The sequence below is a fragment of the Anarhichas minor genome, unplaced genomic scaffold (genome assembly GCF_050575085.1).
Source record: "Anarhichas minor isolate MPS153535 unplaced genomic scaffold, ASM5057508v1 ptg000003l, whole genome shotgun sequence".
NCBI lineage: Eukaryota > Metazoa > Chordata > Actinopteri > Perciformes > Anarhichadidae > Anarhichas > Anarhichas minor.
Window position 1 is genome coordinate 15,352,972 of NW_027466449.1, and position 143,285 is coordinate 15,496,256.

The 143,285-nt window shown below is 42.0% G+C and overlaps 7 protein-coding genes and 1 non-coding gene across 13 annotated transcripts; 5 read left to right on the top strand and 3 right to left on the bottom strand.

The window, feature by feature from the left end:
* Window positions 1–3,157: 3,157 nt before the first annotated feature.
* On the bottom strand, window positions 3,158–12,038 carry LOC142958307 (translocating chain-associated membrane protein 1-like 1). Its single transcript, XM_076099786.1, has 11 exons — window positions 11,692–12,038; window positions 11,060–11,120; window positions 10,804–10,922; window positions 9,587–9,703; window positions 9,447–9,505; window positions 8,906–8,990; window positions 8,320–8,390; window positions 7,511–7,615; window positions 6,828–6,971; window positions 6,499–6,659; window positions 3,158–6,347 (listed from the first exon to the last, which is right to left on the bottom strand). The coding sequence occupies exons 1-11, from the start codon at window positions 11,809–11,811 to the stop codon at window positions 6,274–6,276; spliced, it is 1,116 nt and encodes a 371-aa protein (XP_075955901.1). The 5' UTR covers window positions 11,812–12,038; the 3' UTR covers window positions 3,158–6,273.
* A 1,889-nt stretch (window positions 12,039–13,927) lies between these two features.
* Window positions 13,928–14,000, top strand: trnak-cuu (transfer RNA lysine (anticodon CUU)). The gene has a single exon. It is a non-coding gene; the product is annotated as a tRNA-Lys (tRNA).
* A 918-nt stretch (window positions 14,001–14,918) lies between these two features.
* Window positions 14,919–33,272, top strand: LOC142958241 (MYND-type zinc finger-containing chromatin reader ZMYND8-like). Of its 6 annotated transcripts, none has more exons than XM_076099780.1 (21): window positions 14,919–15,080; window positions 15,203–15,411; window positions 20,475–20,545; window positions 20,967–21,130; window positions 22,828–23,049; window positions 24,298–24,411; window positions 24,655–24,747; window positions 25,185–25,272; window positions 25,331–25,404; window positions 25,498–25,575; window positions 25,673–25,788; window positions 25,918–26,393; window positions 26,802–26,930; window positions 27,049–27,207; window positions 27,592–28,104; window positions 29,093–29,560; window positions 29,654–29,790; window positions 29,911–29,991; window positions 30,078–30,156; window positions 30,246–30,485; window positions 32,045–33,272. In XM_076099780.1, the coding sequence occupies exons 2-21, from the start codon at window positions 15,398–15,400 to the stop codon at window positions 32,221–32,223; spliced, it is 3,495 nt and encodes a 1,164-aa protein (XP_075955895.1). In that variant the 5' UTR covers window positions 14,919–15,080; window positions 15,203–15,397; the 3' UTR covers window positions 32,224–33,272. The 6 variants fall into 6 exon arrangements, with proteins under 6 accessions (XP_075955895.1, XP_075955897.1, XP_075955896.1 ...); XM_076099782.1 differs by having other exon boundaries at window positions 25,349–25,404; XM_076099781.1 differs by having other exon boundaries at window positions 15,235–15,411.
* A 109-nt stretch (window positions 33,273–33,381) lies between these two features.
* LOC142948319 (uncharacterized) lies at window positions 33,382–60,924 on the top strand. The gene is made up of 17 exons (XM_076090281.1): window positions 33,382–33,503; window positions 34,623–34,685; window positions 34,790–35,972; window positions 36,086–36,338; window positions 36,798–37,100; window positions 37,270–37,444; window positions 53,168–53,681; window positions 54,166–54,325; window positions 54,472–54,588; window positions 54,708–54,809; window positions 54,970–55,138; window positions 55,248–55,869; window positions 55,983–56,136; window positions 56,230–56,319; window positions 56,409–56,604; window positions 57,403–60,567; window positions 60,839–60,924. The coding sequence occupies exons 2-17, from the start codon at window positions 34,646–34,648 to the stop codon at window positions 60,922–60,924; spliced, it is 7,329 nt and encodes a 2,442-aa protein (XP_075946396.1). The 5' UTR covers window positions 33,382–33,503; window positions 34,623–34,645.
* A 7,539-nt stretch (window positions 60,925–68,463) lies between these two features.
* On the top strand, window positions 68,464–73,445 carry LOC142958356 (uncharacterized). Its single transcript, XM_076099789.1, has 6 exons — window positions 68,464–69,038; window positions 69,140–69,278; window positions 69,377–69,521; window positions 69,619–69,796; window positions 71,403–71,544; window positions 71,868–73,445. The coding sequence occupies exons 1-6, from the start codon at window positions 68,470–68,472 to the stop codon at window positions 71,985–71,987; spliced, it is 1,293 nt and encodes a 430-aa protein (XP_075955904.1). The 5' UTR covers window positions 68,464–68,469; the 3' UTR covers window positions 71,988–73,445.
* col9a3 (collagen, type IX, alpha 3) lies at window positions 72,500–90,597 on the bottom strand. Its single transcript, XM_076099788.1, has 32 exons — window positions 88,550–90,597; window positions 87,596–87,664; window positions 86,239–86,274; window positions 85,384–85,455; window positions 85,203–85,256; window positions 82,344–82,379; window positions 81,885–81,908; window positions 81,654–81,707; window positions 80,456–80,509; window positions 80,278–80,319; window positions 80,129–80,185; window positions 79,945–79,998; window positions 79,778–79,831; window positions 79,634–79,687; window positions 79,462–79,515; window positions 79,275–79,328; window positions 79,138–79,191; window positions 78,999–79,052; window positions 78,836–78,889; window positions 78,663–78,707; window positions 78,518–78,571; window positions 78,343–78,396; window positions 77,639–77,692; window positions 77,480–77,551; window positions 76,720–76,755; window positions 76,482–76,526; window positions 76,034–76,066; window positions 75,200–75,346; window positions 75,018–75,072; window positions 74,746–74,928; window positions 73,951–74,028; window positions 72,500–73,720 (listed from the first exon to the last, which is right to left on the bottom strand). The coding sequence occupies exons 1-32, from the start codon at window positions 88,613–88,615 to the stop codon at window positions 73,536–73,538; spliced, it is 2,037 nt and encodes a 678-aa protein (XP_075955903.1). The 5' UTR covers window positions 88,616–90,597; the 3' UTR covers window positions 72,500–73,535.
* A 1,188-nt stretch (window positions 90,598–91,785) lies between these two features.
* ogfr (opioid growth factor receptor) lies at window positions 91,786–96,243 on the bottom strand. The gene is made up of 7 exons (XM_076099787.1): window positions 95,910–96,243; window positions 95,279–95,344; window positions 95,112–95,193; window positions 94,950–95,028; window positions 93,825–93,891; window positions 93,186–93,334; window positions 91,786–93,090 (listed from the first exon to the last, which is right to left on the bottom strand). The coding sequence occupies exons 1-7, from the start codon at window positions 96,036–96,038 to the stop codon at window positions 92,007–92,009; spliced, it is 1,656 nt and encodes a 551-aa protein (XP_075955902.1). The 5' UTR covers window positions 96,039–96,243; the 3' UTR covers window positions 91,786–92,006.
* Window positions 96,244–102,388: 6,145 nt separating this feature from the next.
* On the top strand, window positions 102,389–103,913 carry kcnk15 (potassium channel, subfamily K, member 15). The gene is made up of 2 exons (XM_076092137.1): window positions 102,389–102,674; window positions 102,907–103,913. The coding sequence occupies exons 1-2, from the start codon at window positions 102,392–102,394 to the stop codon at window positions 103,911–103,913; spliced, it is 1,290 nt and encodes a 429-aa protein (XP_075948252.1). The 5' UTR covers window positions 102,389–102,391.
* The last annotated feature ends 39,372 nt before the right edge of the window (window positions 103,914–143,285 follow it).

Consider the following 143,285-nt stretch of genomic DNA (forward strand, 5'->3'; position numbering starts at 1 on the left):
GGTGCAATACACGCGATTCAGAGCATATGCAGCAAGCAACTATTTGCTATGTAGAGATATAATGTCTACCTGAGCACAGAACAAAGTCGCTCTCCCTTCGTGTGTTGTAATCCGAGCTTCTCCTTGGTTTGTTGATTTAGGGCATGCTGGTGCATGTTAGTGCACGTGAGCATCCCCCACTGGTTAGCCCACAGCCGCAGCTCTACTCTCATACACAGTAACAGCTGATGACGCCGTCCCAACCAGAGGTCATCATGGAAGCATAGCGCCCGCTCTCCGGTTCCCCCACAGGTGAACGCTGTTAGCTCTGTCAGCCCTTCTGCCGTACTTTGCACTGTTAGAACTGTTAGCACTGTTAGCTGCGAGCCGCGGGCTCAGCCGTAAACCCGTTGAGAGCCGACGCCATGTTGAGAGCCGTAGAGAGGCAATAGAAATGCTCCGTATACTGTGACTGTCCATATGTAGATCAGGTTATTAAATGCAAAGCTACTGAGTGAGCACCAAAGCAAATTCAAGCTGTAATCAATCCAGGTTTGAGAGCACACAGGGACAGACTTGGAAACGTCAGCCAAGTCTTAAGAAGCTTCAACACCCTGATTTTCAACATGTGCTCTCATAATTTTCTCCGGCAGTTTTGGCAGAGCCTAAGATTTTATTTTTTAAATGGTGGTGTAATGGTCTAATGATTGGATTTGACTTTGCTCTGTTTGAGATGGCTTGCAAAGGATGCCAACTTCCAAAACTGAAAGTGTGCAACAGGATACCGAGCAAACGAAGCCCTGCCTCTTTAATTCTTGCCACATTTCTCTTGCAGACAACACTGAATTATGTCCCTGCTTATTCTCAGAACTTGCTCTGTGCTTATAAAGCTGGCGCTGTGCTCACTCAAATCTTGACTTGAAGACTGATTTCCATTTAAATTTGTTTCATGCCCTTTCAATTGTTTTGCCATTAATGAACTTCCACATACAAGCATTAATGTTTAGTCTCATTTGATTGTTTTTTTCCCCCTCCTCCTATTGTTTGGCTCTTTTCGCCTCGACCTCAATTTTGCATCAAGAAGTATTTTTGCTTTTTGCCAAGCTATTACTAAATAAGAATTTATTCTAAGCTGCCTTGCCTGATTAAAACACATAAACATACACACGATAAATGATAGAAAGCTGGATATCTAATACGGTAGGGGGAAGCCATTTAATGAGGGGTGATGCTGGATGAAAATATACCCTCTAACATCTCCTTTTTCTGCCTTTTCCTATTTTTCTTCTTCCTCCCACCCAGTCATTTAGTCTCTCATTTATCTCACTGTTGTCTATAGCCTCTTTCACCTATCCCCTCTCATTTAAACGATTGCTCTAATTTGCATTTGCTGGCTCTGATGGACACTGATCGGGCGCTGCTCTCCTTTTCACAACACGCGCACACTCTTCCCTCCATTATTCGGCTTCGCTCTACTGTAAATCACAGCCCTCTGCTCGACATGGCTCTCCGTCCGTCTGTCTGTCTCTCTTCCTCTCACTTTAACCATTTTGCTTTCACTCCCTCCTTCTGCTTCTCATTCCTCCGATCCCTCCAGATGTCCCCCCACCCCTGCTGCACTCTGTCCTTCATTGGTCTACACCTGCTCCGCTTGCTCACCTCGCACACTCCCCTATCGTCTGCTCGCTCACAAATAGCCGCGAGGTCACGAGCGTCTTAGATCTCCATCCAGCTTCATGAGTCACTGCGAGTAAACCTGGCTGGGAGAGCAGCTGCTGCCCAATTTGCTCATTTGAGACAATCAATGGAAATAAAACGGAGAGACGGCAATACATCCAAGAGATTACACCGACACACGCATTTACACACACACACACACACACACACACACACACACACACACACACCTGCTAATTGTTAGCTATTAGTCTGCAAGTCTGGGATTGCATGTCTTATTAAATACAGAATTTCAAATGAGCTTCGTTAAATAAGAAAGTACTCCCCTTTTAATGAAGCTAATTTATATGGAAATTACACATAATACTGGCGATTCAGCGAGAGATTTATCCTCGTTGGATGAAGGGGAGGAATTAAAGAAAAAAAGAGTGGGATAGTGATTGATTTTTTTTCTTCCTCCTCCTCCTCCTCCTCCTCCTCCTCCTCCTCCTCCTCCTCCTCCTCCTCCTCCTCCTCCTCCGGTCACTGCTGTTGGACTCTTTCTGCAAGTTTGCTTTTAAAGCACACCCTCAGTGGGTTCAGGTCATGTATGTTCGGGTTGGGGATACAGCCATCTAGTGTGGGTGTGTGTGTGTGTGCGTGATGGAGAGTGTGTGTGTGAACTCCTGTCCTTGTGCTGACCCTGCAGCACTCCAGCCCTCCTCTCTGGTTCCCACTGATCCATCATGCTGTCTGATTGCCCAGAGAAAACCCATTACTCTGAAACAACACAACACATTAGCAGTGAGCTGCAGGTGTCTCTCCTCTGTGTTGAGCTCATACCTCACCTTCCATGGATGCAGATGTCATGTTTACGGCTACCGGTCAAATTGCACAACAGTGGAGTCGAGCCTGAGGTCTGAAAAACACTCCCATATTTGAATAAACACAGTGCAACCGGTCAGTTGCTTCATTGACTTCATGCTAAAGTCTGTTAAAGAGTGTTGGGCTGCATACTGTGTGATAAGACAATGCTTCTGTCTTTCTCACTCTGACTAGTGATTTATTAATGCAGGTCTGCATGCAGCTATGCCCCTGCAGACTGCTTCTGTCCCTCAGGCAAAAAGCTCAGCGTTGCCCCCTGGTGGTAATTAGCCAAGAAGTAAGATTTGGACAATATTTGCTCATGTCCCCTGACACCAGCCCCAATAGATAGAATAAATGAAAAATGTTTAAAATCTAGCAGGTCTCTCTATCTTTAAGTGAAAAATGTGGAAAGGTGTAATGAGCCTCAAAAAACAAGAACTGGTGCGCATCCCCTGCTCCGTCAATGACATTTTAACGGCTGGTTCACTTCAGGAGTCGATCATTATCTACAGCTCTCACAATTTACTGTGCACTTTGACTCTGCAATGTTTTCACATTCATTTGTTTTTACATGGAGTTTCCATGGAGACAGTTCTTAACCTGTGGGCAGTATGTTTCAAAAGACAACACACACACACACACACACACGTTCAAGTTTGTGTACTGAATAAAAGCTTTATTCCAACATGAAGTTAAAAAAAAATAGTGACGAAGAAAAATGATCAGAACCCACGAGAATTTGCATAAATATATACCATCAGAGCAGTTTAGAGACAACATATTTAAAAAGGAAATATATCGCAACATCTATAAACAAGCAGCAAAATAAAAGCAAATCAAGGACGCTGCAGAGTGAAGACAATAGTCTTTGTGGTTCTTTCTCTTTAAAGTGATCTCATGGTCAAAAGCATTACAGATTGTTGCCACCTAGAGGTTGCTCATACAGTTCAATCATTGCAGTCTTTTTTTTTTTTAGTTTTCAACAATTACAAAATGCACACATTTATCCAGCAACTCTTAATTTGTGATTCATTGAGAATCAACGCAGAAACAGCCCAAGTGAGCAGTGTTATGGTGCTCTGACATAATGCATATTATGCAACAAATAAAAGTGCATTCCTGTGGGATTATACAGGCTATTGTGTCTCGAAGCGAGGGCGCCGTGAACTGCAGGGCGGCTCACGTTTCAGAGCCTAAAAACGTCCGCTGGCTATTGTAGTGTGACATCTGACGAGCGAGAAAAAGACGTTTCGTTCTATATCCACAAAATCACCTGCAGGACTGGAACAAATAAATAAACACTTTACTGACCATTTGCTCCTCCGATTATATATTCAAACGGATGCGTGGATGACTGGCGTCGGTGGGACGGAGAACCTCACGATCAGAAAACAGGTAGCTGTGAACGCTGCAGAGTACACCTGCAGCTTAGTGCTGCACAGTTGAGTTGACTTTGCTCCAATAAGGCCATGAAGTTAAATAAACCATTAGGTTTAAGAAATGTTTACACTCATAACGACAATGTATATCCACGCTAACGGTTCAGCAAGCGTCATTGTTACATAAAAAAAACACATATCAATATGGATGCAAAACAAATATTCACACGTGTGTACTGAACAACAGGTTCCGCTCTATAAAAATAGCTTAAAAATCTGACATATTTTAGTACAGTGTAGGGTTGAATCAGTTTTCTTTCTTCTTACTCTTTTACATCGGAGACAGTTTAATAACAGGCTGGTACATACGTCCTCTGCTCCTCCTTCCCTCCTATGACACTGCCATACACAGACAGTCGGGCTTTAACGACCACCAAAGTCCCAAGAAGGAGCGCTAAAGGGAGCAAAAGAAATGAATGGCACCTTCGTCTCATCCCTGCTCTGGACTGAGACCCCAGCTGTCTGCAGACAGGTAGTCTTTTCTGCACAGAGCTTCACGTGCACAGTGGATTAGTAGTGGAGCAGGTCTCCAGGTCCAGGAGAGGCAAGAGCGTGGCCAACAGTACGACACGTGTGCTCCAGATAGCAATGTCAGGATCATTGAAAAGGTGAAGCAGGAAGGACAGAACAGAGAATCACAGAATCTCTCTCACACGGGAGGGGGCAGAGACACTGAACACATCAGCATTTAGTAACCGATAACCTGCAACACATACACCAATCCACCACCCGAGTGTATCGCACACAGAAGCGTGTCGAAGTGAACTAAAAGGACGCGATTGTGAAATACAACAAACAGGGCAGGAGTCAGTGAACAGATTGTAACATTTCATGTTCTGCACACAGGCGATAATTATTTTACGAGACAAGCAATAAACATCGTTGTCATCACCATCATCATCATCATTCACGCCCAGTTAAGTCACATACACAGTAGGCAGACAACACTGCACACACACACACACACGCAAGAGTAAGTGCACAGGCATACAAACACATCCCTCACACACCTCCCATTGCACCATGGGATGTAACTTATAGTTTAAGTGGTGGATAGCTTGTCCCCTGATACCCGAGAGTAAAAAAATAAAAAAGCGAACAGAGAAGGCGAACAGAACGCAACACAAGCAGAACGAGTGACACACGGACACTATAAGGACACTTGAAGAAAGATTGTATTGTTTGGATTAACTAAACGCAGTTGCTATGTACCGTTGTGTTTGCTGGTTATAGCTCGTCAAAGCATAGAAAATAATAACTTTCTGTCGTATATATGGCAAAAATAAATAACTCAAACCGCTGGCCGCAGTTGTAAAAAGGCCACTGAATGCGTGTGTGTGTGTGTGTGTGTGTTTGTGTGTGTGAGAGAGATGCAGACTCAACAGCACAGCTAGCCATAAAGTCTTTCACCTTGACCCATCATGCATTTACGTTACCATATAAAAGACTGAAACACAGCCTCAAACACAGTTTCTTGCTCATGTTTCCAATCATGCCATTAGAAGGATTTCCCTGTATGCATACATACATACATACATACAGTACAGCATCACAGGTTACAGTGCAGCTTCCTCCTGGTGAGTCCAGCTCCTGTTCACAGGGTGAGTTCTAAACTACCAGGCTTGTGATAAAAGCAAACATAAAATAATTAAAAAGCGCCTCAATCCAGTAACGTGTTGGATTTCAAAGGCAGACCATGTAGGAGTGGAGTACATGCTGCAGTTCTCTGGCTGCAGCTACGCCAAATACCTAAACAGCAGAGCTGTTCCTCGAGAGCAGTTCATTTAGGATCTTTTCCTGACAACAGCAGAACGGCGAAGTGCTGTCTTGCAGAGCAAAAAAGGCTTTATATTTTGGGACTTGAGCCAGCGGCCTTGAGTTTTACTGACTAAGGCCCAAACTTAACATGACACCCTGTACAGTTAATCTGTACAGTGACACTTTATATTACATCGCCCCTGAAGTCAAAATTCGCTTTGCAAGTTACGGTGACGTTAACTGATTCAATGTCAAATTAGTGAAGTTTAAAAGTACCCGGCGAGTGATCGTAGTTTTACACGAAAGGACACTTTGAAAGTCTCTCTTGTTAAAGCATCAAACCCAGCACTGTCCCGCCAACGTCCCATCTACAAAGAACCCCAACGAGTAATAAACACTTCCAGCAGACAAAAAGGAGCTTCAACCTCAAAAAGGGACAGTTGTAAGGTTTCTTAGTGCGCTTAAACATTTGTTTTGGAGAGCAAGTAGACAACATTTGAAGTTGTGTAAAGACATAATTGTCAGAACTCCCTCACTCAGTTTTCTCTTCCCCCCCCCCTCAACTCTCCCGTCTCTATGAAGCTTTGGCTTTTCTTGCCCGTGGTGATGTTTTATCCTCGGACTTCACAACCCCGTTGGCAGCACCTCCTGACAACACAAGCGATTAGAAACATTCCAGATGAGAGCAATTTCAGATGCAAATGTTCAACAATGAGAAAAAATGATTTTTAGAAAGAAAAAAAGAACTGAAACACAGGATCACATTCTGTCTATTTGATTGAGGTTCTTGAACACTCACCCCTTGTAGGCTCCCTTTTGTGGGGCTTGCTCTTTGGGCTGACCGCCTTCTTCTTCGAGGCCTGGTTCTGGCTGTGCTCCCTCCACTTTTTCAACTGGAAGTTAATGAATTTCCACATCATCCAAGCCTGTGTCAGGCAGATAGCAGCCAGACAAGTCATCCTGAGGGGGGGGGGGGGGGGGGAAGACACACTTTAAGAACCGCAAAAGTTAAAGCACAGGAAAACAAAACTTTGTCCACTTGGCTGTTTTTAAGTTAAATGTTTGCTGTAAATCAGCGAGGTACGAGACTTTAAGGGCTCTTCCTGTTCATTGGACATCTGGACTTGCCTTATGGTGAGCACATTGAAGTTGCCTTCAGCGAGGGAAAAGCCCTGGTTTTCTGTACGGGGCAGCCCGAAGCCAAACGTCAGAACGGAGAGGGTGAGGGTGAGGAGGCGGGCGATGACAAAAAGGAGCGCCCACAGAGTAAAACTGTAAGGAAGAGAAAAAACAAAGGGTTGAACTCGAATAGTCGAGTATTCGATCTAAGGAGCCAGATTCAACTGCAAGTCTCACAGTGGAAAGTACGGATCATTCCACACACACACACACACACACACACACACACACACACACACACACACACACACACACACACACACACACACACACACACACACACACACACACACACACACACACACACACACACACACACACACACACACACACACACACTGTCCACTATTCTGAAACAACAGCTAAGCGATAGTAATAATGCAAATAGTAATGTTTTTTCTATAGATGCATAAAGCTTAAACAGAGGTGGATCAATGTGCAAGAAACAAAAGCCATGATTCTACGATCAGTCGACTACAGGGCAAGACTTGTCCAATCAGATTCAACTGTGTAAATTCTTGGTCGGGGACAGGTGGTCAGGTTGTTCAGATCAGGAATGGACAAAATACTAAACGCTAACTGGAAGAAAACACAAAAGGACAACTTGTTTGTTAGAGGACTGTAAGCAGTACCCTTTCTGCTTGTTCTCATCACTGAAGTAGAAGAGGCGTGAAGCGTGGAACAGGAGCTCCACCAGGTAGTGAGGGACCAGCAACACCAGGCCCAGTCGGTGGAGGCTGAGCAGAGAGACAGACAGAGAGAGAGAGACAGAGAGAGAGAGAGACAGAGAGAGAGAGAGACAAACAGCCAGAGGGAGAGAGAGAGAGAGAGAGAGACAGAGGACAACTGTGAACATGAGGACCGAGAGGAGACAACACTAAACTCTATCGGCTGCTCTTCTTATAGAACATAGGATGAAACACTTTCATATCAGCTCCCCGCATTACATTTATTTCAGATCAATAGTCTTAAAAGGAAAGGAGATCAGCAAAAGGAAGAGACTCCATTTCAGATGAGAGAAGTTCAATGTTAAAATAAAAACACTGGTCTGGCTCACAGGTCAGAATACAGTACGACACTTAACGGTTCTTTAATTCTCCAAGGAGAGGAAAAGTCCGCTGGCCTGGCTTTGAGTTTTAAGAAGATCTTCGTGAGGTTGAGTGAGGACAATGAAGGAAAGTCAAATACTGAGCAACTACTCCATCACGAAGAAAAATCACCCCGTAAACGTATCGATACTGTGTCGTATCAGGTACGACGTCTGAGTTATTAAATCACATAATGATGGACTACTTTTCTTTACACACCAACACTGCTTCACCCATTTCATCTGGCGCTTGGTTGTAAACATTCTCCGGATAAATTAGATGTTTACGAGAGATTCACCCAGAATATGCGTCTTTATTTCATCCCCGGAGAAAAATGAATGATATTCACTTACTTTAAGACGTAGGCGCAAGTGATGTGGACAACGTAAAGGCAAATGTAATAGAGCTGACGGGGGATGTCCTCCTGTGGAAATGAAACAAAGGAAGAGAGTCTGTGTTAGCAACAGCGGCAGCATCAGGAACTACTAACAGTAGTTTGCTGTAAAAAATATCTGGATGAGAAATGATTTCTTAATGTCGTCTCTTGTGTCCTGTACATTTTATTTACTGTGTAGTGAAACAATGACTTTCTTTAAAGCATGTAACCCTTAAAACACAGCCATGATACATTTTCTATGCAAATTAAGCCTTGGAACTAAATATATATAAATACACACATATCAATACATTTCAACAAAACACATCCATTATCCAACAAACCTCAAATCAAAGTGCTTTTTCGTGTCTCTCTTGCTTGTGTGTAAGCACTGCAACAGAGGCGTGATTGTTTTAAGGCAGCGTCTCACAAACTTTTTGTCTGAGGAGCCACTTTTTATAAAGTGACAAACCATCACGACTCAATTTCACAAAAACACAAAGTCATCTATAAAATGGGGGAGAAGAGCACATTTTACATTTTGCATCTTACGTGACCCTTACCTTCCGTACTTTTTGAAAGTACAGCTCAGGAAGTGCATGGAGCCAATAGGCAATTTGGCAAACGTAGAAGAACTTGACCTGAAAACTAGACAGAGGACAGATTGTGCAGCGGTGAACGAGAGAGAGAGAGAGAGAGAGAGAGCCTGGCTGTTATTTCGGCTTGTACAGAAGTTCCATCATATTAATACACAATAGATAATGTTGTGCTACCTCTATTTAAAATACAGCGACGTGCGCAACAAGTCAAAAGCAGTAAGAAACCAGCGCAGGAGGCTGCGGTCCATCAGGACCAAGACCTCACGCCGCGAATACAGTTTGACTCAGACACTTAAAGCTCAGGACAATTTCTTACTGTGATGCACCCTTGCACATCTTTTCTCTATTAATATACACTTGACACTTTAATAATAAACTTGTTTTAACGTGAAAACAAGTGGAAAAAATAGTGCTTTATATATTTTAAAAGGGCTGAAACTGTTAAAGCTCAACATACTTTAAAATTGGAATGATGTGTTTAAGATGTGCAGGAGTCTCTACTTACACCATGTGAGTGTGTGGGTAACCCTCCCATAGGAAAGTAGGATTTGTTGCAAAGTCCTCCTGTCAGAGAAAAAGAGACATTAGACGGAGCCTAATGCAATGCTGGGACAGTGTGTCTCCGTGACCCCCGACCCCTCGTACCGCCGTTAGGATGCTGCAGCCCCAGATGAAGGAGAACAGGTAGAACGCCGCCAGCTGTCCGGACTCGTTGAACTTGCTGTGTTTGGTTTTGGACAGGTGCAACCTTCTGTTCATTTTCTGAAATCAGAGGGGACATTAAGTTCTTTCTTACATTTTGAAAAGTATGAGTCACTTTATCTTTGTTACTCATATCTCCTTTTTTATTATTAGCACATGGATTTACTCGATTTGTGGAGAAAAGCAGGTGAAGCATAAAACACTGCCCGTTACCGAGTTATATCTGTCACAAATCTAAAAAAAAATATTTTGTGCCCCGTCTCTTGAACCGTAAGCAGATTTAGGAACAGATCTCTTAAAGGACCAGTACGTAGGATTTAGAAGCAAAGAGCATTGAGGTTACAGATGGAAACCAACTTAACGACCCCTCCTCTCATCCCTCCCTTTACAAGTGTGACGGAGAACTACGGTGGCCCTCAGGGAGCGTAAAAACACAAAAGGCCCTCGCTCTTGGCTTGTTCCTAAACATGGTGGTGTCCGTGAAGAGGACCCGCTCAATATGTAGACGAAAACACAATGAGAATATACACTAATGAAAACAAACTAAAGTGGCCTGTATAAATCCCCCTAAATCACACACACTGGTCCTTTAATTGACAGTAGAAACCGGAGGAATATTACTGCAAGTAAAGCCTGTTTCAATGCTCACGCTATTGTTTTGTATCCTTGTATCCTTTAAAAGAAATAAATCTTTAAAAAAATATCCTTGTTGAATTTGGTCCATAAAGGTTTTTTTTATTTTTGGAATAAAAATATATAAAAATACTTCTCCTCTATTAATAATATTCCACCGAGAGCTGACATCAAACACAAAAGATGTCAGAAGAAACATGAACATCTTCTTCAGTTATGATTTAGTGCCCATGCAGTAGGTTGAACCTGATTATCTACAAACAGATATCAAAAAACACAGCGAAGGACCAGAACATAGAAAAGGCATCAGGTGGTATTTGATGCTTTTTAAATGAAATACTAGACGGACACATCTGACAGTGTGCAAGCTGAGAAGATGGAGGCGGAGAGAGTCTTCAACACAGTTCCTGTTTCCCTCACGTCGTGTTTAAACACAACACTAAAAGAAGATCGAAACGACATGCCGCTGTGTGCAAACAGCAAACCGTGTGAGCCGATATGAGGAGTTTGGATGCCGATGCACTCACGTCGAGAATATATTCTTGTATCAAAGCGTGAAGGATGACCGCGATAAGAAGGTAGAAAAACACAGTGGCCACATCTTTGGGACCATACTGGTAAAGGTTCACCGGATCACTTTTCTCCCCTGCAACAAAAAGAGAAACAACAAAGTCAAGTGCCGAGCATTTCTTTGGAAAACCAGACGCAGGGGAAGAAATGCAGTTAAGTTGAGTCATCTTAAGAAATCTGATATTATAATTGAACCCATAAACCTCCACTCACCGAGAACTTGTGTCACGTTGTACTGGACTGTGATGAACATGATGGCAAACTTGGCTGTGACCTGGAACACAGAGAAAGACACAGGATCAATGGGCTGATTCTAGATGCATTTTGTAATAAAGCACTGTAATAAAGCACTGTAATAAACGTGTATAATCCTCTTGGATTTGTCCCATGATAGGGAGACCTACTCTCAGGTCCTTTTTTGACATACTCATCATTTCATGCACACACTGTATGTAATAAGTAAAGGCTGCTTGCTGGTTATTTTGGGTGGGGACAGGTCGGTATATTGTTTCATTCAAAGTCAGCTGATCTGTGCAGCCAAAGGGCTGCTGGTCAAATGTGTAGCATCACTAAAGGCCACATGCATGTATTGATCTCCTAAGGAGGCAATGCATTAGCCGACTGGTAAAAAGGACCTGTTCGCTGTGCCAGTGGGGGGCCTCCTCGCCATCTTCTTTGGCGATCAGTGAGACACATGAGATGGGAGAGAGACACGCTCGCGCCCTGCCCCTGGAGTGCTGGCTGTCATGTCAGCTAACGATAGGTAGCAGCAGCTAACATCACTCGAGCTAAACAACAAGCCCCCCCCCCCCCCCCCCCACCCCAAAAAAACAATCCCACAGTACCTCGAACATCAGTCCGAGGAGGATAATCATGGCCAAACACGACACCATGTCGGCGTGGTTCTGGATCACAAACTCGTGGCTGAGCACCGGAGGGCTCTTGTTCTTCTTGCGGAACCCCATGGCTCACACCGACGCGGCTCTCGCCTTCTCTGGTTCCGGGGCTGCCCTCCCCACCACCCCCGTCACTGAGTCTTGGAGCTAGCTAGCTAGCTGCACGAGCCTGCACGTCTCAACGGTTGGCTGTTCGCCAGATGACAGTGACCCAGTTTGCTCGTGTGTTTCAAACGCGATCATGAAGATGCGTCGCATCAGAACCAAACACTTACAGCACAACACCCACTTTTCTGTTCTCCCCCCGCCCCCCCACTGCCTGGTAAAGTCAGATGACAGGCCCCTCCCACTTCAAAAACTCCAGTCATGAACCGCCCAGTGACGTAGAAGGAGAGCCCGGGCTCGTGGTGCATTCAGTGACTCCACGTAAGCGTCCGCGTTTCCTAAATTAATAACAAAAGAGTTAGATGTAGATATAACAGTTTTAGTGATGCATACAACACGATATCATCTGAAATTATAGGTCTGTTTGGAAATCGTATTATATGTCAATACTACAATTATTCTGTCTGTATAGATAATATTTTAGTTATTGTGGATTTTTTACTGTTTTACTTATTTAATATTCTTGACTGTTTTATTACTTATTTACTTATTTATAATACTTGTTTTTTTTACTATATCTCTTGTTACACTATCCACTTTGCTGCTGTAATCCTGTACATTTCCCCGCTGCAGGACTAATAAAGGATTATCTTATCTTATCTTATTGTACATCAGATTCTACATGTGTGTCATAATGTGATTATTTGAAAATGTATTTGAGAATTCCCGCCATTAAAGTGGATGAAACAATACCTCAAAAAAGGTTCACCTCTTATGCATTTTTTGTGTGTGTATGTGTTCCAATGATTTTCTCAATTACATTTAATGCAAACTGCTTGCAAAATACAAAAGCCCTGCAATTAATATAGCTGTTGTGACTCTGAAGACTATCACAAAACTGTGTCCTGTGCAGTATCCTTGGTAAATTTTGATGCCAGTCTTTGTGGTGGTATTTGTATAGTGTTGTCTTTTAAATGGTATTGTATACAATATCTACTACTACTGAGCTGTAATTATAGATTCAATTATGTTTAGCTGGTGTATTACCATTTTTTGCTACTTTACACTCCACTATATTGTTATTTTGACTCCACTACATTTATCTGACATATACCTTACAAGTTACTTTTTAAATAAAATAAATATAATCAACATTATTGATTGCTGTATAATGAACTACCCAAAGGTATACAAATTTATTCCACCTGTAGCTGCCACAAAACTGCTACTGCTAACACATTAATAGGATTAACAATCCAATAATATAACGTATTATAAGAATGAAAGGGTTCAATGTGCATAATAAGTAATTTTACTTTGATACATTAAACAAACTGCTGATAATAATTTTGCACTTGGGTAAGATTTTGTGTGCAGCACAGGAGGAGCTGGGGATCGAACCACCAACTCATATTTAGGCTAAAGGTCCGACTTCCACTGCTCGTGGGGTATTTTGGGTAATATTTTTTCACCTGCATGTCACTTAACCTTTTAGTAAAAAAGAAAGAAAAGGATGACCAGAAGCTACGATGTTGTGTCGTCGACAGTGCGCCCGTTTAAAAGGAAAACCAAGCCAAATACCAGGTAATAAATAAGATGGTTGCAGCTTTAACACGTCTCCTCTAACTTGACAGTGATTTACGGACAATTTACGGAGAAAGGTCAGGTAATAATAACATGGCGTTCAAGCTACACGACCCCATCATTGTTGTGAGGCTGAAGGGCTCACCTAGCTGGGGGGATTAATTAACCGTTAATTTAAATTGTCTTTGAAGTTGTAGGAGTTTAACATGAGTGTTTAACCGATGTTGTAGCTAACGTTGTATTAGTTGACGTTCCTCGATAATTCGCAGCCTAGTTTTTAGGGCGACACACATTCGCTTGACACCTGTTTAATAAAACACTTCCTGTTGTTTGCCGCTAGAGGTCAGTATGAGACAGAATCGGGATAGCAAGACCTAACCCTCCTTCTTTCACACCACTACAACGTGACGCAACTTTTCATAAAATGCTGCAGTAGTAATGTAACATTATATAATTTTTATGATTAAATATGATGACGATGTCGAGTGTTAGCATCGCCCGGCTAGCTCAGTCGGTAGAGCATGAGACTCTTAATCTCAGGGTCGTGGGTTCGAGCCCCACGTTGGGCGGATAGCTTTTTCCCTCTGCTCACTCTATAACGTTATCGCGACGAGATTGGATTGCTGATTCTTGTGACCATATTTTCAGTTTTATTTGAATCCATTATATTGAAGGGGGTTTCCATTATCTTGAAACTTCGTTTTAAATCTTTGGAGGAGTGGAAAAGTGGAAACTCCTGTCAGTCTTTCAGCTAGTGAACACAAAAGACTGCATGCAAAGTTGAATATAATCTAACACTGCAATTGTTAGTAAAGTGTTATAATGTCTACTAACCACATCTACATTTATAGAAGAGTACACACCTTCCATCAGTATCAATTACAGCCATACAAATTACCAAAGAGTAGAGTCAACAACTAATTTAGTCAAAATAAGAGCATTATAAGAAAAACATCAAATATTGTAATAATGGCTGGGTTATTATACAGGATTTTGATACATTGTGTTTTTCTGTTATTCGGATCACTGTGTATTTCTCTGCTACTGAATGTCAAAAGGACAACCAAACCTGGTACTCTATCCAGTTGTGTTTAATTATTTACGATCACTGCTGCAGCACAGACGTTGAAGAGGAAACCCCCTAATCAAGTTCTATACAAAGCTCCTCCAGTGTTCAAATGTAAGTATTCCTTCTCAAGGAGGAGGAGGAGATGAATAGATACATATTCATTCTAATTGTTTTTATTGTATTCACTACATTTAGCTTAACATGGGCTTGATTTATTTGTGTGTACGGTTCACTGGTCCATTATATATTAAGGTTGTGAACAACAGTAATGTGTGACATAAAAAGGCAGAGCTTTCTTAAAACTCAAGGTTCTTTTTCTCTTTTTTTTTCTGCAAACCGAACTGCCAAAATAGGTGAGGAGCTACAGCCTCTTCTTTCTCTGGAAACAGCCAAGCGGGAGGGAGGAGTTTAAACAAAGGCCCTCTCCACAGAAAAAAAAAATGGAGGCTTGTGCAGAGAAGCCATGGTGTCCTGCTCCTCACAGTCTACATGCTGCCATTTCTACTTCTAAAGCCTTCAAATGAGACAACTACGGCCAGGTTCTACACGTGGAAGCTTCAAACACTGTCACACTGGGTTGGTATGTCAAAAATAATCTTATTAATCATGTTGTTTTGTGGTTTTAGGCCTAGCTCTCTGCTTATTTTTTTCTTTCCCTGTCTCTGACACTCACCGTGCTGCCCCTGCCTGCACTGAACAAAGATAATTACTCAGGAAACATTTCGGCCAATCAGACGCGGCCTTGTATCCTGCCTGTGAGGAGAGCGACCAGTCAGGATCCGGCTAACATCACTGGGGCCTGATCGCCTTGCCTGAAGAGCGGAGCCTTCCCCGGCTGAGGGCTGAGAGTGTCCTCCATGTTTTATAAGTGTTGACATAACAGTGTGTCAGGCAGCCATGCATCCACAGAGGTAAGCTCTGTCTTTTTTGTTTTTGTTATCTCAACTCTCTGATAACAACATGGCTTCCTTCTTGTCGTTGTGGTGACTGTTGCTTTCTCACGATGAATGTGCACACCTTAAAAAATCTGTTTAGTGTGCAGCAGCAGCAGCAGGAGGAGGAGGAGGAGCTGGGGTGGATTGGAGGCCTCGCCAGGCCTCACCGCTCCACAGTGCTGAGGAGGAGGGTGGGGGGTTGGGTAACGACTCTCACCCTTGCTCTCGCTCTGTGTCTCAGGGTCACATGGGTGCCCCAGACAACCAGGCTACCATACAGGAGGCAGAGTGGACCATGGCAAATCCTTTTCCTTTTTATTTTGATAATGCAAAGGAGAGTTAGATTTAAAAATGGCACCCACACCTCCTTTCTGTTGTGTGGCAGTCCTGTGTTGTAGCCTGGCAGAGAAAGAATGGGGGGATGGGCAACGTAGGAGGAGGAGGGCGGGTATTATGTACCCTTTAGTACGTGGATTGGCTCTGTGCTGTTTTCTTGTGTGTCATGCCAGGCCGGGGAATAGACGTGGGGGGCAGCAGGCGGTTGTGTGCGAGTGCAGGGCATAACTGAATACTGGCTTTGCAGTCCGAATGTTTGCACGTAAAATAAATTGTTTACAAAACTGTGCGCCTTTTGAACACATTAAAGAAAAGCGTACTGGAGGACGGACGGAGTTTCTCCGCTCCACATTGAGGAGAGGAAGAGCAAACATGAAACAACCCTTTTTGTCGAAGGGCGAGTTGAGTGTTTAGAAATAAGACCTTGGGACCTTACTTCTATTTACAGCCGTAGGCCTTGAGTTTTGCAGCCCCGGGGCTTTGCCCTTCTCTACAGACCTATTGTGAAACTGCTTCCTCCACACTCCAGTCGTCAGACAGACAGTGGCCATTTTGTGTTTAGAGAGCTCTTCTTACAGATCAGACTGCAGGGACAGAGGAACAGCATGAGACAGGTTTTTACATGACGTGTGTGTGTTTGTACGTGTTGTTTGCAGATATTGCAATATTTTCTCTTATGGTGCTGCGGGCTTTTGAGTTTTATGCACATAACAGACATTATTATGTAAAATACAGATACAAAAAAAAGCAGTTCTTTCATGATATTTTATAAGAGATCTACACAAAGACGAGGTGTATAAGGGGACTCTCTACTGTGTGTTGCCTTTTATAGATATATATTTTTAGAGCACTTACTGTACATTGTGTTACATAATGTCTCACCGTTTTAGCAGTCTCAACTGCGTGGGCAAAACAAAGAGTGCTTTCTTTCTCTTGTGGCCTGACACAAGGCGTGTTTCATCTGCACGACAGAAAATAGCAACGTTACAATCAGTGTTTGTTGGACTAATTCCCTCACAACCAGAGGTTAACTTTTACTGCGATGAGCTGACTCCACAGTGCTGGATTGAGCCAGTAATATAATTGCCACACTGATAGTAAGAAATGTCAGCGATGTGTAATGTCGTTGGGGACAAATAGTGCAGCGTAGGTTGAATAGCAGAGCCACTGAGTTATGCATCACACCCACAAATATAATCTCCCAAAGGGCCTTTTTTTTTTTTTTTTTTTTTTTCAAATCCCCTCTGGTTTCGACTGTCGTAATGAAGAAGGGCAAGCAAAAGTAAAGGAATATGAAAGCGTCTAATGCAGGGGGAAATCTCTGCATTGCAGCAAAAATGCTTTTTAAGAGGAAGAGGGGAGCCTGCACACTGTGATCCGTGTAGCATAGCACAGCTGACCAATAATGTTCCACCCTGTTGGCCCTGCAGCCAATTGCAGCTGCAGTTGAGGTTAAAGATTGACAATCAGAGGCAGAGCAGCAGGGAGAGCAAGGGCCTTCTGGAAAATTCCACAGCCATCTTTGATTCGCCCTTTACAGCCTGATGTAAAAAATCCAGGTCAAATCTTTCTTTCATACAGCATATTCTGTGCATACTTGTAGTATAGTTTAATGTGGATCCATTGTTTAAAACTTGTAAAGGAGTCGTGCTAAAACAGGCATCTTTAACTAGTTAAAATGTAAACTAGGATCTTCTGCTTTTAATTGTGTTTTTGTTGAAGTCGATGGTATCCATTTCTTCATTTGTCTGCATGCGATCGTCGGTCTTGTTAAAGCTGAATGTCTTTTGTTATTTTATAGAACCTAATAATCTCTCTGGGGTTTTGTGCAGCACAGTGAGTAGGATGTTTTGTAGTCGATGCTATTAATTCCAAGAGTTTCCAGTGGCAGTTCCAGAGCAGAGACTACGATAATGATGTTTGCGTTGAATGGCTTTCCTCGACTGCCACATAGAGAGGCCATTCGTCTGTTTGATGTGAATGAACTGCACATTCTTTAAAGAGCAGAGAATAGCTTTGCCAGGATCTCAGTGTGGCTTCACATTGATGCTCTCTCTTTCTTCAAAATGAAATCTAATTATTCTATGACAGCAGTATTCAGGGAAGGAGGCAAGCCAAGACCGAAGACATTAAAAAAAAAGAAAGAAAGAGAGATGACTGCTTCTCATTTTGCTGGATTTTCTCGTGTCTCCGTCACTTGTGTTCCTCCTCTATCTCTGTGAAGGTTTGTCTTAACATAGCCGGGGTTTTTTGTTGTGTGTTAAATGTTGGACTGTAATCTCCACACATCTCTCTCTGGTCCTCCTGCATGGATGTGCCAGTGCTTGAGTCTGAGCCTCGGAGTGGGGGATGGGGGAGAGGGGGGAGGGGAGCAAGCTGTGGCCTCCATTTTCTGTGACGAGAGAACCCTGCTCGTCTCTCACTGGAGTGGAATCTAAAGGCATTGAGTCAGTGTTTCCTTTTTGTCCATCAGGTACTACTTGCAGAGGGGAATACTGTCAGTGTTTTCTTGATCCCGCGTCTCTCTGGAATACATCCCAGAATCTGCTGAGGATTTATCTGCCTAACTCTCCTTGTGTGATGGATCATAGCTCCTGATATGAGAATGTCCTCTGGATCAGCAGACTTTTTCACTATTGGTCATCATGCTGGTAGTTGCAGCAATGTCTTGCCATTTAAGAGTGTGTGTGTGTGTGTGTGTGTGTGTGCATTATTTAGGGTTGTGGCACGTTGTTCAGGAGCTCTGCCTGGTGACGGTGAATGTTCTCTCTTTTCAGGGCTGTGGTACACGTAGCAGAGCGGCTTGGCTATCGTAGTCTTATTTTCATGTGGGCCTCGTTTGTTCACTCAGTCCGGAACAGGAAGGCCCCGGGAGGGGTTGGTGTGTGTGTGTGTGGGTGTGTGTGTGTGTGTGTGTGTGGGTGGGACTGTTGGCAGCCTGAAACATGATACCCATGTGCCATGTTCTTAAAGAAACTCTGCGGCCATGTTTGCCATTTTTTCAGAAAATACAGGTTATGATGCATTTGTTCTTTTAAGTTTCGGTTTGATTTCCAGTCCGAGAGAACAAGGCATGTATTTGGAATAGCCCTGAAGTGTTGGCTTGGTCACAGTATCTGGTATTTTGTCTGGTAGAAAGAATCTAATCGTTGTTAAACCAGAATTGTGTAGCAAAACATGAGGTTGACTTGTTATTTAAATGAGTATAGGTTTAACAGCTGATGTGATCACATCTAATCTCTTTGAGTTAGGGTTCGTCAGAGCTGACTCATTAATCCCTATTTTAACCTCTATTCTCTATCAGAGAACTGACATTTGATCAACTTTGTGTGGAATGTCTCTTTAAGGGTGGAGGAGGGGACGTGAGGAGCATTCCTTTACTTTCAGAAGAGAGAGAGAGAAAAAAAAAGAAGCTTATCCCACAACTGTGGTTGACCTTTGAGTGGTAGCCTGTAAAGCCATCGTCCTAGCTGGAAACCAGAGCTATGAACTGGTCAAGTGTGTGACCTGTCAGGGGTCCTTGGGAGGGTTTTCTACCCGGGGCTCGTGAATAAAGGCTACATCCTTGGAACAAGGCCCTCAGTTGATCTGACAAAGAAGGAGCCAAATACTCAAAGACTTTCATTTATCGCCAGACTCCCTTTATTCTCATCCTTTAAAAAAAAAAAAAAGAAATCTTTTTCTCAGAGGAGATGAGATGAGAGCAGGACGGGTGACCTGGGGAATCACTTCTTGCCTTGCTAGATGTGCACGTTGGAGATTCAGTGTTAATCGCTTTAGGATCGGTTCATTATTTATGGATTTGTTTTTCTATGATATTAATTTTGTTTACGTCAGCTTCGTAGACGCAGCAGTCGAAAATGGCTGATTTAGAAAAAAAAAAAACACAGCATTCTTATGTAACTCCACCATTATGTATGTGGACATTTCCTAAATAGTAAACATGTGGTGCCAAATAAACAGAATTGCTGATAGTGATATAAACATGACATGGCCAGGAAAGCTTTGAATATACATGCAGTGAAGATACGGGACAGAATCATTTACATAGACCTGCTTTTAAGCTTGTGGGATGGATCTCTTGCTATTGGTCTCTATGGATGGCGTCCAACTCCTCCGTGTCACTGTGTTGCTACTGAAGGGGCTGGAGAGGGAGAGCAGAAACACACACGAGACGATATATATGTATATGTAGTGTAGACCAGCCCCTCATGACCCCCCCCCCCCCCCCCCCCCCCCTCCTCACTACAGGTCTATGCACTATCTATTACAAACAAAGATCAGGACCTCATCACACGACAATCTATAGCTTCAATTCCTCCCGAAGCGCGGAGTTGCAGGGTAATAAAACGGCCCTGCGTGTTGTTGTGAATATCAACTTGTGCTTAGCGGAGAGCAGCGTTGCCATGGCGATAGTTGCCATTCTCCCTCTCGGAACATAAAGAACATATTCGGACTCATTTGTCACTGATAACATGGAGAGGGTTTCTGAACTTGGTGTCAGGGATGTGCCGAAATCAAATGAAAACAATAGCAATGGAAAGCCTGCAGAGTCCCTATTGACAGATCCTCTGGGACCCGGGTGCCTTAGGTGGTGTTCCACTTGTTTACTGTTATGCTGATGTGGTTTCAGAGCACCCTTTCTGATTCTGTGTGTTTTTGCCTCTCTTCTTTCTGGGTGGCTCTCGTTCGGCGCTCTGCAGTCTGGCTGAGGAGGAGATAAAGACAGAGTCTGATGTGGTAGAGGGGATGGATGCGTCCGTACGATCCAAAGGTAAGTCTCTGAGGCTGCCTGCCTGTTTAGAATTTGTGTCAAGTATCAAACTAACAGTCTTGTTAGTTCAGAGGGAGCCCTCCACCTATTTGTTACTATAAAGCTAATATGTAGAAGTGGCATCTTCAATAATTGCTTTAAAATCAGTGTGATTGCTGTCAGTACTTGATGAGCTGAGCACTGCATCCGACTATCGAATTTCTCAGCTGGAACTGACTTGAATTTGCACTTCCTTGGTTTCTCTAAGACGTGTTAGGGTTTATGTTTGTTTCCTTCCCCTTGATATATTCTCAAAATAGCTAAATTGCTGCCATGGCACCTGTGTTTTAATCCTCTTAAGCGTGTGCGACGTGTTGCGTGCAGTAAACAATGCAAGCCTGTCTCCCATCGTGTGATGACCTTATTGTCTTTCTGCCTGCAGTCCCTGATCCACCGGGGTCAGCGGAACGAACCGTGGCCCCGCAGAAGAGAAAGGTGTCCAGTCCCACCCATTCCTCCAATGGGCACTCTCCCTCGGACACCTCCCCCAGCCCTCTGAAGAGAAAGAAGAAGCCCGGGGCCATCAACTGCCACAGCAAAGACCAGGTAAGTGCTCCAGTATACCCTCTTCAAGATCTGGCGTGCTCTCAAAGGCTGTGGTGTACGGTCTGTCCTTTCACACCAGGAAGTGGATTTAGCCAAAGAGATGGAACCAAGAATAATCCTAAACGAAGAGAACTTGAGCTGGCAATAAGCGCAATTACCATTACATTAAATCGGCCGTTTCAGTCTTAGGCTAAAACTACTTGGACTGCTAATCTTAGACTAAGATTTCTTTCGTTGATTACAAATTTTTATATTCTTTTCTCATGCTGAATGACTTTTTTTCCAAGATACTTATAAGCACATTTAAGCACATACAATCTGTAATTCTTTGTGGAGAAACTCAGTTTTACAGATCTGTCGATTTAATTCAACTCATCGATTAGTCTACAAAATTGTACGAGTGTTAGTCGACTAAGAATTGATTTGGTCCAGGGCAGCTTTAGGCCAGGTTATGCTCAACAAGAAGAAGTTTGTACGACTCGTTGTCCGCCCTCGTGGGGAATCGAATGTGTTTACAGCCGGTCTGAACGGCCGTACTCGACAAAAGGCAGACTGAAAAGCCTGCTGTCATAGTGAGGAGGAAGACGTATACGGGAAGAACCGTTCATTCTCAGACGGTCGCTCCTGGAAGTCATTCATATTGTTTTTACACACGAGGAGTGCCACAAAATAAGTTGTGTAAAGAATGAGAAAGCAGCGCTCGAAAGAGGACCTCAAACCATGGCTCCTTTCTCTTCTCCACATAACTGGCCGATCAGGGCCTGACGTGTGAATGTCACATTCAGAAAGTTACAGGAATTGTTGAAATGCGGGACTTATTTCCTTGTCAGAAACTCACCACATTGCCTGCGAGAGCACACCGATTTCGATTTTGAGTGACGTATACTGTCTGCTTAAAGATGGACAAACGTGTATGGATGTTACCTGCTGTGACGGTGGAGATGTATGGGACTGGTTGGTGTGTTGAGCAGTGCATTCTCAGCTCACACTGACTTTATTATTCTTGTCATTTATGTCCTGTTGTATGGTAAAATATAAGTCTTCTGCACATTGATGGTATATGACTCTACTACAAATGTGTTCAGTGTTTGCTTGCCAAATGAACGTGTTCCTGAGTGATTCCTTTTTACCCGTTAGTCATCTGTTGAACTTGCATGATTCTACCTTTTTGTTGTGTAATATTTTGACCGGTGTTGTAGATGCTTTGATTGGCAAATAAGCTGCAATTGAATTTTTACCACTACTCGTATTGACTTAATACCTAACACTAATTTGGTGTAAGCTTTACGACTCAAGCTTAAGATATGTTGGACTGTGAAGCATCCTCTTGAGCTGTGAAAGCAGATGCATCAGCTTCTATTCATCCCGTGTATCATCAGCAGAGTACCAGCTGGGCTCTGAACAGAGAACCATATCATGCATTGTGTTCACTCTCAGTTGAAATGTGAGCTTTCGATCCTCAAGCTTACGCTCTAAAACCTGTTATGTTATGTTACTCTTGTTTGACTCACAGTGGAAACAGTCACATGACCAGATTGCTGTAAAACATGTTCGGTTTATTACCATCACTTCCCTCTATGCTGCTTACCCTGCTTACCCCACCGTATTGCTGTCTTGTTTCTGTTGCACTGCACCTTTTTTGTGTTCCTGCGTGTTTTTTGAAACCTGCCCCCTTGTTTTTCTTGCCTGCATTTCAGTCAGAGCTAAGACATGGCCCCTTTTACTATATGAAGCAGCCAGCCCTCACCACAGACCCTGTTGATGTTGTACCGCAGGACGGCAGGAATGACTTCTACTGCTGGCTGTGCCACCGCGAGGGCCAGGTGCTCTGCTGTGAGCTCTGCCCCAGGGTGTACCACGCCAAGTGCCTCAAACTACCAGCCGAGCCCGAGGGCGACTGGTTCTGTCCAGAGTGTGAGGTATCTCGCAGAAGACGTGTATGTGTGTGTGGCTAATACGCAAATGATTGTGGCAAGGCACAATCTTGCTTGCTCGGTTGACAAATGGGGTGCCAGACTATGTGTCGTGTGCAGCTTCAGCCAGAGAGAAGGAGCTAGTCGGTGAAATCTCCTGCTTTTTCTTCTGTGGTTGATCCAAAAACCTGCAGACCTCTGGGCCTTTCCATGACACATGGTGTGACACCCCAGCAAGCTAACTGCTCACACTGCAAGTTTGAGAGATGTTTAGAGAATTTACTCTGCACTTCTATTCATTGGCAGAATTTTAAATATATGTATTAGCTAAATCCAAAGAAAGCAGGTAATATAAACTGAACAAAAGTTAAGATGTATGTTCATATTAGTTTCAATGGGCCTCATTCACCAATACGTTTATTTTTCTTTAATTTGTTCTTGAGAAACGTTTATGGCAGATTCAGGACATGCTCTTAAACCACAGAATTGTTCGTACCTGTTTCCTTATAATGAGGAATCCATTGTCCTATTGAATTCAAGGTGTGTGCCTGTTGATCCTAATCAGCAAAGGTAAACGCCTGCTAATCTGCATAAAGGGTCACGAGAATGAAGCGCCTTTTGAAACGCCCAAACAAAAGTCTAAACAGGGTGGAGCGCAAGACTTCAAACGTTAAAAAAACCTTCTGCAGGAAGTGAATACCAAACAAGTTTAAACAATATACAATATTTAGAAGTGGATCATAAGTACATGATTTAAAAAAAAAAAAATTCTTTATTTCTCTTGCAGATTATCACCTAATTGATATTTGTATATTTATTATATGAATATAAAGTAATGAAACAGACAGCTTTGCTATTTACTGAATTTCATTGACGGTTTCAAACGCTTTTCAAATGACTGTATACTGTACTGTGTATATTATAATACAGTACTGTATAGACTACTGTAGTTCACATTATAATTAGGCTGTAGACTAACACAGCATTGTGCTGTTTATATACAGCAACATCAGTGCTACTCCATATGTAGTCATGTATAATAGAAGCTAAAATGATCACTGTTAGAGGACTACTTGATTACTGTGAGCAAATTAAATATTAATCTTCATTAAAACTACGTAAGTGGGTTTTAAGAAGACATTGCTCGTCAAGAGCAGTTGGTGAATGAGGTCCAATGTCCTTTTGATGTATGTTAACTTCACTATGGGTTAATTAATGTAATTCATTATTAAACGTTTTTTATTATTGTTGCAGAAAATAACAGTTGCTGAATGCATCGAAACCCAGAGCAAGGCAATGACAATGCTGACAATAGACCAACTCTCCTACTTGCTCAAATTTGCACTTCAAAAGATTAAACAGCCTGGGGTGAGTCTTTAAAGATCCGTTGAATGCTGGTTTTAAAAGTGCCTTATTCTCTATGTCTAAGAAAGTGTTTTATATAAAGCCCCTCTAAGCAGATGTGTGATATTGAGCTATATAAATAAGATTGATGTGACTTTACTTTGGTATGCAAACACAAAAGTCCAGGAAATATATCCAGGACATGAGACTTGTTTGGCTAAAGTATTTACTTGTTTTTTCTTTTCCACATTTGTCTAAACCGAGCAGACTGAGCCTTTTCAGAAACCCGTGTCTCTGGAACAGCACCCGGATTATGCAGAGTACATTTTCCACGTGATGGACCTGTCGACTTTAGAAAAGGTAATGTTGTTTATTTTTCTTTGATTTGAACGTAAAAATGGTAAAAGAAATATACTAAAAATGTCTTTAAAAATGTAGAGAAAAAGTGTTGATCGAGCAGGAAGGGACAGCAAACGTGTGTGAAGCCTTATTGGGAATGTGTGTGTGTGTGTATGTTTATGTGTGTGTATATACTGTATGTGGACTTGATTGTCCACCAGATTCCAACATTTTCTTTGGCTCACCAAAACGAAAAAGCAGCACGAGAACATTTAACATATTAAACATGTAACAGAACAAAGTCCCAAGATGCCGAGTCCAGTTCACAAGAAAAAGTACAGATACTACAATACATAAAGCAAACTTTGGATCAATATTTGTGGCCCAGCATTTACAATATTTGAATATTTTCAGTGAAGTACCTTGTCTTTGATTTTATTTTTTTCACTTTTTAATAGAATATCAAAAAGAAAATGTATGGCTGCACTGAAGCCTTTCTTGCTGACATGAAATGGATCTTACACAACTGCATCATCTACAATGGAGGTAAGCCAGTTTGACCTATATCAGCAATCCCTCTACTCTGCTAATTAAAAATATTAAGATTGTGACTTTATTCCAGGTAATCACAAATTAACAGCAACTGCAAAAGTCATCGTCAAGATTTGTGAACATGAGGTAAAGAAGCTTCACCTAATAATACCAACTATTCTGTAGATGAGTGTGATTTAAAGATGAATTGCATCTTTGTCATGTATTATATATTTCTAGATGAATGAGATTGAGGTGTGTCCAGAGTGCTACCTGTCTTCATGCCAAAAAAGGGACAACTGGTTTTGTGAGCCATGTGTAGGTCCTTACGCGATCTTAAATACTGTATTCAAACATTTCAGTTTTGATTGCAGATCTGTGAGGAGTTTGATTATTTGTGCTTCGTCCCTTATAGAGTCCACCCCACCCTCTGGTCTGGGCTAAACTAAAGGGCTTTCCCTTCTGGCCAGCAAAAGCACTTCGGGAAAAGGACGGGCAGGTAGACGCACGCTTCTTTGGGCAACATGACAGGTGAGAGAAGCTTTTGAGCATTGTAGAGGATCTATAGCTCTGTGTTTAGCTTGTTGGACCAGAACTAAGTCATAAGTAATTCTCCTGGTCATTGTAACTTGATGAATGTTTTGTTGTGCTTATATGTAGGGCCTGGGTCCCCATCAACAACTGCTACCTCATGTCCAAAGAGATTCCTTTCTCTGTGAAGAAGACAAAGAGCATTTTCAACAGTGCCATGCAAGAGATGGAGGTCTATGTGGAAAATATTCGCAAGAAATTTGGGGTATTCAACTATGCACCCTTCCGCACTCCCTTCACACCAAACAACCAGCTACAGATGCTACTGGACCCCTCCAACCCCAGTGCTGGGACCGTGAAAACAGAGAAACCGGATAAACTACGCTTCAACTTCGATATAACCGCGTCTCCTAAGATGGTCCTCGGCAAGAGTTCCACGCCCAGTGGCATGGGTCGGATGGTCTCAATGACGGACATGCCTCGGTCTCCCATGAGCACTAACTCCTCGGTTCACACTGGGTCCGATGGGGAGCAGGACATGGAAAAGCCCGGCAGGAATCCCGCCTTCCACTACAGCACTGGAGAGGAATCAATGGACTGTACTGGTAAATAAACATCGATATTTTTACAGTCGCAATTTATGAAATGATGACGTGAAAGGGGTTGCTGGTAGAGTTGAACCTACAGAGAATTTATGGAGGCTTTCTAGAGCTTTATAGCAAGTTTCAGCTCTTTGTTTAGCTGTCCGGCGTGGTTGAGACAAAACCAGAGCTAAAAGTAAAGTGAATGTTGGACTTACATTCATGAATTATATTGTTGCTTCATAACTGCTGCATGTGTAAAGACTTTGCTAACAAGTTCCACATATTAACTGATATCAACTTAAAAGGGGATGATGTGTCAGTGTTCACAACTTGTTTGTCCTGCCCTAAAATGGCCACTCAAAGGGTTTAAATTAGCCATGAGAGGAGTGATGCCCTTTATTAAAAACTATTTTACATTTGTAATTACAGCATCTCCAGTCTCGGGGAAGATGGGTCCTGCAGGCAACGCGGCAGGCAGCCCGAAGCCCTTTAACCCTGGACTGGTCCCCAAGCAGGAGAGGACCGCAGGCACAGGCGGCATCCTCAATCTCAACCTGGGTCAGTTCCAACAGCACAAATATGCTGTAATGATGATGTTAGATGTTAACAATCATCATTGCCATGTTAGCTTATACTTAGTTTGTACTGATATCGAACATTTACCTGTTCCTCTCAGATCGGGTGAAGGCTGAGATGGATCTGAAGGAGCTGAGTGAGACCGTGCAACAACAACAACAGCAGCAGCAACAACAAGGAGCGTCCGCTTCCCTTCCCACCCCAAAGAGACTCATCAGGAGCCTGGACAAGACCATTGAGAGCTGCAAGGCACAGCTCGGTACATATCCAATCACCTTTGTGCTATTTTCTCATAAAAGAATAATATTCCAGTAATTTTAAGAATATTTCAGGGATTTTTTGGTGTTTTTTTTTGTAGTGCATTTACAGGGAAAATATTTGTTTTCAATTTGATACAGTAAATCATGAGTGACTAATTTTTACATGTTTAATGTTGTGATAAATTAGGAAGAATTTACCCAAAAAGCTGACACGTGTAATATCAGACAAAGCGTGGCTGCTACTGACTCAGGGTTGGTGTTTGGAAACAGTCAGGCTATTAGCAAAGGCAAATATTTTTTTATTCTTTATTCCAGTCTGTCTGACAGAAGGTGTTTTAACTCTTTCAAAACTTGTAATCAATAATGTGTGTTTCTCCATTCAGGGATAGACGAGATCTCTGAAGATGTGTACAAAGGTGTGGATCACAGCGACTCTGACGACTCTGAGAAATCTGACTCGAGTGACAGCGAGTATCTCAGCGACGAGGAACACAAGCCAAAGAACTCCGTCCAGGACGACCATGACAAAGCAGAGAGAAAAAGGCCCAAAGCAAACACAGATGGAGAGATTAAGGAGGGGGTCACAGGGAAAGTGGATAAAGCCACCCCTGAACTTCTGCATAAAGACAAACACGGTGCCAATGGCCCTGATAGGGGCCTCCAGGACAAGCCCAGGATGCCCCAGTCGCAGCCCCTCGCTGACAAACCCAAAGCCCAAGAGGAGGGCAGAGCAGCTGCTGCCACATCATCGGCTGAGCAAGACTCCGATTCTGAAAGAGAGCTGGTGATCGACCTGGGAGACGAACATGGAGGCCGTGACTCAAAGAGGGCGAGAAGAGAGCCGGGAGCTTCTGCGGCTAAAACTCTCAAAGAGCCTAATGTTGCCAAGCTGGAAGGTGAGGCCTTTGACATACTGTATCCATTTCCTCCCGTCGTTCTCATTCGGACTTGTGTCTCAGTTAGAAGGACGACTGGGAGGAAATAATCCCCTTGAAATGTTGGAACACAAAATAGTGACATGCAGGCCAGTTTGAGCTACAATGCAAGTAGTTTCACCCTTTCCTTAAGAAAATACCATCACTCTTTGTGGATACAAAAAATATTAATAGAAATATCAATTGCCATAAAACTTACAAAAAGGAACATTACAACTATCTTTTGAGAATCGATCACATACCAGTTTTCATCTTAACCATCAAAAACTCCTACAATTCTGTAGTCTTTCAACCAAATTGTTTAAAACAAACCTTAAGACACACCTACCTTCTGTCTCTAAAAATGTATGGATAACCATTTCAATGTCTGCAGTTGACCATAACGCATTCCTCCATTTAACAGAGTACTCCACAGATGTAGCATTGCTCTCCTAGAATTGTTGGAAACACAATGGACAGTTCAAAATGGATGCAGCAGAACCATAGATATAGTTATTTTAAATTCCACATTTTCTTCTTCCTTGTCAAAATGTACGTTACCCACAATGCAATTCAAGCAGCAACAGTTTGGTGAGAGATTCAGGTGTGTTATGCTAGAAGTGGCTAATGTTTCCTCAAGCCACTACTCTTAAACAAATATGAGTGTCATCACTTAAGACAGTTCATCAGATTTTGTGAAGCTTCTTTTGGTGCCACAAAAGGCTTTATCCAATCTTTTTTTTACATATGCAGCTTTACCTTCCAATACCTGTTGAGGGAAATTGAATGAAAGGGGAACTCCTCCAGTTTTACACATCACTCGTTCTCAAAAACAAATGTCCTCCAGTAGACTCTACAAAAATGTCTTCACGTTAACTTCCAGATTTAACCCTCTTGGGCTTAAAGTGCCCAGTTTAGAAATCCAGAAAGCCCGACACTTATGGAGAAATATTATTATTTTTCTGTTCAGGTAAACTGGCTTCATCTGCTGCAGCAGCTGCTCCGTCACGGGAATCCGCCCCTAACCTGAAGGACACTTTGCAACCCGCCATCACAGCAGCCCTCAACCTTGTTTCCACCAACCTTGTGCCCAGTGCCACCACAGCTACCAGCGTATCCCCCGGTGCACCCTCTCCTGCCTCCACCTCGGCCTCCACAACATCCCCCGTACCTGCAGCTTCAAAGAAACAGCGCCCTCTACTGCCCAAAGAGGCGGCTCAGGCTGTGCAGCGAGCAGTGGTTTGGAATCCAACCAAATTCCAGACGTCCTCTCAGAAGTGGCACATGCAGAAGGTGCAGAGGCAGCAGCAGCATGGAGAGCAGTCACCAGTGCAGACGCCGGCCCAGAGTCCGGGGCAGGCAAGCAGCCCACAGCAGGTTCAGTCCCAACAGCAGAACTCCTCAAGTACCCGCTATCAGACCAGACAAGCTGCCAAGGGTATATGCACCAGCATAATCAATCACCTTAACATTGAACTTAAAATAAAAAGATAAAATGTGTATTTAAAAAATCCTCCTTCATCCCCTGCAGTGCAAAAAGACGTGCCTCAGAGTACTTCCTCATCAACAGCTGCCCAGGTCACATCTGGTAGCTCCTCGTCAGGAGACGTGCAGATCCCCACAGGCTCAGCAGAGGTGGCTGCGGATATAACCAAGTACACAAACAAAGTAATTTGGCTAATTTTACCTCCTATAAATTGAATAACTGCTCTCTTCACTTCATTTTTCAGGATTAAAAGTGGTTAAAACTGTCGGCTAATATCACATGTTTTTGCTAAAAATCTGCAGATTATGGACACAATAAAAGGGACAATGACTGAAATCTACAATGATCTCTCCAAAAGCACTTCAGGAAACACAATTGCAGAGGTAAATTCTGGCTTATAGACTGATGCTTATTTAACATGTCATAAAAATACGAGGCAAGTTTTAATCTCTGGGCAATTTTGCCACAGATTCGCCGACTAAGGATAGAGATTGAGAAGCTCCAGTGGCTGCATCAACAAGAGTTGTCAGAGATGAAGCACAATCTTGGTAAGTTGACGTTCTACTGAACCGGTAGTAATATGGCTACACATGGCAGGAGTTTCAAGTTGTTTTCATTTTGTCTCACTTAAATGCAGAACTGACGATGGCAGAGATGAGGCAGAGCCTGGAGCAGGAAAGGGAGCGCTTGGTGGCTGAGGTGAAAAAGCAGACGGAGGTGGAAAAGCAGCAGGCAGTGGACGAGACCAAAAAGAAACAGTGGTGCGCTAACTGCAGGAAGGAGGCCATCTTCTATTGCTGCTGGAATACCAGTTACTGTGATTACCCCTGTCAGCAAGCCCACTGGCCTGAACACATGAAGTCCTGCACACAGTCAGGTAATATAACCACACTCACAAAACACTAGTGTGTTCAATATATAAATGTGGACAAAATCTGTTGTTGATTTATGTTGAGTGCTGTGATGCACAGAGTTGTCACACAATGGTTATTAAAGATAATTGGCAAATACAAATACCAAAAGTCATTGTTTTATTACATGAAATTAACATCATTTAAAAATCTAATAAAACAGTCTGCCAAAGATACTCATAAAACAAAAATATATACTCAAGTATTGTATTATTTATTATTTAGAGCTGATTGATGTGAACGCTTCCCCAGTTAATCGTTTCCTGTTGCAGATGAAGCAACCAGTATTTGTTCCTCAAGTACTGTGATCTGAATTGAAATGTTATTTGACATGAAAGACGCATGGCAATAAAGTGTGCAATAAATACTGTGTACTGTATTGCACTGTAGAGGAATATACAGCATGTTTTCTCTGCCATCAGGATGACTAATTCTCCTGATGTTAACCAGATTTATGTCAAAAATTAAAACGTTTTTGTACTTTAATGCCTGGCTTTTTCTTGTGTATTAAAAAAATAATAATAATTCTAATTTCCTTGTTACTTTTGTGAAATAGTAGATTAAAGCTGTCTTTGGGAACTTGTATAGGAATAAACTTTTATGAAACTGATGACTGATGTCACTATATCCTGACAGAAGTACATGAGACAGATAAGCTGTGAAAAAGTCAGGTTCCTCTGCTTCTTTTTGGTGCATTTGCAAGATTCCGCCGCACCTGAAGGAAAAACAACGCAGCTGTCAATCACTACTCGTAAAGCTAGTGAATTCCGGTCAAACTGTCAGCCTGCAGCGCTGATCAAATATGAATCAAGATTCTGTTACTGTATTGCCCATATATCTGCTCAAATGCTTTCAGAAACATATATTTATTGAACTGTTTAGCTGTAAAATGAGTTTGCTCTGGTCGGTGGGCGGTGCTTGGTTTTGGCTCGACTGTTTTCAAAATGGCGGCAGGATCACAAACTTTCATGTACACATAGTGACAGTTTAAGAAAATATGCTAAAACTTTAGTTTTTTGTTATTACTAACTGCATCTACTTTCTCTTGAGTCTGATGTGAAACTAATTTTATTCAGATGAGTTATCTTTCGTTGTTGTTTTTTGTTATTGTTTTGAAACCGACACTGAACTGCATTTCATTTTTTTAATATGGGAAATGGAAATTCCAAGGCAGCTCCTTCTCCATGCTTTCTATATTTACACTGCAGCATCTTGCAATAAATGTCAAATGTATAATGGACATGACACCATCCGAGACACACATTCCTCCTATAAACTCAACCCCACTGTCACCTAGCCCCCGGCTCCTCTCAACCTAAGCACGCATTACTTCAAAAGCTCATATAATGTATCTAACCAACTGAAAAAAGGTGTAACTTTTCAATAATACATACAGATAGCTTACCTCATCATTGTTTTATAGACAGAGCCTTGCCTCTCTCTCTACCTGCAGGGGGGTAAGAGGCAAATTCTGCGGATACACAGTGTCGATGTTCTCAGTTTATATTTTTGTTTTCCCTTCCAGCCACAGCTCCACAGCAGGACCCAGAGGCAGAGTCCAACTCGGACCCTTCAGTGAAATCATCAAGCCACTCTCCTCCCAAGCAGACCCTGCCCTCTGGAGCAGGACCCTTATCAGACAAAAGCAACTCTCCCACATTCGTTGACAAGAGCAAGGACAGCGCTGGCGTTACTGTGACCTAACTGCTACACTACAGATACTCTCATTTTGCCAGGCCGCTGTGGGGCTTGTCGCGTCAAGACATACGGTGTCAAACTTGGTGCTTGAAGGCCTGCAGCGCTATGACAAATCACTTTGATTTTTTTTTTTTTCATTCCCATGTGTACATCTGCTTGGTGGACTTTTTTGTTGTTGCTGTTGTCATCTCTCATTCGCAGTTTCCACAAGTCTGTGTTCAGGTGGATTCACAATGTGAAAGTAGTCTGTCTTGAGAAATAAAATGTGAGGTTGTATGTTTTCATATTGTAGTTTTGTTATAGCTCTGTTACCACTTTGTTTCAAGTTTGAACAAGATTGTATCAACTCACAGAATATTTACACTTTTCAATGCTGCTCTTAAGTACTTAATTGCTGTATCATTTAGTGGATTTATCTCAATATTATGAGACAAAAACAGCCACCAACAGTTGATATTCATTCATCATGGTGCCATCAGAGGTATGTTGAGTTATGCAAGTTTAATCTTTGTTTTAAACCATGTTCACTTCATGTCAACTGGGATATTTTGAGTAATGCAAGTTTAAACTTAATGTTTTCAACTATGTCAGCGGGGGCATTTTTGGCTCATACCAACTTTGTATTGTAGTTAAACATTGTATAGACATACATAAAAAAATATCTGTGATTTATTTTAAAAAAAGAACATTCAAACTGTACAAAGTTTTTGTAAGAAAATACCTGAACAATATTTATAGTGTTATATGTTTTTATAGTATGTTTAATGAAATCACATTTCTATGTGTCTAAAAAAAAAAAAAAGTTATTTGAAAATAAATTACTTAATATGAATGTCAGCTCTAAGCGAAGCCTCTGTTTAACTTGTTATCCAAAGCTGGTGTAAATCCTGATCAGACTGTCTGTAAGAGTTGGGTAGGAATAAATAGAAACTGCATTTTGGCTGGACATTATTTCCTGTGCGCATGTCTGTTTTGAGCTTGTGTTCGTGTTTACATATTGTACATACAATAAATGGACTCGTGAAGAAAAAATAAAAATGCTCTGATCAACCTAACGCAGTGCACCCTTGATTCATTTTTAGAGTCCCTCGTTCCCTGCAAATGAGCACACAGCAATCGACCGCTCGCTGAACCGGAAACCACAGGGCTTTCCGCCTGTGACTAGGAAATCTCGCGAGATTACGAAAACGGCAAAGCAATGCAGAGAAAATGGAAGGCTGTGCTAGCTTACTAGCTGGCTAGCTGAGCGAATCCATTATATAACTGGAAACTAATTAAGATTCAAGGTATGATTCCAGTGTTTCTTACAGTGTTGTCGTACAAGCCTGCAACATGCACTTATTGTTTCGGAACAATTAGCTTCGCAGTACGTATCATTTATTAGCAGCTAGTTTAGCAGCTAGTGGCTAACGTTAGCTTAAATTAGGTGCAGAGAGCAGCGTTGGTCGTCGCCAGAAAAGATACTCCTCTATTCTCTTTACGGAATAACTCGGGTGTTTGCGGCTTTGCAGGACAAGGAAGTTTCGTTTCCGCTCTTTCACAGTCGACTGAGATCTGGTAGTGACATAAGTAAGGGCTGTTAATGTCTGATTTGGAAACAAGGTCAATTACATTTAAAGTACATATATTGCCCACATAGTCGTCACGCCTGTGGATAAATACACCATCTGCACCAGGCTGAGTCTGCACCTAGACATAAAGATGGGTCAGGTCTTCAGCCCCACAACAGCAAACCAACGTTAGATAATGTAAACACTGGGTATATTTAGTAAATAACGCATTTGGAAACAAGCGAAAAATATGAAATTAGACAATTTTGGATTGAAGTAAACGTTAATTAGACACAACGCTGGAAACAGTATATTGTGTTCCTTCGTTAAGTGTTGTTAAAATGCACTCATTTGCAGAGCAACGTGTTCAACCCAGTTAGATTCACCCATGTAAACATGTGGATAGCCAGCCTTACAGTCCTTTATTCTATATTTAAGTTATTAAACATAGAATGCAATATTAAGGAAGTGGAACTTTAATATTCCATGTTTTTGCATGTCAAATGTGTTAGGCCCAGTGTCTTTATTACCTTGATCTAATCGCTTTTCTCGTCTTCATTGGTAGAATGGGGGGAACTAAAGCTCCAGCCTTCTCACAAAACAACTGATATCCTTAATCATGTTACTGTTATGGTTTGTGCGTGGGGCTTATTTTTGCCTCCTAATTTAGCCATCTACAAGGAGAGACAAGTGGAATGACTCTTTGCACATCCTGAAATTTAGGCCTTTGCAGCCATCTGCAAATTTTTTTCCAGAGGTACCTTTTTTCTTCATTTAGTCCTCATCCAACTTGCTCAATAGTTAAAATTCCTTAGAACTTGTGTACTAACAAATTATGTCTTTGTGTGTTGACAGCGGCGTTACCTGTGGGTGCCGAAATGGACCCAACGGAGAATGACACCGATGGTTATAATGCAGGTAAACCAGATTCTTTGGTCTATGAGTTTCTGTGATGCACAACCTGTCGCCATAGATGAAAGAGATTTATTTTGGTTGATTTTATTATGTTTTTCTTTCTATAGAGGAACAGCAGAGCCAGTCAGAAGAGGCAGAGTCGAGTGTTAGGCCGACCATGTCTCAGGTTAAGAAGTCCTGGGGCTTCAGGAGGACAACCATCGCTAAAAGGGAGTTTATTGATGAAGTCGGAGAGCTAACCCACAGTCCTCCAATTGTACGCAGAGGCCGAAGTCGTCGAACCAACCAGACGCCCCCGCCCACTCCAGAAACCTGCACCACCCAGAGAGCTAATAGTGCAACTAAGAGTGTTCTCGATGAGCTCGAGTGGTCTGCCCCGTCATCACCGGTATCGGAGGAGAGCAAACCGGCCTCCGAAGCTTCTGCAGGAGGGAGCCTTGACCCCAGCTTATGGCAAGATTTTGGCTCTGCCTTCCACACTGCCTTCTCACTGCTCGGCGGGAACGAGGGCTTGTCAATGGAAATGTCAGATGCACTGGCAGTTCCTGACCTTTTGGAAGCTACTGATGCCACCGAGGCCCCTCGTCCAGAGGATATAGAAGACACAGAGGTGCCTGATCATATTGAATCGTCTGATGACATGGAGATCTCGCAGCCTGTTACTCCTGACAATGTGGCGGGAGGGGACATCCACGATGTGGTGTTGATTTCTAGTCAAGAAGAGGACAGTGATGAAATGACTCTGATGCAGATTAAAGAGCAACTGGCATCGAAAGCTAGGCAGGGTGACACGAGAGCTAGAGGGGGGAGAGGTGGAAGAGGAAAGGCCAGAGGAAGGGGGAGAGGCAGAGGAAGAGGAAAGGGCAGAGGTAGAGGAAGGGGCAGAGGGAGGGGCAGGGCGGCTGCGCTTCAATCAAGCGTTGTCGATGATGATGAGGTGGTGCTTGTTCATCCAGCTGAACAACAGCAGCTGCAGCAGGAGGTAAAAGAAAATGATCCACATGGCTCTGCTGAAATAGAGATATCATCTACTAACTCTGACATTACTCTAAGTCCCACTCAGCAATCAAGCTCAGACTACATAGTCATAGACACTGATTTAGACCAGATTACTGATGTGACTCCTGGCCAGTATGATGACGCAGAGGAGGAGGAGGAGGAGGAGGAGGAGGTGGTGGAGCAGGAGGAGGAGAAGAAGAAATATGCTAAGAAATGTTCAGGCATATCTGATGCAGAGGGCTCTGACTCCAATGCTCTGTACTGCATCTGTCGACAAAAACAAGATAACGGGTATATGCTCATTTCTGGTAACAAGATCTCTTGGGCTTCGGAGGTTTGCATACCTCAACCGTCTGCCCGTTTCACTTCCTGATCGCTACTGTTTTTTTCTTTACCGCTTACAGGTTCATGATCTGCTGTGACGGATGCCAGGAGTGGTTCCACGGCAACTGTGTTGGTATCACTGCGGCACAGGGCCGTAAGATGGAGAGGAAAGGGGAAGAGTACATCTGCCCTCCTTGTACCACAAAGAAGCAAATCCAACTACAACCGGAGCTTCACATTCAACCGGAGCCTGAGCTGAGCTACCCCGAATGCTTGACACTGAGTCCTCCTGGTGGACAACAGGAGGGGCACGAGGAGCAGCAAGACCTCAAGGTTAGAATTCCATTTTGGTTGCCAGTGATCTCCAGATAGCTTAATATGTGGGCGACTGTGGCTAAGTGGATAGCAGGGCCGTCTTTCAATCAGAGGATCGGCGGTTCAATCCCCGGCTCCGGCTCTGCTAGTCGCATGTCGATGTGTCCTTGAGCAAGACACTTAACCCCAAAATTGCTCCCGTAGTTCTACGGTGTAGAAATGTGATAGAATCTGAATTGTAAGTCGCTTTGGATAAAAGCGTCTGCTAAATGACTGTAATGTAATGTAATATAGTTACTACAATACAAAATGATATAGCTGTTCAACTTGTTGAGGTAGTTATTAGGTTGAATATTTCTCTAATTCCTGTGTGACAGCAAGTATGAGATCACAGTATTATATTTGTATTATTACTCCTCAGTTGATGTTCACTACAGAAGTTTGCCGTTGTGTTCTAAGATGAGACTCTGGTTTCAGGAGACTGTGTTGGTGTTTGAGGAGGAGGAGGCTCCTGTGACGAGGCCTGAGCCTATTCCTGAGCCTAAGCTTGAGCCTAAGCTTGAGCCTGAGACTGAAGTTGAGATGGAGACAGACAGCTCGCTTCCTCTGTGCATTGGACCCAGGTGCTCCAGACAAGCCCTACAGGACTCTGTTTACTGTGGCACTGACTGCATCCTGCAGCACGCTGCCGTCACTATGAAGACCCTCTCTGGTCCAAAGGTGCCCAAGCCCAGAGGACGGCCACCGAAAAAGGCTGTCGCTGCCAGACCCACCGCTAAGGTAAGCAATTGAGGGCGACATTTAAAGTGTATAGGCAATATACCGTATTTTCCTGCTGAGTCTTTTCTACATTTTGTTTGTGATGTTAATCGGAAACCAAAGTGTGAAAATCTGTTCTATACTATGAAGTGAAGTTGGTTTTTGACCCGTTTAAATATTTTCATCACAGGGTCAGAGGTCGGGTAGGATGTCTAAGAGATTAGCAGAAAAGGCTGAGGAGGAAGGTGAAGAGGAGGTGAAGGAAGATGATGGGCACGAGGAGGCTGCATCTCCCTTAGCCTGCGACCCCAGTCTCTCAGAAGTTCAGGCCACTTCCATACCATCATCTAAGTTAAACACAGCGTGTATGTACCATTCGCTACTCATACACATTCAGATCACACAGCAGTTCACACACACCATACACAAAGTGCCTCTTTGGGCATTACAGATTTTCCTTCCTCTATGAACTGTGGCACTACGTAACACAATCACACCCAAGCACACACGCACACTTGGACACCTACTCTCTCTGGGATGACTGATAAGTAGCAGGGGTCAGCAGTGGGTAAGTATTTCACTTTTATAGTTCCTTTGTTTATTCGAAATGCCCAAAATGTACCAAAACAGTCTTGACTAGTCGGGATTTAAAGCATTCAACAAAACACAAACTCATTGGAACCAGTCTCATAAGTGGTTTAACTGGAAAATGCAAAACAGAGCCACTGTGTGTTGGGTAGTGCCGGGTGCTTTACGGCGTCTTCGGTACCAGTGTACTGAAACACTGCTCCGATGGTACTTTTGTCTGACTTTGCAAACTCAAAAGGTTTTCACTGAAGAAAATGACACAATCACTGAATGAGTTGCAAGAATCTCAGTTCCTTAGAAAGGAAGGCTTGACATGTCAACACTTAAGTTATTCTAGAAACATGCCTCGTACGGAGAACAAAGCTGCTGGCCTTCGACCGTATGAAGAATGCTTTACAGTCCAGGTTTAGCGTCTGTTTCTCACCATAACCTCCAGTGCACATAAAGCATACAGTATGTTTTCACATGTTCAGCATTGGCCAACTGTCACACTACACGACTTACAAATTCATCAGATAGCTGTGCAGTCACTCTACTCAACTTGCAGTCTTATAATCTGGAGTCTTGAAGTCGTCGTGGTTTTCACACTACATGACCGACCGGCGACATATGGAGTCAAACACTACAAGACCTTTCACCGGGAGAAAGTGAGGAATCTCTGACTCCGTTTGGTCTCCAAACTGCTACTGGTCACGAAAACGCGTGCGAGAAGTCACTCGGTAATTTGCGTAATACCAAACCCGTAGTAGTGCTTGTTGATGTGGTTTTTGGCTCACATATCACAAGCTAGCCTGTTTCTACACATCTTTATTATATATCAATGTTCCTCTAGGTGCAACAACAAACCTACACACACAGTTCCAGGCAACCCCTCAACCCTTGTCTTCACTTGTTAGCTGTAGCTAGATATCTGGGATGCGTCTGCTGTGAGCCTCTTGGTTTGCATCTTTGAACAGTTCTCACACACCTCAAGTGTGGATCAACGAGCCAATGACAATCGGGCTCTGATCTGGGAGCTCGTCAGTGGAAAAACAGGGCTAAAGTTAAGATGTTCACATAAAGTTAAGGAAGATGTTCACATATAGACAACATTGCTCATCATTTTGAAATATTGAACCACATCTTGCACATTTTATTTGCTATGTCTTTAAATATCGTAACAACTTTTTAAAATCAGATACTCAAAAGTTTGACATCCCTAACTCTCATCACGGATATGTGGATCTCTGAAGTGATAAGTGGCCTTGTGATACCTTTTTTCAACTGCTGATTGAATACTTAAAAACAAACTTTAGATTATTATTTTGTTTATAGATTAGTGGAAGTGTCCACTGCGCAAGGGGCTTTGCCAAGTTCTGGCAAGATGGCCAGACATAGAAAAACTCACCACCTCTTCATGCCTTGTGCTTTTCTGAAAGTCATTTGTCTTTTTGTAGAAAGACCCCGTTCATGCACCAGCGGTTTGTTCGCACAGACAGAACATTTATTAGTGATCAGGCAACATCTCATTCTCTTTTTTTCTTTTCCTTTCTTTGCAGTTGCATAAAAGAAAAATGAAGTAATAGCTGCAGTTAATCCATGAAATGCACCTCATAACACACAACATAACATTTTATAACTTTTCCTTCTCCCTCTGTCACGCTGTATCAGGGAAAACTTTGACATCATGCTGCAACTTACAGTGCCTTATCCATCAACACAGACACACGCATTCCCAGAGCAGTATTATCTTGGATAGCATTCTGAACGCATAGGGACGGTAAAGCTGGTGTGGAGGAGGAGTTGACTTCCTGCTGCTGCAGAGGGGAGTGGAGGATTCATCAGTGCAGAGCTAGAATGAGGTTCCACCCGGAGTTCACCCAACAGTAAATGAGAGGTTGGTTGTCACATTTCCATGGGTCAGCTGGTCACTTTCTGAAAAATGCTGCATTCCTCCGAGCGTCTGGGAAAAGACTTCAGCCTCCTGCAAACCAAGAAAGCGTACAGTTCACCACACATGCATACAAACTCTAGAGATGAAGGATAGACATCTCTGTAGAGTTTTAGAGGTATGGTGGTAAAAGAAGCCTACACGGGTAATCAGTCACATTTAGTTCTGTTAATAGGTGGAAAATAACAAATGCAACCGTGCTCTGATTCTGAACCTCTTACCCCTTAGTTTCTGCGTACACCTCCACATATGTATCCTTATTTCTCTATATATTCATACAAAGAGCAGCAAACAGCATCTCGGTTTTCTAAAACTAATTTCCTTTTGAGTACCCTTGGCCAGCTTCTTCGCCCATTCCCCCCCCCCCCCCCCCCCCCCCCCACACACACCTTTTCACAAGTACACTTTACAAACAAAAGTATACAATATTAAGGTACATACAGCAGGCAGTATCTCTACTGTTTGTGTTCAAATCAGCTTTATTGGCCAAGTATTTGTACACAAACATGGAATTTGACTCAAGTTTTAATTTACTCTCAATGTGCTCACACACATGGTTCCAAAATCAGTTTACAGGAAAATAAAATATTAATTTAACTGTTATTACAGCTAGTACATACAAGGAGGTGGAAATATATACAAATATACTGTAGTTTGTCAATTATCAGCAGAAATAGATGGCAGAATGTAATGGGATAATACTACCGAACCAAAATCGTCAGCAAGATACACCACACAGATTTCTGCATTCCTAATAAGTTAATGTTACTTCAAGGAACTTTCAGTTTGTGTTGATTTTGGCGGTCCCTGTGGATGACCGTGGCAGTGTTTCTGAGCACCAGAGTCCCTTTAGAAAGCCTCTAATTTTACTGCAGCAGGGGTCCGACAGTCTGCTCCAGTCAGTCCTGGTTCTGGTTCGTGCCTCCCTTCCCATCAGCAGGCCCAGCAATACGGCCTGGGTCTCCAGCAGCGCGGTGTCGATACTGGCTCTCAGCAGGTAGACGCGGAGCAGCGAGGTGAAGCTTTGCTCCGGGCTTTGGACTGCAGGCTGCAGCGAAGCTGGATCTGAGTCTGTCCACGGCAGGCTGGTCGCTGCTGGAGGCCGAGCTGAAGGACTTTTCTGGTGAACCTGCATGACTTCATCTGGTTTTGTGCAGAATCCAACCCGGTGGCACTGATGTCAAGCATTAAGAATAACTTTATAGAAGTAGACAATCTTCTCGCTGATGATCTCATTTACTTGTTGGTGCTATAGAGGCGTTATTATTTAATTTAGACTGTTTCCTCACAGTAACTTTAAGGTTTAGAGCAGTGGTCCCCAAACTAAGGCCCGCGGGCCGGATACGGCCCGCCTCCACATTTGGCCCGGCCCCCTGAACAATACCAGAGACGCATTAGGATTTTTTTTCAGTCTGGCCACGCAAATCCTAGACTAGCCCCTGTCAAATAGAACGGAATAATGGCGAAAAGGTTAGGTAAGAGAAAAATTGATTTAATTAAAAAGTGGACTGTTAGCTCAGCAGAATACATTTGTACGCCAAGCTCAGCTGAACTTTTTTCTGTGAAGATCCCGGAAAGGGTTATTAATATTTGGTTATGTGTGGCTTTCTGGAAAACAATAAATGTTTACATTTAGGCACCCCTGCGATCGTCACACTTTTTCTGTTACAAACTGACCCCGGCCCCCATCAGAGAAGGGAAAAGTTATGTGGCCCTCACAGGAAAAAGTTTGGGGACCCCTGGTTTAGAGGCTTAAACAGCAGGAGTCACATGTCTTAATCTCGCATTTTAGTCTGGAAGTTTTAAAACTGAAAATATACACATCTGCCATGTATACAAACCCTGTTGCAAATATTGTGAAAGGCTGTTAAAAGTAGTACAAATTAAGCTTTAGTGTTGGATCAATTATAAATCTGCCCCCATCAACCAGAAAGAATAAAAAGCTAACAAAGTTGACCGTTGTTACCTTTTTGTTACCCGTGTCCCTTAAAAATAAATTCCCCTTTAAAAAATATAAAAATCAAAGAATGACAGACGGGTCACATTGATCAATACTATTCAATTATTAATTATTAATTCTGTTTCTCAAACATCAGTGAAAAAGCTTGCAGGGCCAATCTCTTTGCTGCGACACTAATGCACTACGCCGCTGTAAATTGTTTGCTTTGGAACTTCATTCTAACGAGAAAGTAGTTCCAATGAAATCTCAATTCTGAAGTAAATCACTTTCATATCGAGGTAGTGGCAGAAGATAATCACATGTAGGGCTAGACATTAGACAAAGTAAGAAAATATTAAATAGTTTTATGTAATTTGGGTAAACACCATTTAAACATACATACTTCTTGAACCTCATCTCTTTGATCTATACTAATGGCAAAAATATATCGCAAAACACTACCGTAAAATAAATAACACAATAACAGGAAAACATTTTCCTTAAACGACAAATCCATTTGCAATAGTTGTCCAGCGGTCCATCTTGCTGATCACCTGTTGCATCCACCTCATCCTGACGCCTCATGGAGCCAATGAGCCTCTGAATGTGCGGCTGTGGGGGGTGCTGCCACATGTCTGGAGACGGTCCTGAACCAGCTGCTCGCCCTTTGCAGGCAGAGGTTAAGTCTCCAGCTGTTATGTTGCAGGGCGTCTCACGGGGTCACAGTGGGGTTGAGGTCAGGAGATGGAGGCCCAGACAGAGCCTGGTGAAGAGAGGCGCTGCCCTGATGAACGGTGGTCTCGCCATCATGGATCTCGGGAAAGTGTGGCCTTTTTGTCGGAGTGACACAAACTTTAAAACTTTTGAAGATGACAGCAGAGGATATTGCTCCTGCTGGACCTCAAAGTGATCCTCGGTGTGAAAGGGAGCGTGTCATGAAAAACTCTTTCAGTGCTCGTGCACCTACATTTGGGTTTCTGGAGTGCCTACCAACCAACACACTGAAATAAGACAACCCAGTCCTTTTATTGTGGACTCGCGTGATGTGATGCTCCTCCTCCTATGTCACTTGCAGGCACATTAGAATATAGCGTCCCCCGCCCCCCCATCTGAGTATCTCCACCCACAGCTTGAGAACTACCATTGCGCCCTATTTTTCTCCCAAGCCAATCTAAGCAGACTGGGCTTCTTTGGGACGGGGTTTAAAGAGACAGGCTCTAAACTGGAGCGGTTCAGCGTGAATACAGGTTTATTCAGTCGGGACATTATGAGAAAAATCATGTGTATTCTGACCATTAAAGCATGTAAACATGTTCTAGTAGAAACCCCAAACACAAGTATGAACCTGAAAACTAGCTTATGTCCCCTTTAAGTCAAATTGTTTTGTTTTCCATCAGTATACACAGAATTCAACTTTTTTTTTTTTTTTTTTTTTGCATCGCCACCAACAACAAATATCCTTAAGTTCTGTTTGATTTTTAAAGAGACATCCAACAAAAGAATGCAAAGTGTTGCCGTTCGGTTAAAGAAGATGACGATGGGTTTTCATTTTTAATTCACGAGCAGATAGTTTCAATGTTTGCTCAACACTCATGGACCAGCAAGCAAAGCGTTTGCTTGCTAACACCCACAGTCTGTGGGGAAGGAGCTGCCTTCACTGATGACCAGGTCTCAGTTTCCCCACCTGTGTTTCTTTTTTTTTTTTGAGTTTCACTATTAGTGGGAGACGTGCATAACTAACTACAGATCAGATCCAAGTGCAACTTCACAGTGCACTACGGTCAAGGTGTTAAATTGGTTTTCATTTAGTGTTTCAGCAGGTTTGGGAGGATGTTGTGGGATAGAACTTGTTTAGTTAATCAGTCACATTGAGTGGATTGATGGATTACAAAACAGCCAGATGTGTTTTATCAAAAGAGCAGCATGCCTAATTTGTTCCTTCATGTAAAGTAAAGTATCAAGAAAACAACTTGTTTGAGGGAATTGTCATAGTACCGTTTAATGTTAAATCACATACTTCAGTGCTTTGTCTAAAATGATAGGAACATCTAGCTTAAGGGAAGTTACAAACTCTGCATAACGACACTTGTTTCTAAAAATATATTTGGAAAAGTAAAATATGAAAACTAACAGAATTATCCAGACACGAAACAGAAGATCCTGTGACACAACATGCTGTGTTATTGCTGAGCATCTTCTCCTTCTTGTATTCGTATTGGGGTATTTTTTGTGCCTTTTTTTTTTAATAGATGGAAAGATTCATCAAAGGTCCTCATCCGGGACCTGAACCGTCATGTTCAGCACCTTAACTTCTAACACAAAGTAGCTTATCCTTTGTGGTCAAGTACATAACAAACGGGAGATGTTGACTGGGGGGGGGGGGGGGACTACAGTACATTTTTCCACTGAGGCTCCAGCGAAGAAAATCTTTTCTTCAACACTTCATTGCCATTTATTTTGCTCCATGTTCATTGCTCAACAGGGAGAGAGGCAACACAAAATATTTTACATTCATAATTACTGCTTCAGAAATACTTTGGTAGTTTGATGTATTCCTCTAAATGTGTTGTACATTAGTTTTAAAAAGATTTGAACAGATGGTTAAGACAAATCAATAGGTAAACTGACAGTCAACTCATTTTTTGAAGTTTGCACCATAATCACCAATTTATCAGTTTAAACTTGAGCAAACTCGTGACGTCTCTCTCTTCTGCTCTAAACTGTCGGTGCGAGTTGCTGTTGCAAAGAGCCACATTGTTCTTCTTCATTGTCTTCACCCTCTGCCGTAAGCTGAAATCTCATTGGTTGTCGGCAGAAAACTGTCGTTCAAGAAAAAAACAAAATTAATGTTTGAAGTCACTTGAAGAGACAAAGTCTTCAGTCTTCCCATCGTGGGATGATTTAAACCAACCCACAGGTAACAGCTGAGACTTTTACACGAGTATGACGGTATGGTTGTATCAGACAAAACCATTAGACACGGTCAGAGAAGAGACCTCACTGAGGCCTATTTATTTATTTATTTAGTTGAACCTTTTCAAACTAATCGATCATATGACGCTTCAATGGTTTGGTGTGAAGTCCACCGGGAGAACATCTGCTCACACATTAAAGGGGGTATCGGTATTACTAAACCCTTGAATATGACACTTTTAGTTTGGCTTGGCAGGGACACAAATCATTTCCTTCTGTATGTTGCGTTCCCTCAAAGAGCGCTCAGTTTAGACTCAGTCGGGTTCAGCTTGAGGGTTACAGCAGTCACAAGTCACTCTGGAACACTAACATGTTTATTTCACTGTGGGCCGGTGCACACATACTAGTATGTGTAATGTTTGGTGTTGAGAAAGGAGCGGAGTTCAAATCCGAAGCTTCTCTACGAGAGATGCAGCCAATAAATGTCAGATTTTAGCCAAAATGTATTTTAATTTTCTCTCTTGTAGCTTTTTGTTTCCTCTTTTAAACCCCTTTACTGCTGTTCCTCCATCACACGCCCTCACAGCTTTCATGTCCTCTGCATATTTACCACGGTCTAATCATTTCAATACCTCAACGTTTAATTGTGAAACACGAGCACCCTCTACTGGCCAAACGAGAGAGAATATGCCTTCGCTGTATTTATAAATGATTGTTCCTTGTCCAACTTAATAACAGGGATGTAGAATAGTACAGATGATGTAACCTCAAATATTCAAGTTTTCTCCAGCATTCTCATTCCAAAGTATAGTGTTGTTGTATAACTGTGTTGTATTTAACACAGATATATGATTAAATAGCCACAATCTCTGGTGGCATTTCTGGAGTTACGTGTGCTAGAGTAGAAAAAACCCACTCAACATATCACCTTCCAGTCATACACATGGCTTGAATACACACAGTACATATTCTCCCTCAAAACCTCACATGACTCAAAGCACCAATCAAGTACCAACCTCTCAGCCTGACAGAGTACACTGAGTGACATCTTAGTGCAGCAGCTTGACATGTACACAAACTCTCCATCTCCCCACAACAGTGAGACCCGACATCTTGTTTCTTATTCATCCTGACAGTCGATTGTCCCTGAGGTGAATGATGTCATGAAAGGACTAATCATAGCTTCCCCTTTAAGACCCCGTTGTCCTTCAGTGAGCCCTCCAGTGATGAACTGTCACATGTTAACTCGCATGTAAACGGGAAGAAAGATGGAGGAATCGACACAAATCAAAACAAAAGAAGCTGTGTTTTTTTTTTTTTAAAGAGGGGGATTCCCACATTTTTGTCTCCAGACACATTATGAAGTACTTTACAGTGAGATTTAGTCTCATGTGAAACACTAGTGTAGACTGTAATGTAAAACAAAAGTTGGTAAAGGAAAGGTTAAACACTAACCTTCCTCGTGGGAGTTTGATGAGAAGGTTGATGCTGCTCTCCAGTGTCTGTTAAACACAAAGCCTAAAGAGTGCTGCAGGAATGAGTCCTAAAACCCGGTCACGAGTTGGCATTTTTGCACTTCGGTTCCATCGTCTTGAAGTCATTTGATTTTTTTTTAATGTTTTGTTTTTGCCTGAAATATGGTCTGTGGTTAACACACGTTTAAAGAGATTTTCACGTTTTGTTCCACAATATAAAATAGTAAATATCCCACTCATGGGTGTCTTAAAAAAGGCGGTGGCTAACAAGTAGCTGCTCTACTTTTATCTTGGGGGGTGGTGACGTGAAGTCATGTGACTGTGGTGTAGTTAAACTTAGTATGGCGCAAGTATTAACGCTTCACAAATCATAAAAGTGGTGTTCATTTACGAACAAACTGCAAAAATCCAGTAGAAAATGTCGAGGGAACCAGTGTGACGCTAACTTCTGGAGACATTGCATTTGAAGACAGACGTCAAACAACAGAACACACAAAACAAGAACAAACAAACATATCTGACATTCCACAGACACCCGTCGCCACCGTGAAGCGCTGGACTATTGGTCTGTTGGAGCTTCGGCATTTCATAAATAGTGAACTATCTAACATCTGTGTAGGGCTTCATTTTAGGCCGTGCTGTTGGAGCGACTCTATGGATGGCAACTCGATCACTCCACCACTTTGTTCCTGACTGAAATATATTTAACAACTAGTGGATGGATTACCATGACATTGACATTTGACACACACAATCATGATCCTCTCAGGGTGCATTGTATTAACGTTTGATTCCTTAACTTTTCATCGAGAGCAGTGGCCTTCTTTTGGTCCTCTATATACCTTCTGTTGAATCAACTGTCCTCGCATTCGCACCTAACAAATCTCTTGGTATATGAAGTGTAAAATAACATCACACCTGAGATTTCGGTTATGTAATTAGAGCAGTTATACTCTAACTAAACTAATCTATTCTTTCCACATTTGCAAATGTTGTTACAACCAAAGGCAGATGTTAAATATTAATAATATCACACACAATAGTGCATAATACCATTTGTAAATAGTTTCGTATGTTTTTGAAATGAGAAATTCAGTCGGTGTCTTAATTATTTAAGGACAGCATACTTGTCTAATGTGCTGTGTCAGCTGCCTCAATACATCACATACGACTGCTCTTATTGTCTTTCCAGCTGTTTTCATCACTGCAGCATATCACGAGCACTGAGCCATGAAACATGAGGCTTAACGGTGCACTGTGTAAGATGTAGCTACATGCTCCAAACTAATAGGGAAACGCATTTCCCCTCCTCAGTCTGTCTGCTACTGCGTCCATTGAATCTAAATTTACAGTCATCAGTTATTAAAAAATATTCTGAGAGACGGTCAAAATAACAATCTTCCTGCTCAGCTTTAGCCATAAATCAACCCCATTTGGAATGTTTTTCGGTACAGTTTTTGTTGTCGTTGGTTGCTCTAAAGATTTGCTTCGCTAACGTTAGACGTTACCTAACAGTCTAAAATAAGGGGCTAGCTGGTTAGCATGCTCTTTTCAGTCGATATCTTTGCAGCACAACACAGATGTCTGTGACATGACGTCAATTATGTAAACTCTTCACATTCAGATGACAATATTACATTTTTTTTTTATGTTTTACACAAATATTCTGTCCAGATTGCACCTTTTTAGATGAGCTGTGAAAAAATGAATTTAAATTCTTATAGGTCCAATCAGTTTGCCTGACAACCTAGTTTATGACAGCACTGGTCCTTGTGTACTGACGGTTCATTCAGAAATGATGAAGTGTGTACATCCGGTATGTTGGGAGGTAGAGACCCATGACAGCAACCACTCGCCAGTTCGAGTCGGTCAAATGAAATAAGCTGAAGTGTAAAGTGTGACTTTGTGCAAAGGGAGGCTCGTTAAAGTCGATATTACAGATCAGTCTTTTGATTTGTTGTTAGTATCTATTGACAAGCACACTGATTTGCCATTTAGTTTGCTGAACAAATCTGAGATGTGAGCAGTGATTCAGAGGTCTGAAACCAGGAGAAGTGCCTACAGCCATCACAAGGAACTTCCTATTTTAAATGTCAAGACAACAGATGTTATTACATCTTCATCACGAGCATCAGAGAAAACGTCCACAAGCCCGTAATCTCAAAGCTTCAGAGTCATAGTGGTGACGACATGAGAGTTATGTTTGTGAGTCTCCTTCTAAAAATATATTCCAGGAAAGTAGAAACATCTTGCACCTTCAAATTGCTTCTAACGTGAACAGTTGTTCAGAGAGATGAGGGCTTTTATGGAGCTGATTCAATTGAAGTGGCGACAGGGGAGATGTTTCATGGAAAAGAGAACAGCACCACTATAAACACGAGATGGTCTGGGGATGTTTTTAGTTGATCGTGATCTCATTACGGATACAACACTAACTAGTTTAACGCTACTATTTACTCAACTCCAGTTTTTAGGCCATAATGTGATTCAATGGATGTTTACATCTGGCAACACAAGAAAACAGCAGTAAAATGTGAACGTTTAATAGGGAGGAGTCAGTTGGAAGTGTATAACAGTATTTATTGAGGGTAGTAACAGAGGGGTTTTTCATTAATCATGAAGTTATATGAAGATACGAGATAGGACCGGATCCCCCGGAGTCAGGACGCTGCTGGTGGTGGAGTAAAGCCAGCAGGTGGTTGATGGAAACTGTCAGGTGAATCTCCTGGAGGTAATGGTGGTGGTGGGGAGATGCTGCGCTGCACAGTGGCAGGTCTGATAGAACGACAGAATACACTTGATATTTAAAGGACCGATTGGCTCCAAGGGAGATGGTTGGCTGGACATGTTGTGAATGAAGTGACTGAGACGATTAGAATTAAAGGAAACAGCAGAAAGTCACTCACAGAGGAATAAAGGCAAAATGGGAAAGAAAATATATTCTTTTAACTTTCAATGAAGCTTCATTAAGAATACCCGGAATAAAGAATTCCATGAATATAAATGATTTAGTTTGAATTGTTGGGTTGATCTAAATGTTAATTAAGAAGGGATTTACCTGATTATGCGCCGTAGTTTCATAGGTTGTGTATTCTAAAAGATTTAAAGATTTGTGCATCATACCTAGAAACCAGACATGCTCACTGAGACAAATGCTCTTGTTGCTTCCTCTCACACACACACACACACACACACACACACACACACACACACACACACACACACACACACACACACACACACACACACAATAGCTTAATAGTAAATAGCAAATAAAGATTCTTCATTCTTTCTTTTCCTCATAGATACAGAAAGTGACTGACTTGAATATTTGTCGCTTCCTTCTTTCATCGGTTCATTTATATCAGTTTTCCATTCATTCATAGTTCGTCTACCTGTCTGTCGGTGTCTAAAGGCAGCAAGTGTCTACAGATGATCCTCTAAACCAGGATCATTCACTTCCTGTTTTCAAATCTTGTAAAAGGATGTGTCCTTGTTTCTCTTCTGCACAATGCATTTTTTTTTTTTTTACATTTTGCAATGGCACTGCTTCAGCGTGTTAGTCTGTTCGGTGCGCTATGATGTGCTAAGAAGGCAGATCTGCACATATTCCTTCTGTGATAGTCATCTGAGCACCACATTAACAGAAGGTTTGGAGTGGGAACTGCACACCACAGATGTGACTGACCCACTGCATCTCCATGAGGCTCAACCTCACACCTCTACGCTCATGTTCTCCCTGTGTTGTGTGGGCTTTTCGAGGGCACTCTGATTTTTAGGAACACTACTCCACATTATCTCACTCTCCAGGTGTGACTGTTCACTGCTCCTAAACAGTTCTGATGGATCGGATACAGAGGATGAATTTAAAAGGATAAATAAAGTGTCACTTTGCCTAATGCCTAATCTTAGCTCAGGATATCTCACCCTGCAGTGTTCATCTTCTCCATGCTGGCTTTTTTTCTCCTGACCTTAAATCCTCAAACACTTGATCATGTAATGGATGACGCTAATAATCCATTACACACAACTTCTGCAGCGCTCACTGTGGTTGCACAGCTGCAATGCTTGAGGTCAGCTTGAATTTCAGTGTATCTAAGCTCCTCACTTACTTATTGTGCGGTCTAATGCCGTCCAGTAAAACCAGATCTAATTCTGTGTGGGACTTTGTTCACTCACACTAGAAACCAGACATTAAAGATTTAGAAACCTTAAATATATCAAAATACATATTAGTGTCTTCATGGTTAAATAGGGTGGTATTCCCTTTTTAATTTGACGTGTTGATTGGTCAAGGAGAACTTGAAACACAGTTATATAATATGGAAATATTGCATTATGAACAGATTTGTACATGGGGGGGGTTTTACATCGTCTTTGTTTCTATCTTTAGTGGTAATTCTGGGTCAGACAACCAATATTATATTATATTTACATTCATAGATATGTAGAGGAGAACATTTGTGTCAAACTTCTCATCACCGCTTTCCTCTCCTTGTATTTTAAAATACCCTAAACGGAGTTAGGAAAATGCATTTCTCAGGTCTGGGTTGACAAACAGCAAAAAACAAATTGTTCTCGTCAAAGTTACTACAAGGAATTTTCTTTTTCCTGTCATTCTTGGCGGTCCCTGTGGACGAAAGCGGTAGTGTTTCTGAGCACCAGATTCCATTCAGACAACCTCTTATTTTACTGCAGCAGGGGTCTGACGGTCCTGGTTCTGGTTCTCCCGTGCCTCTCTTTCCCTCCAGCGGGCCCAGCAATACGTCCCGGGTCTCCAGCAGCGTGGTGTCTCTGGTGTTAGCTCCCAGTGGGGACTGGCAGAGCAGCGAAGCTCAGCTCCTGGCCGGAGGAGGAGGAGACACTGCTGCCGGGCATGAAGCTCTCCTCCCCCTGCCGGAGCTTACGAGCGCAAGTCGAAGGCTGCAGCGAAGCCCGATCTAGGTCTGTCCTTGGTGGGCTGGTCCCCGCTGAAGGGCCCCAATGGAGTCTGAGCTGAAGGAGTTCCTGGTGAAGCTGCATGACCACAGAATCCGACCAGGTGGCACCGATGACAAGCATTAGGAACAACTATATAGAAACAGACAATATTCTCGCTGGTCTCGTTTACTTATGAAGGTCATATAGAGGAATCAGTATTAAATTCACAGTAACTTTTAGATGGATGGCACTAGAAATAACAGGATTGTCTCTGTTTCTCTGCTATTTACATGTGGATTTCTTAAGATGTTAGGAGAAGACTTAGTGTCCGTTTGTTGTCCATATTTGCAATTTCAAGTCAAGGCATCTTCTTGGCTCTGATTTGTTGACTCGCACCTGTTTTATCTTCTGCTTACAAATACAAAAGACAACTACTGCCATATTAATCAAAAGTTTGAAAGCATCATATACTATTTTCCTGTGTGGATACAATTCAAATATGTAGTCGGCGTGAAGTGCATTCACAGGTCCTAAACTATCATTACGTAACATACTGGTTCTGCCTCAGTAATCACATATTTAATGCTCATTATTCATATCCTCCAAAATGTAACTAAAAAAATGTCACATACGGCCAACAATGTTTAGAGAGACATTACAGAGCTGGTGAATGTTGTCACATCCTGCCAGAGAACTGTGCATCACTGGAGGAGACCAGGAATAACTCCAAACCAAATGTTTGTGCCTTCACGACAGACGTGTTGCTCTCTGAGATTGTTCCATGTGGGATGATGATTTTAAATGCTCGCCCTGGAACTCTTCTCTGAGTCTGTCAACTGTCTCCTGGAGCTTTCTTATGAAAACGTCTGGGGACTTTGAAGCATTTTAGCCATGTAAGGTTCCCTTCCATGACCAAACAAGTTGCAGTCACAAAAACGTGAATGAATATCCAGGAATCCATGTAATAACAAACACAAAGCGGAACTCAAAAACCTCTTGATCAGCATCTCAAATAGCAAGTATGCATGAAAGGGTTTAGTGAGCAGGAAGCTATGCTTAACTGTGTCTTGACTTGTTTTTTCCAAATAAAGAAACATAACTGCACAAAAATGAATTTGATAAATTATGACGTGAAGCAGTTTAATAGTTTTAAAAGATTTATCTTGTGTAAATCCAGTGTGTTGAATCTTCAATGCATTAAATCTAAACATTCATTCAGTGCAACAAATAACGAAGACGTGTCAAGAATGTGGTTCATTTGTGTTACTGTAAAAACAAAATATAAGTATGTGTCATAGTATTCATAAAGTTGACACAATATAATTATAAATGGAAATTCTGTAATTATCTTTAATGTGTTAAAGGCCAGAGAAGTAGTATTTTAATTATTCGGTAAAGAACAGGAAGGCACACCAGTATTAATATTCATGTTAAAAGGTTATGTTGACTTGTAAAAGTGAAGTACATTATAAACCGAGTATCAATGTGTACTTAATGACAGTTTTTCAGTTTTTAACACCAGAAAATAATATTTAACTTGACGAGAAAAAGGACAGCTGCGTTTCCTTTGGTCATCGCGGTGGAATAGTGTTATGATACAATAAATTAATAGGCATTCGTTCATTCATCCGTGATTTATGTAAACTGTATATGTTTGCAGATGGAAAATCAGCATTTTGTGTACATCTCTGCTGATCATAATTCCAAATACAGGGTCTGTTTACACAACATTTCTGATACAGACAAACATGTCAATTCGAGATTCAATTTAAAAAAAAACTCTTTTCAATTACATCCCTCTGTCATATTATGCAAAACAATTCATTAAGATTCGCTTTCTTCGTATTTTTATATTGATTCTGATCATCTTTTCTAACTGTAAATCATATGTGTGCTTACATAAGGTAGTATTGACCAATTTCAACCAATAATATCATGATATCCATCTGCAACTATTAATGACAAGGGAGGTTTGTGTGCAGCGCTACAGTCTAAGCCCGCCCACTTTTCAGCCGTAAATACAAAGGATTAGATTCAACTCCCTGTTGTAACTGTACACCGCTCATAAATTCAGTTTCACTGGGGAATAGGTCACAGCACAAAAGATAAAGACGTTCTAACTTCGGTTTCACTCAGAATGTAACTAATACTTACTCATGTTGTGTTATGTGTGAGTCCTGCACAGGGAAAATGGATAGCCGATTTGATTAATACGTGTTTTAACTTTCAACTGATTTGCATATGTTGTGACGTGTTGCTTTATGTCAGTTAGTAGATTCATATTAACAAAATGCCCTGCTGTTTTTTTTTCTTTTTCTGACAGCTATAAAGGACAGTAAACAGGAAGAGGCTGGCAGTGATGCTGCTACTCCATCGAAACAACCTCCAGAGGACACCTCAATAGATGCAGCTCCCTCCGCCCAGCCTGCATCTGAGCCAGCCCCACCACCGAGCCACTCTCAAGGAAAAGAGCCAATCAACCATGGTGTGCCTGAGCAGCAATCAGATCCCTCTATACCACCGAAAGCAGCAAAATCTAGTCCGTCTCCAGCTACTCCATCCACCTCAGCTCCCAGACATCATGAAACAGGTGCTCTTATGGTCACTAAGACCACATACGTCATACCGAAGAAGCAGCCTGCACCGCAGCCTTCGTCCAGCCACGTGTCATCCTCAGCATCAGGCCAGAAGCCTTCGTCAGCCCCCACGCTGCTGAACGAAACCAGAAATCTGCTGGTGCCACCTGCACCAAGTGCTCCCTCCTCCAGGCCCTCTCAGCCCAATAACCAGATCAGACAGAGCATCCAGCGCTCCCTCTCCAGCATCCTGTCTAAAAGGTGAGAGCTGTCTTTTTATTTACACATAATACACTCTCTTGATGGATCTGATTTGTAAACTGAAAATGAGCACTATGAATAGTTAATGAAAAGTAATGATGGCAGGAGCCAAAATAGTGAATTCTAATTCTAATTCTAATAGTTTTAATGAGTAACTGCACACTTAAACTTGTTTTTTAAGCGATAAGCTAAAAGATATGATCCTGCTGTGATGAAACATATAAAAAAACAATGCATGTCATGGTTGAAAATGGCCAAAATCAAATTCAGTGCCCCATGCCTTATTTCTATTTTCGAAGCTGCTGTAGCTGTCATATTTGTTGACGTTGCTTCATATGGAAGTGGGTGTGGTTATCTGACATGACATGATAGACTCCAGGAATAACTTCTTTTGCAACAATTAAACTGTAAAGATTGCATCTTGATTTGTTAGAGCAGTGATGCACAACAAATTCATCGACTAACTGCCTTTTTGTTTGTCAAGGTTGTCTGATTGTGACGATTTGGAGATGTCTGAGAGTGAAATCGCAAAGCTTGTCGCGGGCATTGAGATGGAGATGTTCGACATATTTCGCAACACAGACAGCAAATACATGAACAAGTACAGAACTATAATGTTCAACCTGAAAGACCCAAGAAACAAGGTTTGTTTGAAGTTGTCCTGCGGCCTTCCTTACTTTACATTTAAATACTACTCGCAACAATGCAGAAATTGTACAAGTTATTTAACTAATCTCATAGTTAATTGTGTTTTAAGCAAACTGACAGTCCAGCTATGGGTTCTCTCTAGGGTTTGTTGTGTCGGGTTGTACGTGGAGAGATCAGTCCCTTCAGACTGGCTAGGATGAGCCAGAAGGATATGCAGGCTACCAAAGCATCAGAGCCAAGTGCAAAAGAAGCAACAGAGGTAAAGTGTAATAGATGTAAAATACAACTACCAACACAAAATCAGATATTATGCTTGAACTTGAAGGTTGAAGCAGTGTTTGTTCTAGAGGTGATTATCTTTTTCCATGGTGTATCTAGGTTAAGGATGCTGCTGCTAAATCGACAAGTTTGCTGCAGAAGCCTGAAGCAGTGAAGGTTGATTTGCCCAGTTTGAATCCTGCTAGACCCAATAGAAGCACGGTGGGTACTTGTTTCATTTGCATTCAATTGGTGTAATATAACAATTTTGTATGATCATTATTTTCTCTCTCCTGCTTCACATAAAGATTTCCCATGAAAGGCCATGGATGTTATGATACCATTGTGGGTTAATTCTGTGTGTGTGTTTGTGTCTGTATAGGTTTCTTTCCAGGAACAAAAGAAATCTCTTCCTGCTCCTGCGCTCAAGACCAGAACAAGCCAGCCAAGCCAGGGAAGTGCTATACCAGATATTCTCACCTGTATGCTGAAGGACACAACGTCGGAGCACAAAGCTCACCTCTTTGACCTGAAATGCAAGATATGCACAGGTGATTTGAAAAATATGTTTTAAAATAGCTGTGCAATAGACATTAGTATCCAGTTGCCAACTATTGTTACCCCTAGTTTTTTTTAATAGATTCTTATTTCTTCCCAAAGGCCAAATGCTAGTTGGGGAGGAAGAGGAACCCACAAAGAAAAAACCTAAGCTTTCTGAAACAAGAAATAAATACGAACCCCTTTGGAGAAAGACTGCAGGAGATGACTCCCCTCTGCGGGCGCCACCTGACTCACCTGACATGGATTCGCCAACATCGTCCCTAATTGACCCTTCATCCCGCCTTATCATTGACGCTCCACCATTAACTATTGTAGAATCCCCTGCTTCCCCAATAATGGACTCTCCAGCCTCCCCTACTTTAGACTCCCCTGCTTCCCCTGTCATGGAGTCCCCCGCATCACCAACTCCAGACACTCCTAAAACTACTATACGAAAGAGAGCATACACACCCGTTGTGATCCCTGCTGTCTCCACAGTAACTATCACAAGGCGTGACCCCCGCACTGCAGCAAGCAGGTTCTCTGCTTTGTCTAGTGGCACTTCTGGTCCCAGTAACACAACCCGTCACCAATCAGTCCCTTATGCCCCTCTTAAAGAGACTATCTCTGCATCTCCCTCAGCACCAGCCCCCTCTCCGCGACCCATGAGACCATTACCTAAATCTATCTTAATGAAGCCATCTTCCTCTGTGGATCCCAGAGTCTATGGCACATCTTCAAGGTATATGAAGAACTGTAGAATAGAATAACAATGTTATTCTGTTTTAAGTGGTATACATTTGTGCATAATGTGTGGATATGATTGTCATTGTGCTGTTGTGTTTTGTGTCTCAGGACCGTGATCTCTGAATCCCCAGCTGAGGGTGAGACTTCTCAGTTCTTGGCCAAGCAAGACATCGTGTGGAAAGGCTTCCTAAACATGCTCTCTGTGGCCAAGTTTGTCACCAAGGGATATCTGATTTCAGGACCTGCTGAAAACCTCAAAATGGTATAGTACCGCACAATAATAACTTTTATTGTATCAAAAAGATCTGTCATTGAATTGACTAAGATATGAAAATGTTCTTTCTTTTGTGTGTAGGATCTACCTGATACCATACAAATTGGAGGACGAATCCTGCCTCAAACAGTGTGGGACTATGTTGCAAAACTAAAAAGCTCTCTTACAAAGGCAAGCAGTAGATTTAGTATTTCTTTATGTGTCTTGTACAATAATATCGGACATCTAATCAATATTTTACATTGTTTTTTGCTTATTAGGAGCTATGTGTGATCCGTTTTCACCCTGCAACAGAGGAGGAAGAGGTGGCCTATGTCTCCCTGTTTTCCTATTTCAGCAGCAGAGGACGTTATGGTGTGGTTGCCAATGGCAGCCGTTCCATCAAGGATGTATACCTTGTCCCACTCAGTGCAAAGGAATCAATCCCATCCATGCTACAACCTTTTGACGGACCAGGTGTGCTAATGATTTGACTACCGCTTACCGTCTTTTATGATAGATTTATGCATTATTGGGCCTGGGCGAGTATCTATGTCAACACCTCCAAGGCCCAAGAATAACCACTGCAAATTCTCACCAAATTATTTTATCCCGTTTTATTAATTTGGATTGGTTTAAGGGGTCAGAGTGAGGGAGGAAGACGGGGGAATTGTTTCATCTACTGGAATAAAATAGACAAATGTTATCCCAGTCGTGAGCCACATAGGTTTAAGCACATTTGTCTGAGCCACCATAAGTTCTTGAGAACTTAGAGTTTTAATAAAAAATGTACACCCTCTTTTGGTCTAAATAAGGGGCTATCTTGCAGGATGGGCACAAGTCGTTTTATCTCTAAGAAAAGATATATAATGAAAACCATAATATTTTTTATCAACAACCCGTAGCATATGAGCATATTGCCAGAATGCATCCAGTTTTTACTCTAGCAAACAGCTGACAGTACAGACACCAGCTAGTAGAGGTGTTTACCAAGAAACAGTTTTATTTTATAAATTTGTCAATTATGAGTTTATGGTTCGTTTTGGTGTCAGCTGAGCATGTTGACGGTTTGTCATCTTAATTATTATTGGTTCTGAGTTTCTGTAATTATTGATAAATCAATTAGTGGTCCCAAACCATATATTTTGTGTATCTAAATAATTATCTAACCTTTCTGACAATACTTGCCAGTCAAGCATTTAGACAAAAGCGAATTATCATTGTTTAATTTAGACTTGTTCTAATTATTTATTTATTTATTTATTTATTTCACAGGGCTTGAAAAAAACAGGCCCAATCTTCTCCTGGGTCTGGCAGTCATCCAGAAGTCGAAACGTCCTGGAAGCTTGCCTCAGGAAATTGAAGAGAAGAGACCAAAAGTTCATATGTCCAAAGACCCTATGTGGATTCCAAAACCCCCAGTCCTCTATGGTTCTGACAAATTGGAAATATTCCAACCATACGATCCAGAGACTCCTGCTAGCACCACACCTCCTGGCACACCACCTTGCCCTGGGTCACCATCGGACTCTTCCTCTTCTGGCTCAGTGACCATGCCACCTTGTTTGACTTCCATTAGAGCACACCCTCCTGTTTCTACCTCAGCTGCTGTTGCTGCCACTCAGTCCACCATCTCTGACAAGAATCCCTCAACAACATCCAGTAATAAGACACCGTTGCAGACTATCTTAAAGAGTTTGTTTGGCAATAATGACTCCGTGGTCTCTTCTGACAGAAGTTCTACAACAACAAAAACAGTTACTGTTAAGAAGGTCCCATTGTTTTCTCAGGTGTCTGGATCAATGGTGGATCCAATTGTCCAACAGTATGGACAGAAATCCAAAGTAAAAAAACTGGAAGAAGAAGAACAAAATGAATTTGACCGACCATATGACCCAGAAGAGGAGTATGATCCAGCAATGGGATATGGACAGGTTGCCCCTAAGAGCATAGAAACAATTACGGCAGATGGCCCTGCAATATCAGGCTTTGTAGATGATGGTGTGGCCTATGATCCAGAGGACGAGACCATCTTTGCAGATATTCAAAGTGATGTTGTAACAAAGCCACCTGTTCCAACTCAAACGTCAGATTCTCCATCATGCCCAACCACAATTTCTACCCAGATTGTAACGCCAACTCCAGCACAAACCTCCACCGCAGTTGAAGTAATTCAGAACATTCCTACAGGCACTGTGGTTGTCTCAGCTGCAACACTAACTGAACAACAGAGGATGCTCGAGGAGCTGAATAAGCAGATTGAAGAGCAAAAACGCCAGTTGAAGGAGCAGGAAGAAGCACTACGTCAACAGAGAGAGGCTGTGGGTCTGTTCATGGCTCACTTTTCTGTTTCTGATTCCCTGATGTCTCCCCCACAAAAATCTTTGCCTCTCAGTCAACTGTCAGGATCAACAGACAAGACCAGCAACCTTACAGAGACTGTGGACAGTTCAAATGTGGATTCACAAACAGTCAAGCTAGAAGACTCAACTGCCATCCCTAATTTAGAAAATGATACAGATACTGTTGCAGAGCAAGATGAAACACAGGACAATGTTAAGGAAAATGACAATTATTCCTCTGCTGGAGAGATTGAAGATTCCGATGTAGCTTATGATCCTGAGGATGAAACACTTTTTAATGAAATGCAAGATGATGTATTTCAAGGAGGCAGTTCAAAGACTTGTGATTCATCTTTGTCTAGATCAGGACATAGTTCCGGCCGCAAGGGCACTCCCAATTCATACCACAGCAGAAAGCGAAGGCTATCACCAAAGAAGCGAAGTCATCGTGAAAGAGACAGCCATAGAAGTCCTTCATCAAGATCACAGCAGCGTTCTCCTTCACATTCCCGGAGACGTAGGGAAAGGGATAGACACAGAAGAACTGAAAGGGAAAGGTCAAGGCATAGAGCTAGAGAGCAGTCTGAAAGCCAGGGTCGGCACCGTAAAGAGCATACTACACGCCGACATTCTCATGGCCATAGAAGATCCCCATCATCTCCTAGAAAAAAAGATTCAGGGTCCCTTTCACCAAGGCAGAGCAGAGGACCTTCCCCACAAGTCCTTGAGAAATCAACTGCGTTAAATGTTCTATGTAATGCTCCAGACTCTTCAGACTCTGTTGTTGGACAACTTGCAGAGAGTAACAAATCATCATTTACCTCGGTTACTATTAAAAATGACCCTGATGGACATAAAAGTAATCTTGTCGAGAGCACTGTTAAAGGCTTTTCTCCCTGTTCAAATGAACTTCGTCACAATGTGAAGCTTGAAACTTCAGAACCACCACAATCCCAGGAGCCTCAAAAAACTTCAGTCAGTGGCCATGATGACACAGGTAGTGGTTCTTCTACACACGTCGATAAACCCTCTCAACAGGAGACTCTGTTTATGAACAAAATCGACAGTACAGTCCCTTTAAGAGAAATTGATCCACCCATTCGAGATTCTCCTCATAGCCCTGATCCAGAGCCCCAATTTGTGAAACCTAGCATCATAGAAAATAGTAACTCTGTAAAAATTGAGGAAATCAGAGATCCTTTGATGAATATCAGCATCTCAACGCAACATGTTAAAGTTGAAAATAAGTATCTGCCTGATGGAGGTCAAACAACAATGTCCAATATGCTGTGGCCTTCTGTTGGAGGTCCAATATCAAATGTTAGAGATATTGTTTTGAGAGCCCTAAATCTGAAGGGCCCAGGTGTCAGAGAAAAGGATATGATAGAGGCAGACAAACAGATAGAAGGGGAAATTCCAAGTTTAAAGCATCAAGATGTTCTGCGTCAAGGGGGAGGACTTTCAAATCAAGCTACAGGCACAGATGTTCAGGGCTCAGGAACTGAAATAGACCCCATACGAAAGCATCCAGGACCTGGTAAGAGTGGTCCAGGTATCAGGAATGCAGGATTAGATGTGAAAGAACTTGGACATAGGACTCCACAGATGGATTGTAGAGAAACAGGAATTGGATTCCCAGGACCTGATATGAGACATCCAGGCATGCAAGGAATAAGTCCCAACATTTGGGGACCTGGATCACATACACGAGACCTATATAGTATGCAAGGTGTGAACCCAGAAGTAAAAGGCCCAGGCCCTGATATGAGACCCAGCGATACAGAAATGAGAGGACAAATTCTTTTAACAGCTGTCACACAGGCTCCAGATATTATAGGAAGAGGTGATGGCCAAAAAGATCGGGGTGAAAGTCCACATACTGGAGGTATGAGATCTGCTGTGAGGGCTGGTGGTGTAAGAGATCCAAGTCCAGATACAAGGAGACCAGGTCCATCATTTAGGGGTTCAGGAAGAGTTCAGAGGCAATCGAGGCATGATGGCAGTCCAGTTTTAGAGGAAAGGAGCCCTTCGAAAAGGTATTTTCAGGCTCATGGAAGAGAGAGGAGTTTAGATTCAAATGCAACTACAGGCTCAGAGGGTAGAGTTCTAAGAGCAATGACAGATGAAAGGTGGGCCCTACAAAGAGGGCAAGATGTACCCATGAGAGAACCAGGGCCAAACATAAAAAATGAAAGTGGTGGACAAGACAATAGCGGACCTAGAGAACAATTCAAGGAGCCACGGCCTGATATTAGGGCTGAAAGGAGTGTGCATGGCACTGACCGGAAAGAATCAGAAACTATGCATGAATTAAGAAGGCCAGAAAGCAGTTATATGCCGCCTGGTCAAGATATGGGTGGTGTGGGTAGCTCAGAAACAAGGGGTGGTGGCTTTCCAAACATTGCAAATCCAGATTGGAGAGGTCCAGTACCCGGTGTTGTTGGTCCTGATATGAGGGGCCAGAGGAGTCAAAATATAGGCCTGGGTCCACATATGAGGGGTCCAGATTGGAGTGGCCCAGGATCAGACACAAGAGATGATTGGAGGGGGCCAGATAGGAGAGGATCAGGTCCAGTCAAAGGGGAGCCATTTGAAGATGAACTGAAAATCCATCAGCCTGATAGAAGAGATGCTAAAGACCTAGCCTTTAGAGAACCAGGGTCTGAAATGAGTGGTCCAAACATGGAGGACCTCAGGCATGACAGGAGGAGAGTAAGAAGTGCGGATTTCATGGGACAAGAGCCTGAAAGGAGAGGTCCAACTAGGGGTAATTTAGGACCTGGTATGCAAGGACCAGGGGGTCCAGACTTTTTGGGACCAGGACTTGAAAGGAGAGGGCTAGCTATGGAGGGTCCAGGGCCTAACAATAGAGGACATGGGGGTCCACATTTCAGAGGACCAGGACCTGAGAGAAAAGGTCCAGCTATGGAGGGTCAAGGACCTGACATGAGAGTACTGGCAGGTCCAGATTTCAATGGATCATGGCCTGAAAAGAGAGGACCTGATATTGTTGGTCCAGGGCCTGAAAGGAGAGGTCCAGCTTTGGAGGGTCCTGGGCCTGGTCCAGATTTCAGTGAAGCGGGACCTGAAACAGGATGTTTATCTATGGAGGGTCCTGGTCCTTACAGGAGAGCACCTGGAGTTCCAGATTTCAGGGGACTGGGCCCTGAAAGGAGAGGTAATGCTATGGAGGGTATTGGGCCTGACAGGAGAGGACCTGGAGGTCCAGATTTCAGGGGACCAGGGCCTGAAAGCAGAGGCGTCTCCATGGAGGGTCCTAGGCATGACAGGAAAGTACCTGAAAGTCCAGATTTCAGAGGACATGGGGCTGAAAGTGGAGGCTTTTCTATGGAGGGTCCTAGGCCTGAGAGGAGAGGACCTGGAGGTCCAGATTTCAGGGGTCCAGGGCCTGAAAGCAGAGGCATATATATTGAGGGTCCTGGGCCTGACAGGAGACGACCTGGAGGTCCAGATTTCAGAGGACCAGGACCTGAAAGAAGAAGTCCAGCTATGGAGGGTCCAGGGCCTGTCAGAAGACGACCTGGGGGTCAAGATGTAAGGGGACCAGGGCCTGAGAGGAGAGGTAAGGCTATGGAGGGTCCAGGGCCTGAAAGGAGAGGACCTGGAGTTCCAGATTTCAGGGGACCAGGGCCTGAGAGGAGAGGTCCAGCTATGGAGGGTCCTGGGCCTGAAAGGAGAGGACCTGGAGTTCCAGATTTCAGGGGACCAGAGCCTGAGAGGAGAGGTCCAGCTATGGAGGGTCCAGGGCCTGAAAGGAGAGGTCCTGGAGGTCCAGATTTCAGGGAACCAGGGCCTGAGAGGAGAGGTCCAGCTATGGAGGCTCCAGGACCTAACAGGAGAGGACCTATAGGTCCAGATTTCAGAGGATCACGGCCCGAGAGGAGAAGTTTATCTATGGAGCGTACTGGGCCTGATGATAGAGAATCTGGGTGTCCAGATTTCAGAGGACCAGGACTTGAAAGTAGAGGTCCAGCTATGGAGGCCCCAGGACCTAACAGATCCACAGGTTCAAATTTCAGTGGACCAGGACCTGATAGAGAACATCCTGCTATGGGTGGTTTCTGGCCTACCAGGGGAGAATCAGAAGTTCCAGATTTTAGTGGGCCAGGACATGAAAGGAGGGGTCCCACTATGGACAGTCAAGAACCAGACAGGAGAGGACCAGGAGGTCCTGGTTTCCAGGGACCAGGGCCTGACAGAAGAGATCTAGCTATGGATGGAATAGGGCCTGACAGAAGAGGACCAGGAGGTCCAGAATTTAGAGGTCCCTCTATGAAGGGTCAGGGACCTGACAGGAGAGGTCTCGGAGATCAAAACACTGATATACATGGTGCTGACAGGAGGGGACCATATGTAAGAGGTCCAGGGACTGAGTTTACTGGTATGGGGCCTGAAAGAACTGGTCCAGGCATAGAAGATCCAGGGCCTGATGGGAGAGGACAGAGAGGACCACACATCAGGGGTCTAGGGCCAGAAAGTGGACAACAAAATATTCAGGGCCCAGGGCCTGACAGGAGTGGTCCAGTTATCAGGGGACCAAGGCCGGAAGGACCTGGTTCCAGTATGGAGGGTCCAGGGCCCAACAGGAGAGTGCCAGGAGGTCCAGACATGAGGAGACCAGGGCTTCAGTATTCAGATACAAACAGAGAAAGCCCAGGAGCTGACAGGAGAGGTGCAGAAGGCCCACATTTTAGAGGGCCTGAGCCAGGAAGAAGACCTCCAAATGTGGAGGGCCCAGAGTCTGATTGGCGAGGTCCACACATCAGGGGCGTGAGGCCTGAAAGAACTGTTATGGATGGTCCAGGGCCTGCTGGGAAACATCCAAGAGGTCCAGATTTTAGAGGACTAGGTTGTGAAAGTAGATGTCCAGACATTGAGGGCCCTGGGCCTGGCAGACAAGAACCTGTAGGCTCAGGCTTCAGGAAGCCTGAACCTGAAAGAAGAGGTCCGGATATGGAGGGCCTAGGACCAGAATGCAGAAGATCTGGTGGTCCAGAATTTAGAGGCCCAGGTATCAGACAAAAAGGTCCAAATTCAGAAGGTCTAAGGCAAAGACGAGATGACTGGGGAGGGCCTGACTTTAGTGGGTCAGAACCTATCCAAGAGAGCCAAGATATTGCTGGCCAAGGAGCTGATAGAAGAGGACGACACTTGAGGGGTTCAAGGCCTATAAGGAGAGGCATTAGACGACCACGGCCAGATATAAGCAGTCTAAATCGGGGAGACCGATGGAAAGGGCCAGACTTTCGGGACTCTGCACTTGATAGGAGAGGCATAGACACAGAGGAACAATGGTCCGATGGAAGAGGGCCCAATATGGAGTCTGTAGGAAATGAAAGAGAATGCTCAGGAGATGATTGGAAAAGACATGGCAACAGAGGTCCAGGCCCCATACAGGAAGGTCCTGGTGAGCAGGTTCAAGAACATAGTAGGCAAAGTCCTTGTGGGGAATGGAGAGGCCCTGAAAGTAGAGGGCCAAGGTCCATACAGGAAAGACCAAATATGCCATTTCCAGGGCCTTTGAGAGTTCCAGGAGATGATTGGAGTGCTCCTGTTTGCAGGGGCCCAGGGCCTGTCCAGGGTGACCAAGAAATAGTTTGCCCAGGGCCTGGTAGGGGAGGACCTGGAAATGGATGGAGAGAGACAGAAAGAGGGGGTACTGGACCAAATAGAAGGGGGCGTGGACCATTTTTCAGTGGGGAAAGAGTTCCAGACAATCGAGGTCAAGGCTGTGATAGTAGAGGTCCAAATATGGGAGAACCAGGATCAGATATGAGAGGAGGGCATATTGAGAATGACTGGATGCAGCCAAATTTCAGGGGTAATATGAGAAGGCCAGACATGGAAGGACGTGGGGCTCCACACTTGATGAATTCATGCCCAAACAGGAGAGATTTTGAAATGGAAGGTCTTGATAGAAGAGGCCCCAGAGGTCCAGATTCAAGACGTGCAGGGCCTGAAAACAGAATTTCAAACATTGACGGTCCTGGGACTGATGAAAGGTTTTCAGATTGTGGGGGATTAGGATCTGAAATGCAAGGTGTAGACGTGGAAATCCAAGGTAGACAAGGATTTGAGCATGATTTTAGGAGGGGAAAAAGACGTCCAGATATGAGAAGGTTAGGGCCTGGTAAAACAGATAGTAGGGGAGCACCTTTAAGTTCAGATACAAGACATGGGCTTGGGAGGTGGGATACAAACACTGAGGGTCCTGGGTCTGATAGAAGATTTCCAGATATAGGCCCAGGGTTAGAATTTGAGCCAGCCATGAAGGATGACATGCAAGGGTCAAATATAAGGGGCCCAGGATGTGATAGCAGAGGGCCAGACATGACAGCATCACCTCAGTTCAATAGTCCTCATCTAGTTGACAGATCCCAAGGCCCTAGGGATCCACATTCTGCAACATACAATGGACCCCTAGGTCCAACTCAGCATGCAGTAAAGCCCCAGAGACACAGAGCTGCCTTGCTTCCCACTCCAACTGAAGGTATCATACGCTATCCGAATCATATGATCAACAATCCTGATGTCCTTAGCCCGAAACGGAAAAAAATATGTCACCCAGCAGACAGGACGTGGAGTAAAGGTAGACCAGTGAGTCGAGAGCGAGAGTTGATCAAAGGACAAAGACAGGAGCAAAGTCCTGCTGGTAAAATAAGCACAGCTGAAGATGAAAACAAAGGGGATGGAGAACAAAAAAAGGAAGTGGGCAATGAAACTGGTAAACAAGATACATGTGTAGAAATTAAAACCAATGAGAGTGTGGACAGTGATGGAAATAAAAGCAATGTCCAGTCAAGTTAGACACAGGCTAAAATCATAACGCATGGACCCCTCAGGACAGTAAGGCTGTCGAAACTAGACCTGCAAAAAGTGTCTTAGTGTCATCACATTGAATAGAGATACTACAGCATAACACACACGGAATGTAATTTTTCTTAAGGAAAGCGTTTGTCCATATTTCAAATTTCAAAAAGACCTACAGGCAAAGCCATGCGGAAAATCAGACATTGTAGCTTGATATGAAAATGCTCTGAGGTATTTGAGTTTATGTTTTAGTTTGTCTAGTATTCAAAGGAGATGCATTTGTTTTTTTTGTTTTTTGTTTTTATTGGATTATGACTAAATGCTAAACTAAAATCAATCGATGTGCATTTCTAATTGGAAATGTTTTGTACAGAGAATGTACAGTTTGTTTTGTTTCTTTGATATTTAACATAGCCATAGTGTCAGTACAGTAGCCTTGATCTGGCTTTTATGTTATTCTGCTGATAATAAATGGCTTGTTTCATTGTTATTTTAGAATGTAAGAGGTCAATAAATTGATATACCTTTTTTAAAATTTGTATTAAGTCTGATTTTGTTTGTTTGGAATTGATCGATTGCTTCACAATAGTGCCTAAAGCGAAAAAACAAGTCCCCTATTAATGTTCAAGCACCTTTTTGTTTGTGGTAATAAATCAAACTGTGGTTTATATTTTTTAGAGGTACAATCAAAAGTCTCCTTTACTGCTCACAAGGTCTGTGCATTATCCTGAGATAGCAGGTCATGATTTCTGGAAAGATACATTGCTGTTGAGTTTTTCAAATGTATTTTTTGGGGGCTTTGAGGCACTGCAAGCCATATACTCCCAATATATGCGAGAAAAGGCAGACATCTCTATGGGCCATACTTTCAAAACCAAACAACCCATACCTAAACAATCTAGACTGATTAATAGCACTACAGGTTAGGAACACTGTATTTTTGATTTGGGGTGAACTGTTCCTTCAGGTAAAGTAAACATGCAGAAAAAATGTCCATGTCAGTGTTATTATTGAGTTTTAACACATGCATGTGTGCGTATATTTTATTTATTTAAACTATTTAGCTACTATATTTGGTAGGTTATTTATATCCCAATGCAAAATACTTTATCAGATAATCATAAAATCAACTTTTATTTCAGACTCATGAGTCCATATAGTATCAAAAAAAACAAATACAACAACAATATTTGTATCATATTTGCCTGGAATGTAGTGAGTTAGAAATACAAAGTAGCATGAAATATGTATACTCTAGTACAAGTACAGTAATTTAGTAAACATTCTACCATTGAATATAGAGATTTGAATGGTCAGTATTGTAAGACACAAAAACAAGCACATTTACTGTTATAGGAGAGACTCCGGTCTCTCTCGCCTTATAGCATGATCCCCTTGTGCTTTGGAAAGAGTCATGGTGTTTTCACAATAACATGGGGATGACCTAGTTAACACAAACACTACCTTGTAATTTGTTGGCAGGTTTCTTAAGGGCTCATGATGAGACAAGCAGGGGGAGATAGACAATAGGTTGGCAAAAGAGAGAGAAGGGAGAAGAGAAAGTAAAAACAAAATCATGCTCATAGAGGACTGAATCTGCCTGAGGCAGTATTGTGTCTTATCCTCCACAGCCACCTGCAAAGCTCATGTTTGACCAGAAGAGGGCGACAGCATTCTTCAGTCCGTCATCGGGCATCACAGCATCCACCAAGGAGTTGATGTTGATTTAAGTAAACATTTGAGGTATTTTATTATTTTATCTTAGCCTACTTTGAACTCTAACCTTGTACACAATTAATGATAATTTCCAGTTTCCTATATATGCATACTGCCTGATTCAACACATGTTATTGGTTAATTTTGTCTCTTTGTGCTATTTGTCTCTTTTATTGTCATGACAATTACATGGTGTCCTGAGTGGGATCAAGTGTAGACCACAAAGTATTTTGTAGAAGAGCACTTTTGGCAGATTATTTTTGCTCCTGTAAAATGACAAAATCACCCTTTAATAGTAGTTTTCTAGTCCAGTAGACCTACTATTAGATAAGATACAATAAGATAATCCTTTATTAATCCCGCAGTGGGGACATTTACAGGATTACAGCAGCATAGTATATAGTGCAAAGAAGAGACATAGTAAAAAAAACAAGATCAAAACAAGTATTATAAATAAGTAATACAACAGTAAAGAATATTAGATTAATAAAAAAGTAAAAAATCCACAATAACTAAAAAGTTATATATACAGGCAGAATAATTGTTATAATTGTTGTGTTGCAATATTATACACAGTGTGTTATATTTATTATGTATTTGTATTATTACAATTTAGAAGCTTCTGACAGTTGTTGGGGTATTTGCAAAGATAGTTTGATAGTAATACAATTTTTTACAGTACTGGAACTAAGTATTATACTTAATTATACTTTAGGAAAGGTTATTATTACTAATGTATTCATGCGTACGCAGCATGTTATAGATAGGGGGAAAACTACTTTATGGATCGTTTGATTCAAAACGCTGCATATTATTTTGTAAGGATTAAAACAACGCTATTTTACTTTGAAATGTAGTAGAGTGGAGATATTAGCATATGATGGAACTGGAAATAGTAAAACTTGTTAACCTACTAAATTGACAGTGACTCAGTGTAACGACGTCCGGTGGTTGGACGTCAGTTATCTTCTTCTATGGTTATCACCGGCGGCAATCAAAGTAAGTTTAAGTACCAAAAGAATAAGGCCCATAAAGAAAGATTAATAATAGCTGCATCTTATTTAGAGTCCAACTAGTATATATTGAACATACTTATTAATTGAAAATGTTTACTATTTACTATTTAACGTTAGCGTATATTACGTCAACGTCTTTTCAAATTTACGAACGTTAGCTTAAAGTCACGAGCTAACGTTAGCTTTGGTAATTAGCTACGGGCTAACTGACATTTTGGAGTTGGGGATGACGTAAGTTGTTTCGGCTAATTTGAACAACAATTTTGTCCATTTTTAATAATGTTAATAATATAATGTTTTCTAGTTGATTAACATGGACTGAAGCTACATAGCTTGTTCTGGTGTCAGTGTACGAAGAGTAATATATACATATATATATATATATGTTTATATACATGTTGTTTTCCTTGATCTCCAGCCCGTCTCTAGAGTGAAGGATGTCATCATTTCCCTCAGCGTGTACAACCTTCCATGTATCCCCTTCATCCAGAGAACACACCTGTGACCTCGGCGGGGTGATTTTGAACCACGGCGGATGTGTGACGATTGATCACGGGCAGATGCTGGGACCTGAGCTCGGTCTGGTGGAGATGTCCGAGGTTGAATACACACACCTCCAGCACCTCATCCAGGCACAAATGGAGGTACACGTTGCCCCTCCAGAGTTACCCGCTGCCAGATCTCACCCAGCTACGGTGATGGTTAAAGACGCCACAGTGACTTCCCCCATCGTGACCACTCAAGCTATCGACCTGTCCACTTCAATGGATGAACACCATCAGGTGATGCCAGGAGAAAAGACACCGGCTTCTCACGGAGAGGTCCCGGGTTTCGTGCTGGCCAGAGTCCGAGGTGAAGACAGCCCGACTGAACTACGTGCCAACAGCAGCACGTACTCGCAGACGCGATCCAGATCGGCTGCCAGGGTTTGCTTGGAGAAAAGGTTTAACGCCCTGTCTGCTAACACCACAAAACAGCAAGATATTCAGTCTGCAGTTCTCAGCAAGTAGGCGTCACTCACATAGTCTACTGCTATTTGTTAGTAAATATAGCCCCATAACGCTCATTTTTATGGAATGTGCAAAAATCTCTGTTGTTGTGTTTCAGTTTCTTGACAATGCTTCAGCAGTCTGCAGAGGCTCAAGAGGCGGTCATACACATGACCACTGACAGAGCCAATCCTTTTGAGGTTTCCAGCCCATATGCAGGGGGTGTATTTAACCCAGTCACCAACATGTGTGAACAAGTATGATGACAAACTAAATATGCACCGTCGTACAGCTTGTATAGGAAGAACAGGTAGAATTCATTGTTCAATCCTCTATTTTCCTGTTTCAACCTCAGGTGATTGGCCATAATCCTCATATGGTTGAACCTAACAATCATCAGGGTTTAGTCATCCCCAAGTTCTCATTTAACTTCCGCCCGGAAAGGGTTGTTACGAAAGCTCACTATACAATAGAGGAGCAGCAGTTGGTGAACACAGGAAGTAATGATCAGTACTCTAAACCCACTCTTTCTTTCATACGTTTTTTTGTGGTTGCTTTGTGTCTTAATTTAGTCTTCTACACTCGTGTTTTTCAAAGATGATGTGGCGACACCGGCTGCCTTCAGGAAGCACGGTGGCACCCGCACCTCCCGACCCAGCAAGGCTGCCCCGGACTCAGCCGGAGAATCAGGGAGCAGCACCTCGAAAAGGACCCGATCTCATCTGTCACTGATCCAGCGCAGGGAGGTACACAACAGTAAAGAGAGGAAACGCAGGTGAGTCCCAGTCTGTTACATGGTCTTATGAAATAATAATCCATAAATATGAATGTACTTTTTAATCAGAATTTGATGTTTTCTCTCTGGGTCATAGTCACAGTCATGTATATTCTCTTGGGGTGTGAAATAATGTCAGTATAACAAGTGTGTCTTGCTTAGCTGTCACTTCAGATTGAATTACTCCCTCGTTCACTCACTGTACGCTATTCCCTAATAAACACACAAGCAAGGCTTTTCTTGGTGTGATATGTTTACAATATTTGTGTATATGTACATGTTTAAGTCAAATACAAGGACCGAACATTCCCGAGCTTTGGCTTCTCAGTTGCGTGGGTTTGCTGTATTGCTTTGTCTTGAGTGATAGTAATTCAATAATGTAAGGATTGGTCGAGTGGTGGAGGGATTATATACACAGAAGAAACTAAAATAAACTTTCAAAAGACCATAAGGAAATCCATCAGTCAACAAAGAAAAGTTGGCAATTGGTCTGAACCAACTTCAACTCCTCCTGCACACGAACCAAAGTTAGTGAATAACGAATTAAGACAATAGAATAATAGTTCTATGCAAAACAACAAACTACTTTTCTAATTGTCATAACATAGAAATATTGACAATATATATGAGCCCCCCCTACTATAAAGGCTATTGGATGCATTCACTTCCTGTTTGTCAGTTTGGACTCTTGACTCTCTCAATAAAAAGTCATAATATGGTAAGTCATTAAAAAATCTTAGTACATGTCATAAAATGTCAAACATTGTTAAAACAGTCAGTGTAGTATGTCATAAATAAGTCATAGTATAGTCTATGTTAGGATCAATAATGGGCGGCCCCAGACACAGACTGGAGTGTGCAAGAATGAAGGATTTATTGTAGAGTGATGAGGACGGTGAGAAGCTGAGCTCTGCTGAGCTGATGAGAGAGAGCTGCTACGATAGCTCGAGGTCACGGTAATGAGCTGGTGAGTCGGAGGATAATGATTCTGGAGACACGAGGAAACGGGTCAAGTTCAAGTAAATCAAACCGCACAAAGAAATAACTCATACGCATAAAACAGAGCGGCCAAGAGCGACGAACAACCAGTGTGGATATGGAGAAGAGTTATGAGTAATGTCATAAAAAGTAATAGCATAGTATGTCATAAATACTCATCATATATGCCATGTAAAAGTCATAGTATATTATGCCTTAACATGTTTTACAATTTAGTATTTCATGAACATGTCATAGTACAGTAGGCCATGAAAAAGAGCACTATAGTACGTCTCACAATATAGTGTTCCATTAGAATAAGTCATAAAAAGTCATAGTATCGTATCTCATTAAAATGTAATTTAAAAGTCAGAGTCCAGTATGTCATAAAGCGGCATTGAAATATAATATATATATATATATATAATATGAAGCCGGGGACCTTTGTTGCATGTCGTACCCTCCTCTCTCCCGATGTCTCCTGTCTCTCTGCTCTCTGTACTGTCTCAGGCTGCTATTCAGTCAAACTGTCCCCACTGCGACTCGAGACTTTAGCATCTAAGGACCGTGTCAGTAAAGTTTGAGAGACACTGGTAATAACATACGTAACGTCTTTGCTTGTGCACAGGAAGATGATTCGTTTGTACTGTGATGAGCTGAACATGCTGGCGCCGTTTTGTGAGTCGGATACAGACAAAGTGACCACCCTGCAGTGGACCACCGCCTTCCTCAGATACATCAAGAAAACATACGGAGACACCTTCAAAGAAGTGAGCTTGTGTTCAGTTTGGCTTCATCCTCCTGCAACGGAATCATTTGAGACTTGAAACCCGGGGCTGCTCTTGCTGCTTGAGTCATAAGTAATGCAGATAAACTTTATTATTTGACTGTGATGGCTCATCTAGCGTTGCAGTCTGTGGTTTTACATGCTAAAAATCTTGGCAGCAAAGTGAAACAATCCACCACATTATGCTGACTGTGTGCAACAACACCACCACCACCTGGAATAAAGGAGGGGGAGTCTAGATAGACAGACTTAAAATAATAAGGCATCGCTACTATCTGTCATTAGCCACAATCATTTGCTTTACAGGAGTTCCAGAAGACATTCGCTGATGGGAAAGGACGCTTTCTTAAATCCAGCCCTTCTTCAGACCCAATCCACCGGGAGGAGGACGACACACTGAGCATCCCTCTGGCGGTAGAGCAATGACCCTCTCACTACTTTATCCAACATATCAGCCAGATATCTGAGTACATTTGAACTTAACATGGAAGCCTGTGTTGTCCCAATGAGGCCTGGCTATGGGTGAGGCCAATGTGTTGTCACATTTTAACTGACAAAAAGCATCCTTTTCAGAGGAGCTCTGCGTCTGACTACATAACAGATATTTAGAAGTCTCAGACCACGGGATGCTCAAACATGGCTGGTGTTCTCCAGCTGCATCTCTAAACCACACTGCATCAGGCTGGTGTTTGAAGTGCCATGCCATTTCTTCTTCTGCTGATATATTACCCCCCCACACACACACACGTTTTAAAATAAGGTTTTCCTCGAGCTGTACACAGGTGGCACTGTTTCCCTTTGAGAACAGCTGAGCTAGTGCTCTAATGATTTGATTCCATCTCTTCAGCTATCATACATTTTTTATTATAAATACACCTTTTATATGCTTGATTCAAATTTTGTTATTTAATGTTTGCAAATGCACTGCCATGCTTAAGTGTTGCTACTTTATGAATGAATGGGATACTTGATTTTCATGCGTTAGCGTATTACTCTGACATACAGACTGTTCATTGATATGTTGTGTAGAGAAGAGTAATGTTTTACTGAAAAGTGGCTTTATTTGTTCTTTCTTACAACATGTCGCTGTAGCATCTTACTGTACATACAACAGTCACCCACAAATAATAAATAGTATTTAAGGTCATGTATATTTAATAGTTACAGCACCGGTAGTACATCGTGGATGTGATCAATGTAGTTTTAAAAAAGAAAAAAAAAGAAAATATACTCTGCTCGTAAGATTATTACATTTATTTTACAATGTCTGATTTACGCATCCACAAGTTTTATTTTGTTTTTGATTCTCAAACCTAGAGAATCGTCTTCACATGTAATAGAAAAAACAAAGAAGCTGTAAAAAAAAAAAAAAAAAGACTATAAAAGGTTTTTTGCATTAATCTACACAATTTCTGGGCACCTTGGTATTTGTTTTTTTATTACTTTTACAATACATACACAGCTCCTCGACGGAGGCTTTTTGCCTCTGTCGTCTATTTCCATATCTTACACTGTAAGCTCGTATGTTGAGGTAACACCTGTGATTTATGCACATTCACCTCAGAGACAGTCACCGTTGTTTTTAGGATGTTAACCAAGGTCAGCGGGGCATGGAAACAACATGTACAAAGTTTTTATACACCAAAGGACTCGTTAATTTTCCAGTTTGTAGGTCAAGTCTTGTTATGTGACACTGTAGTATATGGCGCAATGCAGTTGATCTCTTGGACTCTTCTGTCTGTTCATTTCTGGATGTCTTCTTCATGCGTTTGTCTCTCAGTTGCTCTGGTTTTCATGTCACTCCTGGGATGTTCCTCTCAAAATATCACCTGTTTGATGTTACTCTTCCCATCTTGTGATACATGTATTTAAATAAAGAGGACATTTTTGGGACCACTCTTCTTTCCTTCCTTCCCTCACTTATCACCCTCCCTCCTTTGGGGGTGGATGGCATCAGGTTGCAGGAAGTCACGTTTAATGGTTTTTGGGGTTGGAGGATTTCACAGCGACCGATGCTCCCTGGCAGGCTGTTGTGTCACAGATTCCAGGAGGTCCCTGGTGCCCCGTCCTACCCACCCTGCCTGACTCTCCAGGCTCACCTGGGTCTCCTGGAGATCCGTCACGCCCATCTTTGACAATTCCACGTACTCCTGGTAGACCTGTGGACAGCGTGCAGGGAAGGAGCAGAAGGCAGAGCGCCACGGTTATTTCAACAGGTTTGTAACAGATTCATAATTGAACAGGAGAAAAATATTAGTCTTATTGGATAGGTTTGACAAGTCAAAATGTCTGCCATGAGTATGGTGAATATGTAGAGTATAGTAACTTTAAATCTGCTAGTGTCCAACGTTCAAGCTCTAATCCGAGTGAACTCCTTAAGGCCACATACCTTGGTATCCTTGGTCTCCAGTGGGCCCATCAACAGCTTTGCCAATGGATCCCGTATCACCGTGCTCACCAACATTACCTGTTGTGAAGATGGACATTTTTCATGAGTGGTGGAAAGTAACTTGTTGCATTTGTTACTAAAGCACTGTACTTTACCTTTACTTGACTACTTCCATGTTATGCTACTTTATGCCTTTACTCTGCTACATTTCAGAAGAAAATATTTAATTCTTTATTAGAATAAACATGATAAACTTTCAGAATACTGTGCACTGTTTTAGGGTTAAACCAGTGGTTCACAAAAGGTTCCACCAAAGGGTGAGTCACTCTCTAAACGTTTTCCTTAAAATAAATGTTCAAGGCCCAAAGAGATGGAATCATCCAAACAATGAGAGAAAAAATAATACAAATTTATATAATACAACTTTTCTTTTCCTACCCCAGTGATCATCTCACAACCCCTCAGATTAATCTTGAGCTCGGCCCCTAGGTGGACTAAACTACCTCGCTGTATGTAAAACATACACTGATGTGTCGGTATTAATCTAATAATGCCATGTTAGATCTGTCACACGGAACAGAGTTCTTTTATTTATTTATAACACCGCTAAACTTTTGAGTAGTTATTTTAAATACACAGCTTTTACTTGCAGGAGAGTACATTTACTTGAGATGAGGATCTTCTTCCTCCATTGATTTTTATAATTACATCACATCATGGTACAACTGATGAACAAGTTATTTTTTTGCTCCTTTCAACAGATCTAAAGTCAGTACTGATTCCACTTGTCAGTACCTCTGGGACCTGGGCCTCCGAGTTCTCCTGGCAGGCCTCTGTACCCTGGTGGTCCACGTTGACCTGGATGCCCATAGGAGCCAGCGACTCCCGTCTTTCCTGGAGTCCCTGCAGGGCCGGGGCGGCCCACCATTCCAGGGGCCAGGGGTCTCCGAAGGTTAGCCGCCAGCTGTGCAATCTGGTCTGCGTGGTAGAAAAACACCAGAAGGTCAATTATCCAGCTCACCTTTTACTCGACACTGCAGAAAAAAAGATTGATGAAGACGTCTCACCATCGATCATCGAGCCACACAGCTCTCTGATGTGCTGCTCACTTGTCAGTTCACCCTGAAACACAAGTGAATAAGACACATTCAAAGCGTAGGCTCATTCAGGCAGTTCATTAGAAAACAGGAATATGTGTCAATCAATCACAAGCTTTTTACAGATTAGAATAAATATAAAAAACACTCACAGGTACACCCGTCTTTCCTGCAATTCCAGGCATGCCCTGCTCCCCTTGGAAGCCCATTATTCCTGTTTTTCCTGGAAGCCCTCTCGCCCCAAGCTCTCCTTGTGGACCCGTCACGCCCTTAGGTCCAAGTTCACCTCGCTTTCCTGCCTGTAATCAACAAGAACTATCTGTTAAATAACTCATTACAATTTTTTTTGCAAAAATTATTAAGAAATTCATTTTCTTCCAAAAGTGGAGCTAAAAACCTCCGTAAGCCTCGTGATTTGATCGTTTAGTAAACACCAGCCAAGGAGCAGACTGGGTCTGTTGAGACGATGCGGGGGCGGCTTCATATGGCGTCGTGATGCTTGGCGATTACTCCAACGAGCAAACATTAAATGAGACTGTGAGTGTGAGGCTCATGAGTGCGGAGTCTCTAATTACTTAAATTGTGCTGCAGCTTAATGTGACTCGTCTCTCCCTCGTGGCGGCGGCGGTGAACAGGCCAATAAAGCCAGAGCAGCAATACCTAACTCTAATTAATCCTATTAAACCTGGAATGTGAAGCACAATCATGTGCAGTGACTCTGACAAGTGGGCGGCAGCGTGGAGCGGGGCTCCATTTTTAAAGTTAAGTGAGGGAGTTGACACACAGGGAGTTTGGAACAAACTTGTGCTGCTAATTAAACCCACTCACAACATCCCATCTAACTCTGTTCTGTGTTAATGGAAGAACATCTACGGTGTCTACAGAACTGATTCAAAGGGAGCTGATCTATTCAGAGTACCAAACACTGCAGAAGTGTCAGAGGACACACGTAACAAAACGTAAATGAAAACATTGATGTGACTCACCGCTCCTTTTTGTCCAACTGGGCCGAAAGGACCCTGTAAAATACAGACGTGTTTAGTTTAACAGTTTCACAGCTTCAACTGTATTCGTATAGCAGCTTTCCTACAGGTTACTGCAATCCAAAGAGTCGACGAGGCAATACAAGTGAACATAAATGAATTTAGAAAATGTAAATAATGGCCATAAACACAGTTTATTCAAAAGACAGACCAAACTAGATTGTACTCTTTACAATCCAAACACGTACAAGTATTTTCTATCTGAAAACTGACAGGAGACCAGCGTAAAGAAGTGTAATGTGTTCTCTCCTCCTGGTTCTACTCAGCAGTCGAGCAGCAGAGTTCTGACTCAATTATAAAACTAATTGCTGCTGACAAAGTAATGAGTCCCCGGGTCACTAGTACTGCGTGTTTGGACTCTGATTAATGTGAAATTCAAGACGATACTTACAGGTTCTCCGTTCTCTCCTGGTAGGCCATCACTTCCTGCCACACCCTAAAGAGACAACAGATGATCTGAATTATTTGATTCAATCTCACAACTTCTTTGTTTGAACAATTTCTAAGAAACGTCTATAATCTCTTGAGCTGATAAAAGACTTTCAGCATCGTGACAAAAAGCTGGATGAGAGCATTCAGTGGAGATCACACTGTAGTTAAACTTGACCAGCGTGAACTTCAATATTTACCATGTCTCCTTTAGCTCCATAAGCTCCAACGGGACCCTAAAGGGTTGAAAAAGGAGAGAGAGAGAGGGAGAATAAATGAGATCCATGTAGAGGTATTTGTGGAAGGCCGTCTGTGAATGAAGGGGGATGAAGGGAAGTGAGGTGGGCTGGTTAGAGGGGAACCAGCAGCGCTATAAAGACCGGCTTTGTTCTGGCCCCAGATTGTGAACAGGAGGCCTGTTTGTGTTTGAGCTCTCCGCTGCCTGCAGTTTGACTTCATACCACCAAGACTGAGGTGGGACGACCCGCGTATTGACACACGGTACTGGATAGTTGTCTCTGTGTGAAGACGTGTGTCAAAGTTTCATGTTTGCATTTGAAGCAGTGGCACTTAATGACGATTTGTATTTTAGCTTTTACCTGATTTTGTTGTCGTTCATCTGTACATACTGTATTAAAGCTGGAACCATTAGTCAATTAATATATTCATCAATTATACAGATTCGTTTTGAGTCATTTTTTATGGAAACATTCTCTTGTTCCATCTTCTCAAATCTGAATATTTGTCTTGAGTTCTTAGTCTTACTCTAGATTAAAGGCTTTGCTACTTGCTAACATAAAATGACATGACTAATGGATTCATTGAGAAAATAACTAGCAGTAATAATAACCAAGAGAATATATTAATCATCATAAGAAACCCTTATACAGTATCATGGATCATGTTGGATGACGTTCAGCCCGGGGACACGTTTCATATTGTCACCTACGTCAGACTCACCCTTTCGCCAAACTCTCCACGGATACCTGTTGGACCCGGAAGACCTGGATCTCCCAAGGCTCCGTTTACCCCCTGCAGTACACGACACACACACAGCCAGTGAGTAAACTGAAAAGTGAAGAGAAAACTGATAGTGGTTGGTGATGTCATGCAACTGACCTGGAAGCCTTTGACTCCCTGAGGTCCAACGATGCCCGTCGGCCCGATGTCTCCCTGTAGAGAACAGACATTGTCATGTAACCCTACTAGGAAGAGCTGACCGTAGTGAAAACAAACTGGAAAGTAGCGGCAGGTCAGAGATGCAGAACTCAAAGAAAGCGGGCGTGATGGTTTGTGTAAAGCATGAGTCGTTATGCAGTGTGGTGTGTGAGAGAAGTCTGTTCATTTATATGCTGTTTTATCTGTTTTCCTTCCCCTCGCCGCAGGGTCGTATGTGAAAAACAAAGAGCTCTCTGTTTATGAATTCCTCCTTTATTAATACCTGCTCTCATCACTGGCCCTTCGTTGCGACCTCCACCGTAGCAAGCCACTGAATCAGACGCAGTAGCATATCATTAACTTTGAGGGGCAGTACCTTATTATTCAGCTATTCTAGTTTCATCTCATGCCGTGTGCTGCTGTGTTTGTGCTTTACACTTCAGTCTTGATGCATTCAAATACCCACACCGGTAAAGTGTTGGAAACTGAGTCTATAAGTGGTTGAATTTAACAGACCACCCGTGCAGAGGAAAGTCTAATAATTTGGCTTCTAAATGTGTCGGAGATTATTTTTAAATGCCCTGTGATAGATGCTTTTGAAGCTACATAAGCACTGCAGCAACAGATACACGTTGCCTTAGATTACAGTGGAAGCATTAACTTACAGCCACTCCTCTGGGTCCGGCTATACCCCTCTCTCCTGGGACGCCGATATCACCCTGAGGGAGGAGACGAAAGACGGCAAGTCAGGAAAGTTCAGAGTCCAGACTCGACATTAAGTGACACGACAGAGAGGCTGTGACCCCCCCCCCCCCCAAAAAAAGCCCATCAGATACATACAGGAATACCTGGCTCTCCATAGGGTCCTGTCTCCCCATCCTTCCCTGGATCACCCTGATTTAAAAGAGAGGAGAAGATGAAAGTTCTCCTCCGTGGTCCTAAGATCATCTTTACGGTTAAACTTGTATTTTGTTGTAATACTCACAACTTGTCCTTTATGCCCCTTCGTACCAGCCTTTCCTTGTAGACCCTGGAATAGAAAATATAAAGAGTGTTACAATCAAACTGCCACTTAGATTGCAGAATCAAGGGACCGGAGGATTTAAATAACATCCTTTGTTATCAATTAGACACCCAAGTCTATTTCAAAGCACTCACAGGAAGTCCGTTTGGTCCTTTCTCTCCAACTACCCCATGGCGTCCAGCATCACCCTATCAACACAGACAACACTGTCACCTCGACATCAGCTCTCCTCACACAATCACATGACGGGCACTCAACACGTTAAAGCCCAAAGCATGCAGAAAGGAAAGACCTTACCTTCTCCCCATCTAACCCTGGTGTACCGTCTTTGCCATCTCTGCCAGGGATACCCTGTAGAAGACGTTACACATGAGCTGATGTATATTAAAAACATGTTGCATTCATGTAAATAATTTATAATCAGATATGTACTTACAGGCTCCCCTTTGGGTCCAGCTCCTCCGGGACCTCCTTTGGGGCCAAATTTACCCTGTTGAAAGACACATCAGGATGTCATTTATACATCTTATACAGACTTGTGAAACTAATAACAAACTAAAGTATTTTACTCACAATTCCTCCTTTGGGTCCTCTGAATCCCTGCGGCCCTTTTTCTCCCACGTCACCCTGGAGACATCAGATGAAACACACACAGCTATTCATTGATGGGACCAGCCGTCTATTCAGGATGTAAACGACTACCAGACACTGTTTTATTTGTTTTTTATTTCAAGTGCGTTACAAAAAAGGAGAGACTCACTGTCTTTCCAATGATGCCAGTAATGCCAGGTTTGCCTCTGTAACCAGGCAGGCCCTACGGACAAAGGAAGGTGAAAGGAAACCGACAGTAAGTGCACAGATTCAAACGTCTGCACTGTGAGGGATAAAGAGCTGAACGAGGAGGGAGTGGTCACGGTCTGAACGTTGCTTACTCTGTCTCCTACAGATCCCATTGTGCCTTGTAAACCTCTGAGACCACGTGGGCCCTGAAACACAGCATCAGAGCATCATGAAGGCACTTCAAAGCATTTTTAACAGGTGAAAAGTAACAAGTTGTGAGTCATTGTGTAGCTCACCTGCAGACCCACAGTCCCGGGAAAACCTGGTGGGCCGGATGGACCAGAGTCACCCTAGAGACGGAACAGCACACCAATTTACAGAAAGTAATAAAACCAATATTTTGCACAAACTAGCTTTATTCTATTCTTTTAAACAAAGATCAATGTCACATCAAAAAACTCACCTTCTCTCCATTTTTTCCAAGCTCTCCCTTGTCTCCTTTATGTCCCGTGTGACCCTACATGAGCAGAGATACAGACACGAGGAGTGTGCATGAGGACATGTGTTGTGGGTGACATCAGCTCTGCACATTCCCAGAAGCATATCATTCAAAATCAAACAAGGACCACGACGGACGCTACATTTACCTTGAATCCCGGCATCCCGGAAGGACCAGAGGGACCAGGGGGGCAGATAGCAGGACACTGCAGAGGACAGAGACAACACACTGAGGACTCTACTATCGATGTATTGAAGGGGACGCATCTTCAGTTTACTGTCATTACGCTGCACTTACCAGAAGGTCCCCGCTAAGATCCTGAAGAGTACCAGGAAGACCCTGACGGAGGAGGAAATGACAACACGCTGTGAATCCACAGACATTCAACAAGAGATCCACTGGGTGGCGGTGGGAAAATACAGTCATTGTACCAGCAGCACCGGTTATCAAGCAACATAATGAGAGCTGCACTTACCGGCGGTCCGTCGGCACCAGAAGGTCCGGGAAGTCCTGGAAGACCCTCAGCGCCCTGAGGAATGGACCAATAGCAGCGAGGTTAGAAGCATCGTCAGCACGTTGGTGTAAAATAAGTGATGAGGTTTGTTTTTCTGATTGTAACAACTCAGCTAAGTGAAGTCATGTGGTCACAGTTATTACAATCAGCTGTGATTGTAGAGTAACACTTAAAGGATCCTTCCACTCCAAAAAAAAAAATGTGTTTTTGCTTATCGTCACTTCACCTGCAGAAGGATGAACGTGCAGAGTTTGACGCTCGACGGCTGTTTTGTAATCAGTCTGATGAAGGAGGAACGTTTCTCTGTGCTCACTTTCAATCTGAGTTTAATCCTACGAGCAAGATTTAGTGACATCGCAGCCAGTTTGTAAGCCAGTCACGGTCCAACATGCAGCTTAGACGTTTCAGGTGTGAACCTGAACCCTCCAGCACACTGAGACTTTTCAATGAATGAGGAGACTCTTGTTGAGACTGTGTATCTGAATCTGAAAATATGTGCATATTGCATATTTTTTAATGAGGCAACTGAACTTGTTATACCAAGCAGAGTATCTCACATGTCTTAAAACATGTGTGGAGGGGATTTTTACCCACTCAAATTACTTTAACGTGGTAGACAGTAGACGTTCAATAATACTTCATTTGACCACTTGCTCTGTATACTACTCTGACAACAAGTCTAATACTGACCAAAACTATAATTATAAAGTTAACCCCGCCAATAAAATGACTTCACACTGCTGATAAAAATATTGTAGCATCATTCTGAAACAGAGTGATCTGTTAGTTACACACTAGAGATGAGCTTTGGATAATCCAAATAAAGTGTGACCTGGTAGGCCAGTCCACATACTGATGTGTCCTTCCTCTCCAGTGGTTATTCTTAACCTGCTGCTCCAGCTATTTAGAAATTTAGGGCAATGTTTTAAAAAAAAGAAAACAGCTGGAATTCAATCACCATCAGATTTACTGTTTCTAATTCAGAGGCTTGTGTATGAATTTCGCTGCCATTTCCTTGTTTTCACGTAATAACTTAAGTTTTGTTTGGCCATCTGCGTATTGAATCAAACCAGCATAAAATAGATAACAATAATGTTTTGACTATCTCGTTGAGTCAGAGGACAGGAAGTCTAATTGGAGAGATCAGACGGATACTCACCGCTGAACCTTGTGGTCCGACTCCGCCTGGAAACCCGTTGGTTCCGGGTAGTCCCTGGAAACAAAGGACAGCGCTCAATCAGAGGCTATAACGGTATGTAATACGTACACACAGACTCTCTCAGGATGATAAACAAAGCTACAGTGATATGTGGGAAGTGATACAAACACATCGCAGTCTCCATCTTTCTGCACATTAGATTGATATAAGAGGACAGTGCTGTGTACTCACTGCAGCTCCTGTTCTCCCTCTGCCCTACGGAAGACACAGGAAGGCAAATTAAGTCACAAACACCAAGGGGATGATTCGATTTGCTCACAACATCAATAACCACCATGTGATGGATCACTGCGTTAAATCCGCTTTGAAAGTTTGTCCCAGGATTGTTGCTGTGAGGTGGATATGCACTTCTACAGTCCGGTTATATCAGTGTTCAACTATAATCTGAGTATTCCTGTGACAACATGTGACACTGCTGCTGTCGAAGGTGTCGCCTTTATGTCAGCTGAGGGATTAGTAACTCCCTTCTGTACATACGGCAAAGCATCAGTGGAGGATGAAGTCTTTCAGGGTGTTATAGTCAATGTAACAATGGCTGCACATCAGAGGACTGGAGGAACGACTGCTGTGGACCTCTGTGAGGTTTCTCAGGTGCGACATGGTGTTCACATGGTATGTGGGGGTACTTACAGGAGGTCCAGCTGGCCCAGAAGGTCCAGCGTCACCCTGTAGGGAGCAAGTCACAATGCCACAATCACCCTCACGGACATAATGAAACCATAAAGAACCATCACCCAAACCCAATGTCGCCCTTAAAGACTTAAACCCTGAACCCTCAGGGACTTTATGGAGACATCACGATGTTGATTACACCACACATGTTATCTGCAATCAAGAGTTTTCATTTTAAGTTTGTTTAACTGCTGATTTTAACATCTTGAAGGCTCTTGCCTTACGAGACAAGAAGTAATTGTCAAATAATCAATTTACTCGTTTTTGTCAAAATAAAACGAAACGGTTGATGAGTAAACCAGGTGTGTAAGTTAATAGATCTTATGCTTGCATTTCATGTACAATCATAAATCTTTAAGTTGATGTTTCTATGTAAATATGATATGCCAGACTGAGCACCAATGTGCCTTTCTCTTTGTTTACCTATTTTATTTTATTTTTTACAACTCTAGGCTTCCCTCTGGTAACTCCGTGTACAACATCACAACGCTATGAATTGTGGATAATTTCCTCAGGCAAAGTGTGCAGAAATGCAGACTTATGGAAAGTGTGTATAAAGGGCTGAACATGTCTGAGAGAGCCCCGATTTGACCGTGGAGCCGCCCTGAAACCCCATCGGACTTTGCAGGAACGCGCCTCAGAGTCTGTGAGTGTGGAGCTTGGGATTGGGCCCTTGAGACCCATGCATGAACCCTTTGAAGGTAATTGTTAGAAAATCCCCTCCCACTCTAACGGTCCTCTACCTGCCGCTCTGCTTCCTGGATGGGCGGAGCCTCTGAGTCAATAAAGGCCGCCAGCTCACCTGTGGCCAACTCCATCGAGAACAAAGAAGCCTGCTGGCCTCATGCGGAGGCCTCATCCCTCCATCAGGTTATCTGTGTCTACGATGCGTGAGTTTGCTTTGGCTAAAATGCATTTATAGCAGCTTCAGTTCTTTAGGATTTCTTTGCTGCACTGATGACGTTTCAGTTGTGGTAAAGTTATTTCTTCATCCCTAGCTTTGTTTTCGATGTTAAATTGCCTTTGTTGGATTGTTTGATTAATGGTTGATGGGGTTGATTAATGTCCTTTGTTATCCTCTTCTGTTGTCAGATAAACCAGTTGAACTATCCCACAATAAAACATTGGACTGGATCTCCTGCCCTCGCTCATCTGACCGACAGACAAGACAGACAAGACAGACAAGCCACAAGGTCGGTAACAATCCTGGAACCAAACTGTCCAAAGGGGATGTCAGTATCAAACTACACTAAATATTCCTTAACACTGCTTATCCATGTGTGGAAGTAATAGACATTTAGATTTGTATTTCTTTCTTATGACTGAAGTTTGGGTTAATTAAAAGAATGATTTTTGCTGTTTCAAACTCATAACAGATTCTAAGTTAGCCTACTAATGGGGGGGCTGTTATTTAACAGCTCCTTTTCAGTTATTGTGATGGTGGTAACTATAAGGCTTTGTGTGTGTGTGTGTGTGTGTGTGTGTGTGTGTGTGTGTGTGTGTGTGGTGTTTGACACAATTGCTCGTCACAGTCCATCTAGACACTATAATGAGGAGCGTTGTTGCAAAAGTTGTCTTATTGTAAGGCAATCGGTGTTGGAGACACTGCTATCAAATATGTTCTTTGGCAAATGAATACAAATAATAATCAATTGATGAAATATAAAAATATGATATGTAGTTATTTGGACAAGACATTTCTGCTGTCATGAGAAAGTGGAAAATCACAAATACGTTGCAACTTTCACTAAAGTTATTGAGATGAGAAAATTATCTTTGTCATTAATTATCATTTATGACTCCGCTTGTGTATTTGTAGCTTTGGTATTTCGTCTCCTGCTCACTCTTCGTCCACCTCCCTCACAGCTGTATTTGTGTTGTCTGAGAGGTGAAAGGGCAGAAAAACAAGCGTAACACAGTGATGCTACTTCTTCACTGCATTCCTCGGCGTGCAAACAAGACAACAAAGTGTACTGGCACACACACACACACACACACACACACCAACCGATGTGGGGTAGCTGGAAATGTTCAGCAGATGTGCCTCTAATTATAGAGAAATCTGTATTGTTGTAAAAACGACCCCTTTGTCGTCATCACTGATTACTGCGGCACACCAGCTTGTGCTCCGTCTCAGACTCCACCAGTTTGATCCTGTTTGTCTTTGCACGACTCTCCAGCACTCTGAACCAGCCATGGCGGTGGAGTAATCTCAGTAATTAGGGACACTGGTTGACGCAGGCGTCCTCATTAGGGTTGGCTAATTAGAATTGCTAGGAGGGGGGGGGGGGGGGGGGGGGGGGGGGGGTTATCTGTCTTGACAGTGAATTTGCAGCATTACAGCAGAGGTCCTCCAATCTTTATTCCTTCATATCTTATATTTAATGTGTCTTCGTGCAGCGGTGCAGATGTAATTCTGTCTTCTCTTGTGTCTCTCAGAGGATGTATACGCGTTTCCCTCGGCATCGGGGCAACAGATCATCATCCTCTCAGGTTGGTGGGAAACTGTGTGCATTCCAGGTCGGATTAGGGAAGCGGCAAGAAATTAAATCCCTCATTAAAAATACTCCCAAGAGAGTGAGCCAGCTAGACAAATCCATGCTGACAGAGGAAACATTGGCCTTGTCCCTGTTAGACCCCCTCTAAAGATCTTCAGCACCCAAATCAACATGCAGTGTTTCTGCATTTGTCTCTTACTAGTGGTTGACTTCGACTGGTTAATTAATAGGGGGGGCAGTTTGAAGTACGGTCATCAAATTCAATTGGGTGCATCTTTAAGCGTATCCCGGAAAGATCAAAAGACTAAGACACACTTACTGCTTCCCCCGAAGGTCCATCCTTCCCAGCAGGACCATCAGGACCAGTCAAGCCCTGCAGAGAAAGCACATGACACCATTGCCTCATGCTCTGCTGGTATTTTAAAGGTCAACCAACTTCACTTTCATAACACTCTGTTTAAGCATTGATCCCTGACATTCCTTGTCACTGTGTTACTTACGTCCACCCCTGGAAGTCCTGGCAGGCCTGGTTTTCCTGCTCCCCCTGGTATTCCGGATTTCCCTTTGGGACCCTACACAGATAAAGATTCATGAAGTAGTGCACAATAAATCAATTATCTACGCAACAGAAAGATTCTAACAGTTCTCATATAAATTTTTTTAAGGATATTGGGGGGGGGGTCCTGAACTGAGCCCTTTGAGACAGATCCTATCTTTGGATCATATCGGGGACTGTACCAAAATCATTAAGGGGGGAAGAGAGCGAGGGCAGAAAAGAGGAAGGGGTACTCTGATTTTACTTCGTCAGTTTTTTTGGGGAGAGCTAGGAAGGGTCTTTGATTTTATTCTAGTCTGAAATTTACATTTTCTTTCAGGCATTCTTTGAAATCTTTATCATCATTTTGTGCAAAAGAAAGCTCTTTGTATCAGGATTCTATTATTTAGTGCACCGGTGGCACACAATAGAAATTGCATTAAGATTTGAACGTTTCTATTGAGGAACACTGTGAAACAAGTTGTACCAATCTAACACTTGTATTATTCTGACACGTGTGGATGTTATTGCAGCTCTTTTTCTGAAGCCAATCAAGTTATTTTTATGTTGCATCTTTCAAATGCAACTCGAAGTGCTTTACAAATGATTTACATGACAATGGAGAGAAGATTAAAGGGACTAATGCTCACCTTATTGAGTTAAGAAAAATAATGCAACACTGAATAAATAATGATGAAGTCAAAAGAAGGGTTCAAAGGAAACAAAACATTTGGGAGGTCCTTGCTTTTTTTACTAAATAAAAGGTTCACCAGTGGCCCAAAGTCTAAATAAAACTGACTTGACTTGTTTGAAAACTTACTATTTTCCCTGGTAGTCCAGCAGGTCCAGGTTTGCCCTGTTAATGAGAATGAAAAAGTTATATAGCCTGATAAAACATGCATTTTATTTATTGGATGTACACTGCCACACAGGCCCAAATACTTCCAGAGTACTTTACTCAACTTCAATACCAACAAAAATAACATCAAGTAACTGAAGCATTGAGTTTGTGCTCTGATGTGCTGTTTAGCCTTTGCAGTGACTGGGGGAAGAACAAACACGACATAACCGACCCGAATCACCGATGCTGACCGGTCACATGAGAAAAAGCTCCAGTGTGGTTTGTACAGGGGGGCTGGAGGTGCGAGGTGAAACTCTAGATGGTCTCACCGGGTTGGGGAATGTATCAATGGGCCCTCTGTGAGCCTGAGCTTTACTGGAGTCACTAAAATAATCACAACTTTAGAATTCCTGACATGGATGTACAACATTTACAACGCATTTCTTCAAATAACAGAAACGTTTGACAAAAGCCAGACATGAATATAACGGATATAAAAGGGAATTACTTTGTTACCAACGTTTTTCTTTTCCCCTGGCTTCCCTGTAATCCAATTTCCTCTTATAACTTGTGCAAATAAAGTCTTTTTTTTTTTTTACCATAACATATCCTACATACCAGGTAAACCCCTTAAACAGTTAGTTCAGTCAGTCTGGCGGCTTCAATGTCAGTGGCCTGTTCTTGTATTGTCAATATTTACTGACAAGATAAAATGATGGAAATCCACACATATCAGACATTTTATGAGTTGATGACCAGATAAAGAAGTCAAGCTTGTCACAGTATGAATATAATCTAAGCTTGATTAGAGGTTTAAGGGAAAAGTCACTGGACAGTTATTCACCTACAGAACTCCAGTTATTAGACACACTTAAACCCTGCCTACCTGACATCCATCATTATCAATGCATACTTGGAGGAGGGGCTTTGGGAGGAGTCAATGTGATAAAAACTAACATCTAGAAACATTCCAGCCACATGTATGCACAAAGAAAACTCTTTCTACCAAAGACAACTGGGTGTGAATTAGAATTTAAAGTACAACAACAACAAAAAGATGACCAGACCATCACTATAGAGACTGTGGCACAAATTAAAAAGTATTCTAATTCATGGTGGTCTTGATCTGTAATGTAAAACCCCATTTTGCTTAAATGATGAGGAAACTAAATCAGTTAATTACTCACAGAGAGAAAATCTCCATTCAACTGAGATGCTAACATTGTTTTCTTATCTACTTACTGGAGTTGATTATATCTGAAAAGGGCAAAAAAAAGAATTATGAGGCACATTCATTTTAAAGTAGAAAGAAGCTGACGGAGTCTGGTCAACTCACATCAGTGCCATCCTTTCCCGGTAGCCCTCCGGGTCCTAGGGGCCCAGGAGCTCCTCTGGGGCCCAGCCTCTGAAACACAACATTTAACAACATCAGGCATCTGTCCCTGTATTACGCATCCTCTGTTCCTTCACCACCACCACTCCATATCCTACAGGAGGGTTTGTGATGCGACATAAACGGAAATAAAGTAAAGAGTGATGACAAATGTCTGGTATATTTTGGCAGCGACCGTATGATAATGAAAGAAATGTGTAAGATTTGAATTAGGACAAAATTAAAAAGTTCTAAATATATAACTGCAACTGCAACTCCATGAAAACAGGCGTGCGTAAAGACGCTTTTAAGCCCCCTTAGGCACACGAGGAAGCCTAAATTAGATCATTAGAAAGCGCAAATCAGTGGTTAATTCATAGTTCATCTAAACAAAATAAACTCAATTCACTGAGGACTTTCCAAACGACCTCCTGCTTATTGGAGCCTGAGCGAACAGAGGTGGCATTGTGCGCTGTGGCGCTGCTCTCCAATCCGTGCATTCCACAGGTTCAGAGGAAAACACAACCCCGACTTCACCAAACAGTGCGAAACGCACAGCCACCTGCACACAAGTAGGCTGCTGTGGGAGAGTAAAAATAGGCCTACAGGAGCGGAGAGACAGAAAACTGATCCACGTTCAGTCAATGAGAGAATTAAGAATCAGGAGCACTCGAGGGTAAAATATCAGAGACATCATCAGGTTGTTAAAGGTGGAGAGCAGGCAGGTCGGGGCTACAGCAGATGTAAAAGAGAGCGACGGTCCTCAGCACAGTGGACATGCTTTGATATCAACAGATGGACCCGCAGTGGACACAACTTGTTTGCAATAGTTAAGTTAATTCACATTAAACGCTACCAGCAAAAACAAAAGCTCAGCACCATTGAGATGAGATGCAGGCGGCGGTTGACAAGCCTTACCTGGGCAGAGGATGATGTCAAAAGCTGGCACAGTAAGAGCACCCAAAGCACAGAGAACACCGCCATGGCTCCTCCGCTCGCCCTCACAAACCCGAGTCTATGCGGAAAAAAGGTCAAATCCCCGGTTCCCGGTCCTCTCTCACGTCCCCCCCAGCGTCCGCAACGGAGCCTTTCCTTTACCTCACGGCGCGCAGCTCCTGAATGGCTTTCTCTTTCGGATCCAGATAAACCCGAGCCTCCAGTCGAAGGGGCTGAACTCAATGTGGCGCACTGTACACAGGGGTGAGGGGGTGAGGAGGAGTGTGGGAGGGAGGGAGGCAGCAGCAAGCAGAGGAGAAACAAATTCGGACAGCGAGAAAGTGGGTTGAGCTAAAAAAAAAAACAAGGTTTAGAAGTATCCGGGGGTTCCTGCTTTTAACCAATTAGAAAGTGACCTAAAATAGTGTTTTTCCACGTGTGCAGAATTCTGAAAAGTTCTTTAATGGTTTTGTCATTGTGCAGAAGTACAATTACTTAAAGGGGTACTCCGGCACATTTAATAGGCCACACACTTTTATAAGGTTTGGCACATTAAAATAAAAAGGATGGTAAAAACTGAAGCAACACAGGCCAAGAAATCCTGCCCTGAATCTGTCAAGCTCCAAAAATACTGGACTCTACATTTCCCACAATGCAACTCAGCGGCAAGTCTAGGCCAACCCGGAAGTTAGCATCGTTCCCTTGACAAAAAGCAAAAAAAACAGTTTTTACATTGGCTTTTCGATTATTGCATAAAATAAACTCTGTGGCAAAGACACATTTATGATACTTCAGATGGTTACTTTATACTCTGTTTCTCTTCGTTAATGATGATGTGGTAATTGATTTAGGACTTCTGTAGATGCTTGTGATGCTCAGACACTTGCCATTGAAATATCAGTTAAATGCGGATGTCCATGTTTTCCTGAGCAGATGCACTGGGATGCATTTGGATTAGTCGGGAAGTCTTCTTTGGCGACTTGTTAGCAACCATCTTTTTTTAAAGCTTCAAAATTCATGTGTATTCATTGACATATTTAATATCCCATAACAAAACTTAAACTTTTTCTAAAATTTCTTGTGTTAACCACAGACCTTATAGAAGGCATCTAACTAAAAAAACATTAAAAACAACCAAAGACTTTGAGACAAGGGAACCTGAAGTGCATAAATGCTGACTCAAATCTGGGTTTTAGGACTCAATCTTGCTGCACTCTATCAGACCCGATGCAAGGTGCCAATTGCAGATTACTTTCTCCATTAATGGAGCGCTTGGTCAAATAAACATCAGATAATACAGAAAAATCCCAATTTCCTGAAGCCCAAAGTGATGTCTGATACAGTCCAACTCCCAAATATTAGTTTACGATCACATAACGATAAAAGAGCAGCAAATCCCAACAATTCAGCTGCTCCATCAAGTGAATGTTTTGTATTTATGTTATTGAACGATTCCTGCACTGTCAAAGTTCTGATTAATTTTCTGTCAATCCACCAATTGTCTGAACACTACCCGCGACAACCATCACACTCTGGGGCACAGATGCAAATATCTTGACCACAAATCAACATAAAGGAATAGTTTACATCATTAAATCACAAGTCAATATGGAGATTTAAAAAAAGCTTAAATCCATTTCCTCTCTCTTAAAGGACAAACCTGAGCACTACTCTCAACCTAACTTCAAAAGACGTCCGTTACAAACGGGTCGATCTATAAATGGAGGCTGGCAGGAACAACGCAACCAACGAGCTCAGACTCCAGCAGCATTTCTTGCTGTCCTTACTCACCCTCCACTCCAAACGGATCCAAAGTGCTGAACAAATCGTGTTGCGTCAATATCTCTAAATTCAACTTCGTTCTTCTTCTTCCCTCGGTTGTGAGTCATGTAACTTCACTGAAGGTCTGTTTGCTGGGGTAAAAAAAGAAGATATTTCGGACTATATGCTGCTGGGATTTCAAATAATAGTCTCAGCAACAGAAGCCGACATCTACCAGTGTTATTCTGAGGATTGCTATTTACGCGACTATAACGAGACTCTGGCTGAACACATTCATTTCATAACTTCAAAAAATAGTTTAACTTTATTCTGCTTTAACAGCCAGTTGGGAGGGGGAAGTCATATGTAAACAATTCAGCACTTTTGTAAAGTAATCACCATTTCATTATGTAAATCTTATAGCTTTAATAATGAATAGTGAAATGCAAATATAAAAAGATGCATCAACGTACGCGCCCTGGCTTTTACATGTTCATGGACTTCACTCATGTCAAATGAACATACAGTGGACTTTAAATCATAGCCAACGCTTTATCAGACTTACATATTGTACAATCAACCAGTCCCATCACATCGCTGGCAAGGCTTTGTTGTTAACACGTCTGCCTGCCAAGTCTTCATGAGAGCATACGGATTGTGCAACATTATTGAGATATAACTTAAGTGACATTCAGCGGGGTCCAGCAGGAACACAGACTGGTACAGGTGATGTTTTTACTCACAAACAGCCCAAAGAGAGAAAAAAAAAAAGCTCTTCCAATTCATTATTTTTCAGTGCAAAACAATTATTAAATTGTGAAAATATTACGGTGTTAACAATACTGATCCATCATTTTCTTGATATACATTAATAAATCACGCTTATTAAATATCACAACTACGTCAAAAGGAAAGTCTGATATTCAGGTTTTCTGTTTGTCGACAAATCTCATGAAAAGACAAATAATTCATGATACTCACAAGTATCGTCTGTGTACCTCATATCAGTCACTGAGCAACAATGTCGCACTGGCCAACATGCCCCTTCATCACAATAACATAATAATTAATAATATAACACACGCTGAAGTTCATTTTCAGTCAATCACACATGCTGCTGAAAAAAAAAAAAAAAAGTCCCCAATAAAACCCACTTCTTACTCCCGTTTAGTAGCATTCGAGAAAAACTAGTCACTTCCTGTGAAAGGATTTAGACTTAAACAACAACTATGTCGTCAATATTTGAGGATTCACGTGTTCAATGAGAATCAATGGGATTGGAGCCGAGAGTCACGGATAGAACAAAGCCAGAAAGCATTGAGAGCTCAGCGCACTGTTGGTTGTGGGGAGACTAGACGGCTGGCACACGCTAGCTACTAATGCTAACATGTTAGCCTCCTGTTGGTTTTGATCGTTTTCATGGGACTTGTTGACAATAACAAAAAAAAAAATATAGATCATCATCAGAATTCTCCTTTAATCTTATCTGATGGACACGAGGAAACCGACCAACATTCCTGTCCCACATTTAGCAAATTAATGAATTCATACTCATTCAAAGTGAAAATAATTAATATCTAAACAACAAATATAGTAGAAATAAGGCCCAGGAAGTCTTTTTAAGTCATACTCTGTCCCTATAGTACATTTCATTTAAGCTCAAAGTTATGCATCTTCTTCATGAACTCTTCACATTTTGGTCTGAGCTTGAGGGGTTTGATTCCATATCGACGTCCTCCGACTCCTTCCCCTTTGTCTGTTTGTCTTTGTCGGTGCTCGTCGCCGACCCATTTGTTGGCGTCTCATTTGCCTTCGACGTTTCCTCCTCTTCCTTTTTATCTGGCACTTGATTAAAATCAGTCCTTGGGATTTTTTCCTCTCTTCCAGAAGAAAGAGCGGGCGAATGTTTTGAAGTCTTAGGGGGCGTCTGCACCGAGGGGCTCGTCTGCCCGGCGGCTTTATCAGCGCCAGCCTTCTCCTCCATCGGCCCGCTAGCGGAGTCCCCGGCGGAGCCGTTGCTTTGCAGCTCCTTGTCGTCTTCTCTCTTCTTCTTCGGTGGTTTTTCAGTGTCTATGTCTGCATCCGTTTGCATATTGTCGTCTGGTTCCTGGGTGGTGTCCTTGGAGTCGTTGGTAGATGCGTCCTCGCTGTCCGCACAGGGCTCGTTTTTTGCCGTCGCAGAGTCGAGACTGGACGACTGATCCATTTCATCGACATCGTCTGTAGAGTCATTTCCGTTCCCCAAACTTTCATTAGACTCTGCGTTTCCATTTCCGACAGTCTCTGCTTCTGGTTTAGTCTCGGGCTCAGACAGTTTGTTTTTGTCTTTACTTGCCGTCTTATCAGTTCCTTTCTGAGCCTTCGAAACATTATCCAGTCCGTCCTCTTTTTGTTGCACAACCGGCTCTCCATCTTTGCCTTTACTCCGTGAATACGCCTCATCTTTTCCATCTCCATTCCCAACCGCGTCAGATTTCTTCTCTGCCTTCCTGAGTTGTTTCTGAATCTTTCTGGGACACCACACAAACTTGTCCTTTGGCTCAAAATGAAAGTAGGCGAAGCGCACGAGCTCCTGACGTTTCTGCTTGTCCAGGACAGCAAACAGGAAGTAGTCGAGCACGCTGCGCTTAACACTGCTCAGGGTCTTCTTGACTAGAGTCTCTTCCAGAAAGAAGCGCACCAGAGGGGCCTGGTAGTGCTTAAAGCCCAGCTCCCCGAGGCTCTTCAGGATGCGAGTGATGCGCAGGTTGTTGTGCATATTCCTGCGAGAGAATTTCAGTTGAAGCTGAGATTACAAACAGACATGTATACATAGACGTTGCATGTATGAGACTTTTTTTTTTTTTTAAATATTCACCGCTCCAAGTTTCCAAATCGCTCCTTCCAGTTATCTGCTCGTTTTATTTCGCCCGTCTCCTTGTTGACCAAACGCATGCCATAGAAGCCCAACATGAGTTCATAGGACTCGACTAGTCTCTTTTTAGCCTCCTCGTTCTTCTTGAAGGCCTGGTGAGCACAAGCAGTGGAGGTAAAAATATGAACAAATCACCAGTAACACGGGTCAAACATTTGAATTTTGGTTAAGTTACAGGTAGAAGAGGAAAATATGGGTTTTGTGTCTTTATGAAAAGAGCCGAATGTTCTATAACAGGTTTCCTAAACATTTGTGTGCTTGCAAGTGTTTGCTTGATAACCAATCCTGCAGTTTCTAAGAAGAGTACTAATGATGTTCGTAGAAATCTTTTACATAATACAATGCAATATTTCTAATAACTAATTTCATCAGATACGCAGCTTTCAACCTGTTTAAGTACTTTTTGGAGCATTTGTCTTAGTTGATAATCCTCTGAAGCTTTTCTCACATAATGCATCTCTAGCCACAGCATCTGAAATACACATTCAACTCACTGGATGACATTTGATTTCGGCTTTGCATTGACCAGATTGTGTGGCATAAATGGTCAAATTAATTTATAGTTTCATGTTGTGCACTGACCTCAATCTCTTTCTTGGTGAGTTCTGAAGCCATGTAATTAACCCCCGGCTCTCGCAGTGGAAACAACCTGATGACGGCAGATGACAGAAAATCAATTAGCTTCTAATGAAACGATACTCGTTCAGTGAAGAAGACTTCAGCGGTCCCGACAAGCGTTCGTAACCCCAACATAAAATATACTCTCAGTGCTTCATCAAACATCACGTACAACTCTGAAGCCCTGTGACTTTACTAAGTATATCCTTCTAATAAACAGTCAAGGATTCACAAAGCTTTCATGTCGACACGACATCCTCCTGGTACAATTGGGATTTAGTGTCAACTTAATCATAGTTTTTCTTTTCTTAAAACTGTTTAAAAAGTAATGGCTGAACGAGAAGAGACCTTTTCATTTGGATAAGGGCTTTACCAATGCACGACTGTGTGCTATTCGATCACTAAAGGTTCTTTGAAAGCTAGTAGGTTAATTAATTGTCTTACTAGCGCACAAAGTTTGCAAACTACTATTTACCGTTTTAACTCCTTGCTTAAAGTTACTACAAGGAACTTTCATTTTGCGTTGATTTTGGCGGCTCCTGTGGACATAAGTGGTAGTGTTTCTGAGCACCAGAGTCCCTTTAAAAAAACCTAATTTCACTGGCAGTGGTTCTGGTTCCCTCTTGCCTCACTTCCCTCCAGATTGCCCAGCAATACGGCCTGGGCCACCAGCAGCATGGTGCCAGTGTTGGCTCCCAGCAATCAGCGAGGCAATGCTCTGCTCCTGGCTGGAGGAGGAGGCGCTGCTGGCAGCAGCGAAGCCGGATCATTGATGGCGGGTCGGCTGGTGCCAGAGACCCCGTTAAAGTCTGAGCTGAATAGGTTTGTGTTGAAACCTGCAGGATTTCATCTAATTTTGCACAGAAGCCGGCCCGATGGCACTGATGACGAGCATTAAGAATAACAATCGAAATAGACAATCTTCCCGCTGATGGTCTCGTTTATGTATGTAGGTCATATAGAGGCATTGGTTTAAAATTGAGACTGTTTCATGAAGTTCCTCACAGAAACTTTAAGAGTGTGCCGCATGCTTCCGACTGCAAGGTCACCAGAATATGACACACACACCAAGGCGTAAACAATACATACCACTGAATGTACGAGTGAACTCTCTCCAGTCGTTTGTAGTCATTCTTCCACTCCTTAAGAAATGATTCAATGTAGATATCTGCACCAAGCGATAAAGAAAGCATCGTGTCACTGAACAGACTTAACGAACATTGAAAATGTAAGAATATCTTGATATGTTACCATCAGGAGCGGAGGGGAACTTATTTAGATAAAACTGCAAATTGTTCATTTTGTCTTCTGAGCACTCGTCATCTGTAAGATTCTGACAAAAACACATATATATATATAATTTGACGTTTCTCAGTGATGCTGGACCAGATGCATTTGGTTACTTTGCTGTGACTTACTGGATATCCTCTCCTGTAGGTCTGCATGTCCTTTGCTGCCCTCATGTTTCTGGGCGGATGATGCCACTGCAAATAAAATCGAAAGTGAAATGAACCTGCATCTGTCTCAGCGCTGTATACAATTTGATGATGTGGATAAAATCATTATTTAGGATTAATGCATCCTAGTTCAAAAGAACTATGACAAGCAGTGTCGTCATTGCTAACGATACCACGACACGTAATGTAGCAGAAAAGCTGGAATAACGCGATACAGTAACGTTACAAGTTGACCTATAAAAAGGCCAAGCTAATCCATTTCACACTCCCGCAAAAATGGGTTTAACACTAAATTTAAAAAGGTCTGTTTTGGCTGTATATTACACAGTATGCATAGTAATCGCTGCAAGCAGCCCAACGTAAATATAACGATATATAGCTACTTATAACCCCTCAAAGTAAGCTAACGTCAGAGGCTAGCTAGGCTAGTTAGCAAGCCTGCAGCACAGAGAGGCAACACAGCTATCGTTAGCTTTACAGCCAGGTGAAAAAGCAGTGAGTTACAAGTCAACATATTCCAACGCCATGACATGATTTTATGCAAGTTGTGGTTTGGCCGAGTGATAGTAATAAAAATAATAAAAGCACGTACAGTTAAAGTCCAGCCAGATTTGTTTTTGTCTTGACATGACCGACGCGTTTGGCTCTCTCCGGCCGGGTCGTCTCCATCACTCTCTGTGTCCCACGTCGAGTCGTAGTCACACACACAGTCGTCCTCCATGATTATTAAAATAATAATGTGACTTAGTTAAAGGCTAAATAAACGTGTAACCCGTATTAGCGCTATTTCACGAACATGAATCACATGTTCAGGTTAGCAGAGGACGTTCCCTGACCATCATCCGTCTCTCTGGTCTACCATCGTCAGTCTGCAGTACTGATGCTGCCTTTAAGTACCCCCGCTCCAAGTAGCGATTATGGGACTTCACGTAACTTGGCACAAATAGCGTTTGCGGTTAGTTTAATTGGAAAGGAAGTTAAGAGAAAAAATAAGCCTTCAACAGTAGGTTTGAGTTGCTGCCTCACGTGACCACCATCTAGGTACAGTTTAAGATAAGGTAAAACAGGAAGGTATAGATGATATTAATGCTAATTGCGTTTATCAACACTTAAGGAAACAATGTATTCCTTTATTTTTGCTTTCACGCCGTATTTCAGAAGCGGGTGTCATTTGTCACTTAATAAAGTTGTTAGTGTGCTTTCTAATACAAAACAATTTGAGTTTCCGACAGAACCGGAAGGCAGCACACTTGCTGTGTTGGATGGTTGATGGCGATAAAAACTGCAAACCAGAGCCGTTTAAAGAGAGAGTCGCATTCAACGGAGGTTCAAAATGTTTGATCGTCACTTGAATGAACGTAGACTTCAGGTAGTTCCAGGAAGTACTTAGCGGGCAATTTGAATGCGTAGATATTGGTAGAATCGGTATAAATACTTCTAATAGTTCTCAATAAATAAATTGATTCACAATATTCATATATAGCAAGGATGAAATGTATTTAGTAACATACATTTGTGTGTTTTTTAAAAGTAAAATTAGCTATTTAATTATCTGCATTGTTGACATATTTTAGGCTAAATGTTATTTATAATTTAGATGTAACTTAATATTGTTTCTAGACCAGCAACAGTAATGGTTACAACAGCAAAGCCACGATATAAAGTCATTAATATCTCACTGGAAACGAATCTAAAATGTAAATAAAATAAATGACTTTCCTGAGTTAAGTTTATAAATGATACAAAATCTACTTTTGTCTAGAAAATAGTATTTTTTTTCAGAATTTAGCAACAAATCCTCTCATTGGAGAAGCGGGATGAAGAGAATGTTTGGTAATTTTGCTTGAAAAATTACCCCAACCATTATTAAACCAATCAACCAATTATTAAAATAGCTGCCGGTAAATGTTCTGTGGATTCACTAGTCGATTAATCCACTAATCATATCAGATCTATTTACCATGACGTCAGTGTTCCAGAGCGGCAGGGTTGGAAAAACACATGCACTGTTAAGTTGCATGTAAAATTCTTTAACTACATAACTCACAAAATGTATTTCTAAATGAATAAATATTGGTTATTTTTGTTGAGGGAGAGCTGTGACAGCCATGAGACACATTTTACTAAATTCTTCTAAGTTGGTGGAAGAAGTATTCAGATGCTTTACTTGAGTATAAGTACGAATATCACACTGTGAAAATCACTACAAGTAAAAGTCCTGCATTCAAAAACTGACATGAGTAAAAGTATTATCAGCAAAATATACTTAAAATATGAAAAGTAGAAGTATTCATCGTGCAGTGAAATGTTCCCTGTCAGTGTTTTACTATTATGTATATTGTTTTTGGATTAATTGTACTGCTGCATTAATGCTTATGTTGCATTTAGCTACTGTAGATGTCTAATGTTGTGCTAATTCTAACTCCTTTAAATAGTCTTGGTTAATCTCAGCTGTGTGACGATGCACTTCCCAGCACATCCAAGAGGGTTTTTAGATATTGTTTTTAATCTTGAGAAGTAAGAGAATTTTCTCAAACCATAGAGGAACACTTCCTCCTTCAGGCTATCACAAACATTCACATTCAAAACCACCAACTTTGCTATCAGACAAATGTTGTGGAATAAATAATACAATATGTGTGGAGTAGAAGCATAAAGTTGCATAAAACACTCAAGTAAAGTACCTTGAATTTGTACTTACTTAGATACATTTCACAACTGCAGATCGACCATCTGACCTTGTGTCATTGACATCTCTTTGTCACAACATCTAAAAACACTGCATCCACTCACACACAATCTCACATGCTCTCTCTCTCTCTCTCTCTCTCTGATACACACTTACAGTCCAAACACAGTCCAATGTATCTGGTAATCCAGTCTGAGTTCTGTCTAATATCTGGACCAGCAGCACAAAGGATTGAAGGGTGTAAACATGTAATTTGTCCGTGATGTCCATCCTCTCACAGTAATTGGACTGATGCATTTATGCAAGGGAGTATTTCACCATTAGAAGATATAAATAGAACTGTTTATTGTCACAGGGGGATTCAATTTTGAATGGTCGCTGGTGTGGGTTTCTATTTTTGGTCTTTTTAGTTACTGTGGAAACCGGCAGGCCCTGCAGGCATTCAGAATAAACTGTTCCTATTTAATGCCTCTGCTTTATAAAATGGATTCCCCGTTGCCTTGTTCTCAGCGAGTTCAATACAGATGGAAAGATTTGTTTATATACAAAGGGATTATAATAATTATGTAAACCCAGTCTGGTTGTAACTGTCGGAGATTTGACAAGAATTTAGTAACATTAAGAAGGCTTACTACTCTACCTGCCCCCTTGTAACGTTGAGCTTCCTGCTTCCTGTAGATTATCACATTTAAATGACCTGCCATTTCATTTCAGACTGAATTTGTTTTACTTGAATATGCATACATTTAATTAGATGCATTCAATTTAATGCAAAAATTCAGAGCGGGGCGATTGTAACCGTGGTCTGGTTGCAATTATAACACTGACACAATAAAATAAGTCATATTTACCCACTGTAACCCAACATATACTCACAAACATACACACACACGCACACACACATATAAATGTACGTATGTATATATGCATACTTATACATATACATGTGTATACATATGTATGTATCATTTTAATTGTATGTGGAATATCAATGTATCCAAATGTTCAAAAATGTTTAAATTGTGGTATAATTTAGTAATCTCTGCGTAGACACTCAATATTTACATATTTAATGGTTAACATAAAGGGATACCGTGGAAATTTGGAAAAAAAATTTAATGAAGCATATAATCGGAAACTCACTGATTTTTATTCTTGCATCTGATTATGATTCAGCACATAATCTTGTTCTCTCCACTGCAAATTCAAATTCTGATATGTGTCCTAAAGGATCAAATCCGTCATTATTATCATCATCCAGATTAAAGCCCTTGCAGCTGGATTCCCCACTGTCCATGTCTCTGTGTCTTCAGGTCCTCGTCCTCTTGTCTCTGACGACAGGTTTGTCTCTTCATAAATCAGCTCTCTGTTTCAAGCTGCTTCCTCATCTTGTACTCATGTATTGTGCCTGTAAATGTCCTTGTCAAAGCACAGCTGCTGCTCTCTGCTAATGACCACCTTTCCATTCTAAAAGTTTGGCTTTTACAGAGGAGCTAAATTTCTATGAGCCCTCCTCCAGGACTTTTTCCAGATTTGCACCCCCCCCTGCAGAATTGGCAGATGGGTTTTATTTAGTAGAGAAATGTGCCTTCAAGCAAAAGCTCCTCTTGTCTTTGCATGATGCCATAAGCATCTTTGAAACGTTTTTTTTGTTCAAATTTTTACCATCTGCATATTCTGAGACACCGAGTAGATGTTTTTTGATTTCACAAGATAAAAAGGTAACAAATGCTTTTTGTTGACAGCGTTTAATGTTGCATGAGAGTAAAAAAATATAAAAGGATTCATAGGATTAATACTAATCTGGTAGTTAAAACACATCATAAATCACAAGCAATAAAAGGCAGAACACGCACAGTACAGACGACAATAGCAAACATGGTCTCAGTGTGGGCAGTGTATTATGGCATTTGGTATGAAAGACTTTTTGTGAATGTTTTCGGTTGCTGCGGTGGATCTGTAGCGTTTTCCAGAGGGAAGTTTTATGAATTCTTTTAAAAAGAGGATAAACAGGATCAGATGCAATTTGTCAAGGTTTTTGTTTCACCTGCGTCATACATCCCATTACTTTCATTCTTTCCCAATAATTGTATCTATTTTAGATCTTAGCCCCCAGGTGCCCATTAAAAGTTAAAACACGTTCAAGAAGACTTCTGCAAACATTCTCTAAAACGTTCTTGCTCATGTCTCATGAATCCAATTTCCTGATCAGATACAAGTGCTGCATTGCTTTTTAAAAAATGTGTTCTGTGATGGCTGTAAAACTTGCAATCAAAAAAGGTTCCTAAATATTCACACTGTTGCTGTTTCAACAGGCTGATCACGAATCAAACGAGGTGGGAAAATAATTACAGGCATTTTGGTGACTCATAATTATTACTTTCGTGAATACATTTTAATTATTTTGGAGATGAGATATAATGAGCACTTAGAAACGGATAAATATATTTTTTTGGTTTGAGCTAAAAAAAACTCTACCAGCTGTCAATCAGCAACCGTGAGAAAGATAATAATAATGTTACAAATGCAGACTGTAAAAGAGGAAAAGCATTAATATTCATGTGCCAGAATTTAATAATATACATCTGACATTTAAAGAAAATGAGGCATTGCGACCAAGAAAGTGGACACTGGAAGGCATTTCCATAATCCACTTCATTTGTTTCCATTGTTCCTCGTAAATGACACGGTAATATGTGAGCGTGATAATGAAATGTAATTGAGAGAGCAGAGAGAACAGAGAGAGCCCAAACTAAATCGATGAAGCATCTCTAGAGTCTAAATACTTATCCTGAAGCCCAGGCCTGATGGGGATTGATGGGCCTCCTCACTTTGTTCCAGGTCCTTGGGCTTTGAAAAGGATGTGGATACACACTGTGCAGATTGATGGGTGGCTGTTGGGGGCTTCAGGTTCCTCTCTTATCAGTGGAGATGTAATTGCTTTATGGAGAGCTGGTTTGAATCACGGCAGGGATGCAAGCGTGCTGATTTAGCCACTTAACACAAAAACAGGGCCTCTGAGAACAGGTTGCTCTGTTTCTAGAGGAACAAAAGAACACAAAGTGATCCACCTGCAGAACGCTGCTGCTGCTTCTACTGACGCTCCCGTTACGTTTTCATCTGGTACAACTGTGTGCCCTTTCTGTTCTTTCCTTCCACTCTTGACTCGAAAATCCAGCTTGAATGATTGATACTGGATGTTGCGACACAATTCACCGAACGAGGGCCCGGATCATTGCGCTTAACGTATTATCTCCTCACTGACAGTTCAAGTCTGTGCTTCTGGTATGAGTAACCGTGGCAACCGGCATCACCTACAGTAAGTTTCCAGAAGCATGTGAAGCGATGTCGTTTATTCAACAACTGTACCAGCATGCATCAGTTTGTGCAAACACAACACACACACACACATACACACACACACACACACACACACACACACACACACACACACACACACGCACGCACGCACGCACGCACGCACACACACACACACGCACACACACTTTATTATTATTATTATGTTATTATTCCGAGGCTGTAAAAGGATGATAATTCACATGAGATGACATCATTACATTAGTTATTAAACAACGTATTGTCTCAACTAAAACTAAAACTTCATAATCCATTTCACATCAAGGCCTACTCATTATTATCGAATGTTGATTTGGTCAAACTCATTTTAGTTTCCATTGTTTTATTCATTTTTTGGGATGTTTTCAGAAGGCAAACACAATCATTTTTCATCCATTTATGTGTTGGTGTTTTGTTAGTGGTGCAAATAAACCCTAACTAACAAAGCAATTCAGTTCTCATCATGTTACTAAACCCGAAAACATGTTTTAGGATAGCTCTGTAAAGCTTTGTGGCTGAAACCCTGGTCGTCCGGGTTTCTCAGCCTCTGGCTGTCTCCACTTTTAGATGCGCAGTTTCAAGGCCAGATGTGAGATCCCGCTGGTCGCTGTCCGTGGTGCTGAACCCCCCTCCTCATGTTAGATTGGTATCGACTGAGTCGGGACTTCACTTGTTACACACAGCTAGGATAAGACTGAACATTGCTGCAAACGCGTACGAAGTGTCTTATTCATACATTTCATACCGCTTTTTTAATTATTATTTTGGAGTGGTTTGCGCATGCGAAGAGGCAAGCTGAGGCCACTGGCTGATGACCGTGTTGAGAGCATCGATCGCTCTCAAAGCGCGCAGTAGGATATGCGCGTTTTTACATAAACCTGGTGAAAACAGATTTCCTGCTTTTATTTTCTCCCGCTGCTACGTTTCACGCAACAGGCAGCAACACCAATGTGGAGACCGCGCTGAGGGAACGGTACCACCTGTAACGGTGCGCCTATCTGCTGCCGACTTTCACGTCGACGCCGAGGATGAAGAAGCAAAACGTCCGGACCCTGTCGCTCATCCTCTGCATGTTCTCCTACTTGCTGGTCGGCGCCGCGGTGTTTGACGCGCTGGAGTCCGAGTCGGAGAGCTCCCGCAGACGCATCTTGGAGCAGAAGCGCAACGAGATGAAGAAGAAGTACCGCTTCTCCGAGCACGACTACCGCGAAATCGAACGAGTGGTGCTGCAAGCTGAGCCCCATCGCGCCGGGAGACAATGGAAATTTGCTGGCTCTTTTTACTTTGCCATAACAGTCATCACCACCATTGGTAAGTTGATGTCATGCTTCTATCTTTAGACATGAGGGGTACTGTTTGACTCTGTTGCTATAGTATTTACAGTGGAGCATTTATATTTCCTCTAAGTTAATGCAACATTTAAGGCTTGTTTTGCAGACTAAATCATGAATTAAAGAAATAGATCCACGTTTCAGCATCCGAGCGTTGCCACAGTATGCGTTGTGGGTTATGCGCCTTCTCATTTCCATCCCTCTGCATTAAGGTTATGGTCATGCAGCACCAGGCACAGATGCCGGAAAGGTCTTCTGCATGTTCTACGCTGTACTGGGAATTCCTCTCACTTTGGTCATGTTCCAGAGCCTGGGAGAAAGGATGAACACGTTTGTCCGCTATCTCCTACATAAGGTGAAGCAGTGCCTGGGCTGTCGACGCACTGAGGTGTCCATGGAGAACATGGTCCTGGTGGGCTTCCTGTCCTGCATTGGAACCCTGTGTGTTGGGGCCGCAGCCTTCTCCCACTTTGAGCGATGGAGCTTCTTCCATGCTTACTACTACTGCTTCATCACACTCACCACTATCGGCTTCGGGGACTTTGTGGCCCTGCAGAAAAAGGAGGACCTCCAGGAGAAAACGCCCTACGTGGCGTTCAGCTTCGTGTACATCCTGGTGGGGCTAACTGTTATCGGGGCCTTCCTGAACTTGGTGGTGCTTCGCTTCCTCACCATGAACACCGAGGATGAGCGGAGGGACGCTCAAGAGAGGGCGTCGCTGAAGAGGGACCGGGGCCTTTTGGATGGTTCTCTGGGTCTCCGTGTTGTAGGGGAAGAGAGCAGAGGCAGCCACAGAGAGAGGAACAGGAGCAATGCGGTGCACGGTCGCAGCCACAGCACGCTCTTCCTCCCGATGGAGGAAGGAACCAGCTGCACCAACCTCATCGCTTCCCCAGCGGATCAGGAAAGGCAAGGAAGCCCCTGCAGACACAGGCTGCATTTTCAGATCAAGGCAGGCAGACGCCAGCCAGAGACAAGCCTAAGCTCCCTCTGCTCCTGTGTGTGCTACCGTTTGGGGATTTGTGATAGTCCTCTTATGTCCCACGGTGAGCACCACGGCTGCCATATCAATTCTGTTTACGACAACTCAGTCTCCTACAGGATCCAGGGCTGCTCGCCGGGCTCCAGGGACAACACTGGACTCTCTTCCCCAGGAAGCACGCTCTCACCGGGACATAGCTTCCGTGAGTTCCCTCGTTCAAGGAGAAAGTCTGTGTAAAGAGCACTATAGTGAGGTAGTGTTTGCACAGACTGTAAGCAGCATTTTCAATGACACTGTATTTTGTGTTACACCTTGTGCATGTCAGAAGACACTGATTCTGTTCAATGAATAAGTTGTCAGTTGTGGTTGTTAAAGATAATTTTATTTGTTAAGCAAGGATGAGATTTCTTATCCTCTTTTATGACATTGTCTATGTTCGTGATTCTGCTGTGTTCCTCGCATGAAAGCGAAAGTGCATGCTAAAGAGAATGTACAGCACAAAATGTGGACGCATGTGCGATGTACAGATGTAAACAGTTGGGCTTTTTAAAAGTCTTTTGGATATAGTGCTTATTAATGACTGTATAACTGTTCAGTGTAGGTATGTGAATGATCCTCGGTGGACTCTGCTCCTGCTTCCAACTAAATCCAACACTTTTCATGCCAGAGCTAGAACATGTCAGCTTACCTTTATATCAAAAAAGCCTTAAATAACGTTCACCAAGCACATGAGATATGTGGCTTCTTAGCTCAGTGAATTTAATAAATCCTTTTATTACTTATAATGAGGGAGTCAGAATAACATCTCTGTGCATTGTTCAGCATTAATGCACTCTAACATAAAGAGATTATGATTGTTACATGACTGATTCTAACATAATGGATGTAGCACGTTACAGATACTATGTAGCAGGTTGCAAATAAACTTCCCAAAATCCTGGAAAAATTGTCACTCAGGGAGGTGTTAATTCCATGTAAGGGTTGTAGTCAGATTCAATGTGAGTCTCTTACAGTATTGTTTTATTAAACCAAAGGAAAGGACCATTCAATGTCTGAGGGTTTTTATTTTAATCAAAGTTTGCTGAATGTCTGAACAACTCACTTGAATGAGGTTCATTTCTTTTGTTTTCATTCGTCGTCCTCTGTTCTATTTGTGTTTTTTATCAACAGGAACAGAGGCACAGAGGAAAAATGGAGAAAGTGATACTACTTTTGGTGATGGTATTATATTGACTAACTGGTTTACAGTTGAAGGTAAACCCAGCAAGCATTGATGTGGTGATTTGAGCTTATAGTACCATACTGCCCTACTAGAGAGCTGCGCTCCATTAACTCAGGGTTACTTGTGGTTCCTAGAGTCTTAAAAAGTAGGATGGGAGCCAGAGCCTTCAGTTATCAAGCTCCTCTTTTGTGGAACCAGCTTCCCGTTTCAGTCCCGGGGGCAGACACACTCACCACATTTAAGAGTAGGCTTAAGACTTTCCTCTTTGATAGTGCTTATAGTTAGGGCTGGCTCTGGTTTGCCTTGGACCGGCCTTAGACAAACTGGTATAGGCAAAAACTACAGGGGGACTTCCTTAGGATACACTGAGCACCTCTCTCCTCCTCTTCTTCACCTCTGTCTGTATGAATTTACTTCTTCCCCGGAGTATTTGTGCTTTCTCGCCTCACAGGTTCCCATGACCGCAGTTTTATCTGGACACTGGTCCTTCAACCATCCATGGCCCTGCTGACACCTACTACGATCTTCATTATTAACCCTACTACCGATACCATTAATGCACAGTACTGATTTTGTCTCTTCCCCGGAGTCCTTGTGCTTTCTCTCCTCACAGGTTTCCATGGAGCATGGTTTCATCTGGACCCTGGTCCTTCCTCCTACCATGGCCCTGCTGACTCCAACTGCTAATATCACTTTTATTATTACTCGCATTACTATTTCATATTACCGATACCATTAATGCACATTATTGACCTGCTTCTTCACCAGAGTCTCTGTGCTTTCTCGCCTCACAGGTTCCTGTGTATCCGGGTTATACCTGGACCAGGTCTTGCCTCCTGCCATGGTTCTGTCATACATTGAATGTGTTGTAATTCTGTTATCCTGTTCTACACATGACATCTATTGCACTTCTGTCCATCCTGGGAGAGGGATCCCTCCTCTGTTGCTCTCCCTAAGGTTTCTTCCTCTTTTCTCCCCGTTAAAGGGGTTTTTTGGGGGAGTTTTTCCTGTTCCGATGTGAGGGTTCCGGGACAAGAGGATGTCAAATGTGTACATATTGTAAAGCCCTCTGAGGCAAATTTGTAATTTGTGATTTTGGGCTATACAAAAATAAATTGAATTGAATTGAATTTGCACGTCAAGAGACTTTGAGAGGTGAAGGTTAAAATGGTCAAAATCTGGTTGAAAAGTGAATGTTTTAGACATCTAGCTTCCAGATAACTGTTGTTTCCATAGCATAATTTAATACATAGGTAAGACCTGCTTCACACTAAATGATGGTCATTGAGATCCACATTTCAACCAAATCATGAGCTCATTTTAACATAGCAGTAAGTATTTAAGTACATTTACTCAAGTATTGTACTTTTGAGATACTTGTACCTTACTTAAGTATATATTTCATGTGTTCTTTAAACGTCTGCTTCCCTTTTTAAACTTCTTCTTCCTTACAATTTTGAGGTAAATATTGTACTTTATACTTGCACGTATCTGACAGCTTACATTGCTTTACGTTGTAGCCCGGTGTGACTCATTCAGACGCGCCAATGGGCGCCATGTGCGTCGGTGTCAGACGCCGAGAGGCGTGCAAAAATCCCAGCGTGTTTGACACCCTGGGAAGGAGAACAGGCTCCAAGGGACGGGTTGTCAGTGTTGACAACTTTCTCACTAGATTGAGTGACTTTTGGAGCTGGTGCTGCTAGTTACTTTCATTGGAAAAGAGTTGGCAACACTGGACTGTTTTTTATGGTTGGATGATTTTAAAAGTCTTTCTTACTCTTGCTGGTTTTTCAAGATTACAAACCCTAGCTAACCCTATAGCTTTAAGCTCGTTGTGTTGTTTATAACACTTATGTACCTTTCCTTAAGTGACATATCCAATGCAGGATGTTTACTCATAAGGGAGTATTTTTATATTGCATGCTGTGACTCAATGAGTCCTGGGTTCCAAGAACCTTTGTCTTCTAATACTCCCAAGTAGTCCTGTCTGTTGGAGCTATGAAGTTCATACTAGAATGGCCATAAACAACATCACACCTGTCACAAGATGGAATCACATCATGTGTCTTAACGTCTGCACATTGCCTCCAATCACTATTTTTAAAATCAGTTTTTGGTTTGAAACGAGGAACAGAAATCACGAAGGCTTTACATAAGCGTCCCCAAGCATACATTTCACGCCATCTGTTGATCTGCTGGAATAGTAAACTGCTTTACATATAAATGTGAAACTGATTGGGCAATATAATCTGAAATGGTGATTGGTTATGAAACGCCATCTGCTCTGGTTTGCATGCATAGAAATGTTTCCCCTGTTCCTTACATTGTCACATCACAGGCTGTAATTCTGAACCGTCGTGTGCAACAAGTGTTCAAAGTGTTTGTCCACTTTCAAATATACAGGATTTTCATCATTCCGTATGATTTCATGACAGAGACAAAGGAAGAGAATTATGATACTATAACTTTGACGAGGGGGCCCTCTACAGGTGGTAACTCTCTTAGGGGAAGTTAGAGGAAAGGAAAGTCACAAAGATCCATGTAAAACATTTAGCCACTAGAGGGCAGTATATAACCCCACAGCAGCAGCAAGCTGGCTGATGTTCATCCCTGTGTTCTTCTGTAAAAGTCTGCTTTGATTTCATTCTGACACAGTGAACAGCATTATAGCAACCATGCTCTTCTATTATGTTTATGGAAATTGTGTTTTTGCCTGTAAACCCCTTTTCGGCAGATTGAGTTGCCGGAATGAAGGGTCCCTAAAAGTGTAAACCTGGGACCTCGTGGTGTCAGGGGCCTGTTGATCTCGAGTCCAGGTCAACACCAAACTAGTTCACACATGTTTACTGTATGAACTCTCATAACTAAGGAGGTGATCGCTCCATGCGTGCTCGTGTTCAGCAGCAGAGGAGCAGAGAGGGCATGCACTGAGAGTGATCACATGCCCAGAATGTGATCAACATGAGCCCGATCAACATCTTTGGTATTGATCCTAGCGAATCCACTATCGATACCAGAAACAAAGCTTGGTATCGATACTTTAGGTATTAGCCCTAGTAGGAAACTAAATGTAACTTTTTCTCTGACATACAGTACCTGAGTATGAAACGTCATCTTATTGGTGTTCAAGGACTCCGATCCTCTTGACTATCATGTATCGCTGTGTGAAATAGAGAGTTAATGGAAAATACAGATGTTTTGGATGATTCCTCTGGGTGCACTGCTGTACTGTATGCTTATATTATCCACATATCCTTTTCTCATTGGCCTTGTTGCCATAATCCCATTAAATAATCAATATCTGTCAAATCAACATTTGTAGCTATCATTTCTAATACAAAATTATGCTACATTGTTCGTACTAAATACATCGATTCAAATATTCATTTTCCGGGAACCAGTTATCAAGCGAACTGCCTGAGTGGTACAAAGAAATTATTGGCAGAAAACCAGGACACAATTAGCTTACATTGATGGATCACAGCAGAGATGGCCAAACTTGTATAAGATGGATAAGGCTTATAGGATATAAGATATAAGATAGAGGCATAAACAGCAAATTACACAGCATGGTGTCCTATGGATGGCCAGTTCACTTGTTAGTCTCACTTGGATGGATGAGGTTCGGGTTAAAAGGGATGATATTATCATTGCAGCATTTTTCCATTGTATCCAGAGAGGTAGAGTGGAATCTATGCAGGTAGACGGATGAAACAGAGAGGTGATCTTTCTTTCCCGATACATTAGCGTAACATAGACCTGTGAAAATCCCCCTTGGGGACAGAAGAACCCCTTCATCTTATGTAGCCATTTCATTATCTGCCCAAACAATTTGAGGTTTTGTGAGGGATTTTGTTGTGCCCAGGGACATGGATCAAAGTAAAGTGCTATATCTCCTGCTAAAATGAATGATCTTGAAAGGGATCATCAAATAGAGACTCATCAAAATGGGAGCTGGTGCGAGTACTCTGTGGAGAGATAATTATACTCTTCTGAGAGCTACTGAAAATTTATTTCGGTATATAGAAATGTAGTCTGCTGGGAAGGAGCATAGAGCCTCCTGTTAGTCACCTTACATCCCTTGGTGTTACTTGTTTTTCCTGTAAAAGTGAATAAATAGTATTTCACATGCAAAGGGTGTCACTTTTCTGTCTGTGATTGTGTTCATTTTTTCCCACGTGTATATACCCATATATATATAATATGTCTCGGGATGACAAAAGACATCTCGTGTGGCAAAGATAATGGGTCAATTTCAAAGCGTCTGTTCCATTTAGCAACTGATGGCTGTAAGAAAGCATGCATCAGAAGCTTTAAGTCTAAATCAACAGACTCTTGTCTGGTTTCTTTATCGTACTGAGAAATCTGAAATATCTACTGAAAGATATTTTGTAAAAAAGGTTTATTATCTATTTATCCATAAACACAGCTTTGGGATGAAGCCCTGAACTTAATTGAAACAATTAAAGTCCCTTTAAGGGAATGTTAACCCTTAGAAAAAACATTAGCTATGCAGATCATCCAATAAAATACACCCTAGAGGGCACTTTACCATATTTCACCCACCTTTGAAGCATTTTTGTGAACATGGGGGCTATTTCTACAAGTGATTAATCGTGTGATAACTTGAAAGTTGCCTTCTAGAGTGCAAGTAGCTTGATAAATGTGTCCCATTCTGCCATTTCCTGACTTTGCTCTGCATCCATGACGAGAGAGAGAGAGAGAGAGAGAGAGAGAGAGAGAGAATGTGACTCAGCTAAGAACCTTTTAACTCCGATAAATTGCTCTTTATATGTAGTTCCTAGATGTTTGAGTACAGGCAACAGGCCGCAGACAAAATGTTCTTCTTTGACAACAAGTCACAGAAGTACACGTGAGTCAGAGTAGCTAAAAGCAAAAAGCGAGTTGATGGTTGAAGGACGCAGAAGTCATGCAGCATTTGTAGTCCCCACTGGGAGGCAGTGACACACTAAATGGCTGCACAATGCGCCTCCTATGTTTGCCCAGCTGTAGCTCTTTGGACGTCACCCCCCCCCCCCCAACTCCCTCCCCATCCTCTTCTGATCTGAGTATGAGATAGAGGTACACGATGATGAATAACAATTAGTATCTCTCTAAACAGATACTAAAGAAGAGGCCAATATCAATGTGAGATTTATATATGGAAAATCTTTCATTGTTCATTTCAGTATAAAAAATGTTGACTGAGCATGCTCTGCTCAAACAGCACAATAATGAAACAGTTACTTCAAACTGATATGTGAGCAAATAAATTGGACACTGACACACACACACACACACACACACACACACACACACACACACACACACACACACACACACACACACACACACACAAGAGGACAAAGTAATCACATCCATTCTGTTGAATTCTCTCCAGGAAAGTCATTAATGGTTTTAAATGAGGACGAGCTGCCACCGATACAACTGATCTGTGTGTGAAATGGAATTAGGTGGCTGAGGATGACAAGTGGAATCTTTTATAGCCAATACTCATTGCTCATTGTGGCAGTGTAAATTATGCTTTTTTGTCTTCTGGTCAGTGGCTAACAAATGACACTGACAGCACACATTTTCTTCTTCCCATTGACATATAATCAATTTAACTGATATAATCATCCATACAATCACTGGCACATAATCTTCTCAACACAAATTGGTATCTAACAGAGGAGTGAGTGCCCCCAGGTGAGGACAGAAACAAAGTAGTGCAATTACTCAAGTACTGCAATGCCTTACTTGAGTATTTTCCATTTTAAACATAGGCTACTTTACAGCCTACCTCTACTTCATTACCTCTACATTTCAGAGGTGTATTTTGTCGCCATTTGTTTTTTTTGGAACCAAAAGTGAGGGTGGAGCTAAGTGCAACTGAATGATAAAGACAACATTTTCAGGCGACCAAAAAGGTTTAAGGAACTTTAATGAACTGAGAACATAGTTTGAAGTTGATTACTGGCCAATCACAGCACAGTAGGGCGGGACGAGGCGGAACATTCTTTGCGTCATCAACAGGTGCGCGCTGGCTGACATGCTGAACGGTAACTTGTTCCAGGTGGAACTGTGGTGACTTCTGTGTTTGTTTTTTTTTACCTTCACTGAGGCCTCTCTGCTGTTTTTGACAATAACCCCAGATGTGACTGCAGAGCCTCATTCAGCTCAAACACGTTTGACAACTTTGAGGAGAGCAGTGGCACCAGAGCAGCATCCAGAGAGGCCGGGGAGGACTACAGGAATGGGTATGTTGTGCTTTGAGAAGTCAAACCTGGAGCTGATAGAGGAGAACTTCGCCGTGCACCAGAGCAGGATGACATTAAGACAGGTGAGTAACGTTACAAAGCAGTGTGTGCACTACACTTTGTGCTACAACTCTGCAGCTCTTCTTTGTTTGTTTGTATTATTTATACATGTCTTGTCTGCTTTGGTGATGTTTTTATTATGTTCTTGATTCAATAATATTGCTTGTTGTTGCACCCGCCATGGTGTCCATATTTTTATTTACTATCGGCAGTTTTTGGCTTAATTGTGAGTTGTATCTCATCTCTGGTGTCTTCCCGTGAGGCTACACTGAGGAAGGCGGTTGTTACTATAATTGATAATCAGTTGTGTGCACAGGCTGCAAAGTGCTGTCTATAAAAAAGGAATATATGGTTTGTTTGGCCATTGGGGCTCAGTGGTGTGACGTGTATCGCTGACGTGTTAATTGCACCTTGTTTGAAGCCTAAATGTATTGTTTAATTTATTAGATCTATCATATAACATCATACATTTTCCCTCTCTTCCCTCCACCCCTCTTTTACCTTTTAAAAAAAATGTAAAGCAGTGATATTGTGAATGACATTTTACTTTTAAGTACATCTTTTCACGATTACTTTTACATGTAGGCGTACTTGACTAAAATGTAATTAAAATAACAGTACTTGTGCTCTTGTTAAATAATGTAGCACTCTATCCATCCCTGATCATTGCTACTTTTAGCCTTATAGAGGATCATAATACTTCTTCCACTGTGAATATCTGCTGGTGATCTGATCAGTTGAATCATCCCTGTAGGCACACATGCGTGTCCTTCTCCAACACACACACACACACACACACACACGCATATCAACAGGACTTCTAACAATCGATCAGAGCTGCTGCCGCTCCCCTTTTCAGTGCCTCATGTTGGTCTCGGAGCAATTAGCCTGCCTGCATCCCAGTAAGTACACAGCAGTTTGTGGCTAATCCTCCTCCCTTTTCACCCCCTATCTTTCCCTTTTATTGATTCTTTTTTAAAATCTTCCATTGGACATGTTTCTTTTTCCTCAGAGTTTGACTGTCTGACACGCATAACTGGAGGTGTGACAGGTTTTACAGCTCTTACACTAATACCCTTTATTTGCCTGTAAAGGGCTGTCGTTGGGAAGCCGTTAATGGATGTGGGCAACTGAGGCTTTCAAGTCTGTGTGTGCGAGTGTGTTGGTATGTATGTGGTGTGTACGTGCGGTTTGTGTAGGTATGTGCCACAAAGATATTTCTTTTACAGCGCTGTCATCGCCCCAGAGAAAGGAGCCATATATACGGTATAATTGTATGCATGACATGTCTGTGACAGTGTGAGCTTCTTTATAGAGTATCAACACAACAATGCAATCCAACACAGCAGTCGTATAGATACCAAATGTAAAAGTTCATAATGTTCACTTTATATTCACAAGGTGTCAGAGAGCTGCTGATTCAACTTGAGCGTAAGGTTACTGGTGTTGTACTCGGGTGGCAACCTCCGCTTCAGAAAAGTGAAGCCCGAGGGCTGAAGTGCCTCAAACCTCTGATTGCACAAACAAGTCTGATTGTATAGAAGTCTATGAGAAAATGACCATATTTCTCACTTGATTTATTACCTCAGTGAACAATGTGAAGATGAGTTTATGGTCTCAATCGCTAGTTTCATGTCTTCTTTAATACAGCATGATGTTCACTAAGTAAATTATGGTCCATTTAGAGCAAATAGACAATGAAGCAGGGTATGCTTAGGGCATGTCTACCTTGTGATTGTCAGGCTGCTGCCACGGCGTTGTCCGGTTTGTGTTTTTAAACCATTTCACAGTGTGATTTCAGTTCATGGAAGTTAAGTGTAACCGTCTTTCTTATTCGCCGTTGTACTTGTAATTAGTTTCACCATATCGTGTCTTTTGTGGTTGCAAAAAGCCAGGACGTCTACGGCCAAAAACCAAGATGGCCGAAATGCAGAACTCGAGGCTTCAAAACAGCAGTCCAAAAACCAATGGGCGACGCCCACTTGATGTTGTTCCTCCTCATATGAAACTGGGGTGAACGAAATGCCCACAAATAACATTTACAGAGGGATTAATGACTGTCGTCTGTCGGGAGCAAAAGAGGAAGTTGGGTGACATTATCATTGAGCCACCTGGCAATAGAGGAGATCAGGGTGGCTGGATGGGTCAGCCGAAACAATTATCCATTTCGTTGATTAGTGAATCGACTGGAAATTTATCTGCAGATAGTTTAATAATCGGTTAAGCTAATCATTTATGTTAATTTTCAAGCAATAATGCCAAACATTTTAGGGTTCCAGCTTCTTAAAGGGCCAGTATTTAGAGGGGATCTATAGATGAATGTGATATTATAAAGTATGTTTTCTTCAGGATTTGCTGCTTTTCTCTGTTTTTTATCATTGTAAATTGAATATCTTTGGGTTTTGACATTTAAAGATAACATTACTTTGCCATCTTGGACATTGTACCATTTTTCTTGTAACGATGAATCTATTTACTGAAAAATAAAATGGTTAATTTTGAGAACCATTTTAATGTTGAGTTTCGTGAGTGCAAGTCATAATACTACACCGTACCGCATGGCGAGGTATTCCTGTGTTTGTGCTCGTGTGCTGTAAAGCTACAGAGAGATTTGCTCAGTGAAAACCTCGAGCCTGTGGATAAACGGCTAACTCTTTAAAATATTGAAATAAGGCTCAGCTGGACTCTTTAGTCACAATATAACTGAATTAATTGGAAAGAACTGGACATGGACTGCATTTAGTTATAAAACTTAGCCCAAAGTAATCAATGCATCTTGTTTTATTTCTTTTTTGAGCTCGCAGCCAAAAGACTAATGACACAGTCGCCGTACAGCAGTTGAGTAAACACGACCGAGTCTCCCTGCTGGCTGCTGCATGCGGTGACCTGGGAATGAAGGAGCTCAGTCGTGCTGACTCGGTGAATCTGAACACCACAGAGGCTGGCTTGTCACAGTGCCAACCATTCGATTTGTTTCGAGACACAATATGGCCATCTTGGCTGTGTGCTGGAAAAGTCGCAAGGGGAGCCGGTATACTTGCCAGCCAACTTTCTCTTGTCGCTCGTTCTCTCTTATTTTCCACTGCGAGGCCACACTCTGCAGGGAGTGTTTGAAGAAGGAAATGTGCTTTCATGGAAGATTCAAAGCCGTGATCAAACATGCAATGTTCTCTGAAATAATTCAACATTTTGACACTTTCATTGTCTCCTGCTTGATTTATGGCTTTCAGCCTCACAATATAGTCATGTTGCTTCCCCCCCACAGTTCTCTAAAATATGATTGTATTTAATACACATTATTTAACTCTTTGATGCAAAAGATCTTAATGAGTAAGCGTCGAACAAATAAACCTGTTTGAGTTATTTCTGCGATGACAAATATAAGCCATTATCATTTTTACATAATGACTGCATTAATCGCGCTGATGACAGGGTTATCATGAGCCTGATCTGTCATCCTTCTCTTCACCACAACAATAGCAGCTAATAGCAACTGTCAGAAGAATACAACGCTCATATTAACGTGGAAGTGATAATTTAGCTCCATCCGAACCACTGCACAGCAACAGAGATAAAAGATGGAAACATTTAGCCGCTCAGGATTAGTCAGTGTTGATTCAGATATAAGTCTGCCTCAAAAGATGAGCTGGTATCTGTTTAGAAAAATCGATTGCCTCAACATCTTAATAAAGGAGCTTGTCACCTTGTAGGCCTACAACAGTTTGACTCGTATGCGACCTTTTCACGCAGCAAGCTTTCCTCGTTACGTACACTGTGGCACGTTGTATTTCATTTTGTCCAGATAACTCATCCAATGACATGCAGCTTAGGTTAATTGATGACTCTAAATGGACCGTAGATGTGAGCGTGAATGGTTGTCTGTCTATATAGACGTCAGCCCTGTGATAGTCTGGCGACCTGTCCAGGGCGTACCCTGCCTTCGGCCAATGCCAGCTGGGATCGGCTCCAGTCCCCCCGCGACCCTGAACAGAATAAGTGGTTAAAGATGATGGATGGATGGACAGATAGATAATTCATCTTCTTGTTAGTATTTGAATGTGTGCTGCTCCCCCCCACCCTCTCACCTTTAGTGTTAAAGGATTAGTGCACCTAATTCATAAAACATATACAGCCAGTTTCCCATAGCAGCCATGCCTCACTGTCGACGGCTTTTATTGGGACTGTTTTCAAGTTAAACCTGTCCACAGAGATGTCTCCCCAAGGAAAGGAGTTTGGGCACCCCTGATGTTTTTCCAAAAAACAATACAACCTTTTGAAGAAAATTTGTGATTTCTTCGTCTTCTTCTTCTTCAAAAAACCCCCCCACTGCCAGCCAGAGTATGTATTGAATGGCAAAAATGAGAAAATACAAAATGTTGCTAAAATACAAATCTCAGACAACCAATGATGTTTTGTTGAAACTGAATGAAAATTGATTTTGTGATCAACAGCCCTGTTTTTGTGTAAAAACACTAGAAGAGGGCTGAACGTTGTAGAACATGTGCATGGATGTTACCCAATTAACTACGAGGGCACGATGGTTGTTCAGTTCGGAAGTGTTTAGTTTTGTTCTGATGAAACTAAAAGCAAGTGCTGTGGTTTTCCACTTGGCAGGCTGTGACATCGGGGGAATTTGGGGGGGGTGAAGAAGGAAATCTGTACTGAAAATGGAGGAAAGAAACATAAAATCCAAATCTTTGAAAAGAATCGGAAGAGTAAACTTTCTATTTACCAGGAGTGTGTTCTTCTAGAATAATTGCCGGGGAGCAAGAAGTGAAAAGGTGTGTCAAGTGTGACCTAATTAGCTTCAGCAGAGACTTTAACGCTGCAGACTCTCTCTCAAGTGAATCGCAATCGACGGGAATGCAGAACTGAACTACCTGTATGAATCAGTGGAGAAAACATGCAGCTTGTGCGTTTATTCTTTAGTTTTAAAATAATGTGCTGGTAAAATGGCATTAACAGAGATCATAATGATGTTATAGATCTCAGTGAGATAAATGGCAAGTCGGGGTAATGGGGTACAGTTAATCAATACAATAGGAAGCCGGCTTCATCGTTAGTTACACTGCTCCACCCCCCCCCTCTCTATTTCCCTCCATGCAGCTCATCATAATCTGCTTTCATTTATTTGTCTGTACTCATCTCTTGTTCATCTTTTAATAGTATCATTAAAATGTCATACTTGTTGTCTTGGCACTGAGGTTGAAACTTTTCCCCTGCAACGGGCTCACTATTGAACATTCACTGGTAATTGAACAGTAATGAACTGTTCTGTGACCTGTGGTGTGTGAGTAATTGATTCTGAAAGTGGTGTTTGTAGGCACGATGTGTGTCTACAGGGCGAGCAGGCACTGTGTAAAAGGCAGCTGTTGTCACGGCTCCGGAGACTGTCGTTGCAGCTCTGGCCTATAGATGGTGATGCTGCACTTCCTGTTGTTGAGCGGACGCACCATGAGCTGTCTGTGCTCGGGCTCTGGGTGATCAAACCTCCCAAAAATATAGAAACAACTGTGATCACAAGCTGCAGTCGTCGAACTGCTGTGGATCAAGGTTTGTTTTGGGATTATTACGTTGGCTTGGTATCTTTATTTAGTTGTTGGACGTCATCTTCAGGCTGAGTCTTAATCTGTTGCTATTGATCTCTTTCAATGTTTCCACCTATTTCCTGGTGTTATGGCAGAATTGAACTTTTTGGTAATATTTTGACCTACTGATTGGTCAACCGGAACTGCAATCTTCCAATCATAGCTTAAAAACTGTAACTAGGCACGACAGGCCTTTGGACTTTTCAACATGTTGAAGCTCAGTGGGCTGTAGTATGTCTTTGGAGGGTGTGGTCTTAAGCTTCCACGACCAAAAACACAACAACAAAAGTATAAAGTATGGACTAAACCGTGTGTCTGTCTGCTCTAATGTAAGCTGATAGCATTAGCATGCCAGGGTAACTAGAAATAGTATGTAGTAAGCTAAAGTTAAACCAGTAGCTAACTGCATTATGTAGTTCCAGGTTACAAAAAACCCTCCACTGCGTAAGAACCAAGGTGGTGGTATGTCAGAGTTTAGTGACCGTAGAGAAACTCTCTCCTGCCCTTCATTTGGTTTGAGGAAGTTTCGACTCTTCAGTCAAACTTGGGTTGGATAATGTTACGTCTGCCAAACACCACGGTTATTAAGAATGTAATCTTACAACCGTGTTGCTTGTCCAAGAATGATATTCGACATTAAGCTTTCCAACCTCCCAAGGGTTCGAATGAATGACATTTCAATTATCTTCTATTGATAATATTAGACGGAATACAAGGGATCCATCCCACTGCTCCTTTATTTCCATGTCTTCTACGGATCATCGGTTGGTGAGGATTGCTGCTGTCTGCCTCTTCCAGCCACGTATAGTAGTAGCATTGCCTCTTTCTCTTTGTGTCTACACGTTTGGTTTCAAATTTTTCGGCGTAAACTGCATACGTGCTCGGCCAGAACGGAAAGCTTCACAGGCATAGCAACAGTAACTAAGGGGGTTGGGGCTCAGCGACCGGTCAATGGCTACCTCCGCACACTCTCCACGGCCGTTGTCCTTTTCGCAAACTTAATTTTCCCGTCTGTCTTCCTCTCTAAATGTGCAGTGCAGAGTAGCTGCTGCATTAACCTCCCATTCACCTCCCAGGCTCATCTCTTTCATTGGCCCTTCACTGTAATGGTCGTAGCGAGGTTTTGCCTTGAGCACAGATGGTGAACAACATGAAGCTATGGGGACCATCCAGGCTTATGGCCAACTGCTGCTCTTTGTGTGGGCAGGTAAACTGTTAGGAGAGTGATGTGGAATGACAACAGGCCACACGAACACAAAAATCTCTTCATGGTCGGATCATTGAATAACGGTATTTGTTTTCGAATTGCCTCTTGCTGAAAATTGTTTTAGAAAGTAAAAAACAAAACAAACAAAGGCCTAATTGGCATGAGAGCTTGTGATTCCAGCTGTAGCTGTCCAGTATTTATTCTGCAATCTGTGTTGTGTTCAGGTACGTGAAAAGGGGCTGAGATGGATTTGATTGCTCGTGCTTTTAGAAGACATGAAATTCATCACACATTCTGCCGAGGTTATCGTGACCGTCGGTTTCCTTTTCATTCTATTCTCTCTGTGGGAACACTGGGGCATATTGCAGTGCATCTGGACCCTGTTTGGATTGCTCCATGATTGAAACTCCACCAAGTGTCAATGAAACCCTGAAAACCTACTCTTCACTGTCCCTGCTGAGATGAGGAAGTTGAAATGGTCAGCGACGGATCAGTGGTGAAAATGAAGGGCAGGTGCCCTCCAAAGAGGTTTTATACATACGTATGTTGTGATATAAGACAGTGAGAATCGGAAGTGAAGTGAAAGTTGTTTGCGGCGAAAATCTCTTGAGCTGTGTGTAAACAGTACAGAGCAGCCAACCTCCCCAGCACTTAATGAATGCTTGACTGAGTGGAGCAATTACAGGGGATGGCTCCATTAAGCCATTTACATTTGCTCAAAGTTAGATTGCCTTTAATTAGCTCTATTTGGAAAGCTTGAGAAAAATAAAGGCATGTTTATTATTGAAATAAGCCAGCTGCATGCAGATGTACAGCAACTGAAAATCTCTGTGGTGGCAACGCGATGGCTGTACCGTACGTCCCTCGGTGAATAACAGACTGTCAATGGTGACTGACTCGAATAGCTGACGTGGCAGCAGTTGAACCCCATTAAAAGTTTTAATCCCTTAAATATAATGCTTTATTTATAATGTTAGGGACCAGTAAAGCGCTCTTATAGATCTAGCTGTTTTCTTTGGGGATACTTTCTTGCTCAAAAAATAGCCGCAAGGAAAACTGTTGATGGGGAGGTTTTTGGATGATCCTCAGTAATCAGGATGTTGCTTTTTAAAAGTTATTTGTCAAATTGAAGTGTTTCTTTATTTTTTTTTTTTATGCTTTGAGCAGCAAAAATGAAGTTCTGTTCACCTCCATCATATTGAGGGCATAGCAGAAGTTTCAGCAGCAAACATCTGAAACCCTCAGTGCATTAAAGGAAAACTCTCTGCACGGCTCGACAGTGAGAAAATGTGTTTTTTGTGATTTGGGTAAAGTAGGGGTTGAAACACATATGCAGACATTATGCGAATATGCACTGCACGGATACAAACAATTATATCTGCATTTTTGCAGCACTGTGGCCCAGTCAGATTGACCCCATGTCCCATTGATTTCTATGCAGAACAGAGGGAGACACATTTGCTTCCGGACATGAACTCCTTTACTTCGACCTTCGATCAACAACAGGACGGGTTTCAGCTGATCGGCCGTGACCGGTCGAGTAGTCTCACATTATTCTTGTTTCTTTTGACGGTTTAAAATGTTCACACGTATGCGTCATGGAAGTTTTGCGTTGGCACAGACAAACATGTCGTCAGTGTGAAAGATCGTCAGTGTGAGTTGGGAAGCTCGCAATTTGTGCACAAAGCAAGTCCAATAATAACCTTAAGGAATCCTCATAATTCAGTGATTATTTATTTTTTTTCTCTGATTTACTCAAACTTTGTCATGGCAACGGAAGTTAGAGATGCAAAAGCTCGTCAGAACATATAGCATAATGTGGTGAGTGGATCTGATTTAATTACTCCGTGTAGGAAGTGTGATGTGCTGTACCTCAATGCTTCTGAGGCAAGCGGCAGATTGGTGAAGGTATTATGATGGAAGTAAAGAAATGCTGACAATACACCGGAGCGACTTATAGTCGTACCCAGCTGGCCCTCGGGATGTGCCTGTTTCACACACAGAAACCTCCAGCGTTGCTGTTTATGCGACTGTGCATAACCCCGCTTACATGATCCCATCAGCAGCCACCACAAAGTGCTGTCACGTTAGAAAGTCAGAAAATTGACTTGTATATGATTTTTAGGGAGGATCAAAAATATTTGCAAGGGCAGCCTATTCACAACTCTCAGCTAGGTGTAATAAGATTTTCCTTGAAGTTCCATTCTCTATAGTTCTACTTCCGTCACATGTTTAAAACGGCTCCAAAATGCTGTCCAATCGTATAAAATCTCCGTTTTTGATTTATGCAGCAAACACAAAAGGCGGTGTCCATGCAGCTCACAGGCAGAGATGGGCAAATTTATTCAGTGCTTCCTGGAACATGATGTTCAGTGCTGATATGGGCTTGTGGACTATTTTGCTCAGCAGAGGTGATTAAAAGCACTTTTCATGAGAATTACTGCTTATGCCTCTCAGCCTAATGCTCAGCCAAGAAAATTATCTACCTGAGTTTTTTTTCCCTTCTATCCCTCTTTCCTTGACTCATGCACTTAGGTTTGTTTCTCTCCTGCTTTTCGGTAAGCTCTTAGGTACTCCCTTGTTAAATTCTCCCAAAATGTACCGTCTATTCTTTTCCTTCCTCGCCATTAGGGAGAGACGCATCAGACTGCACAGACTTTAAACCGTTGCCAGTGGAAGGAGGGGATAGAAGCAGACGGAGGAGGGTGCATTAAAGACTTTAGAAGTGCTTGGGATAAATAATCATATTTCTATGCACCCACGATGCTGGAAAAGCACCATCTGGGACAGGCCATGGATTTGCATTACAATATAAATGGGAAGTTGCTGAAGCCGAAAGGGTGATGTGAAGTCATTCAGCCAGCCCCCTCACTCTCTGACAGGTCGCATCTCCCTCCCCACGCCAGGCAGAGGCGCAAGGCACTTTGTTGGCGCGCGGTACGCCGGCGTACTTTTGTCGCTCGACCTAACTGCTTCCACCCCACCCCCTCAACCTCGTCTTTTTTTTAAACACGCAAGCTCGTCTTTTTTTTTTTTTTTTTTTCAAATGCCACATCTCCACACACATGGAGCAGCCCGATAGCGCATGCACCAGTGGCTTGTCTTTCACATGTGATCTTCAGTGAAACCTCAGAGCTCTGCTCATGTACAAGTAGGTGCACAGGAGTCGAGCAAAGAGGAGGTGGTGTGAGAGGTGGTGCTGGTGGCATATTGGTACATAATGAAACGGCTATATCCTTTTTTCTTTATCCTTTATTTATCCAGGAAGGTCCCATTGAGATACAAGCAGCATAAGCAGCACTTTAAATGTGCCCACTCAGCTCAAACACATTATGGACCTTGTTTGTTTATTAAAAAAGATAATTTGACTATTCATCTAACGGCAACATTGCCTCCAAAATACACATGCAAGTGCATTTTCACAAATTAGATTTTTGAAAGCTAAAGGGCACAGGTGATGTATGCTCATTTGTTTTATTTTGTACCTTTTTTTTTATTTTTTAAAGCTCTCTGTTAATTTCCATTTTTTTTAAAAATCTTTACATAACTGAACCCCACAGGTTGAAGCTCCTGAATCTGTCGGTGTACAAGCAGATTTAGAATACTTTGTAAAAGTTGGCACCACTTCGCATGACAGAGCAATGTTGGCAGCAGAGAGCTGTGGATATGCCTCGTGTTCAAATGACTGATTCTGCTGTAGTCTGACTCCGAGGACGCACTGAGCCTGCTGAAATGGTCTCTAAGTGGTATACTGTGTTTGCCGGTGCCCAAAAGAGCCCTAACCAAGTGATTACGTTTATAGGATGAGCTTTTGGATTTTGAAACACGACGATTGTTCACTTTTTTCCCCATAGTGGGTTGTTTCTTTTGTTTGTCTGATCCAATAGACAAGCACTATGATTTAGACCCGAGCCCTTCTCATGAAACTTTAAACAGCGCGCTTGCTGTAGCACACGTTTCGACAACATACAGGACGCGTCTGTTTCTCTATTGTGTATTCATATAGGCACATCGCTCACCAGCTTCCACAATATAAATATGCATGGCAAAACTACATGACATGACGGGAAGATCACAACGTCGATGACGTCCTCTCACTCCAAACGAGTCACACGAAATGTGCATGAAGTGTTCTGACTAAATAAACCTCAGTTTGTGAAGAATAGAGTAACCCAAAACTGAAGGGAATGAATGTCTCTGCAAAAATATTTCGTTCTTTAGGTCTTTTTTTTTTGGCTTGTTAGCCTCTTGTTGTTTTTAGCAAGAAGGCGAGAGCTCACTTGTAAATTGCACCACCGAAAGTGTTGCAAGTCAGTAAATAGACAAACATGAACTTGAGCAGATTCTTGTGAGACAGTGATGAGAGTTTGGATTCCAGTCACTGATTATTTTCTCTCAAGAATGGAAGAAGAACTTTGTTATAACATTGTTGTATGTATTGATAGTAACAATGATTATAGTAATAGTAATAATAAAACGAAACCTCAGACAAAACAAATTGATTATTTATTTTCACTGCTCAACTAGAAAGGAGTACAAGGGTTAGTTGCACAAATAACTGCTTTAAGACCAGATTCCATATTCGGAGGAACCTCTGAATATTGCCGGACAGCTCGTATCTAAAGTCTTTCAACGTGGAAAATGCTCACCGAGTCCCTGAACCAGGTCTCAAACTGGGGGGCTGAGTCATATTTCCACATCGTCTCCCAGCTTCAATGGAACTGAACAGTGGCGTAGTGGGCTCAGGTACAGAGGTGACGACGGGGACTTTTTCCAATCTATCCGCTTTGGCCATCTGCTGCTGTGCAGACCTTTCAGTCGACTGTTCCATTGTTTTCTGCTTTGATTCCCACAAAGTTCTTCCATCTGAAAAAGACAGGATAATAGCAGCCTTTGTTGAATGTGGCTTTGAAATATCACACATTAATGGATGCCATTTTAGAAGTGCAGTTGCTGTTAAGTTTGAATATAATGTGATAAACCTTGCATAGAGAGATAATACTCATTAAAACGCACCCGCTCTACACTGAAGGGGTAATGCATGCATTCAACGTTCCACCAAAAAGGAAAAAGAAAATTGCAAGAATAAACAAAGGAGGCAGAGAATCCAAAATATAAAAGCACAATTATTGTTTCTGCTTTCAGAACCTAATAAGAATAGATTTGCCTCGCTTTGTCCTTTCTTTCTGCTCTGGCTAATTTTCCATAATGTCTGCACTGATTGTAGAATTGCTGACAACTCGGGCCGTTTTGTTTTTTTACCCTCCATCTATCACAGGTACACCGTTTTTGTTGTTGTTGTTGTAGCAGCAGTGTGTTTTAAACATTAAGCAGGAGATTAAAACGCTTCACATTCATTTTGGAATTATTTGTGTCTGATGATGAAACGAACAAAGGATGAAACGAACAAAAATCACACATGCAGCGGCAGTGAAACAAGCTGGTGTGTGTGTGTGTGTGTGTGTGTGTTGGTGAGCAAACAATTCCTGAGCAATCATCTACAAAAACTGTGCTGGAAACGGAACACATTTAGAGAATAATTCATGATTTAAAATAATACAAAAACTGCTTCCTGATAAATAAACGTGCTATATTGTATTTGCATTGACCTATTGGACAACTACTGACCATTATTGGATAATGTCGATACATTACACAGATGTATTATCGGAGAAGATGTAATGTTCCCAGTATCCTAAAGTTCCCACTCTGTTCTTTTTTCTTTCCCAAAGTTTTCACGTTAATCTGGCCCACTGCTCTTTACTGAGCTTGGGATTTTGTGTCAGCTCAGCTGATGCTATTCTCAGAGCTGTATTAATTGTTAGCTTGCTCTTTGATTTGCCTCATTTAAAAGGTCTTTGGTTAATTTAATGGATCGCAGAGTTAGCTTTTCAAAGTACTGCTGGGTATAAAAAATTACAGACGGTAATCATACATCATTAATCTAAAAATACTTCTTAGCAGGAGTTGCTTTTCTTTAACTTGGTTCTGCCCGAGGGTGACTTCTGCACGCAGTCTAAGCCGACTGGAGGTCAAACAAAGTAAATGTGTCAAAATAAATGTGAGTCTTTTACAGTTCCTAAATCCTCCTAGACTGACTTTGCTCATCCGCCGCTCATCGTCCTGATTACTCCTCAGCTCCTCCCAATTGACCCTAGGTTAAGCCCCGCCCCTGCTGCTAGTCCACCTAGCTGTGAGTTACCATAGAGCCCACACTGTCACTAACTAACAATATCATCTAACTTTTGGAAAAACAAAAAAGCAGAAGCAGACAGAAGGGTCTTCAATATGTGTTTGTATACATCTGAAACCATTGAATGAGAGTCTATGGAGCAGAGCCGGATGGTTGTCGGACCCTGGTTGTGATAATTGGCGGTCTGCGTTTCAGGGGGCGGGACTTAGCGAAGGGTTGGTTGCTCCATTTTATTTTGGCCTTTAAAAGTCTGCAGAATGGAAAGAACAGGAAGATCTCCTCTTATTCCAACCTGAGAGAGATCGAGCATTATTCCAAGATGGTTACTCCCATTGCTAATCTATTTAAACCATTTAAAACGGACTCAATTAGCTAGTTTTGTTGTGCTACACAGTTGCAACAATCCAGGTCTCAGCAAAAAAGTATATTTATAAAATGTTGAAGTGAAAATTTAGTGCATTCAGTGTCCGTGAGGCAGACAGCCTGTGGTGCTTTTCTTCTTTTCTTTTTTTCCACAATTGAATATCAAATCTCGCACTCTATCTGTTTTTCTTTTGGTACTTGAATATATACACAAATTTAGAATATTCGCTGACAGCCCTAGTACCTGGATTTCCTGCTTCTACTCACCTACTGAATAAGCTCAGTCTTTCACCTGGTTTCTGTTCCCTTCAGTCTTTCACCTGGTTTCTGTTTCCTTCAGTCTTTCACCTGGTTTCTGTTTCCTTCAGTCTTTCACCTGGTTTCTGTTTCCTTCAGTCTTTCACCTGGTTTCTGTTTCCTTCAGTCTTTCACCTGGTTTCTGTTCCCTTCAGTCCTTCCCTGCAGCCAGCCAGCCCCCATCAACTTGTCACTCTCCTCCTCCTTCCTTGCTGATCTAAAGTTTACAGCCCATCAACTCCTTTTAAGTGCATAGCCTTTAAAATACCTTTATACTAAAATACCTTCCATAAACATGTCACCTGCCATCTTGTTTCAATTCTAGAGAACTCTTAATTACTATTTCAAGTAAAAGATTCTTCCTGATCTGCTGCAGCCTACGCTTTTGACCTTTTTGGGTTTGAAATTATTTACAGCAGCAACAGCCTCCTGCAAAACTTCAATTAAGTTGTGAGCATTATTGCGGTGAATCTTTAGTTTCCGCTCATTTATCTCAGACAGTAAATAAACATTACACTAGTCAAACCTTGTCCCCCTTGGTGTTCATTAAAACAGTATACATGAGACAAAGTCACAATACTCAGCCGCAGAGCAAGATAACAGTAGTGGTATTAATACGTCAACAACTCATAACTGACTTCATAAACCGGCAGTTCCAGGGAGAGTTTATTACTTCCTCGCTGTTTATTTGCTGCTGGCCCAGCGAGGAAGTTACTCACCACTTCTGTCTTTAAACTTCCCAGTATCAATCATTTTACACAAACGGACCAGTTGCTTTCATGTTCCAACGCAAAGGCAGAGTGATTGGTTTTCATTAATTTAATAATTGCGCCGCTTTTGAAGTTCGTTTCGTTGTGGCGATGCAGGCCGGCGAGTATTTTGGAGTTTAGGAGGAAGGTAGCTGTGGAATGAATAAAAAAACAAACAAACAAGTGCCCAAAGGTTTGCTGTGTGGAGACCTACTGCACTCGTAGCGGGCTCACACTCATAAATCAATGTCGTGTTTTATTTAGAGACATGGCCAGCTCTCTGCCAGTGAGCCCCCTCTATCTCTTCTAGTCCCCGGGTAAAGACGGCACACATGAACAACACCAGCCATGGCTTTTGTTATCAGCCGAATCATCAGAGGTTCCGACAATCCCCCCCCCCTCGTTCATTCTCTTACTATTCTGCCTTCCGAATGCAGCATTGCGCTCTATTACCTTCAGCTGTGACATTTACTCACTCTTTTATGATGAATTCATAAAATCACGACAATGATAGCACACTGAGAGCGCTTTATAGAAACTCATTATAGAGTATCTATCTCTGCCTGTCTGTCTGTTTGTCTCTGTCTCTCTGTCTCTGTCTCGCACACACACATACATATTCTGTCTTTCCCCTGAACATAAAAACAACAGAGGCAGCACACTTGATGTGAAAAGTTTGGCTGTGAGCTCTCTGTGGAGTGTTCTGATAAGGCTATCAACGCTTGGCTGGCTGATACACTTGGTGAGGCTGCAGTCGTCTTTTTCTTCTTCTCTGAAAATCCCTTTTCAGATCATTCAGTCTCTTCGCCACATTAAGCTGAATGTTGTTTGTTAGAGGAGAAAATAGCCTGCGATGATACAGATTTCAAAGTTATATTCAAGATGTTTAATTTTTTTTTTAAGCGAGAAATGATCACCTCTCAGAAACTGTAGTCATGCATGACAAATACCAAGGTGCTATCACATTCTTTTTTTGTATGTACTTCCGCTTATCTCCGGCGGCATTATTCTTGCTTTGATAGGGACTACGCCATTGTTTGACGCGTCTTTTCTCTGGGACAATTTAATTTAGCAAGAATGTCATGCATTTACAGAACGTGTCCCGCTGAACATTTCAGAAGACGCCATTCATTCGACAGGAAATTTGAAAATCCTCACAAGTCCGCCCGCACAGCATCTAATTCACACAAAAAAACACAACATTCAAGGCGGCAATGTGAGAAATATTCCTCTCTCGCTTAGTTTGCACTTTGCAATGCCGGCCTTCATGCAACAGCATAATAATTTCTCTAGCTTCTTACGTCATCATCACCCCAGCGACCATTCCCCTGATTCCTCACAATCACCACCACCCCTCCAGGTTTGCCTGTACCAACTATATTACCATGCTCTCTGGTTTGATGAGAAAACTCATGCGTCCAATATGACCCGAAGGCTGAGTTTCCATTACCGACCTACCCGTAACTCAAAACTGCATGCTTTTCTGAGGCACTTCTGAGCAGCGCTCTCACTTTTGTTGGAGCAGAGGCAGATAAGACCCTGTAGCTCCAGGTGAGCTCCCCAACAGCTAGATGTACATCATCAGAGGGGGGGGGGGGGGGGCAGTACTTCAGTTAAAAATAGCTGTGCAGAAGCGTATTGCACAAACATGTTGCATACTTCACTCACGTAGCTCCAGATTGGGTTTATGGCCTCTTTGCACAACGCCGTCTCCTTGAAATTATAATTATATGATATTAATTTGTTTAACCGTCTATGCTTTGAGGGGAAATGTAATTGCTGTTTAGATTATGTTCACTGTCAAGTTGTTTTTCTAGTGTATGGAATGCATTTCTGTACAAAACAGGAGTTGTAGGGAGAAGGTTGGGGTAAATGATGAGCATGCAAAGCTGGGGACTTTGGATGTGAACCCAGGTCAATCTTGCGCATCAAATCACTTTTGTCTTTTTCCAACAGACAATGATCTCTCCTTAACCTCAACAGAGCGTGCTTGAACATAAACTACAATCATGAATGAAGAATCTACAGCTGTCTGAGGCTAGACGCAGCGTTGCTTTGAGCTAAAAGCTAATGTCGGCATGCTAACGTGCTCACAATGACGATGTTAACCTGCTAATGTTCAGCAGGTATGCTAACATTTGCTGAATAGAAATAAACACAAGGTACAGCTGAGGCTGATGGAGATTATAGTTTTGCAGGTATTCGGTCATAAAAGTATGAGACGTATTACAATTTATGAAAAGTGAAGGGATCACCAGAGGTAATATACTTATTTCAAAAGGAAACATGAATGTGTGTATGGAAAGCCATCCAATAGTTCTTAGAGTTGGTTCGCTTTCTTTTTATTTTATATTTTATTTTACGAATTTCCACTCGGGATCAATAAAGTATTTCTGCCTTCAGGTTTAGCCAGTCCAGTCCGATGTAGAAGCCTACACCAGTTTGATTTTCGGCAAGCCAGCTGAACTGGCAGTTGTCATTAAGACCATTAAGGTGAACAAGCTATTCTCATTTTAGCTGTTAAGTCAAGTGAGACACCTAATGCTAAAATTGGATATACTGGTCCGGTGTTTGGCTTGATATCAAAGTGGTTTGGAATTTTTACACCGTTGAGATGTTTCACTTAAAACCCCAAAAGTCAACCTCTCTGTGGCGCGATAATGAAAATGACAGCATAACCAAAGCCATTAGGGTTCATCTTCTGGACACCATGAATGTACAAAATTTCATGGCAATCCAACCAGGGCTGTTGAGATATTTTAACCAAAGAGGTGGACGGGCCAGGATGCCGACTGACATTGCAATCCTTAAAGCCAAGCCGCACGTATGACTACAAGTTTGTATCATGCTTTAGCTGCTAGGAGCAGACTTTTTTTTTTTACCTATTTTTATTTATTCAGGGTGAATTTTTCCTCAGACTTATGCTCTCTTTTTCAGGAACAACCTGATCTCATTCACACAGTTACACATTCACACCTGGAAGATGTCCAGTACAACCACAGTCTGATCTGCTGGCCACTGAATCCCCAGGTTATGTAACCACATTTTTTAGGATTAATAAAGCCCAGATTCTGTGGTAACCCCAGGTGGTCAAGCAGTTTGTTCCACTGTTGGAGTGCAGCTACACAGGAAATTCAGTCCCCAGCGGTGTGGATCTACAGTCTTGGGCTTGGAGCAGCAGGATGTTGTTTGACCTCGGGGTGTGCATGGGGAGTTTGTGGGGTTTGGAAGTTTCTTGAGGGAAGGTTGTTTTTTCCTTCTGCGTATGCGCTGTATAGTCAGGACATCGCGTTTGAAGTTGTTTGAATTCTGTCCTGGAGGAGACGGAAAACCAGCACAGGGTGTTGTTTTACATGTTCTCGTCAGCACTCGTCTGGATGTACTGGAGCTTCTGGAGACTTATGCAAGACACAACCTTTATGCATGAAGGTGATTTAAAAAAAGACCTGGGCACAGCTCTGAAATGCCCTTCAGATGGTTGAAGGATGCTTTCAAGAATTGCAATATGTTGCTATCAAAATGGCTTGTGGTTGATAAATGAACAAAACAAAGTAATGGTTCCATCATTTTCCCTCAGCAGGTTGTTCATGACGCAGCTCATGTCTGTTGGAACCTCTCATAAAGGTTTCTGAAAGTGTTTCACAGCTTGGTAGAAAGTATTTTTGATTCTGTTGGACAAAGCTTCCAGGGCAAAGGTTGGCTTCTTCAGATGAGGGCTGCAGACTGAGTTTGAAAGGATTGGATGGCCTTAAGGAGAGGTTTGAGGGGCAGAGTGAAAGAGCTGCAGATGTGATAAGCTGAATGTTAAGTCTTTTGTCTTCATACAATGTTCAAGACTTTGATATTGAAGCCCAAGGTTTGCTCACTGAGAGCCACATGTGGTTTGGTTTAGGCAACAAAAGCACTTTGGTTCAGGTTACTTTGTTAAATGTTTAACTTCTTTCCTTAACCTTCAAGTGCTTTTAAGTGCCTCAACATAATCATCATTCAACAGCTTGATCAAGACTGTCCTCCAAAAAAGAGTATCTTAACAAAAAAGAAAGGGCCAAGGTACTCTAATGGCAAAAAGTTAAAAATCCTTTAATCCGATGGATATTTGATGGTAAAACTGTGAAAACATAGACCATGCTGGTACATGTTAAGATAGTGCTGGGTTACAATCCGCACATTGCGAATACATTCAAGCCTCCTAGGGGTTGTAGTCATTTGTGTTTCCCACAGGATTCTATGAGGCTAAAGTGGGTGGACCTTGAACCCTCTGAGGGAGTCCGGGGGTAATTGTATACATTTTAAAGTTAAATGCATTACAATTAAAAGTTGGTTAACGGATCAAAGTCCTGACCAAAACTGATGTTGCAGCAAAGAGTGGCAAATAAAAGTAAATTAAGTAACTTTAACTTGGGTTTGTCCGTATGTACGTCCGGTCCATTCTCGTAAACGCCTGGAAGGAATCTCTTCAAATTTGGTGCAAATTTCCACCTGGACCCAAGGTTGAACTGATTAGAATGTTGTCGTCAAAGGTCACTGACTTCACAAAACACATTTTTGGCAATTCATATGATTTGTTATACAATTCTAGACAATGTCTCATAGGATAAAATGAAGAAGTGATGATATTTTGGACAGACATGGATGTAAACTGTAACATGATTGGTTGATGGAGGCATACAACCGTGGTGGTAAATCTGTTTGCTATGATTTGTACTTATAATGTTAGTTTTCAAATTGGGTTGAGTTGAGTTGTTGGATGGAATATATTTGAAGTATTGTAAACACTCTTTTATATGCTATCTTATATATAGACACACGACACGCATGGGACAAGTATAAACACACAGGCCCACACACACACACACACACACACACACACACACACACATGCATCCAGCCAAAAAGACAAAGCCCATAAATAGTAGCACTTGCATGAAAGAGATAGCAGGAAAAAGTATTTCTGAAAGTGGTTTCTGGGTCTACCCGTGTGGGTGTGATGGGATGGCATGGCAGGTGCTAAATCTGAATAAAGTAGACCTACATAAACAACACAGGGATAGCAGCCGCAGCGCAGGAGCCAGAACAGAATTAAGTGGGATTAGAGACACTTTAAGGAAAGTCAGGAAATGATTTCTAATCCCTCTCTGCCACATATCATTTTGATTAAAAGAAAAAAAAAAATGCAACTCGCGTTACATGTCATTCAGACAAGGACACGTTGATTTATGTACATTTTTCTTATGCAAGCCAAATTTTTCCCTTGTCTCTTATACATTCAGAATAATGGATATACGGTGCAGAAAAGAATTGACAGGGTCTGGCATGGATCTCAGTGAATGAACACGCATTCACTACAGCCTTGCTGCGGCTGAAATGGAGCCAGGGTAGTGAAAAGAGGGCAATTTTCTGCCTGTGGTGTGTGGAACAGAAAGTTCTGCTGTGGTTCCAGTTTTGTCATTTTCCAGTGACACCAGAGGTAAGAGCAAAGTGTCAGATGGAAATGACACCAGAGCTACGCACACTGGGAAATACATCTCTGGCCTGTAATGGAGGAAGATTGAGCAGATACGAAGGGTGGGGGGATTGGGAAATGAATGGCTTGTGAGCAGTTACATTTCTCTGCCCAGTCTTCATCATCAGGCATCATTGACTTTTTCTGTTTCTTGGTCTGTCTGTTTTCTTTCCTTCTGTTTGAGCCTTTCTCTCATTCCGTGTTCATTTACTGGCATTTCTTTTTGCCTGTCTTCTTACAAGATAAAAAAAGACTTAAGGTAATAAAGGATTTACACAATATGAAGTAGACATGAATATCCCACAGTAAGTGTGTTTAAAGAGTCTCAGCAGGCAGGGAGGCGTGTGTGCGTGTGCGTGTGTGTGTGTGTGTGTGTGTGTGTGTGTGTGTGTGTGTGTGTGTGTGTGTGTGTGTGTGTGTGTGTGTGTGTGTGTGTGTGTGTGTGTGTGTGTGTGTGTGTGTGTGTGTGTGTGTGTGTGTGTCGTTTTCTTTAGGCTCCAGTCCAACTGTGGATAGCAGGGCCGTTCTTCAATCAGAGGGTCGGCGGTTCGATCCCCGGCTCTGCTAGTCACATGTCGATGTGTCCTTGAGCAAGACACTTAACCCCAAAATTGCTTCCGTAGCTCTGCCTACGGTGTAGAAATAATATAGAATTTGGATAAAAGCATCTGCTAAATGACTGTAATGTAACTGTATTTCATCTATGAACATTTACTTTTAAGCTTTTGCCATCTAATAGAAGTTTTAGTTTCCTCATGTGATCATCAATTAAAGTATCCATAATCTTGGCATTCGGGTAAATCTTCAGGTCTTACTCAACATATGATTGAATATAAATGTAATACATGACAATCCTTTACATGCCTGTTTATAATCTCAATAAGTAAATGAGCGAGGCCTATTGAAGCTTAGTCCACTTAGTCATTATTTGTTTTCTAAGAAACACATTTCTATGTTTCTCTAATTGTGGAAACTAGCTTGAATCTCATTAAATTGATTTCCCTTTTCTTAGTTTAATAAAGTGCTTTTTCTAGCTCACGTCACATGCTGGTTCTGGTAAACAGGAAACCCGTTGCCAATATAAAATGTTTTCAAAATAGTTCTGTCTTCTGGTTTTCATTTTGTTACAAAACAGTTAACAGTTAAGTGTTCTTTCTGTAGACAAACATTTTTATAAACACACTTTAATTAATAATGTGTACACAGTGAGTCACTTTTCACATTTGTTCCGACAGAGGTATTGCACTTAGACCAATGCAGAACACCAAACTCCAATACTATTCATCACAATATTCTCTAAATAAGGCTTAAATAACTATTGAATAATGATTCACACAAAAATCAGAAAAGAAAACGGAAATGAAAATGCAGAAGAGCACACTTCTCCACTGACTTCAAAAGCAAATTTCAGCAATGTGTATTTTAAAATGTAAAGTGTCAGTGGAGCTGAAAGCGTATCAGGACGTTTATTTTTATCTGCTACATTTCTTGAAGTCGTAGGATTACCAATTTGTACTTGCAAGCTGCTTCTGAGAGATCAAAAGTAGGAATTGATAGCTTTTCTCAATATTTTTCCTTAAACGCAGTACATTCAAAGGATTGCACATTTTCACACACCCGTCATTGACCAATAATGTACAGGATCTCCCCTGAATTTAGAATCGATATTGAATTCACTCTCTTCTGGTGCTTCTGGACGGGGTCGACATCAAAAAGATATCTTTCACTGATTCTGCATTCATTCAGTAATTGTTCATCGTTGTATCCAGTGTGTTCCCTTAGTCATCATTTATTTGTCTGTTTAGTAGTTTAGTTGTGTAGTTCAATAAACAGTTTATGTGCAAAGAAGGTGATCATGTGATTTGTGTACATAATATCACAGCAAGCATGGGCGTGGTCAAAGTCACTGTGACACCACCCATTGGTTTGTGGACTTCAGTTTTAGATCGAGTTTGGCATTTTGGCCATCGCCATCTTGGTTTTGTGCAACACCGCATTGCGCCCGTACTCCAGTTACCCCCCCGCAGGTAACACTGTTATCTCCGGCGGCAGAGCCTTTTCTTTGATATGGAAAGAGCTCATAAATAAAGACCGCAAAAATGGCAAAAAGATGAGAAAATAAACCCTAAACTTGTCGCCAGTAAACAGCAGCCCTCTCTTCTGTAGAGCATCTGGGATGTTAGTGCATTTCAGGTCAAAGTGTTTACAATCTCCATCATGAAATAAAATTCGTACATCTGTCCACAACACTGGACTATGTTGATAGAAAAAACAGCTTGAGCTGAGATGTCAACTCAGTTATGTAGTTAAGTTGTGCAAACAGCCCATTACTTTATTGCTCAGTTGACCATTCAGTCGAAAGCCCTGGTGATGCTTTCACTGATGGGGTGACACAAATCCCACTTTCAGCAGACAATGCTGTTCAGTGTTGACTCTGACTCTGTGTACTCTATTTGTCTACTGTGTAATTGTTTATGCGTGTGGAACAGGCTGGATGCGATGCTGCTGCGAGACAAATTAATTGCGTTCTCTCTCTCGATATATAAAAGTTCCTTCTCCGTCTCGTTCTCATTCCTCCACAGCTCCACTTTGGTGTTTTTTCAATTAAACATGACTCTTTGACACTTCTCCTACGTTTGCTCACCAACTCATTGTCTTGCTTTAACAACAGTAAATAGACCAGTTGCTATAGAGACGATAAATCTGCCACGCAGCGGATGATTTATATTTGCAGAGCAATTTTGTGCTCCAATGACCCAAAGTCTGAAAATAATTATATAAATAAATACGAATATATAAATCCGTTGGCAATTAGACCATGAATGAACCTACAAGTTTTAAAAGTGCTACTGTGTTTATGTCTGAACAACAGTAATGAACCTTGAAATGAAGCTTACAGCTGCCATCTTACCTCTTGTGATCAGTTTCTATAGAGCTCTCTGTAGTCAGCATGACAACCTTTGTGATGTGAAAACCATAAATTCTTCTTTTCTCTCACTCACTCTCTCACTCACTCACTCACTCACTCTCTCACTCTCTCTCAATTGGTTCTCGATACCCAACAGGAAAACAGGGGCTCTTGTGCATTTTCTCACCACTTTCCTCTCCAGCTCTATTCACCGGGAGCATCTCCGAGCTGTCCTTGCATCAAGGGGACGCTTTCTGTGAACTGCAGTCAACAGCGTCCTCCTGCAGCAGGAAACACAATGTTGTTTATGTGAGGAAGATAAAGAACTAAATAAACTGAAAACTATTAGCATTAGTTGTGATAGGAAACCAAAAAAAAACACGTTCACATGTAGTTGACACTGAAATACTTTTCGCTAGTGATATTATGGGTCAGAGGTGTGCGTGTTTGTTTGCATCTCAGTTGCAAAAGCTTTGTTTATATATTTCTAAAGTGTGTTGTTGTGCTCTAATTGTGGAGTTGTGGGCGGAGGGCCAGTAGTCCTCTGCATGTTGTTACCGCTGTGTATTGCCTTGTATTCACAAAACCACGGCTTACTTTCAAAAGATCCAATCAAACCTTAAGAGGCTTTTCAGAGGCCAGAGATGCTCTTAACCGCCTTCTCACTATGACGAGCCAGATTAGCAAGAAAAAAGTGAATGTAAACGCGTGGTTAACGTTGGGATTTCAAACAAAACCACTTAGTTAGGTTTAGGAAAAACACACACACACACTCGTCACACATTTTCTCTGAGCATCTGATAATGGAAGGGTTTACATTGCAGTTATTTGAAGCCGAGCGGTGAGACAAAGCGCTGGTATTTGACGCCCTGGGAATGAGGATGGGCTGTACTGAGAATAATAATACTAGAGGACAAGACAACGGATGCCATTGAGAGTATAGTAAAAAGAAGAGAATGAGGTCGTGGTGGGACACATCAGCAGAACCAGAAACGGCAGAGAGTGGCCGGTAGAAATGAACAAAAATAACTTTAATAAAAAAAAGTTTGTTGCACAAAGTTGTTCATCATTAGACTGACTGTTTGATCCCAGTGCAATTTAGGGTTATAAAAGATCTTGAATTAGCTGACAAAGAAATTCAACTTTCAACAACTTTTAGCTGCAGGCACCTGGAGTGTTTACAGGGGAATATACATATTTTATCATTCCCCAAAAGCAATAAATCATATCGAGTAATTGGCCCCAAGAGGACAGGGTTCCAAGTTTTGGATGTTAGAATGTCGGTCCCTCAGTTCAAACCACTTTGGTCGGGTGGGGGTGTTGGGAGCAGAACTGCTGCTGGTAGCCATTAGCAGCTTTAGGACTCCCGGTCCCTAAATCGTTACAAAGTGAACTGCCCAGGGAGTCTGGCATTTTTGTGTGTGTCCAGATTCCCAAATTGTGTAGTGCATTAGTGAAATTCAGCCCCCAGAATGCATAGTAAAAATCTTGAGCATCTTTGCTCATTATCCTCACTGACTGTTAATGTTATCTATCTCATGACCATATCTGGACCAAAGACATTTTTTACATTGTTTGACAATATGCATGGTTTTATCGCCCAGCCCTAGTTTCTGTAAATAACGGGAACGTTCTGCATCAGAGTGTAACGGGATTCCTCTGAGATTGTCAGCACTTTTTTCTTCAAACGCTATCCAGCAGCCTTCAACAATCTTGAATCACTTCCTATTTTTGCATTTAGAAGGAGATAAGTGTGTAGTGCTCTAAACAATCGAAAACGACTTTTACAGTAGCCTTTCTATCAGAGAGACGGTCACTCAAGCTCTCTTTGTTGTTCAGGCACTTTCATTGTGCAATGAGAAATCTAACCATAATAAGAACCCATTAACCTCTTAAATTGGCCAATCTAAGCTTCCTCAAGCCTGAAATTGTCGTGATTAAAAGCAAAAACTCAATCATGGCAATGCATAATTAATTTTCCTTGCATGTTAATTATATTATGGACAGACGAGAATGATTTTAATCAATTCTTTCAGAAAATCTGGATTTAAGAAGAGTGACTTCGGACCATCTCAGGCGGTGAGCTTTCAAGTAGTTCATTTTCATTGAATTATATCGTTCATTGTACACAAGCTATCTGAGCCTTAGGTAATACCTGTCATCATGGAAATCCAGGTTAAGAGCCCTCTTACACTGTCACCCACAGCACGAAGTGGTCCATTGATACCATTTTTAGGTTCTGTATGTAGCTAACTACCCATCTCATCCACTTTGCCCTGCCTCACCATTTCCACACTTTCTTCCGTCTGCCTTTTCCTGCCTCCTGGCTTTATTGACGAAATATTTTATCTCATGCTTTTTATTTCAATGTCAAACTCTTTGTCCTCGGGTTCCGCTATGGAAATCATTAAGAGTGCTTTGGCAGAAAGCATTTTCATTGCATCCAGAGATGTGTTCACTTTTGAAAAAAAAAAAAAGAAACTTTTTTTGAACCATCATATTTACATGCATCCATATACATCATAGACTGTACATAAGAAGTGAACGTAGTCACCGTGACTAATGTTTTAAGCCTAGAGTTCCACATTTTGACCGTCGCCATCTTGTTTTCTTGCAACCGCAAGTGATGAGAGTAGGTGGAGCTACGCTGTATAAAACATTTTTTGGTGAGAAAAAAGTTGAATTTTATGAACTGAAAACACGCTGTAAATGATTTAAAGTTGTAAGACAAAACACGGACAACTCCCAGACAAGACAAAGCTGCAGTAGCGACCTGTCAATCAAGGTAGCCATGACCTAAAGCATACCCATGCTTTATGGTCTATTTCACTACTAAATGAACATCATGCTGTATTGAAGAAAACTTGAAACTAGTGACTGAGACCATAAACTCATGTTTACAATGTTTACTGAGGTAATAAATTAATTGAGAAGTAGTCGTTTTCTCATTGACCTCTATAGAATCAAACTTATTTTTGTAAGCAGAGGAGTGGCCCCCTGCTGGCCATTGGAAATAATGCACGTTTTTGGCACTTCTGCTTTGGCTTCACTTTTTGGACCCAGAGGTTGCCCACTGGTATACACCAGAGGTTTTGTTAAGTCGGACACTGTCGGCCTCCCCTCATGCAGAAGCGAGACTACTGCATCTGTCTTTCTCACGCCACGCAGAGGCCTTGCCTCACGTCTCTCCGTCTTTGACTCACAGTCTGAAAAACCTCTGGTATACACGAACATTCACATTTCTGACATTTCAAACACAGTTGGAAAATAATGAGTTGTTCAGGACCTTTGCTTTTGGTGAATCGAGGGCAACACATCAAATAATACATATATAAAATAAGTAAAAGAATCCCAAGTACAGTGTATTCACAGCATGTCGAACAGCTGAAGATGTACTATATTTATTCGTTATTAAAGGCCATCGGTTCTTCTTCTGCCCTTTATTTGTTTCCCAGTCCCAGACTTCACTGTATACAGATACTGTACACAGACACCGTCCACCTCTCGCCTTCTCAGCAGAGCCTCAAATCAGTGACCCACTCTGTTAGAGTCACAGGAAGACACTGGTTAGGTCCAGATCTGCTGTGAAATGCCTCCTGGGGGGTTTAAACGAAGGAATGACAACCAGGCTTACAGAAGGGGGTCGATGGAAGAATGTGAGGACAGTTTGATCCACAGGAGACATTTCATGATTTACAGCATGTTGATCTTTAGACTTTGTCTGTCATAGGCTCTGTTTCAAATTGCTCTCTTGAGACACTTATATATATATATATATATATCTATATCTATATATATATATATATATATATATATATATATATATATATATATATATATATATATATATATATATATATATATATATATATATATATATATATATATATATATATATATATATATATATATATATATATATATATATATATATATATATATATATATATATATATATATATATATATATACACCCATGCTCTCATACACAGAGATCTGGACAGAGGTAGCCTAATAGAAACGGTGCTTTTGTCTAGAAACGTTAATTGGATAATTTGAGTAAAATTATTTTAGATTTTGGTCGGTAACGATCCTGACTCTGGCTCAAGCTAAACTCCGCCCCAATAGCAGTGCGGATTTAACGACGCAATTAATTTTTTCCTCAGTGTTTTATCTATTTTACAATTTTGTTTGGTGGTATGCAATGACGACTGCAGCCCGGGCTGCTAGCGTGGCGGTAGACTTTTAGTCTTGTGAAAAACAAAAGATATAGAATCCGACAGAAGGAAATGAAGCGAGAAGAAATGCAGGCACACGTGTTTTCTTAACTTGAACTTGAAGAAATCCATCAGTGCAGATCTGGATGATGATAATTATTCCAGTTTTGGAGAGACCCTAATCCAAATGTAGGTATAAATGAGATTGTAATCTCTCTCTCTCTCTCTCCCACACACACCCACATACACACTTGTGAAAAGGATTTATGTGTTGACACACACCTCCATGTCCATTCCCAGAGGCCTCATTAACAGTGCTGGGCGATAGGAGGGCTCACTGTAGCCTAAGATACTGAAAGACTGTTCACTGTACAAACAAAAGCTTCAAACTGGGCTTACACGGACAAACGCACACACACACACACAGAAACACACACACATTTACAAACCGAAATCAAGAAATGTAGTGCAAAATCCAGCCATGTGCAGTGCACAAAGATCTTGTGTGTTTTAAATCAAAGCTCATTACGGTGTGCATTGTGCTGTTCAGGAAAGAAGATGCTGCATAGTCCTCAGTTTGAGGCAGCATCTGTCCATTAGCTCTCCTTTCTAATCCTACATTAAAGTGTAGCTGCAGTTGTGTTATTTTGAAACACAGTTCTGTATTAATACGTTGCGGAAAACATAATTACAGTTCAAGATATCATGTCTATTATGCTGGTATATCTAAAAGGGTTTAGACCAATTTCCCTTTGCTGATTGCTGCACCCACTGCACCAATTCTAATGCATTAATGTGGAGTAACAACACACAGACAATCTGCAAGTCCATTTTCACCACAGCATGAAAATTGTCTAATGAAAAGGCACTAAAATAATTATTACTTAGCCTTTTAATATACAATGGAGATGTGTGAGACTAAGAGGGGTGATGGAGAAAGAGTGCGTTATATTTAAAGGGAAAAAAGGCAAGAGAAGAATGGAAAAAAAAAAAATCCAATAATTGTACAACGAGCATATCTGCTGCACATCGTTATTTCCATGGTGAGCATTCGACATGTATCTGAATGCCGCTTTCTGCTTCTCTCAAGGCCAGCCAGCTTAAATAATGATGATTCTGCCTCGGGGACTGCTCGCTAAAGGAATGTATTTTCTAATTAGATAAAGCCACTTTCCCAATTTGTTGGCTTCTTAACCATAAAGCATGGCAGTGAGAGAAGCCTCAGAGCCATCTTGAGACGCTGCCAATCCCCATCCCATCACCCAACGCTCAAAATCTCATCACCGGGGAGACAATGGATTTTGTTTGTGCATCTCTCCTAGTGTGCTGATATGATTTCTTTTTTTTGTGCGTGTTCCAGAAACAATTGATGGTAAAACAATTTTCATCTGTAGCCAAAGCATTACAATTTGTCATTGCTTAGCCGTTACCTTACAGTACATGTGTTTTTGTTAATCACAGATAAACACACAGATTGATGATAACAAATGTCTTTTGTGCTCAATTTAATAAACTATTTGTAGGAAACCAACAATATGTCAAGATGCAGACTAGGATAAACCTAAACAGCACAGTCGGAGCCTCGCCCCTGCTGCACTCATCGATGCAGAATATGAATGCATGTTGCTTTTGCTGACACTCGGCCCCTGCGGGTCATGAGACTGACACTGCAGGAAGATCCCAGGTCATGGATCTTTGACCTCTAAGCAAGTTCTGAGAGTAGCAAAAGAAACAAAGAATTCACAGTGAAACAGAACAGACAATTATAGCAGTTAGTTTGGTCACAGCAGCAAAATAACAGCTGTGAGAAGTGTAAGAGTGCTTACAATACTGTTCTACAACTGCAGGGGAAATACCTGCATTGTCAATTGGATGGTTTAGGTGTACAAACAAATTCATCCAACCACATTGAAAGGGGACGTATCATAAAAACTCACCTTTTTCAGTGCCTGTGCACATATATTTGGGTGTCTGGAGTGCATACCACCCCACACACTGTGAAATAAGACAACCCTGTCAGGTTGTCATGGGCTGCCTAGATCAGAAAACATGCGATTCAACGAGCCATTCAGATTTGGGTCGACGTCCCTTGCTGGCTAATTAGCATATACCGCCCACGGCAAGAGAATACCTTTGCGAAGGTGCACCGTATTTTTCTCGCAAGCCAATCGGAGCAGACTGGGCTTTATCGGGAGGGGCTTTTTAAAGAGACGGGCGCTGAAAATGGACCGTTTTAACACAGAGGGTGAAATAAACAATATAAGAAAAATAAAGAGAACATTGAAGCATGTAAACATGTTCTAATAGAAACCCCAAATATAAGTATGAACATAATATGTCCCCTTTAAATTTACAAACTGCTAAGGCTACACATGCACACAAGCAAAGCCAACATCTACACCCTCAATCCTCGTCTCCTTGCAGTTCAGAGCCGATTTGGGTTATGAAATGAGAAAACAATACCACACTTGGACACACACCTTTAATTGGGAGTGAGACTTGCAGTGGATTTAATTTTGCAGCACACGGGGAGAGAACATTGGGTGCAATCAAGATGTACAATACTTCAGGCCTGCAGCCACCTGCACATAATCTAGACACAGTCTTCCTTCTGTGTCTGGTAAGATTAAACGGCACTTTATGTGGATGGCGACCTTCAATTTCTCTTACCTCAAAGATACATGATCAAAATTGGTAATGTGTCACTCGGGAGCGGAGAGGTTGTTAATCTCTTTGGAGGAGAGCGGGTTCCTTTGTTTTAAGAGATCTGGCTTAAAATAGCTTGTCAAGGACCTCGTATTTGCAGTGCCTGATTTTTATCCACTTCATTGTCAAAACAAAGTCCTTGTTTTGATTATTATTTGTGATAAATGAGTAAATCCATCAAAATAATATTGTAAAAATAATCATAATATTTTAATAGATGATTTTCAAATTTAATAATTTCAAAAGCCGCACAGGGATACTCACTTGCAGGACTCCAAACCAGTTGTCAAATTGCCATCGTGAACCTCTGCTATTTGTATTTCTTTGTCATAATAACGAGGAAACCCTCTTGTGTCTGCAAAACTGACTGCAACATATTGGAGGAAACATAGCATCGGAAAATTTACCACACACTGAGCCAAAAGAGGCAATTTATTCTGCAAAATGTGAAAAGTGTAACAATTGTTTGGGACGTAATTGCTACCTGGATTAGGGACCGTGGAGGTGGTTAGTTTAGCGAGAGTAATGAGGAAAGACTAATGGATTATGTGTTTGTCAGCACCTGGACATTTCTCCACATCCCTCTGTATCCATTCTTCATATTTGTTTACAATATATCTATTATTTCCTCTTCCTGATTGTTTATACTGTAATTGTACAACTTTGTTTTATTCTGTATGGCATCTATTGCATGTCTGTCATCTTTGTTGCTCTTCCTGAGCTTTCTTCCTTTTTCTTTTTCTGTCTAAAGGGTTTTTCGGGAGTTTTTCCTTCATCCAAACTGAGGACGGAGGATGTTGAATGCTGTACAGACGGTAAAGCCCCTTGAGGCCAATTTGCAATATGGTGCTATATAAATACGATTGACTTGACTTAACTTAAATCACTGTGGTATTGACCTTCTCATATAAGTCTAAACATGTTAATCAGGCTTTAGTTGCCAGGGGTGGATATTGTTGGAAAAACAATATAAACGGTCAATGGATAGCATCACAAATCTTACAAATGATATGAGTTTCCATGTTGTAATGCCAATTTAAATATGGCATATTTTTATATTCTATTTTCAGAACCATGTGTGGAGCTATTTTATTTTAATAAATATGAAACACATGAGTCTTAGAACGCTTTTGTGACCCTTTCTGTAACCCCACCAGGGGCCCCGACTCCAAAGTTAAGAAACTGTGCTCTGCTGCGTTTCCAGCCAAACCGTGAGCCGTGTGTATTGTTACATTCACAGTCAGCACTCTGATGTTTGGGCCAAAATAACAGATGACCATGTTGACGAGGCTGGAGCTGTCACACTTCCCGTTCACCTCTGTGACTGTTGGCACAGCGAACCACGCTTCTCAATCTGCCTCTCCTTCACCGACTCAAATTAACAGTTGGACTCGCACATAATTATAAGTCATTACCGAAATATTTCCATTTTGCTGTGTAGTAAATAGTGGCTGCTAATAAAAAAGTAAAAGAACTGATCCTATAAAGCGTCATCAGGGATTCTAATGAGTTGGATAGCAGCCAAGGATATTCCCCCCCATTTAACACTGTTTCAGTATAGGAGCTTTTAATGAGTATCATAATTATGCACCCCAAACACAATCTTAAAATGAAGTACAAAAGGTGTGTGTGTGTGTGTGTCCTTCCTCTTCCTCTTCCTCGGCAGCTGCTGCAAGGCTGAATGGGAAATTCCAGATCATGATATTATGAAAATGACTTTTCTTTGGGAAAACACTCATTTCACTCTGTCTAGCAATGATTTAAAATGCAGGACTAATAGCTTTCATTCATTAATATCCTATTATGACACAGTGAGAGACGATAACAAAATCAAACTTGGATCTCTGATTAATATATATGAATAGATTGGCTTGTTATGCATAAACCATGAATTAGCTAATTAAGAAAATTACATTGGAGGTTGAGAAGTGAACCCTGTGCATGTGCTCGACTGCAGTTAAATCCACAGAAACAGCTGATTAATCTGGATGATAGATGGAGGCTGGAAACGCCAACACCAGCGAGACGAAAGCTTGTTCCTCTTACTCCTCCCCTTACTTCTTTTTCTTCTTCTCCTCCTCAATTATTTAGGCTGCTCACAGAGCCATGTAACCACGCCAAACACCCGAGAGTGTGAGGAATGAATGTCAGTGTTGTTTTATCAACTTGTAGATCAGATAGCTCTGATGTAACCAAAACTGTTCATTCAACAAACAACCTTAACACAGTTTAAATTGTCTGTTCTCTCCTGCTCCGAAACAGGCAGTAAGCTTTGTGGGACTGTCAGTAAACTTTAATTAGTTTTGCAAATGACTGCAGTGAATACAAGCACAACC

What these genes read in the sequence shown, in the direction of transcription:
- LOC142958307 (XM_076099786.1), bottom strand. Translation starts at nt 11,811, where the DNA reads ATGGGGTTCCGCAAGAAGAACAAGAGCCCTCCGGTGCTCAGCCACGAG. An exon ending in GCTGCAGCATCCTAACGGCG is followed by an intron (nt 9,506 to 9,586) that starts GTACGAGGGGTC and finishes TTTCTCTGACAG; the next exon opens with GAGGACTTTGCAACAAATCC. An exon ending in CAAAAGGGAGCCTACAAGGG is followed by an intron (nt 6,348 to 6,498) that starts GTGAGTGTTCAA and finishes TTGTGTTGTCAG; the next exon opens with GAGGTGCTGCCAACGGGGTT.
- LOC142958241 (XM_076099785.1), top strand. Translation starts at nt 18,121, where the DNA reads ATGGGGGAGAGGGGGGAGGGGAGCAAGCTGTGGCCTCCATTTTCTGTG. An exon ending in TAATGTTGCCAAGCTGGAAG is followed by an intron (nt 28,105 to 29,092) that starts GTGAGGCCTTTG and finishes TTTTCTGTTCAG; the next exon opens with GTAAACTGGCTTCATCTGCT. An exon ending in GAAGTCCTGCACACAGTCAG is followed by an intron (nt 30,486 to 32,044) that starts GTAATATAACCA and finishes TTTCCCTTCCAG; the next exon opens with CCACAGCTCCACAGCAGGAC.
- LOC142948319 (XM_076090281.1), top strand. Translation starts at nt 34,646, where the DNA reads ATGGACCCAACGGAGAATGACACCGATGGTTATAATGCAG. An exon ending in AGGAGCAGCAAGACCTCAAG is followed by an intron (nt 36,339 to 36,797) that starts GTTAGAATTCCA and finishes CTCTGGTTTCAG; the next exon opens with GAGACTGTGTTGGTGTTTGA. An exon ending in TCCAGCATCCTGTCTAAAAG is followed by an intron (nt 53,682 to 54,165) that starts GTGAGAGCTGTC and finishes TTGTTTGTCAAG; the next exon opens with GTTGTCTGATTGTGACGATT.
- LOC142958356 (XM_076099789.1), top strand. Translation starts at nt 68,470, where the DNA reads ATGTCATCATTTCCCTCAGCGTGTACAACCTTCCATGTATCCCCTTCA. An exon ending in GCAGTTGGTGAACACAGGAA is followed by an intron (nt 69,522 to 69,618) that starts GTAATGATCAGT and finishes TGTTTTTCAAAG; the next exon opens with ATGATGTGGCGACACCGGCT. An exon ending in AGTAAAGAGAGGAAACGCAG is followed by an intron (nt 69,797 to 71,402) that starts GTGAGTCCCAGT and finishes GCTTGTGCACAG; the next exon opens with GAAGATGATTCGTTTGTACT.
- col9a3 (XM_076099788.1), bottom strand. Translation starts at nt 88,615, where the DNA reads ATGGCGGTGTTCTCTGTGCTTTGGGTGCTCTTACTGTGCCAGCTTTTG. An exon ending in AGGGGCATAAAGGACAAGTT is followed by an intron (nt 78,572 to 78,662) that starts GTGAGTATTACA and finishes CTTTTAAATCAG; the next exon opens with GGTGATCCAGGGAAGGATGG. An exon ending in CCGGACCCAGAGGAGTGGCT is followed by an intron (nt 77,693 to 78,342) that starts GTAAGTTAATGC and finishes TGTTCTCTACAG; the next exon opens with GGAGACATCGGGCCGACGGG.
- ogfr (XM_076099787.1), bottom strand. Translation starts at nt 96,038, where the DNA reads ATGGAGGACGACTGTGTGTGTGACTACGACTCGACGTGGGACACAGAG. An exon ending in AATCTGGCTGGACTTTAACT is followed by an intron (nt 95,345 to 95,909) that starts GTACGTGCTTTT and finishes TTTTATTTGCAG; the next exon opens with TGGCATCATCCGCCCAGAAA. An exon ending in GTTCACTCGTACATTCAGTG is followed by an intron (nt 93,892 to 94,949) that starts GTATGTATTGTT and finishes TGCCGTCATCAG; the next exon opens with GTTGTTTCCACTGCGAGAGC.
- kcnk15 (XM_076092137.1), top strand. Translation starts at nt 102,392, where the DNA reads ATGAAGAAGCAAAACGTCCGGACCCTGTCGCTCATCCTCTGCATGTTC. An exon ending in AACAGTCATCACCACCATTG is followed by an intron (nt 102,675 to 102,906) that starts GTAAGTTGATGT and finishes CTCTGCATTAAG; the next exon opens with GTTATGGTCATGCAGCACCA.